The following is a 144,179-nucleotide window of genomic DNA, read 5'->3' as shown; positions in this document are numbered from 1 at the left end:
AATTAACCCATGCACCATTGCCAATAAAATGGAATTACATGTGAATACATGAACCAGGTAGTTCCTCCCACGTGACAGTACTGTCTGGTACACACACTGCCAAGACAGAGAGAGGAGGCATCTATCTGAGATAACACTTCTGAAAGGAGTCCTCAAACACCTTATGTACTCAAATGTGAGGAAGATATTTCTGCTTTTTAATATCAGATTAAAAATACCACAGAAACAGATGGTATTTTGCATGTTCACAAACACTGACAAGTGTATTTCTTCATTCCAAATTATATTCTTTACTCTTACATATTTAGGGTTAGTGTATTAACTTGTAGTTGAATCAGAGACATGTGAAAGTTTAATTAATAGGGGTAGGCTTTTTCAAAAAATCCTCTTTTAGAGCCAGTCATTTCATTTGCAAACAAAGTAGCTATACTTGAATTTTGTAAATATAACAGCTTCCCAGAAGACCAAGGTCCAAAATATTAAAGCCATATCTGAAAGGTCCATTTTGTTTTTTATTTTTTAAATTATTATTGAATATATTGGGATAGCATTGGTTAATAAGTTATATAGATTTCAAATGTACAATTTCATCATATTGATATGTCATCTGTATATAGTATTGTGTGTTCATCACTCAAAGTCAAGTCTCCTTCTTTTACCATTTATCCTGCCTTTAACCTCTTCAGCTGTCCCCATTCCCCTTTCCCTCTGGTAATCACTGTACTGCTGTGTGTGCCTATGATTTTTTTTTTTTGCTGAGTTCCTTAAATATTTTTCATCTAGCCTGCCAACTATCCTCCCCTCTGACCACTGTCAGTCTGTTCTCTGTATCTATTTTGTTTGTTTATTTATTTTGTTCATTAGATTCCACATATAAATGAAATCATATGATCTTTGTCTTTATCTGACTGGCTCATTTCACTTAGCATAATACTCTTCAGGTCCACCCACACTGTCACAAAAGGTAAGATTTCCTTCTTTTTTATGGCCAAGTAGTATTCCACTCTGTAAATGCATCATAGCTTTTTAAAACCCGTTAATCTACTGATGGGCAACAGTCAAAATCTTGACTGTTGTAAATAATGTTGCAATGAACATGGGGATGGATATATTCTTTGTAGTCAGTGTTCAGGTTTCTTTGGATATATTCCCAAATGTGGTATTGCTGGGTCACAAGGCAGTTCCTCTTTTAATTTCTGAGGTGCATACTGCTTTCCACAGTGATTGCACCAATCTGCATTCCTACCACCAGGGCTCCCTTTTCTCCACATCCTTGCCAACATTTGTTTGTTAATTTATTGATAATAGCCATTCTTACAGCCATGAAATACCTTATTGTGGTTTAATTTGCATTCTTCTGATGATTAATGATGTTGAGCCTCTTTTCATATGTCTTTTGGCCATCTGTATGTCCTCTTTGGAGACGTGTCTATTCAGATCCTTTGCTCATTGCTTTTTGTTTGTTTGTTTTGTTTTTGTTTTTGGCATTGAGATGTATAAGTTCTTTATAAATTTTGGATATTCACCTCATATCAGATGTATCGTTGGCAAATATGCTTTCCCAATCAGTGGTTGCCTTTTGATTTTCTTGAGGTTTTTCTTTGCTGTGCAAAAAACTTTTTAGTCTGATGTAGTCTGATTTGTCTACTTTTTCTTTTATTTCCCTTGCCCAGGGAGATATATTGAGAAAAAATATTGCTATGGGAAATGGCCGAGATTTTACTGCTTATGTTTTCTTCTGGGATTTTTATGGTTTTGAGTCTTACATTTAAGTCTTTAGTACATTTTGAGTTTGTTCTTGTGTGTGTTGTAAGAAGTTGGTCTAGTTTTATTTTTTGCACATATCTGTCCAATTTTCACACCACCATTTATTGAATAGACTCTTTACCCCATTGTATGTTCTTGTTTCCCTTGTCAAACATTAATTGACCATATAGGTATGAATTTATCTATAGGCTCTCTATTCTGTTCCATTGATCTTTATGTCTGTTTTTATTTCAGTACCCTGCTATTTTGCTTAAGAAGGCCTTGTTATATAGCCAGATATCAGGTAGTGTAATTCCTCCAACTCTATTTTTTCTTTCTCAAGATGGCTGTCACTATTTGGGGTCTTTTGTGATTCCATATAAGTTCTTGGAACATTTGTTCTAGTTCTGTGAAATATGGCACTGAGATCATGGTAGGACTTGCACTGAATCTACAAGTTGATGTAGTATGTACATTTTAATGAATTTAATTCTTCCTATCCACGAACATGGTATCTGTTTCCACTTATTTGTATTTTCTTCAGTTTTTTTCTTCAGTGTCTTATAATTTTCTGAGTACAAGTCTTTTCATCCTTGGTTAAATTTATTCCTAAATATTTGATTTGTTAATGCAATTGTAAAGGTATTGCTTTTTTAGTTACCCTTTCTGATAGTTCATTTTTGGTGTATAAAAATGAAACTGGTTTCTGGGTATTTATTTTGTATACTGCTACCTGACTGAGTTTGGTTATCTTAAGAGAAGCACTTTTTGTTTTTGTCATTGAATGTGATGTTTTCTGTCAGTTTGTCATATATTGCCCTTACTATGTTGAGGTATGTTCCCTCTATTCCCACCTTGCTGGGAGTTTTTATCATAAATGGGAGTTGAAGTTTGTCAAATGCTTTTTTTCTTTTTCTATTAATATGATCATGTTATTTTTATCCTCCATTTTGTTTATGTAGTGTATCACATTAATTGATTTGCAGATATGGTACCAAACTTGCATCCCAAGATATATCCCAATTGATCATGATGTATGATATTTTTAATGTATTGCTGGATCTGGTTTGCTACTATTTTGTTGAGGATTTTTGCATCTATGTTCATCAGGGATATTGGCCTATAATTTTCTTTGTTTGTAGTGTCTTTACCTGGTTTGGAATTAAGATGGTGCTAGCCATACACAATAAAATAAACTTGGGAGTCTTAGTTCCTTAATTCCTTGAATTTTTTGGACGATTTTGAGAAGGATAGGCTTTAGTTCTTTGAATGTTTGATAAAATTCACATGTGAAGCAATCTGGTTCAGGACTTTTGTTTTCTGCGAGTTTTATTTTTGTTGTTGTTGCTGGTTTATTTTAATTGGTTTGTTGCAATTTTGTATTTCTTCTTGAATCAGTTTTGAAAGATTATTTGGTGTTCCAAATCTCTAGAAATTTAATGATTTCTTCCAGATTGGCCAATGTGTTGGCATATAGTTGTTTGCAATATTTTCTTACAATCTTTTGTATTATTATGGTGTCTGTTGTTACTTCTTTCATTTCAGATTTTATTTATTGAGGTCCTCTCTATTTTTTTTCTTAATGAATTGGTTAAAGGTTTATCAATATTGTTTATCTTTTAAAAGAAACAGCTATTGGATTCATCGAATTTTGTATATATATATTTTAGATTCTATGTTATTTTTTTTCACTTTGGCCTTCATTATTTCCTTCATTCTTATCACCTCGGGCTTTTTTTGTTCTTTTTCTAGTCCCTTTAGGTGTACGCTTAGATTGTTTATTCGAGATTTTTTATCTTCTTGAGGTAGGCCTGTATTGCTTTGAGTTTTCCTCTTAAGAATGCTTTTGTTGTGTCCCACTGATTCTGTGTAGTTGTGTTTTCATTTTCATTTTTCTCGAGGTATCTTTTGATTTCTTGATCTCATTGTTAACCCAGTCATTGTTTAGAAACATGTTATTTCACCTGTGTGTGTTTTTCAGTTTTTTCTTGTAACTGATTTCTAGTTTTATACTGTTGTGGTCAGAGAAGATGCTTGATACATTTTCAGTCTTCTTAAATTTAATGAGAATTGCTTCGTGTCCTAACATGTGGCCCTGGAAAATACTCCACGTACACTTGAGAAGAAAGTATAGTCTGCTACTTCGGGGTGAAATGCACAGAAAATACTAATGCAATCCATTTGGACTACAGTGTCACTTAAGGCCTCCATTTCGTTATTGATTTTCTGTCTGGAAAATCTATCCGTTGATGCCAAAGGGGTGTTAAAATCCCCAACTATGACTGTATTACTCTCGATCTCTCCATCTCTGTTCATCAAGATTTGATTTATATATTTAGGTGCTCTTGTGGTAGGTGCATAAATATTCACAAGGGTTATTCCCTCTTGTTGGATTACTGCAGTTTTATCATTTTGTTTTACTGGCCATTTCATCACTGCTCTGATACATAGTCTCAAAAATAATCTTTGAAAAGTTGTGCAAGAATTTCTCTTGGGTGACCTCCTAGGATGAGCACTGCCAAGTGAGGTGACCACCTGTGGGTCTTTGATGGGTCCTGCACACTGTTCTCCCAGAGGAATGCCTTTCCCCTTTCTCTCCAGGGGACCTGCTGGGGCCTCTGCTTCCTCACTTTGTCCCCAGGGCTGGGTGCCTGCCAGTCTGATGGTGACAGTGATCTCTTCCCAGTGTGACAGTGTGTGTGTCCCCCATCAGGGACGTTGGGCATCTCTGCATGTAGAGGTATGGCACTGCCTCTCATTGGAAATACATGTGCTTGCTCTGTGTCCCTTTAGAAAACATTGATTTGGGAGAGTTTTCTGTACCACAGGGATGTTAAACCTTCTCTGGCCTTGGGCTGTGAGGAATGCTTCCCAGCTTTTGGTTTGTCTTCCCCGGTTTCTGCATCTTTCTCATTTTTGTTTTGGGCACAGAAAGAGCCAGCTGTTGCCTGACTGGCTTCTGACCCTGGGGTCACACTCAGCACAGCTGTCTCTACCCCGAGATGATGCACACACTTACTAGAATGGTGTCTATGTTCTACATCTGATCATTAATCCATCTGGAATTTTCCTTTCAAACAACAGGAGTGCTATTTCAGATTAAAAAAAAAAAAACAAATAAAAGCATGTGACCAGAGACAAAAAGGCATCTATTGTAAGGTTCCACTTATAGGAAACATCCAGAAAAGGCAAAGGAGCTGAGACAGAAGGCACATCAGGGGTGTCACCAGGGGCAGAAGGAGTACGGCGTGAGTACCTCTGGCACAGGGTTTCCTCTTGGGGTGATGGGACATCCTGCTACTGGACAGTGGTGACGCTTGCACAGCGTTGTGAGTTTATGTCATGCTCAGGAATGGCACAGATTAAAATGTAAACAATACTTTTATTTATTAAATAACATGAATCAACCATGGAAAAGCTAAGGATAAGGATAAGAAAAAAGAAAAAATACCCAAAACACCCCAACTAATAAAATTTAAAAAATAAAATACTGATTCACGCCATGGAGAGAGGAAAAACATAACAGGAGAAGGTCATTGAGTGAGGATGGAACAAACTCCTGGGATAGGAGAGAAAAAGGAGTTTCAATGAGTGGCTCCAGAACTGGCCCTGCTGCATCTTCAAGAGGCAGCTCCTCCTCTGAGGCAGGAGCCAGGGTAGGTTCCATGGAGGGCTCCTTAGGCAGGGGGTGGTGGGGCCTCAGTCAAGTCAGGAGACACTGCACAGACTGTGTCTGGTTCCAGAGCTGCAGCTGGAGCAGCTGTGGGAGGCAGCACAACTGGGGGTGGGTAGACACCCCTCCAGGTCTGGAGTGGCCTGCTGCTGCCCTGGCGTCGGGTCCTCAGGATGTGTGACAGGTGGTGAAGCAGGCACCGCCTCTGCCTCCTGGGCTGGTGCTGGAGTTGGGAGAGAAGAGACAGTCACCCATGTGCCTGCATTTCCATGTGATATCCCCCCTAAGACAGAACACAGCTGCTGCCTGGGACCCACCCTAGGACGTCCTACCAGCAGGCAGTCCAGCAGGTGGTTGGTCTGGGGCTGGTTTTCCCTCCTGGCCCGGCTCTGTGGGTGCTCCCTGTGTGTTTGCCTCCTGGCCCGGCTCTGCGGGTGCTCCCTGTGCCTTTGCCTCCTGGCCGGCCTCTGCGGGTGCTCCCTGTGCGTTTGCCTCCTGGCCCGGCTCTGTGGCTGCTCCCTGTGCCTTTGCCTCCTGGCCCGGCTCTGTGGCTGCTCCCTGTGCGTTTGCTTCCTGGCCCGTCTCTGTGGCTGCTCCCTGTGCCTTTGCCTCCTGGCCCGGCTCTGTGGCTGCTCCCTGTGCGTTTGCCTCCTGGCCAGCCTCTGCGGGTGCTCCCTGTGCGTTTGCCTCCTGGCCGGCCTCTGTGGGTGCACCCTGTGCGTTTGCCTCCTGGCCAGCCTCTGCGGGTGCTCCCTGTGCGTTTGCCTCCTGGCCGGCCTCTGCGGGTGCTCCCTGTGCGTTTGCCTCCTGGCCGGCCTCTGCGGGTGCTCCCTGTGCGTTTGCCTCCTGGCCCGGCTCTGTGGCTGCTCCCTGTGCCTTTGCCTCCTGGCCCGGCTCTGTGGCTGCTCCCTGTGCGTTTGCCTCCTGGCCAGCCTCTGCGGGTGCTCCCTGTGCGTTTGCCTCCTGGCCAGCCTCTGCGGGTGCTCCCTGTGCGTTTGCCTCCTGGCCGGCCTCTGCGGGTGCACCCTGTGCGTTTGCCTCCTGGCCAGCCTCTGCGGGTGCTCCCTGTGCGTTTGCCTCCTGGCCGGCCTCTGCGGGTGCTCCCTGTGTGTTTGCCTCCTGGCCGGCCTCTGCAGCTGCTCCCTGTGCGTTTGGCTTCCACCCCTCCCCATAAACTCGCATGCACCGCCATCACCCATCACTCCCCCACCTCCCCAAGCATCTCACCCTTGGGCTCTGCCTCCTTGGGCTCCAGGTCGAGTGGCCCAGTTTGTTTAATGTGGGCCTGGTGCTCCAAGTTGAAGTTGGACATCTTGAGCTGTTTGGAGAGCCTGCGTGGCTTTGGGGAAGGAGTTCTTCTCCCGCCACACAGGGCCCTGGTTCCCCAGATCCTCAGGTGGTCACAGACACTTTGGGCCTTCTGTTGCCCCTGGTGGTGTGGCACACCTGAGCCCCCCTGGTGGAGACAAGGCTGGGGTCTCCATTAATAAGCCATTGCTCCTCTCTGTCCTGGGGTGAGTTCTGCAACGATCATGACTGGAATCTGGTTCGAAGGTCTCAGGCCCTGCCTGGCGCTAACTGCTGCTGCTTCTGCCCATTGGACCTTCTGCTTCTGAATCAGGACCAGCCCTGTGTCTGCACAAACCTCCACCTAAGGGAGCTGAGGTTCACCTGCAGGGCTCAGAGTAAACCTTGTGTAGAGGGTGCCTCCTATACTCCCAGGCCCACTCGGCCAGCCTTGATGTGGGGTGTGAACATGGCTTCTACCCCCCCTCAGCCTGTTCCTGCTCAGGGCAGGCCTTCCTTACATGAACCCCTCACACACACATACACAGGTAGGGGACATAGAGCTGCTCAGATGAGATTGGACTGGTGGCCCGGCCTGAAAAAAATGCCTCCGGGCCTCCCCTGTGTTACCTCTGGGTCACCTGTGAAAAGGGCCACAGGCGTCTGGGCTGAGTCAGGGAGCCAGCGGTGGCCTCAGTGGAATGTACTCTTCCCAATGACTCTTTCGGGGCCATGGCCTCAGGACGTGGGCAGACAACAGGAAAACATCCTGTCAGGTGGGGGTGTCTCTGGCCAAATGAGTCAGCCAGGTAGGGCAGTTTTAGTTTGTGGCTGCCTGGTTCCCAGAGTTCCAAGTTCTGTTGGGCTCTATTGTCAGAAAGTGAGGTCACTACTCTTGTGTGGAAATGAAGCCAGTGCTCTTGTCTGAGGCGACACTAGGATTGCAGACCCTGGCAGAGGATACTCTTAGAACCCAATGACAGAAGGTGTTTTTGTTTCTCTTTTTCTGCAGTGCTTATTCTCTCATGTTTTCCATTTGTATATCAGCTTTACCCTCTCCTTTACTTCCAGCCCCTCCTTCTCTACCCCCCTTCCCAGGTCTCAGCACCCCGCTTTCCCATTAAGGCTTGCAAGGGACAGGATGACCTCAGATGTAGGGAAATTTTCCCAATACCTTTAAATTTTGTTTATATTAGACTGAGAATTTCTACTCTTAGAGCCCTGTCCTAAATAAATAAGGACTTATGGATATAGATGTTCCCTTCTGCATGTTGATGGGACTAAAAAATTGGAAATGGCTCAAGTTCCACAGCATGGGCTCTAAAAATTCTGATGTGAGGACACAGAAAATATCAAGGAGGGAGAGGGCTGATGGCAGTGTCTACCTCTTGGGAAGTGAGGTTCTGGAAGGGCGCACCCCTGGGAATCCTTCCTGCCCTTTACTCACAAGTGCACATGTGTGAACATGTACAAGCACTCACATGTGAATGCATGAGCGTGGAAATGCAAGCACACACACATGCACCTGCCAACACGTGCACACACCCCAGAAAAAGGGCTGGAAATGCATATACCACGTGTCAGGGCTCTCATCCCTGGAAGGACTTTGTTCTTTACTTGATTCTGAATTGCTTTAGAATTTATATTATACTATAATAAACTTTTTTTTTTTCTTTTCCTAAATCCTTTAAAAATACTGGGTTGGCAAAAACATTTGTTTAGTTTTTTTCCATGAAATAAAGGCACAGTTTTCATTGTCATTAATAGCTTTATTGATTTGAATATTTTGAATGTGTCGGCTCTCTCCCATGTGGTATAATATTGATTGTTCTCAGTTAATGTCTTGATTTGATCGCTATCAACTTCAATTCGTCTACCTGACTACGGAGCATCATCCAGCAAGAAATCTCCAGCACAAAACCTTGAAACAACTTTTGATGTTCGATCAGTCACAGCACCTTCTCCATACACTGTATAAATTTTTTTTGTGTGTGTTTCAGTTGCGTCTTTACCTTTCTTGATATAAAAAAAACATAATACACGAAAATGTTGCTTATTTTCTTTCTTCAATATTAAAATGGTACACAAAAATTCACCAGTTTTGATAATTTTTTAATGCATGCTGTTATGACAGTTGTCACAATACAATCTAACATAATTGTTTACAATGCAGTTTAAAGACAACTAAGCATTACTAGAGCCATCTTACAGAAAAAAATCAAATGAACTTTTTGACCAACCCAATAGTAAATGATGACCCCTCCATCCTTCTCAAAATTCTACAGAACTTTAGTTTGTTTTGGAGGTATAAAGAGAGAATGACTCATCGGCAGCCGTCCGTCTCGAGAGACGATGGTGTAGCTTCTTAAGAGTCTATCTGCACCGCCGAGAATGGCTGTGCAGTCCGACTCGGGAGTGATGCGGTATCTGTCTCCTCCCGTGTTGAATCGACATCTTGCGATGACGCTGGAGTGTGCTCTCCAGTGGAGCTGAAGCTACAGAGCCTGGGCAGGGTGATATGGAGGGTCTGCTGTTGCCCATGCAGCAGACCCCCCCTCTCTTCGCAGCTGAAGGGTCCAAGGGAAAGACGGAGTCCATACAGCTTGGCTTCAGGTGCGCCGCAGGAGTTGCCGGTGTTGACTACAACGTCAAACCGCCTTAGGGACTCCGGCTCCGGATTTTCTGTCGGGGTTTACAGAACTTTAGTTTGTTTTGGAGGTATAAAGAGAGAATGACTAAGTATATATATATGTATGTATGTTCTGAGCATTTGATATGGAACTTCCAAATGGAAAATTAACAATGTACTGAGTGTTACTGCTCCTAGTGTTCCTGAACAGCAAGTTGGGGTCCCACTGCTCACCACCACCCTCTAGGCAAAATTTCAAAGGCAAATAGCTGATGATAAAGGAAAGGAATCTTTATTCAAAAGCAGTCACTGCAGCTTTAATTACTAAAGCCTATCAATTAAAGCTAACACCTGAGTTCTCCTATCACTCCCCTGTTAGTTCCTGTAGGGTTTGTTTACAAACTAAAACAACATAATACACAGAAACTACACATTTTGGAAGCACAGCAGGCTTCTGCATTAGAGCCTGTTCCCTCTAGAACACCCAAAGAATAAATCTACCACCCTCTGCCAGGCCAGGTTCATCCTAGGCTGTGTCCGGAGTTCCTTCCCATCCAAAATACCATCCATTGGAAAATATAGGCAGCTGCAGCATGGTCATATAGGCATCCTCAAGGAAGAAGAGCTTGAGAGTGAGCTTGAGAGTAAAAGCCAGCCAGTCCAGGAGCCAGAGAGCCTGAGCCAAAGCCAGAGCCAGAGCCTGAAAGAGAGCCAGCGCAGGAGTCAGAAAAGCTCAGAAAATCTCGTGAGCCAAAGGGCCAGCCATCTTTTTATTTCTATTGGCTCTGGAGGCATTCAGCTGCTCAGCCAATCCCATCCTAAACTGCTTTCCATTGTCTCCCCAACCTCCTCCTGTGGCCCCTTCTACTTCTCCCCAATGATCTTAATCAGATCTCTTTATCACTAGAGATGACACAATTCTTTGGATCCTTTTTTTTTTGGTGTAAACTTTGCCAACTATAAAGTAGTTGGGGCACAGTTTCATAAGCATGTTGGGAAATTCTTGACATTGCACAGTACAACACAATTATGTACCTGTTGAAGGGCTCAGGAGCATGAGCATGCTCAAACTATCTTGGGAGGCCTACACAAATATAAGTGTGGCAAGCATTTCATGAGCTGCTTACAGTGGAGCCAGGGTTTGGAGAGAAAGAGAAATCAAATCTCAGGATGAGGTTCAGACTGCCAGAAAAAAATTCCTATTAACATGTGTGAAGATTTCATTGAATTCAAACAATTATCCATGTTTCAGTGGGTATTGTGAAGAGCTATAGAAGCAGCCAGCTAATGTTGTGGGTGATGGGGAGGAGGAATGTATTCAATCCCCATGCAGCACCTGTAAACTTCTCTCTTTAGGACCTGGATAGGAAACAGTAAACCTGTGGTAGGCCTGAAATTAGCATGACAAAAAGAAATCATATACAATATTAATGTTGAAGATGTTGTGCACAAGGATCCATTCCAAAAAGCATATATAACCTTCTAACCCAACCCCTCTCATCCCAGCCTTTTAAAAAGTACAATAGAACCTCGTAAATTCAATAAGACAATGTATTATGCCATTATACCTCACTAGAACACAGAAAACAGCATATTGCATTTACTCTTCTCCCTGAACATAGATTTGAAGATCTATTTAATAATGGGATAATCTGGAAGGATATTTTATCCATCTCATTGGCTAATTAGGCTGCTGCCATTTACTCTTTTTATACAATCTCTATTTTTTATTAATAAGTATACCTGGAAGTGATGTTAGTTGGACACATGGGGACATTCTGGGAAGGCTAATTATTTGTGGGTCTTTAAAGCCATTATATACCCTCTTATATAAAATGAAACCTGTATTAGGAAAGAAAATTGACATATTTTCAAGAAGGGTCTGAAGGAGGTCCTGCCTACAAGGGCTGCATCCCATGGCTTCTTGATTGCTCAAAGCCATTCTTCTCTGGGTGAACCTCCACATCCCTCTTAGCAGACAGAAATCCTGTAGAAAACAGCCCCACCCTTCTTAGAAGATAGTGTGGTCACCATTCATGGTCACTCTAGCATGTCTCTTGAAGAAGTGTACTTTCCCTCTTCTAAGTAAGTTATAAAAGACTCTTAACTACATATAGCACTTGTTTTTCCTGAGAAGTGCTCTGATAAATACAAATGTTTTTATCCAGTGCATTATTTAACCAGTGATGATTTACAGTTCTTTATAGTAACAAGGCAACTTCCCAGCTGACCTGTCTCTTAAAAAAGGCTTTGCCTACAAATTCTATCTTATATGTAATAGTTAAAAACTTGCAATGTTCAAATGTACCTTGCAGTCAATCATTTGACTCACAGATACGTAAAAATTGTTATTTCCAATTTACACACGGATAGAATGAGGCTCAGAGTTGGGGATGCCTCCATGTGATAGATGAAAAGAAAAGGAAGAAGAATGAAGTCCTCTGGGGTCCTCTTAACCACTAGAGGGTCATCTCACATATTGGTGAAATACTTTGTTCCACCTTCAAACATTGAAGAAATGCTCGGAAACCATAAAAATTGATGAATGAGGGTTTAAAGCAGAAAGAGGTGGTGTATGGTTGTATTTCAGAGCCCCTTGAGTGCTAGGAGCATAAAAAGAAAACCGTGGGAAAAGGCTGAGCTTTTCAGGCTGTTTTCCTTATCCAGGCATACATGTAGATTGCATGCCTCAGAGGTGATAGGAAGAGCCTGTGCTTTGTGCTCCCAACTTTGTGTGGTGAGAAAGCATGGGAAAACACCAGAGAGGGACTGGGATCACAGAGACCAACTTAATAAGAAGTGGAGACAGGAAGAGAGCCATGAGTACTAAGAACTTGTTGGAAAGACAAACCCTCTTAAGGATGTGATTGAGTGGATTCCTGGTCCTGTGCCTTCAGTGTCCTTGGCTGTGTGGCTGAGCTTTGTTCCTTTGCCATGGCTAGGACATGGTCCCAAGTGCAAGGTTCAATGCTTTGTGAGAAAAGAAGATAGTTTCCTAAATGAGCCCCCCTGGATGAGTTATGCAGGAGGAGTGGGCAATGAGCATTCAGACCATTTTACTCTGCATTATTTAAAAGATTCGTTAGGTAAGATGGTGAGTTCTCTGGGGGGAATGACAGCATGGAGCTCTGAAATCCAAGTAAAATATATGGTACTCAGCAAGTGTTGTGTTATAATAACCATAGCCCTGGAACTCCTGAGGTAGTCCTAATTTCAAGTCTCTGTCCTGTTGTCTTTATGTGATATCAGATGTTCCAGAAATGCCATCATGTGGGTGATCTTAAAATAATTAATGTTGCTAGAGAGCCCATGTACTAATGGACTAATGACACAGACCAGTTCCTGATGTCCTGACCTTTAGAGTCCAGAGAGGCAGGCAGTTCTAGAGACAAAGAATTATACAAGAGTTCTGTGGCTCTAGGATTGCAGAGTGTATTCATTCTCTGAGAGAACAAAGCTGGGTGGCCTAATGCAGGTTAGAGGGTGGGAAGCCTTTCTAGAGTAAGGAGCATCTAGGCAGAGTCCTCTAGGACCAGTGAGTGAGGGCCAGGTGGAGGGAGGTAAGACACACATTTAGATAAAGTGAGTGTAGCATGGGAACAGTCTGAAATCATAGATCAGAGCATGCTTGAGGCTATCAAAGAAGTTTTGTTTGATTTTAGAAAAAATGCTTGTATGTGGAAGGGAGTTTACAAGATGGAGGTAGTGAAAAATAAATTTGGGCAGGTGGACCACGAAAATAAGAATATTTATGCTAAGATCAATGCTTAGTTTTGTGTTTTACCAAATCTTTGTGACCAGCTGTAGAAAATGAATTAGGGCAAGTCAAGACTGGTTGCCTAGATGCAACTGGGAGGCTAGGACAGGAATGCAGGTGAGAGGGGAAGAGAGCCTGACCTAGTGTGATGGTGTTTGAGATGGAGAGGGAAGAAGACATGCAAGACCTCTGCAGGACTTTGGCGAACCCTTCCTTGTCAGTTCCCTATCCCTTTGCTTTATGTTACTTTCTTTCTCGGCTTCTGAATCATGCTGAGAAAAGGAACACAGGAAGAAAAGAAGGTTGGGGAGGGGAGGACATGAATTTAGTTTGGGACATGCCAAATGTGAAGAGCATCTGTGATCCCTAGTGGAGATCTCCCATCAATAGGGATCTGGGGCTCAGGAGAGATCAGCTTGCACTACATATATTTATTTAGGGGTCATTGACCTTGGCATGGTAGTTGATGTGGTGAGAGTGGATGGATGAACTTCTCAAGGAACAATGGTAGAAGAAGAGAACCAAATCAAGGACAGACCCAAGGGAAGCACCACAGTCAAAGATTGGCCAAATGGAGAGGAGAATGCAGAGCAGATGAGACAGGGAGGCCAAGACTCAGGAGGTAACTGATAGACCAAGAGAAAGCAGTATTAAAAAAGGAAGGTGTTTTAGGAATGTTAAAGTGCCTCAGAAAGATCAGAGGGCAAAGGGTTTAAGTGGCAGCCATTGGATTAATTAATCAGGAGCTAGTAGAAGATCAAGTGCTGATTTATCTCTTGTGTCCAGAAAAACTGTGCAAAACTGTGTCAGGTGATGTGTGTCAGGTTTCTGACAGCCTCCCCCAGCACCACCCCCAACACATACATTCCCTGGAGCTGGATTGCTTAGTTGTCCCTCCAACATTGCCAAATGCATCCTTACCTCTGGGTCTTTGCTGCTACCCCCTTCCCTGCTAGAGATGCTCTTTCGCTCTTCTCTTTGATGTACTTACTAGTTCTGCTCCTTTCTCAAGGCTTGGCTTGATTGCTGTTTTGGAAGTCCTCCTTAGTTTTGTAAACTCTACCTCCCCTCCTTTTTCCACCTCTGTCTGTTCTCCCAGCATTTACTGCCCACATATTTCTTTCCTTTTAGCCTTTGAGTGCTCATCCTCCCAAATGAAGGCCCTGTAACATCATGATTTATTTGAGGACAGGTGCAAACAAATTACATTTTAAAATACCATGAAATCATGGAGTATAGATAGCACTTATAAGCACTTCTTAAAAATCAACTCCACAACAGCTTGCCCACCAAAAGATGAACCTAAATAAAGAGCTTAAAAACAGAAAGTACCTGGTAAATATAAATATAAAATTAATAAACAGAGAGCTACAACTTCATAACAAGCAAATATAGCTGGGGAACAGAATGAAATTTGCCTTCGGTAGACATGAGTATTAGAAGTAAAAGATGGCATTGCCTCGGACACAATGCATTCTTTCTGGCTCCTTGGTGCCGATTAGCACTATGTTGGTTGAATAAAAATTTCCCAAAGAGTGGTATTTATGGTTTACATAATCTCTAGGGACATTAAGCCATCTCAACACAACAGAATTTGAAAGTAATATATAAATTGTTAATTTGCCTAAGTGGAAGTGTTGAGCCTTGTCAAGTAGAGGATGTCCCACAAGCTCAAACCAAAGCCTTACTCTTATTGAATTGCAACTTGAGAGATAATTAGAAGGAATGGCAAGGCTAGGGAGAATAAAGTAGACTTTGACAAAATGTCTCCTTTCCAGGAGGAGAGCTATGGTAGACGTTGAGTTTTTTTTTTTTTTTATAACTAGGATTCTGTGGAGAGTATGTGATAAAAAGAAGTTGACTACTTGTTCGATGCACCTGACTAGTTTTCTATCCACACTTTTTTGAAGTTGGCTGTGTCCTCACACTTCCTCAGCTTCTTGCTATTATTATTAGCCAACAAGTCCAAAGGGTATCATTTCCTTCCTTTTTCCAGATGGCCTGCAAATGCTGTTTACTCTTCCACTCCATGTTGTCTTAGCTTTATCAGTCAAAGATCGACTATTTCCTCATAAGGCAGTCTCCTTGGGTGGTCAGTTGGCCTCCAGGTTTCTATATAATAATGAAAGATGAGAAATTATGCAACACATGGAATTATATAAGGAACATTAATGGGAAGATTTCTGGGATGAAAAGGAATGGTCCGTTTTCTTTCCCCTTTGGGTTCATTGAAGGTTCCACTGAAAGCAATTTAGTAAGTACAGGAGTCAGACAATAAATCCACATTTTAAAAATAAATAGCTCCATTGCAACTCAGACACAGGCACCACAGAGTTTCTAAACAACTCCGTTTTCATGTATTCATCTCCAAGAACAAGAACAAAAGCTCTGTGTACTTTAAAAACCTTCTGCCAAGGCAATAATCAATTGTCTGTGGTCAGTATGATATAATAGTAGTACTCTTAAGTTTAGGAGCAGCTAACATCTTTTGCACTCATGAGAGATTAACAGAGACTTACTGAAAACAACGATGAGAGTGGAAGATCTTTAATTCAGGAGTGCTTCACTAGATTCTTCTGTAGATATATGTAAATTACCTGTCTGTGTCTCCTGGTGGGTGAATGTATTCTGTAAAGGCAGAAGTGCACTTATTTTTCGTTTTTCATGAAATAAAATCAGAGAGCAAGGCAAATAATAAGAAAGTAGAACTCCCTTGAGGAAAAAAAAAAAAAAAAAAAGGAAAGCACAAGAAATGTTGGCTCCATAGGCAGATGAGCCTGGCAAGCATTACAGATGTCCTTTCATATCTTCATCCAAGGGATTGGCCAACTTTGCCCGGGGGCAAGGAAAAATATCTTCTGAATTAGGAAACATAATTTGTTGGAAGCAGTACATATTTAAATCAAAATCCAGTGTAAGTCATATCAATTTCTCATTTTCAGCTTTTGAAGTTTCTGTGAAGGTATTTTTTAGATGAGATTAACATTTAAATGAGAGTGTGGGCAAAGCAGATTGCCCTCTATAACAAGGGTGGGCCTTATCCAAACAGTTGAAGGCTTTATAAAAAATTACTTCCCCTGAGGAAAAGGTTATTCTGCCAGCTGATTGGCTTTAGACTTGAACTGCAGTAATCGACTCTTCCCTGAGTCTTTAGCCTGCCAGCCCACCCTGCAGATTTGGGTCTTGCCAGTTCCTTGAAATCAATCTCTCTCTCTCTTTCTTCTCTGGTTCTCCTTTCCACAAACACACACACACCCTCTTTGTTCTGTTCCCGCTTTTCTGGAGAGCCTTGACTAGTCTAAGTCCTCGCTAGAGTGTCTCTCAAAAGGAGAGGGGTACAAGTCCCTAGTTCCAGAAGGCACTCAAGGTGTGTGTGCCTTTGGTGAACTGGGCCCAAACAGGAGGTTCTAGCTGCCCTTTTGTATATGAGAGCTAAAGTAGAAAGTGACCTTGACTCAGGTTGAGCCAAGTTAGGCAGAGACTATTAATTGATATAGGTCTCAGCACAAGCTGATCCTATGGTCTGACACCACCTTATGCCCAAGAAATAGCTGTGCATGTAAATGAAGCTGGGAGCACAGAGCGTGATACCATCTGGCTATACCATGTACTACCCCTTATTGTTGCTGCCATCTATTTACCGCTTGTCATGCTACCCCATCTCCAGCTCTAGATCCCTGAAAACATTGGCTCCTGGCCCTGATTCTGTCATCATTTTTCATGACTTCGTGTACAACAGATGACCTGTCTAACACCCTGGCCTCTTATTCCTTTTCTTCCTCATTTCTAACAACATATTATTTTCCACCATACTGAAGCCAAGTTTCATCTTACCTTGTCATCACCAGTGACTGCTACAATTCCAAAGTCTCAGTTTTGAAATTCACTTACTGCATATGCTGCTTCCTACACTTCCAGCTTACTTGCTATAACAACCCTCTGCCACAGTGCCTTGACCAGGGAGATCCACACTTTCCTTGATCCACTGCTTTCTCACTATCTATCAGTGCCTTCCTGTTGTATCTGATCTCTTCCTTGTTCAGCTTGTCATCACATGGCTCCTCATTATGTGAACACCATGGCAAATGCCTTGAACTAGGTGGGGAAAAAAATGAGTGGACATCATTGACCACTTAAACCTGTGAATTCTTAAAAAAATTATATTTAATATTTACCCGATAATATGTTTATTGATTTTAGAGAGAGGAAGGTGGGGTGGGGAGAGAGAAAGGAGCATGGATGTGAGAGAAAAAACATCGATTGGTTGCCTCCCCTATGCACCTCAAGCAGGAGATCAAACCCACAACCTAGGTGTATGTCCTGACTGGGAATTGAATCTGAAACCCTTTGGTTCATGTACCATACTCCAACTGGGCTATCTGGCTAGGAAAATCCTGTGAATTCTTAAAGGAGTAGGCCCTCATCATTTTAAAGGAAAGCTTAGGACATGTGATGAGGTGGCAGGGGCATTTGATAGTCATAAGGGAGTCCTAGCTGGGCGTTCAGTTGGTTAGATGATCCTTCCATCACCAAAAAGTGTGCAGGTTTGATTCCTGGTCAGAGAGTGTATGGCAGGCAACCAATCAGTGTTTCTGTCTCACAATGATGTCTCTGTCTTCATCTCTCTTTCTCTCCCCCTTCCTTTCTCTCTCAAATCAATAAACATCTTCTTGGGTCAGGATTTTTAAAAAGCTGTAAGGGAATTTGAAGTAGATGTATCAGCAGGTAAAATACAGTTGTTTTTTTTACAAGTTTATCAGGTTGGGGCTCCTTGTAAGATGGTCAAAAATTAACCTTGACTTTTGGAATCCCACTGATTCAAGCAACTTAATGTAACTAACCAGCTTTGAAACTCTTTCTCATGCTCTGAATGTGCAAAAACAGAGAATATTTGTGTTATATAACACTCAGGCAATTTTGGGGGCTTTCTGGTTTTTTGTATTATATTGAGTAAAGAGACTCACCATCACAGTTATAATTTCAAGTTGCTGATTGTCCAATCGAAAATAGTCTACTCATACTAATTCCAGGGAGTTGGTGGTTTGAATGATCTCTAAATAATTTACATATGTAACCAAACCAATACTCACATATGACAATATAAAATTAATTAAAATGAAGTAAAATTTAAAATTTAGTTTCTCAATCAGACTAACCATATTTTACATGCTCAAGAGCCATGTGTCCAGGGACTACCTCATTGAACAGTGCCAGAAACATTTCCATGATCATAGCAAGTTGTGTTGAGTGGTGCTGTCTTAGATCAGGGTGGCAAATTATAAGAACTGGGCCATATCTGGCTCTCGGCTTGTTTTGTTGTTGTTTTGTTTTGGTTTTTGTTTTTTTGACCTATAAACTAAGAATGGTATTTACATTTTTAAAGAATTGTAAAGGAAAACAAGGAAGACTATATGACTGAGACCACAGGTAGCCTACAAAGCCTAAAATATTTATTATCTAGCCTTAAAAACAAAATTATCAAACCTTGTCTTAGATAATAAATCACTTAAATGTCTATGTTTTTATAATGTGTTGTGAAATGTAGCTGCTTGTGGTCAAGAATTATATATTTCACAATGCTACTGTATAAAACCCAGTACATGGCTTATGCTTATTGAGTATTAATCCAATTAAATAAATATTATTGAAAGCCTTTTAATTGCCAGTTGCTGGTATTTTTGGATAAATAAGACAAATTTTGGAAATTAAAGGAATTCATGTTTTAGTGGAGTAGGTAGACATGTGAAGTCCTCGCTGTGGTATTACTTAGACTGTAAGTGCTACTAATAATGGTATTAAATACAGTAGTGTTGGAGTATATTGCCCTGGCTGGTTTAGCTCAGTGGATTGAGCGTCGGCCTGCGAGCTAAGTGTCGCTGGTTCGATCTTCCAGTCAGGGCACATCAGAGAAGGAAAACTCTGACTCCAAAAAACCTCCGCTGCCTTGCGGCATACCTCTTCAGGGGAAAGGCTAAGGGAGTAAACCCCGACAGAAAATCCGGAGCCGGAGTCCCTAAGGCGGTTTGACGTTGTAGTCAACACCGGCAACTCCTGCGGCGCACCTGAAGCCAAGCTGTATCGACTCCGTCTTTCCCTTGGACCCTTCAGCTGCGAAGAGAGGGGGGGTCTACTGCATGGGCAACAGCAGACCCTCCATATTACCCTGCCCAGGCTCTGTAGCTTCAGCGTCATCGCAAGATGTCGATTCAACACGGGAGGAGACAGATACCGTGTCACTCCCGAGTCGGACTGCACAACCATTCTCGGCGGTGCAGATAGACTCTTAAGAAGCTACACCATCGTCTCTCGAGACGGACGGCTGCCGACGACGACGACGACGAGTGTTGGAGTATAGAGTACAGAGTGATGAGTTCCGACTGGGATAATATGCAGCTGAGGAGTAAAGAATGCAGCATATAAGAGGAACTTTGAAGGATGAATAAGAATTAAATAGAGTGGCAGGGAAAGGCATTAGAGGCTATAGAACAGCAGGGACACATGTGTGGAGTAGTGAAAACACAGGTGCATTTGAAGAAATATCATGTAGCCAAATATGATTTAATCATAAGATGAAGAGTAGGCGGTGCTCCAGGAAACAAGTAGGAGGCATTGGAATTGGTGAGAGATGCTGGTATTCTATCATTAGGTAGTGAAAGGGCAGACTATCACAGAATCTCTGAAGAAAGTCCTACTCTGCTGACTGCCTCAAATAAGAAATGGTATGTCCATTTTTACACCTACAGGTTTGGCTTCCATACTTACCAGGTGTGACCAAGGACTTTAAAGCTAACGGAAGTGTGGAGTCAGGATATTATAGCATTGGGAAATTGATATCCAGCACCCCTAGTGATTTAGTTTGGCTCATAACTTTTCAGCTTTCATGATACTTTGGATCAGCAAGTCTTGCTTATTGGGACAAGTGGATTGTGATGGTGGTCACAGTAACCACCATAAAAATGTACATTTTGCTTTAGACTACAGGAAAAAAGCTGAAAGAGAAAGAGAAATTATTTTGGCATAGGTATTATAGTATTCACTGTTGAATTCCCAGAAAAGAAAACAGAATGAATCATATACAATACTATAACACTGGCATGGGATCGCAGCTGATGAATTTGTGCTTCTCCTAGCCCCGCTTTCTGGAGTTTTATAATCATGAACATTTGATAAAGAGCTTAGCTGAATCATTTGAAATACTTGTACTTAGTTTCTGGGAACAAATCAAGTGGACTGTGAGCTTCTTAAGTAACACCCGTGGTTGATCCAAAACTTCTGAAAAGGAGTTTGGACTTCCCCTTACCACATGAGGACATTCAGTGTTTTATCATTAGCTGCACTCGCTCAACTTTTTCATTTTATTTAGATCTCAAAATTCATTTAATCAAGAGACTCTCTTCTCTAGCCAATGACTATGTAAGGGCCAAATAAAGAATAAATTGTGCCAAGTTCAGAACCTATTCAGAATTCGTGGATATGAAGTTTCAACCTGAACTCAAACCTTTTGATGTCCAAATTAATTTATATTTGGCAAAGAATAATGTACAGGTTTCAAAAAAGGGAAAACAAAACAAAAGAAACTTCTGTGGAAGCATATTTTAAGGTTTTTTGGATACCATCTACCTCTTAGAAAAGAAAATACACTGATGTTTTAAGAGAAAGTCAATTAGAGACACATGGATTAGATTGCCTTGAAAGGTAAGAAAGCTTTAAAAATTAAGAGGCAATAGGACTTTAGAAAAGCCTGCTGAGGTCTTCAAAACTCAAAAGTTTGGAAGAAAATAGAATAAATCCAAACATATGCTTAAAATAAATGTCTTTTTATCTAACTAAAATTAACCCTCATTAATTTATCTCCTACTGCCTCTCATTTGTGGATGTGGAAATTGATATTTCATGCCACATGGAGATCAAGGATTTATCCACGAGCTGGTAATGTTGCCCACTCATGTCTCAGAGTATGGGAGGTGGAGGCTGGTATACTGCTTTGCCTGTAAGTCCTAGACATAGTGGTCTGTAATCATGGAGGACTTCTACAATCCTTTGGACCACTGTTGCCCAGAGAGGAACAAGAGAAACACATGATCTTTCATAAAACCTGAATTTGGGGCTGCACACTCTCTAGGTCTTTATACCTCCATGTAATGGCATTGCCTCATAAATGCATGTAATATATGCAAACTCAACTATTAGTGCTGTCCAAAGTTTAAGTTGAAAAGAGAAAGACAGAAAAAAAATAACAATGATTGTGGGTGATTCTACTTACCATTCTACCCAGTGAGCATGAGATGAGAGGCAAACCCCTCAGCCTCGGGTGATCTCTATTCCCATGTGATGTTCTTAATGCTGCACTGAAAGTAACTCTAGTGATTAAATATAAAGGTAGGTGTTGTGCATAAAATGGTCCCTTAATGCAAGTAACCACTATAGCTACCACTCAACCAAAGAAATGGTGATTTATTTTCCAAAGATAACTGTGATGGAGTCACTGGAAAATTGCACATTTGCTTGCAATGTGACCCCTTTCTAACTTTTTTTCAAGAGGAAATTTGATATTACACAAATTCTTTTCTTATGCCCTGACTTTAGAACTTAGCCACTACATAAAATGGAATTCTACTATTATCCACCTGCAGAAGCCAGGAACTGAGTGAAGACAGGAGATTCAAAGAGTCAGGAAATTAGTTCCATCAGCTAATGTTAGTGTTCAACGGAAAACATGAAAGAGAAAAGGAAGGCATAGTTGGTTATAAAACAAACATGGGTGAGAGGCATGCTTTGCAGAGCCCTGATTTTCTATACTAAAGGAAAGACTAGTATGTAGAAATAGGATACAGAAAAGAGAATTGTAACCCTGGCCAGGTGGCTAAGTTGGTTACAGGACTGTCCCATACACCAAAATGTTGCAGGTTTGATCCCCAGTAAGAGAACATTTGTAGATTGCAGGTTCGATCCCTGGTCAGGGCACATGTGGAAGGCAACTGATCGATGTTTTTCTCTCACACCTCTCTCTCTCTCTCTCTTTCACTCTCTCCCTCTACCCCCTCTTCAATGGACATGTCCTCAATGAGGATTAAAAATTAAAGAATAAGAAAAGAAAATTGTAATGGCAGGAAATAAATGAAGGAAAAGGATTGCACGACAATGACAAATGAAGGGAGGTTGCAAACATGGGAAGAATTAGTAAACTATGCCAGACAGGCTCAATGTAAAGGAATAGTTGAGTCTTCACGTGATTTTTAAGTATTTGACTTGCTAACAGAGTACATGGTCTAATTCTAATGGAAAATGGCAGACCCTAAGTCTCCTGAAAATCGGTTATGAAGGTACAGTAATCAATGTAGAAAGCACATAGACTTTGGTGTCATATTATGAACCTCACTTTCTTCATCTGCAAAATGACTGTAATAATATTGCTTAGCCCACTGGATTATTAAAAGGCTTAAATGAGAAATAACCAAGTACCCACCATAATGTTTGGCAAATGGACTGTAGAGAAGCTGAATCTTTACTTGGGGCCATGCAGAAATTCTCTAAACGTAGATGTGTCAGATCTTCTATGACATTGTAATAAAAATCCATCTTCCTGGAAATAAAAAATAAAGGCTGTGTGTAAAGCTTTGGAGTCAAACAGACTTGAACTATATTCACTTTCATATCTCTGGCTGCCTCATATCCTTGAGATAATAGCTCAATCTAACTTTCAGAGTTTCCGTGAGGCTTAGATGAGGTAATAAGTATATTGGAAGAACTTAATACATGGTTTTTACTCGGAATCTTAGCTCCTTTCTCATCCATTCTTTTTATTTATTTATTTTTTGAATCTCAGCTTGAAGTTCTGAATTGCATTTTTAAACTTCATAATGACCTCAAATATTTCTAATTAGCAACCTTTAAGATAGTTTTTTTAAACTTATAGCAGTGTCTAAACATTTGGCAATATGATTTCAAATATCTTCTGTCTTTTTACCTCTGAGATTCAGTTTATGGCCTGTCCATAAAGTATCCAGCCATGTAATATGAAGAAGATACAAGATATAAGAAACATTGTACATAGGACAATGATTCCTCAGTGCCCTTCAAAGTAGGTACCTTGGGACCTCACACAGTTCTCCCAGTGTCTCTTTCACTGTTCAAAACACTGCAAAATCCTTTGTTGGAATCAATATTAACTGCCCCATCATATTTTCCTGAGTCTTGTCCATGGTCTGAAATTGCTTCCCTTTGAAAGGTGATGTTATTTTTGGGAAAAGTCACAAGTTGCAGGGCATCAAATCTGGGCTGTAGGGAGGCTAAGTCACCTGGGTATTGATACTTCACTAAAAAACTCTGCATGAGATGTCATGCATGAACAGGAATGCTGTCATAATGAAGCTGCCAATCACTAGTTGCCCATAGCTGCGGCCAGTTTCATTGTGTTGCATCTCTCAACCAACAATAAAATTGAGGTAGTACTTCTTATTAATTGTTTAGCCTGGAGGGGCGTACTTGTGATGGACACCTTCGCAATCAAAAAACACAGTTAACATGGTCTTGATCTTGCTGTGACTTTGCCAGGTCTTTGGGTGTGAAGAACCAGGCAGCTTCTATTCAGAAAACTGGGCCTCTGTTTCCAGATCATAGCTATAGACCCACGATTCATCTCCGGTTATAACCTTGAGGAAATCTGGTTCACTGGTTTGAATGAAGTCATTAGCATCAGCAACATGATGTTTCTTCAGCTCTGGTAGCAGGAGCCACGGAATGAATTTTGTCATGACATGTTTCATGCCAGGATCCTGCGTCAAAATCTCAGACACACTAGTTTTTGGAATCCCCAGATGAGTTTCTAGTTCTCACACTATCAGTCACTGATTTTTGTTGATTGCAGCCTGTACACACACATTCAACATTCTCAGGTGTTCTGCTTGTTGCAGGCCTTCCAGAGCATAGATCACTTTCAATAGGTTCTCAACCATCTTTGAAGCCTTGGTACTGCACTTTTATTTGTGCTGCACTCATTGTACAATCCCTGAAAGCCTTCTGAATCATCCGAATAGTTTCCACTGAGGAATGTTCAAGCTTAACTCAAAATTTGATGTGCATTTGTTGCTCTACTTGCTCAGTCATTTTGAATGTGATGGCCACACAGTACACATGCTAACTCAATGGCATCTACCACTTCCACTGTCTAGTACAGTAAGGTCGTCATTGTTCATGTATGCACATTCCAGTTCACTCTCCTTGGTTGCAAGGGTATACAAACTGTTCTCCTTACATTAACAATGGCTGGACTATATATATACTAGGATTCTAGGATTCATGGCTAAAGAGAATTATTTGTGTGTGTGTGTTTCTGAGGTATGATTTACCTATAATAAAATTCATCAATTTAAACTATGCAATTTATGCTTTTATATTTTGACAAATGTAAAAAGTCATTTCACACTGCCACTATTATGTTATAGAAGATTTTCATTATTCCCTGGTACTCTCTTTGCAGTCAATGTCATTCTGCCACCACCTGATCTCTGCCTATCACTTATTTGTACCTTTCCTTTCACTACTCTTTTGCCTTTTCTAAAATTTTATACTAGTGGAATCATACAGTCTGTAGTTTTTTGTGTCTAGGTTTTTCTTTCTATTTGGCATTAAGTTTTTGGTAGTCATTCAGATAGTTGAAAGTATCATTACTTTGTACCTTTTAATTGATAATTAAGTCATCTCATTTATCACAATACTCATCCATTCACCAGTTAATGGACATTTGGGATTACTTCAATTTTTGGATATTGGGAATAAAACTACTATGCACTTTCATATATAAGCCTGAGTGAACATATATTTATATTTCTCTTGAGTAGATTTCTAGATGTGGTATTGCTAGGTCTTATGTTAAGTATATGCTTAAATTTATAAGAAATTGCCAAACTGACTTTTCAGCTTGCTGGCTCTGCCCTGTATTCTCACCAGCAATGCAAAGTACTTTTAGTTGTTCCACCTCCCTCATGGTACTTGTCAGTCTTTTAAATTTTAGCCATGTCTAATAAATGTGTGCGATTATTTAATTGTGTTTTTTTAAAATTTCCTAATAACTAATAAATTGAACATATTTTCATCTTCTTATTTGCCACCCACATATCTTCTTGGGAGAGTGTCTTTTCAAATCTTTTGTCCAATTTTGGGGGTTGTTTGTCTATTATTATAGAGTTATAAGAGTGCTTTACATATTCTGAATACAAGTACTTTATCACAAGATACATATTTTGTCAATTATCTATCTGTCACCTATCTGGTTTGCCATTTTATTTACTTAATGGTATCTATTGAAGAGTAAAGTTTTTAATTTTGATGAAGTATAATTCATTAATTTTTTTATATTTAATGCTTTTTTTATGTTTTATTTAAGAAATCTTTGTCTAACCCAAAGTTTTGCAGTTTTTTATTATATGATTTCTTCTAGAAGTTTTATAGTTTAACATTTTTATTTAGGTCTGTGATCTTTTTTGAGCTGATTTATGAGGTAAAGATCAACATTAATTTATTTTAATCATTCCAGTGGATATTTAAAAAAAAAAATTCTTTAAGGTTAACATTTTGCCACATTCATAAAACATTAAATGTCAATTTTTTGTGAATTTATTTCTGGGCTTTTTGTTTTATTGATCTGTATGTCATTATGCAAATACCTTGCTGTCTTATTGTAGCTGTAGAGTAGTTATTGAAATCACGTAGTGTGAGTCTTTTAACTTTATTCTTCATTTTCAAAATTAGTTTGTTGGTTCTGGATCTCTTGAATTTCTATATGAATGTTAGCATTACCATGCCAATTTTTTGAAAGAAGTCAGATGGAATTTTGTTTGAGAATGTATTGGCTATATAGATCAATTTGTATAAAACAGTCTCAAAGGATAAAATCTTCTAATCATGAAAATTACATAGTTCTGCATTTGTTTGCCTTTAATTTGCCTCAGTGGAATCCTGAAGTTTTCAGCGAATACATCTTATGCATATTTTGTTAAATGTATTCCTGTTTGTTTCATGTTTGATGCTTATGTAATACATTTTTAAAATTCAGAGTATTTGTGGTTTCTATATAGAAATGTAATTGATTTTTATATATTGACCTAGTAGCTATAATCTTGCTGAACTCATTTATTATTTCTAGGAGCCTTTTTAAGAAATTCCTTAGGAATATTTACACAGATGTATGTGTCCTCTGTGAATAAAGACAGTTTGAATTCTTCCTTCCTAAACATGTATTCTATCTATCTCCCTTTCTTCTTTATTGCTCTGGCCATGATTTATAGTAAAATGTTGAAGGGAAATAATTAGAGCATAAATGTTAAGCCCACCTTGAATTACTGTGATGGCGTTCTATTATTACTCCGTAATTTTGTTCATTGATTTTGAAATCAAGGCAATGCTGGTCTTATCAGTGAGTTGGGAAGGATTCTCTTGTGTTGTATTTTCTAGAAATGTTTGTATACAATTTTCATTTTTTTCTAATTAAATGTTTTAAATAATTTTCTAGTAAAGCCATTTTTGCTCTGAGACTTTTTGGGGGAAGTTTAAAAATTTTAAGTTCAGTTTCTTTAATAGATATACAAGGCTTTTCAGGTTACCTTTTTATTTTATGTTAAACTTTGGTAGTCTGTATCTTTCTAGAATTTGTCAATGTCATCAAGTTGTTGATCTTCTTTTTATAAAATTCTTCATAGAATTTTTGTTTAAGTTTTATTCACTTATAGAAATTTTAATGTATGTAAGATCTGTTGAGATGACCATTCTTTTATTCCATATATTTGTAATTTGCATCTATTCTTTTCTCTTTCTTACCAGCTTTTGATTCATTGTGTTACTTATGTTACTTTCTTTTGTGTTTCATTGATTTCTGCACTTCCCTTTAAAAAATGGCCTTCCTTTTAGTTAATTTGGGCTTAACTTGTTCCACTTTATCCAATTTCTTAATGTGGAAGTACAAGTAATTGATTTGAGGTATTTCTTTTCTCCTAATACAGGTATTTGATCCTATAAAATCTCTTATAAACACTGCTTTAGCTGCATCCCACCAATTTTGTTTAATATTTTTTGTGTCCATTTTCATGACATTCAAATATTCTTTTAAAATTTTATTGTTGTTCAATTAACAGTTGTCCCAATTTTCCCCCTGTTGCTCTCCCCTGCCCAGCCACCCGCCCCACTCCCACAGTCAGTCCCCACCCTATTGTCCATGTCCATGTCCATGGGTCCCTTATACTTGTTCCTTAACTAGACCCTTCCCCTTTTTCCCCAATTACCCACCTCCTCCCTCCCCTCTGGTCATTGTCAGTTTGATATTTATTTCCATATCTCTGATTCTGTTTTGCTCATTTGTTTTGTTCATTAGGTTCCACTTATAGATGAGATCATGTGGTTTTTGTCTTTTCACCACCTGGCTTATTTCACTTACCACAGTAGTCTCCAGTTCCATCCATGCTGTCGCAAAAGGCAGGAGTTCCTTCTTTCTCTCTGCTGCATAGTATTCCATTGTGTAAATGGACCACAGTTTTTTGAGCCACTCATTTAGGAACAGCACTTCGGCTGTTCCCAGCACTTGGCTATTGTAAATAGTGCCACTATGACCATAGGGGTGCATAGGTTCTTTTGAATTGGTGATTCTGGATCCTTATAGTATATTCCTAGCAGCAGAATTGCTGGGTCAAAAGGCAGTTCCATTTTTAGTTTTTTAAGTAAATTCCATACTGTTTTCCATGGTGGCTATACCAGATGCAGAATTATTTATTTCTATTGCTAAGTATATATTGCTTAGCCTCTTGGGAGAGTTAATGAGTTTTATCTAAACCTAGAGAAAAATGAAATGATTTATATGCTTCTCTCCTGATAGCTCCCCCTTTCAAATTAAATTTGAGCCACAAACCAGCAGCTCTCTGATGCCAGGATTGATACTTTTTCTCAAACAACTAGACAGTTTTCTACATGCCTACATGTTCACTGCCCATTACCAATGGCATGAAACTGACACCAAAAGAAAAGAGGGTATTAGAAATTGCAACCCTGGCTTCCTAGAGTCATTCATCTTAAGCTCTAGTAGCAAAATGTTCCCAAACTCTTTGTGTAGCCTCATGAAACCAGAGCTGACTTCTTGCTAAATTCCAATATTAGTCACAGTTCTATGGTCATGGGGCTCTTTTGTTTTTTTGTTTTTTTGTTTGTTGAATAAAAATTTTCTCATGACTGTAACCACTTGTTTTCGGTGGAGGCTCTAGAGCTTGCAGTCAGGGGACAAGAGAAGGGAAGGGTTGTTTGCCATTCTCCATTACAGGTGATCACAGATGGCACTAGAGAGGAAGAAAATCTCTCACAAAGGGGTGGTAGTTGTCAAACCCAGTCAGGCGGGAACAATGTGGGCAGTGTTACAAGTCAGTGAAAACTTTTCAGCGAGGTGTATGTGTGTACTGAGGTAGGGGAAGCATATGACAGGTAAAACAACCCACCATGAGTTGCTCACAGCTTCACTCACCCAGTCCTGGTTACAGACAGCCCCCCTCGTCTTTGCTTCTTAACAGGGAAGAATGCATGATTTCCACATCTTGTCCAGATGATTAATGGGGATGCTGCTGCAAGGTTAAATGCTGCTTCCTTCCATGCATCCTTGGCATCAAGTAGCACCTGCTCAGTTACCAAGGAGTGTTATCTTACAATCAGTAGATGAAGTTGGGGTGAACCGGAGTGAGCGTCCTGGACTAATGATAATGTTTAACGAAGTAGGAAGCTAAGCTGCAAGAGGGACGCCAGAGGGTCATATGTTTGATTCTTTTGATCAGTCTGAATATGACCTGGGTCAGAATTGCAGATTGTTACTACCTGCAGATAATTCCATGAAAGTTGTCCTTCCTACATATCAACTTTTTCCTCAGGGATACACTTAGCTATTCCAGATAGGATGATAGATTAGTATTCTCAGGATTGACCCTAAATGAAATTACTCTCCCATGTTATGCCCCATGCTCCAATTGTCCTTATGGTTACTGTTGTGTCATCCATCCCACCCCTTAGAGCTAGTCTTGTTACAAGCCATAACTTCAGATTTAAAGTTGTGTTCTGGAAAGAGGAAGGTTCAATAGGAAATGGTCAAGTATTGGCCTAGATGATTTAACATGATGTGAATAGTTTCTTGTTAATCTACAAACCTTCTGTAAGTATTATTACTGCTATTTAGAAGTGAGGAATATGAAGTAGCTACCAGAAAGAGAAGCAGTTTGGGGCAAACAGGTAACATATGGATTCAAGCCCAGCTCTGAATGACTCCATTCTTTTGGCATTTAGTTTGGAGATGAAACTCTCCTATCCTACCTCTATCCTTCCCACAGAAATACTCTCCCTTAAATCCCACCTTTCCTCCATTCAACATATATATCTTGAATACTCTATATGTTGGACACTGGGACAAGTGTTGAGGATACTAATGAGACTTAATATGATTGCTTATTTTCAAAAACATAATGGGGGCATCAAAATAAACAACACATAAAATATAACTATGGAGTTTGATAAGTTTTATGAAAGGAAAAATGCATGGTGATGTGAAAGCAAACATATGTGTAGGGAGGTGAGCTTTTTTGCAATTAGGACAGAGATAAGCTCTCTGAGCTGGTGACGTTGAGATCTGAGAATTAAGGATGAGAAGAGGGAAGCCATTCAAAGCTCTGAGCTAAGGGCACATGCCCTGAAACAAGGAAGACAGTCTGTTCATGGAACTGAAATGAGACCCGTTGGGTAAGCACAGAGAAAGGCATAAAATGATAACATTCTGCTCCCATATTTAATGAGTGGGTTTTTTTCCTCACACCTAAACAATTCTCAGTGACAACAACTGTGTGTTCTACAATTCAACTCAGTTCTGACCCTGTCTACATGAAGATAGCATTGGGTCCCACAGGTTAAGTGCTCAGCCCTACAAGACATGACTCTGACCCCCTGACATCAGTATAGACCAGAGGTCCAGAGGTTTGAATAACGCTATCCTTGGGATTGATTAACTTGCTAGAGTAGCTCACAGAACTCAGAAAACCAGTTTACTTACTAGATTACTGGTTTATCAAAATAGGGTATAACTCAAGAATAGCCACATGGAACAGATGCATAGGGCAAGGTATGGGGAAAGAGTACCAAGTTTCCAAGCCTTTTCCCCAAATCTCCACACACTCACCAACCTGGAATCTCTACAAACTCTGTCCTTTAGGGCTTTTATGGAGGCTTCAATACATCGGCATTACTGAGTAAATCATTAACCATTGGTGGTTGAAATCCATCTTCAGCTCCTCTCACCTCCTGGGAGGTCAGGGGATGGGACTCAAAAAGCTCCAGTCCTTTAATAACATGATTGGTTCCCTGGCAAGGAGCCATTTTTCCTAGGTCCTATACAAAAGTCACCTCATTAACACAGCAAAAGAAAAATTCCAAGGGTTTGGGGAACTCTATGCCAGAAATAGGAACAAAGACCAAATGATTTCTTATTATAAACCAGATATCTCAGAAGGGTTTCAGAAATGAGGCTAAGCACAGTCATGAAAACCCTTACAAAATTTGATTGCACTACAAATATGTAAGGCAGGTGCCAGTGATCAAGGCACCAGAAACTCCAGTGAGTACTAAGGTTTATCTCTTCATTGCCAGAGAATCTTTAATGTTGCCTAGGGCTGGTTTTGACTTTCACTTGCACTTTTTTTTTGCTGATCTTAATGATAAATTACTGTTGGTTAAGTGGAGAGATCCTATGTAACCATTCTTGCTACTTCCCAAGCAGTATCAATTGGATCAGCCAAAAAGTTCATTTAGGTTTTTCCTAATGTTGGCTCTAGTAGTACTTAGTTGTCTTCAGTTCCATTTGAAACAGTTTTGTTAGGTTGTATTGTGACAGTTGTTATATCAGCATGCATTAAAAAAAAAAAGCTTAACAAAATTGGTGAATTTTTCTGCAGCTATTTTAATATTGAAGATGGAAGAATATGCACAACATTTTCAGCATATTAGGCTTTATTATTTCAAGAAAGGTAAAAATACAACTGAAACACAAAAAAAGATTTGTTCTGTGAATAGAAAAGGTTCTGTGACTGATCGAATGTGCCAAAAGTAGTCTGTGAAGTTTCTTGGTACTATTGACATATTGGCCAAATAATTCTTTGCTGTGGGGCTGTCTTATGCACTGGAAGATGTTTAGCAGCACCCCTGGTCTCTACTCACTAGAAGCCAATTGCAGGAGACGGCCAACATAATCAAAATATCCAAATCAAAAAAGCTAATGGTGAAAATGAAAAATGTGTCTTTTGTTTTAAAGAAAAAAACCATATGGACTTTTCGGTCAACCCAATGTCTTCAATGATAATAATATGATCAAATGTTTGTTTCTACTTTTGATTTGGTTTCAGTTCCCATTTGGTTACACAAAGGTGAAGAGAATGAATGAGAGAGCATTTCTGCTGGTTGATGCCTCTAATCCCAGCTCATACTTTGTGCTTCTGCAAATTAAATTAATTAAAATAAAAATCTTTGTCATATGGACCACGTAAGTTCAGACCTCCATGTATTTTGCATAGCCTTTGAACACTTTTTCTTCTTTCTAGGATATCATTTTTTATACCTTGACTGTTTGGCATCCTTCAAAGCTATGTCTGTTATCAAATTTCTTTACTGAGAAAGAATTATTCTACCTAAGGCTGTTCTTTTTATGTACTTCTATTGCTTCTCTTGCCTAATATTAATTAATTACACACATACTTGTTCATGTCCTTTAGTAATGTCTGAGTTCATTGTAGCTATTGATCTTGTCTCATTCATTTTTGCATCCTTAGCATTTAGCTCAGTGCCTAGTACCAAGTAGACTTTAAATACTAATTGAAATGAATGTCTAGTGGAAGTTCATGCTCTAGCATTAACTCAAAATTGTGATGTGTGGTTTTAAGGGAGTCATTTACCTTCTTGGGGGCCTCAGCAAATTATATAATTTATAATTCTATATTACAGTGGCTAAGATACTTAGTAATATTAATAATTATTGAGTACTTACCTTGATTGAATACTTACTCTGTACAAACTCTATGCTAGGTGCTTTATATACATTATCTTAATTGATAATTATGTCAACTCCATGAAGCAGTCTAGATATCATTCTCATTTGACAGATAGGAAACTGAGATCCAGGGACAAAAAGTGACTTACTCAATGTCATACAAGGTCATAGAGACTGGAACAGATTCAAACTGAGTCTGTTACGCCAAGGCCCATGCTCTCAAGTGTCATGCTGAATTGTTTTCAACTCTGGATTTGCAAATAAAGGTGACCTTGATGAGGTCTTCTCTCACTCCTTGCTTTCTGATCTAGACAATGCCTAGGCCACTGCAGGTGGTGATTTCTTATTTGTTGGATTGTTTGTTTTTACTTGTTTCTTTACTTGTGATGGTTGAGAAAGTGGAATCTTTCTGAGGTTGAGATGAGGCTCATAGTTATGAGTCTTCAACAGGTGTTCTGAAAATTATTCAAGTGTGAGATTTTAGGGAAGTGTGAATTCCACTGTCAAGACTGCACTGTCTGCTGAGAGAATCACAAAAGACTGGCACCAAGAGGGAAAGAGAAGCTCGTCTGAGACCCCAGAGAATCAGGGTGCTGGGACAGTGGTGGTAACTGGTAGCTGGGATTGAAGAGTTGAAGATAGAAGGCTCATAGAAAAATGTAACCAGTTTTAAATTCAAAGACTTTGAAACAAAAATAGTTAACATTGGAACAAATTATATTTAACTTGTGGAGATTTAACGACATGCCTCTACAATTTAATACTGGGGAATGAACATGGCTGAAGATATAAATCTCACAGACATGACTGCAGCAGCCTGCGACACAAGACCCCCAGGGGGGAGAAATCTATCATCGGAATATGGCAAAACCAGTCAGCACCTGACCTGCATTATGGCTGTGGGTCTGTCATGCTGGGTTCTGCCCACATCAACAACCTTAGAGAGGACAAATGTCTCAGAGCAGCGAGGAGGAAGACAGCATGTATCAATGGCATGGGGTTCTGTAGTTCATAGGCTAGGAATGAGGGACAGGTGGATAATGGAGAATGGAAAATTCAAGTGTGAATGTATACAGAAGGCTTCTGTGTCTTCCAACTTTCATTCTAGCACGAAATGACCAGCACTGCCACAAAGGTCAGACACCAAACCAAAGGTCTAGTTCTAGGGGTTTACTGAATTCTGGACACTCTTCCTGCCCACTCTCTGAATTTTTTTTCTCTGATCCTCTCCGACAGCCAAAGCCCATGCCAAATGCTCTTCCTTGTTTCATTCTTGAAGACCAAGACTCAAATTTTGCCTATTACTTCCTGGTTTACCAAGCACTTTCACACACATTATTTTCTGGCAGTCCTGAAACATAAGCTATTATTACTCTTCCTGTTTTACACATGACACAGAAACTCTGAGAGGCTCAATGATTTACCGAAGGTCACAGGCTGAAAACCATCATTGTTAAGAAAAATTCCAAATCATTTAACTCCATATATTTGATTTTTCTTTTGCGTGTGTGTGTATGTGTGGCCAATATTAACTTTTAGAGTTACTTCCCAAGCAAAGCCTGTATCATACTCCTTTGCAAAAGTGACTCTGCCCTGATTCTATCATAGAGGATTAACCATGTCTTCAAGCCTCAACAAATTTCATATTTAACTTGGTATGTGAGAGCTCTAGGTTCATAAATTGCAGTTAATTTGTTCCTCGAACCACAGTTTCCTTAGGGTGACCATAAAATTTATTGTTCAAATTAAGATACATTTGAGGTTAAGGTGAGCAATAGAAAAAATTAAAAATATGATTTTGAACTATATATTAATTGAATAATTAGAATAAAGAGTTCTATTATTCATCTGTCACCACACATGTAAACTAGACTTATTGTAGTGAACATTTTGCAATATATACAAATATCAAATCATTTTGTCGTATGTCTGAAACTAATATGATGTTATATGCTAATTACAACTCAAAAAAAGAAAGCAATAAAATAAAATAAAAAGAATGATGAAATACAAAATTTCTCTTAAAAATAAAAGCACATATCAATTAATATGAACCAAAAACTTTAAAAAAAGGTTATAGGAATACTAAAAATAACATATGCAAAATAATTATTCTTGGTATTTATTGACCTGCTTAGTTTATTAGCCAAATATATTTCATTTTTTAGTATCATCATATTATTATTTTTAAGTAGTTTGACCTCTTCTTCAAGGTAGCATTTTATAACTAGTAGCATTGAAATTTTTGATACTTCCATTGACTTTACTTTATAGACCACAATATTATTAATAAAAAAATAAAGTTCTCTACAGGGAAACTCAGAGCAAATATTGTTAAGTAAAAACAGTTGTAATTTTTTGTAGTGAATGCATAAATTTTTCAGAGGTACTATTTTATTGTCTCCATTCTGCACATTTTTCTTTAATAAATAATATTATTTAAAATATGATACTAAATTGTTCGTACTTATGATTATTGTAATTATTTTGCCAAAAGTAGATATTGCAAAATATAAGCTTTCTCTTTTTTATTCCATTCTGACATAGAATGGAATAAAAGGATGCAATTAAAAAAGGATCTCCATCAAACATTTGCCAGGTATTCAAAGAAAACAATTATAGAATTTCAAAATGAAATCTTGTACACCATTAGAATTGTTATTGTTTCATTTGCTTAGCTTTTCCCTAGATTACATAGATTTCCTCCTGATCTTTAGAGACTTAAGGATTATAAACTAGTGAACTCAGGAGAGCATGTGAATTTAAATGCCATCCATATTTTTTCACGATAATAGTCCTCTGGCCTTCACTGTATAATTTTTTTACCTAAAGTAAATTTCAGTGTACAAATGTGTCAGTTTATTCTGCTGTTGTTGGTCCCACAAACCAGCGTTTGGTAACCACTGCTCCGTAGAGCTGATCAACCCCGCACCAGAGCACAAGTCTCACTCTGCATCCTGTAAACTCATACACACAAAGCATACACCACATACATCCCAAAACACACCCAAGCACACACTCATTCACTGAGGAAAAGAACTCTGCAGCAAATAAAGGAGTAGAGTGAGACTTGTGCCCTGGAGCCGGGTTGGTCAGCTCTACAGAGCAGTGGTTACCAAGCACTGTTTTGTGGGGACCAGCAACAGCAGAATAAACTGACAAACTGGAACATTCTGGGGCCCCATCTCAGACCTCCAGATTCCAAGCTTTCATGGGTTTAGGGATTTATATTCTTCACACCTGTTCTGGTAATTCTTTTCTGTATGCTGGAACAAAGATTTGGTGTTTCTGTGTTTGTTCTTTTGTCTGGAATTTTAACTAGTGAAAATCAGCCCTAGAGGGAATTTGTTGATGTAAGGAGAGGTGCTGGAAGTGAGAAGTAAGTTTGCAAAAATATCATCAGGTGACAGATTTCTACAAACAAAAGACACAAAAGAATGAATCAGAAGTAACTCAGGGGTCAAAGGCATTAATTGCTGGCATTGGCCATGCTTATCTAAATGAGTGCACTTGGGAGCATCACAGGACATGGCACAGTGAAATGATTCACAGTAATATGGGTGACAAGTAGACACTTAAAATTGGAGCAGTTAAAAAATATATTCAGGTGCCTCTCTTTTAAAAATAGAGGCAGTAAGGGGAGTGATAAATTTGTTAGCATGGAAAGCAGCTCATAACATATTAAATGGGAAAGGTCTGCTCAGATTTGAAAACTTTAGAGAAAAGGGAAGTGCTTACTAAGACAGTTTTATTAGTGACTAACTTTTCGGGGAAAGAAGAGGGCTCCGAACTGGAAAGGTAGCAAGCGTGATTTACAGGGATGTCTGCAATGTTCTATTTATTGACCTCAATGGTCGGTACATCAATGTTTGCTTTATAACAATCTGTCAAGATGTATGTTAGCATTGTGTGCACTTTCCTGATTGTGTGTTATCTTTCTCAAAAAAATATTTACTTTAATATAATTTCTATAAAAACCAACTAAATTTTGAAGTTTTCACACCAACAGCCTAATGTTTTGATTGTATGGGAAATTTATTTAGAATGAATGCCCTCTTCAAGCTTCTTATCAATTCCCGAAATAGAAATTTTAAACATTTATATTTGTTCATGATTCATAGGATTTAATTTGATTTTAAACCCTTGCCATTATGAATCTCTTGAAAATAATTTGCTGGTGTAATAAAACAAACTACTCTCTAGAACTGCATCAGGATTCCTTGGCTTAAAACCAGTTCTTGTGGTTTCAATCTCTCTATTTTGTTTTTCATTAAAAATTATTTTTCCCACTATTATTTTATGTTTCTTTTTAATTCTAAATGCTAATACTTTGCAGTTCCCCCAAACTGTGTGGTTTATAAGCTGCTTTATATATACTGTTGATTTGATTTGGTTTTTAGACTATTTCTCTGAGGCAGTGGAGAGGTAACCACTAATCTCTTTAGACCTAATGCTCTTCACCTGTGAAGCGAGTAGAATTACCTTAGCTATTGTTGTATAGCCAGTGCTGGGTGGAATTGGGAATCAAACCCTGATCTTGTGAGTGTAAGTTCAATGTTCTATTCATTACTTAGATGTTTCTTTAAAAAAAAAGAAAAATGTCTTCCAATTAATTTGCTCTCTACTTATAAGGCTCATGATTTTATATTTTGGACTAGTGGCCCTTGGTGCCATGAAAAATTTCCCAGCTCTGGACTAGAGGACCCAATTGTTATCATTTAGTTCAACTTTGTAGAGAAATTAATTGCTTAACTGAAAAAAATTAAAATTTTTATTCAGTTATAATATACATACATATCATGGACATTGGTGGGTCTATTGAGTTTTACAAGGTGAACACTGCCTTGCAACCAGTACCCATATCAAGAAATAAAGTGTTTACATGTATCCCAGAAATTTCCTCATGTTTATTTCCAATCAGTATTCATACCTCATAGCTAAGCACTATCATGACTTCTGGCACTGTAGATTAGTTTTGCTTGTTTCTGTGCTTTATATAAATGGAATCATACAGTCTGCATTCTTTTGTGTCTGGCAACCTGAGCTCAATGTTATATATGTGAGATTTATCAATATTGCTATTCACACTTGTAGAATACTCTTTCTCTTTGCTGTCTAGTATTTTATTGTATGACTATATCACAATTTGTCTATCAACAATTGGTGGGTATTTGGTTAGTTTTTCCTTTGGGGTTAGTACCACTAGAATACTGTGATCATTTAGTCCAGGGCTTTATTGAGCAGGTGTACACATTCCTGTTAGGTGTATAGCTGCAGGTGGAATTGCTGGGTCTTAGCTTATAAGTGTATTTAGATTTAGTAGATATTGGAGAAAAATTTTCCCAAATGGTTGATACTACCACAAACCCCATCAGAGCCACATAGGGATAGGGAAGGAAGGGTGACAATTGTCTGGGCTGAGACAATTACATTCTCTCATAAGGGATTTGAATTTAGACACTATGGAAAGTCAGTGGTGGGTTTCAGGGATTCTAGAAGTGGACACAGGGAAGCAATAGGCCAGGTTATAATGGCAGAACATTAGCTTCCAAAGTCAAGGTGCCAGGGCTGCTCAGATTTCAGAGCTTTTCTCGAAATCCCTCTCCTGACAACTGCAGTGTTGCTTATTTTGCATCTTGACATCTGGGAGGTCTGTACCTCTACAACAAACCCCAGCAGTTTAACGTACGTAGATTGACTGCATTTTTGTGCTTTCAACTAATATACCCTTGGTGTTAAAACAGTTAAAAACCACTTGTTGGGTATTGATTTCTAGAAACTGATGACTTGTGGTCCCTGTGAATATTTTTGTTCTAAGATGTCAAGGAGAAAGGCTAAAAGGAAGATGGAGAATGAGAAGGTAAATATTTGCACTTGCTACTACTTAAAGGGTCCTTTTTCATAGTGGGTCTCCATTGGGGAAAGGAGGACACAGTCAGCAGAAATAGCCAATGGTTAGAATTTCCCCAGCACCCTCCAGACGTGTTTCTATAAATGTACACGCATGAAGTGCTGCTTAGTGTAGTCAAGGACATGAGGCGGCTTAATGTGGCAGGAAGGGACCCTTTCAAATGCCCACATCCTAATGAGCTATGACTCCCCAGCCACTGATATCACAAAGTACAGCATAACCCATAGCTAGTCAGCTCTGAGATTTCAGCCTTGGCTGTGCACACCCGTAACCCAAGTGTATTGGCAGAAGTTGCCCTATCACCCCTGCTCCATAATTTTTATCTGGGCATGAGAAACTTTCAAATTGCATTTGGGGCTAAGACCTCAGCAGCAGTAAGTTAAATCCTAGAAATAAGTATATGATATTGTATATGTATTTCCATAAAGCTGTTGTGTCAAACAGATATCAGATAGATGGTTGCTCCAAATGTGGCTGCCTGTATTCACATATGAAGGAGGAGCTTTTTCTTCCTATGTTTGCTGAAGCTATGGGCCGAGTGGGTAAACAGACATGGAGCCGTGACAGGGGCTCATGACTTAAACCCCCCACATCAAGATTTCTCACTATGGGTGCTCTGTGATCAGCATGTGGATGCAGTCATTCAACTTCAGTGTTACTAAAGCTCTTTCCAAATGAACAAAAGCCACTTGGCATGCTGTGTCTGGTATCATCTAATACCAGCAAGTCTGGACAAAGGGAACCCAACAAATAGGTTAGGAATTAGGTCAGTATTGTCTTTGCCTCCACACCTACTTCCACAGTCTTACAGCATCGACCTTATGTATTTATCCCATATATTTTAACAACAATAAAAGAGATTGAATCAGAAATAAGGTGTGATTCAGCTGAAGTTTGCATTAGCGCAATGAATAAAATACTTGCTGGCTTCTTGTAAGGCTCTTACAAAGCCACTAATTAAATCCCAGATTTCCTATTTCACTTTTCAGTGCAGAGAGAGCTAACTTACTGTCTTGTGAGCTAAAGGATATTGACTAGTTTTTTCTCTCCTATGTCTTTCTTGGATCCTTCAATTCAATGCCAGTAATGACTCTCCAAGCCCAAGTTCTGACAAGCTTCCAACAAGACAAGAAAACAAGAGGTGAAGCTAAGATATTAAATATGATTAGGATTTTCACGTATGGGCTGCTCAAGGCAAAACTGTGAGGTCAGATAAGAGGAGGATATAGTGAAGGTTACAATGTTATCAACCCAGTTATTTAATAGATGAGGAAACTGAGGTGCAGAGAAATCAGGCAATATGCCTAGAGTCACAAAATTAATGAGAGATTTGGGACATGTACCTAAGACATCCCATTCCTTACTCCATTATCTGCCATCCTCTTCATAATACTTCTCTTTCCTTTAGATGCTAACTTCTCCTATCTATTCTCTGTTCTATTAACACCTGCCTCTCAAGAAACACGGATTGTTTTAGGATAGCTTAAGTACTACCCTTCCCAGGCATGTTTACATGGACAGTCTTATTCTAACGCAAAGTTTTGAACAGGGCACTCATTGTAGGACCTTGACATGTATATTGGACAGTTGCCTCCTTGACCTATGTGTAAAACCAACCTAATTATGGCAGCATTTGGAGCTTCCTATCCATGTAGACAGTGAGCATTTGTGCAGGTAAATGTTCTTAAGAGGCAGACAATGTAAACAAATGTATTTCTGGGAAGCACTATGTCTCGAGCTCCCCAGCAAGAAGGATGCTCCTTCTGTTCCAAAACATTGCTGAATTACTTGCCAAGTGAGTTATGAGATCATCATATTCTGGAAATGTGTGCTTTACAAACATTCTTGGGATGCCTTGTGTCACTGACACAACCTCACTAATTCAGAGAGAAAAGATATTCCCTGGTGATAAGCAGCCACTCACACTCTTTACAGAGCATACTGGAGACAAACAAACCTTCATTCACCTGATTTATCCTACTAGGTAAGCCTTGCTCTGTATCAGGGTTCAGTACTGAATGGAGGATTTCAAGCCCCAACTTGAATTAGTTATGAATTGGATCCCTACTCTGAAAAATGAAGTCACAGGTCCTGAGTACCAGAGGAAGCAATGTGTACAAGTTATTTAATTCTTAGGGACTGTGTTTTCAGGGTGTCTTAAACACACTATTTAAGGATAAACAAGATCTAAATAAGAGAAACCATAGGTCTAGCTGAAATTGTTTAGTAAAAATATATGGGTTATAAGTTAAACTAAATGTGAAGACTGAAGCTCATCAAAGATGTCTTTTCTGAAACTTTTTAGCCACAATTTACATAGGCATATTTAAGGACATGTAGCTTATAATCAATCTATTGTATTCCAACAATAAAGGTTGTGAAGGCTCATATAATGTTTTATGCTAGAGCAAGAATACATTTAACATTGAAAGTAATAGTAATAAAGATTAAAGTAGATTTTATACTTTATTGTAACTGTGTCATACTACCTTGAGTAGATTTTCTGGTTTCCTTAACTATAGTCAGAATCAGATGAGAAATAGCAGAAAAACAACTTAAGGTTTGAAATGGTACAGGAATAAGAGTGGAACTAGTGACTAGTATTTTCTAAAAAGGAGTTCTTTGTGGTTCAGTATGAGAATTCAAGGCTACTCCAAGTTCAGTGCTCCTTTTCACCAGCTACCTTGCATAGACTTTCAGTTAAACTGTAAGATACTGTTTATGCATGAATTAGTTGTACAGCAGGTCCCCATGTGAAAGGGCAGCTGGGGTAGTCTATAGAATCAGGAATATTGGAGTCAAATTATGCCCCTGCATACATACCAATGAGTAAATAGGTTTCCTACAGCAAATAGAATCTGTAACATGGGATTACCCCTCATCCCCAGATAGAATTCCAGTGTATCACTACTATATACAGATTCAACACCAATTATTAATGAACTTTAAATGCAACAAAGTAAAACTTATTGTGTATGCCTCTTTTAAGGTATCCAAAACATTCATTATTATTCACCATTCCCCTCTTTCCCTAAATGTTAAATAGAGCATACTGTTGAGCACATGGGTCCTGGGACCAGACTAGCAACTTTGCAATTCTTCTGACTCTTCCACTTATTAGCTATGCAATCCTAGATAGGTGAGTTATGCTGCCTTTCTGTTCCTTCACCTGTAAAAAGGGTATGAGGAATAGTATAGGACAGTACAGCCTATTATCTTCCTCATTCCCTGAGAGACAAAGGAACAATTTAGGGAGAGTGATAATTAGAATTGAGTTCATTTATGTACAGAAATCATGTAATACCAGGCACATAAGTGCTTAAAATGCTATTTGTTATTATAACCATTATCTTTTTCAAAATCTGAATCTCCCTTCCCACTTTTTTTGAGGCAGCAGTAGAAAAAACAGGGCGATGGCATCAGAAATTTGGTTTGCCACTTACTAGATCACAACTTTGGTTAAGTTAGTCCCACCAACTGATTCAGTTTCTTTTTTCATAAGATGCTCACCTCAGCAACAATATCTGCTACACAGTCATGTTCAATAAATATTAGTTTTCTTTGTCCCTCCTGTTTGAATCACAGGTCTCCTAAGACAAAGAGACAATTCACACGATCTTGTTAGTGGGAAGGGAATCTGCTTTTCACATTCTCTAAAAAGAATGGGTAATAGTGAACACTTCTAGCTAAGAAAAAATATTTAATAAAAATGAAAGCTCCAAATTTCTGCTTTACTCCTGATAGCAAGGGGGGGGGGCAGTTAACTAAACATAACATAACTAACTCTGGAATTTTTATTTTGGGTCCTAGATTGAAAAAAATCAGACACTGCTTGGCTGTCTTCTTTGTAAAACACTGTAAGATATCAGGAGGAAGCAGGAATACACAGGAGATCAGAGACACAGTCTTTATTTATTTATTTATTTATTTATTTATTTAAGGCAACCAATGGTTGTTTTTACTAATCTCCATAGTTTTGTCTTTTCCAGAATGTCATATAATTGGAATCATACAGTATATAGCCCCTTCAGATTTTATTCTTTTTAAAAAAATTTATTATATTTTTTTCCATTATCATTTAGTCCCCTGATACCCCTCCCCACCACACTCACTACACTGTCATCCATGAGTCCTTTTTCATTTTTGCTCAACCTTTCCACCCCCTAACTCATCCCCCCTTAGCTGTCATCCTGTTCTCTATCTATGAGTCCGTCTCTATTTTGAGTGTCTCTTTTTAAAAAATTGATAGCCCATTTGAAGTAATCCAGGGCCATGTAAACTCCCAACCAGAAGGAGACACCTATGGTGACCAAGAGGTAAGAGGAGAAATAGAAGGAGGATGTGACCTTGTAGAGAGGATCTCTGAAGTCTAATAAGAGGTCAAATAAACCTCTATATTTAATCATAGTATAAAAAGTATCAAAAGCATTATGGCTTTTTAATTCCAGGAAAGAAATAGCAATCACTTAATTATTGGGGTAACCAAAAGGTCATTTTGGTTTTTTCCATAAAATAAAGACACATTTTTCATTTTCACCAATAACTTTATTGATTTGAATATTTTGAGTATGTTGGCTGTCTCCCATTAGTAGCTTCTAGTGGGTAGAAGCTAGGGGTGCTCTAAACATCTGCCAATGCATAAGACAGCCCCACAGCAAACAATTACTTGGCCAAAATGTCAATAGTACCAAGAAAATTCACAAACCACTTTTTATACATTCAATCAGTCACAACACCTTCTCCATACACTGCCCAAATCATTTTTTGCATTTCAGTTGCATTTTTACCTTTTTTTTGAAATAATAAAGTATAATACACTGAAAATGTGCATTTTCTTCCATCTTCAATATTAAAATGGCCGCTCAAAAATTTATGAATTTTGATTTTTTTAATGCATGTGATAGGAAAGCTGTAACAATATAATCTAACAAAATTGTTTCAAATGAAGTTAAAGATATCTAAGTACTACTAGAGCCATCTTACGAAAAAAACTAAATGAACTTTTTGGCGAACCAAAAGCAAAGGATGGTTAACAGTTTTAATATTTGTTCATTAATATGCTGATGTAAATGGAATTTGAAACCAAACCAATAATAATAAATAAAATTAAAATTTTTTTTCTTTTTTTATTTTTATATAAAATTCAAATGGTCTTGCAAATAAAGAAGATGAATGGCTGTTAAGTATACATAATCAATTATTTAGATGGTTTTGGGAGGTGGGAAATGACTTAAAATCTAGGAACCTAATTCTTATAAAAAATGTTGCCAAAGAGGTATGAACAGGCTTCTGGAACATTGATAAAGAATCTTGAGGCTGAAACTTCCTTTTTCTACATTAAATTGAGAACTTGTTCTTCTGAATCTCATTTTGAAGTGCCAGCACTGGAGGGTATATCTATGAAGAAAAAAATAATTAGCAAATTCCAGGAGGACAGGAAGATGCTAATTTTGCTTCTAATGACATAAGATCTCTCTGGGTAAAGGTTTATTGTTCGTACTCATTTGGTTTGGCCTTACTAAAGTGCATGCCAAAAGTCCAGAAACAAATATTTCCTATATTTATTCCCTTATTATAAAAGGCCTAGAACTGTACAGCATCCTTCGAGCACTTTATAAATGTTTATTGGAAGCTGAGAGATTGAATTACACATAAAACATTCTGCTTATCTTGTAAGAAATTATTCTGATCTGGTAACAACCCTTAGCCCAAGGTGTAACTTAGCTTCACTAGCATGGTGTGGACTCCAGAAACTGGCAGCTCAAAGTATTAGGTATAAATGAGAGCAAGGTGACATCTGGGAATGGTGGCCATCTGGTTCAAAGAAAGTGAGACCTGTTATTGGGCTGTGGAAAGTTGATTGGTTCCAGGCCTTCTGTTCTTACTATGCATCTCTAGGCTATTGGAGTCCTACTGCACCTCCCACACAGCAAGCATGCACACAGCTGCATGGAGTCCTGGAATAAGTTTGACAGCTATGGGCCATTTAGCCGAAAGAGCAGTGTGCTTACCTCAGTGTCCCAGGTGTCCCATGCTCCATTTGCCATTGGTTTCCAAATTCTGTAATGGAATAATCATCTGAGAAGTGCACCAGGGATCCTGCAGGAGAGTACACATTCATCAAGGTCAGGCCATGAGAGGGGGATGGTTGAAAACTTTAAGAATATGAACATAGAAAAAAGCATTTATCCCTGCTAGGTATCTTAGTGAACCTTCTTTCAAAAATCAACTTGTTCAACCCTGGCTGCTGTGGCTCAGTGGATTGAGCATTGGCCTGCAAGCCAAGTGTTGCTGGTTCAATTCCCAGTTAGGACACATGACTAGGTTTAACGTCAGGTCCCCAGTTGGGGGCACAAGTGAGAGGCAACTACACAGTGCTGTTTCTCTCCCTCTCTTTCTCCTTTCCCCTCTCTCCAAAAATAAACAAACAAACAAATAAATAAATAATTTTTAAAAAATCAACTTGTTCTTCACTCAGTCTGAATCAGAGGTTCTAAACTCTATCAGGCTAAACACCCGCCCTCCCTCTCTCTCTCTCTCTCTCTCATAATGGATATTTATAATGCCCTCTGTGGTATCCATGATAAAAGTGTGTTAAATAACATATCTGCACCTACACTTATAAGAGACAATATAAGCCCTAAAATTAAATGTAAAATAAAAGAAAAATATGAGAAGTAATTAATAATAAAACGTGTTTAAACATATGTACATTTCAGGTGCAAGTCAGATACAACTACAAGTAAGATAAATTTTTCTTTATAAATAAATAATATCAAGAACAAATGCAAATTGATCCAGGTGTTTGTTCTGGCTAATAAACTATCACAAGTGGTATTGTTATTCGTGATGTCGGTTTTCTGAAGATGTGAGCCCATAAACAATAATCTTCCCTTGATTTTCAAGATAGTTACACTCCTAAAAACTTCAGCATAAATTAACACCAAGCAAAATATACATTTTTGTCTGCCTTTAAAATGGAGTTAGGATCTAGCTTTGACTAATTTTTAACAAATGGATATCTGGCAAGACATTTAGGAGTTGTGAGAGAGATAAAAATTTTTTATTGGGAGGGACTGTCCCATACACTGTATAGGATTTGCATCTTTGACCATGTCCTCTACTACCTATAGTGGTCCACACTCTGTAACTCCACGATTATTATGACAACCAAACACCCTCTCCCAAATTTCTAGAACAGCCTGAAATATCGGTGTGTTAATCCAAGTGAGCATAAACCATGATGCCATGGTGGACTTAGACATGTAAGAGATTTATTGTGAGGGAAAATTGGGAGGGGGTAGAAACACCTGGAATGCCATTAGACCTTAATTATAGGTTTGACCCTAGAGAGGAGAGATAAAGAGAAAGAAAGAACAAAACTCTTAGACTGCTTTTATAAAAGTTTTGGTAGGGTCAACAAGGAGCCAAAGTTGCCCATCAGAGGAGATGCCCACCTTCCAGGACTGAGCCTACCTTAGTTTCCCTGCTGAACTCTGTCATTGGCTGGGAGCTGCCCATAGGAAGCATGTCCTTGGCACATCAATGGCAGGTTTTACACCACAGGCACTACCCACTGCAAGCACAGACCCAGAGAGATACGTTTTCATGTCACCACACTGTATTCCTCCTCTATACTTATTTAATTTCACCTGTATTTTAGCTCAGATTCCATCTCTCATCTAAAAATTTCCCCAAACACTTCTTCCAAACTTTTAGGGTAAGTGCTGTTGACCTGTTCTACCCAATGACAATAAGTACAGATATCTGATCATTGACATTCCTAGATTTGACACATATTTCTATGGAGGTTTATAATGGGTAATAATTTGAATTTGATTGCAATTTTGTTTTAAACTCTAAGAACTGTGAGGCTGGCTTTCATAGTGAGGCTTGCGGCCAGTGATCAAATCTAGTTAATCATTTATTGGTACCTTGACCTTCTTTGCAAACACAGTAACTCTAGTAAAGTTGTTAAAACTTTCTTTTGAGGGTAATTTTTTTCCGTAAATAAACATGTTGCTGGTGCTGGTAATAAAAGTGAGAAACAACTGAAGAGTTACTTGAAAGTTATTGTTCTTAGCTACTAATAGGCTATATTATATATGACTTTAATACTATAGGGAAAATTATTTATGTCTGAAAGTACCATTTAATATATTTTGACTATGTTTTATGAAGGAAATTGTGTGATATGTGAATTTGGGAATGCAAGAAAGTCTTAGCACATAGTTTTGGGGAGTACCAAGAATCTTTTATACTGCCCAAGGGATATTTTCTGCATCTTTTTTTGGATCCCCAGATAGATGTGACTTCCTGAGAATAGGGACTATCTTATTTCTCTATAGCTCCTGGTATGGATCCTTTTAAAAATATACTCAATATATTGCTCAATGATATCCAAAATTTTAAGTACAAATATAGCCCATACAATTAATGAGAAATAAATGGGTAAACCACAAAATGAGCTGCAGCAGCTGGGATGGATATTCGTTTCTGCTCCAGGTTCAGTCTCATTGCTAATACAGAAGTCACACGTTCCACCAAAGTTCAGTTGGTTGCAGTCCCATTCTCATCACCACAGTACCGAGTTATACTTAGAGGCAGCTATTCAGAAAGCACTCAAAGAAAGTTCTAGGCCATGTGATTGGAGTGAGAAGCTATTTCCTGGATAAAGGTTAGTTGTCACAAGGCATTTAGTAGATAGTGTTGGAAGAAAGTGATCACCTTTAAATACAATAGATAGAACTTCCTGTTTAAAAAGAACTTGGAGCCTTTGAAAGTGCAGATTGGGCACCTGGGGCCTTGATGTGGGTAAATGACCATCACACAGGATAGTGTGAGTCAGGGTCGCATAAGGATGACGCAAAAGAGGAGAAGCAGGACTAGGGTGCAGGAGAAGTTCAGCAGGGCCATTATCCCATCTGCACCCCTCGGTGAGTTCAGCTGGGCCGAGGGTCAGGAAATGTGCAATCAACATTGCATGATGCAGTGTAGGTAGCAGGGCAAGTCACACTGAGGTCAGTGTGCATCATTCTCATTCTCATTTCATAGGGAAGGGTGAATAATTCCTCAGTGAAATCGTCCTTCCAGGTATCACTATAGAAAAGGAACAAACCTGGAACACCTGGTCTGACTGTTGTAGCTAGATGCTGCTGCTCAGATTGGGCTAATCCATGCAAGGTACATCCCTACAGTGAATACAGTATAACAAAAGAAGTTCAGTTCTCTTTGGGTGGACTATTTGTTATATTGCTTTTAAAGGAAGCAGAAAAATATTTTTTCCAAAAAGACTCAATATGTAAGTACTAAGTGGTAAAGATTTCTCTGAACTGTAAAGCCTCATAATGGAAGAGGCATTCAAAGTAAATTTTACAATTCTCATAGCTCTTAGTAACCAGTCCAGTAGACTACTCAATTAAATATTTGATGATTATAACAAAATGTGAGGGACAGAAATAATTAAATTATGGTTTTGGACGTCACCATTCTAAAGTTTTCAGAAACTCTAGATTCTAAATAGCATGTCTCCAGAGTTCATATCTTTTTTTTTTTTTGGCTATGAGTCCTCAGTTTTTATTTAATATAATAAGGACATCATTTCAAAAATCAAAGTGGAAAAGCCAAACAGTGTTTTGAATTTATGACCCACATAATTCAGATGAACTTAAGGAGAAAACCATGTCCAAAAATTCTCTTAAGATGCTCTTGCTTCCATGATTTTCTGTATTGTTTTCATTGTATTGTATAGTTCGTATGGTTACAGCTTGATTCTTTTCTGAAGGGGATAGAGTATGATGAGGTGTCAGATTCCCACACAGTTCTGTGTTTTTCTATACCTTTCCCATTGTAAGTTGTGGTAACAGCATTTTAGAGTCAGTGTGGGCAAATAAAAAATACTGTGTATTCTTAAGATTTCAGCATTCATAGGTACTATTTAATGATCTAGCTTCCCAAACAAAGATGCTAGCAATCACATGTGAAGCAATATGTTGTTTTAGCTTCTTTGTGTCAGAACATGGAGACAGCTAGAATGCCCACCTGGACTTTTGACATATGCAAACGATCCATATTCAGATCAACCTGGTCCTAGCCTCTCCCCCAGGAAATGCTAATGGACTTAGCTTGTTCCCAGAGGAAATGTTAATGGACCTCCATGAATATGCTAACTAAACAGGTGAGGGAAAAGCAAAAAGATGTAAATTACCTATGAAATAAGTTGATAAGTAAACTCACCCTAACTGAAATGTGTGTTTGGTAAGTATAAAAACAGTGCCTGAAGAATCTCAGGCAGGCAATTCCTAAGGACCCACGTAGGTGACCGGGAGTTGCCACTCCCCCTTCCTTCCCCTTTTCCCAATTCCCTTTTCCCCTTTCCCCTTGTTCCCACCTGCCTGCGAGGTGGACCAGGAGTCACCTTTCCCCCCCCCACTTACCTTGCTCCTACAGGCCCTTGAGTTGGTCCAGGAGTTGCCTCTTCCCTCCATTCCCTTTCCCCTTTTTTCCCTCAATAAGCCTGTTGTTTAATCCTAGTGTGGACTCCAGGTGATTACTCAGAGCAAGGCTACGTGACACTCTGAGCAGAAATATGTATTTAAAGAATATGGAAGATTTTTGTTTCTGGTTATTCGTTTGTATTTTGTTAGCCATTTGCATGTTCCCCTTACTGTGACAATTGTGAATGTCCCCAGGACAGGAGCTGAGGCAATCCATCCTTAGGCGCCCCCACCTCCAATACAAGACATGGCAGAATGCCTGGCACAGTAAATTTGTGTTGAATTAAAGGGGGCCAGCAAACTTTTTGTCCTTGACTGTGGGAGTGGAGGTGGGTGGGGCAGGGAAGAGCAATGGGGGGGGGGGATTTGGGACAACTGTAAAAGAACATTAAAAGTAAATAAAAATAATAAAAATAAATAAATAAAACTATAAAAAGTAACCATAGCTCTGGGAATTTAAATATTCAGTGTCTTTAGGCAGTTTGTCCAAGAGGAGTGATAATTCTGAAACCAAATATTTCCTTTAGAATTTGGAACTGAGAGTCCCTGGCTGGTTTATCACCTTAGAGCAGCTTATTCACACACTGGGTGTGGGGGATGTTGTGGGAAATGTATGGGTTCTGGAAGAACAAGCAACTTGCTATGTTCTAATAGAAGAGGCACAATGGAGTTTAGGCCATAGTTGTAGTTGGCCTGCAGCCTTATGGCTCACCAAAGAAAGCAAACAGTAACTTGGTGTTGTGGAAAATGCCAGAACATGAATATCTGTCAGAGATGGATCCATATTCTAGCATTAGCTGCATGACTTTGATAAACAAAGATATACTGTTATGTCAGTTAGGAATTTTGATGTTTCATTTAAAAGAAGTCCAACTCAAATCGGTTAAGATCCAAATGAAATTTATTGGCTCAAGTATCTTATAAATGTAGGGGTAGCCTAAAGGCTCAAATTATATACACAGATGTAATTTCCTGGAATCTCAGTTCTGCTTTCCTGTGTGTGATGGCTTCATCCTGAACTGGCTTTCCTCGTGATATAAAAATGGCTGTAGGCAACTCTGGCTTGGATAATCTGAACACGATCAAGTCCAGTGGAAGGGAGAAAACTCCCCTTTCCCAGAAGTCTGGGCATACATTTCCTTGAGTCTCATAGATTATGACTGGAACACCTTTCCCATCCTTGAGTCAATCTCTGTGCTCAGAGGGAAAGTTATGGACTGACTTGTATCACCCCAGGTTTATATTTTGAAGTCCTAACTCCTAGTAGTTCAGACTGTGACTGCATTTGGAGATAGGGATTTTAAAGAAGTAATTAATATAAAAAGGGGTCATATGGGCAGGCCTGAGTCCAACATGACTGGTATCCTTATAAGAAGAGCAGATTAGAACAGATACACATGTGCACACAGGAAAGACCATGTGAGGACACAGCAAGAAGGCCACCTGCAAGCTCAGGAGAGAGGCCCTGAAATTTCAGAACTAAGCTTGCTGGCACCTTAATCACCTCTAGAACTGTGAAAAAAATGCATTTCTGTTGTTTAAACCACACGGTTTGTGGTATTTTGTTATGGAAACCCTAGGAAACTAACATAAGGAGACAGGGTACACTGGTATGAGATAATCAGGTTCTAGTCTTAGAAATGGGTATGTGGTAAACCTCTCAACTTTATGGCTAAGAAAGAGAAGTTTTCCAAAAAGGGTTCAAGTTTCTGTCTTCAGATGGAGGGGGAATGAATCCTGAGAAGTCAAATTCAGATGTTGACCGTTAAACAACATGGGTTTGAACTGGGCAGGTCCACTCACACACAGATTTTTTCAACAAATACCTGTGTTGTTTTCACTCTGCAGTTGGGAGTCCACAGATGCAGAGGGTCACCTATATGTATGGATCTATGCCATTGTATATAGGGGACTAAAGCATTTGCAGATTTTAGTGTCTGTGAGGGTCCTGGAACCAATCCCTGTGGATACCAAGACACAACTAAATGGGAAGTCAAAAGTTATATATTGATTTTCAATTGTGCAGGGATGTGGCGCCTTAAACTCCATGTTGTTCAAGGGTCAACTGCCTTGTGCGTGCTACTGCAGTTATAGCCTCAAAGCTGCAACTAGTGTTTCTCTGTCTCCTCTACCCTCTGTTGGGTTGCCCTTCTAAGTAATTACCCCTTTCTTCATAGATTGCCTGTTAATGTGACTCAACCATCAGGCACAAGAGACCTGAATTCATGGTCACTATGCCCTTCACAGACCAGAGTTGCTGTACTTGCTGATTTACAGTCAAGGGGTTACCAAGTGGACCACTTGGGTTCCACGTGTATTCCTCCCTGCCCCCATGTGTAAGAGCTCTACCATCTCCTGATGATCCGGGTGTTAATTTTCTTGCCAGGATGGTGACTTCTTACTTGTTAGTCCCTGGACATAAGTCCAAAGTGTCTACGTGACAACTGTAATTAACAACTTAATGAGACTTACTATTTCTCCTGGTGGCGAAAGTATATCCTATTTGGAAGCAGAATTTCTAACCATGCAGAGCCCTGAGTTGTGAGGATGGAAAGTACAAAGTCTTCTGGTGGATGCTAGAGAATGATGGTAATTGGAGCCGCTACTGCCTCCACCCCTTGGTTCCCATGCACATGTGTTTATCCTACTGAAGACACTTTGACTCAATTCATATACTGTACCTGAAGGATGGCACTCCATCATCACAGATTATTGTTTGCAGGCTGGCACTTGGTCTGTGCCTTAGCAGATCATTCCAATGCTCTGTTTGGCATGTGGGTGCTATGGTGTATGATAGGATCAGTGGATCCCACGGACATGGGCCCACTCCTATACCTCCTTTGGTGTAAAGTGAGTTCCCTGGTATGAGGTGGTATTTGTGGGATACCATGCCAGTGGATCAAGCACTTTGTACGTTGTGGTATTAGCTAGACCCTACAGGCAGGAAAGGCAAACAAAGATATGGAATAAGAGTCAGTTTTAGTTAGAAAGAACCATTGGGACTTTCAAGATGGGGTACAGTTTGCCACCAAGTGGCCAGTTGGTGTTATGGAGGAATAGTGCCATACTGGGGGCTCAGCCATGGTCTCTGTTGCTGGCGCACTGGATATTTGGTTGCAAATCAGCTTTGATGAGTAGGGTGTATACTATTGGGTCCATGCATAGTTTTCATCTCTGCCATTTTGTCTAGCTAGTTCAAGTCCCATTATGGCAACATTGTAGTAGCGAATGCCAGAAACTGGCTCATCTGGTTCATGTTCAATGACTAGTTTTGTCTGATGGGTGTTAACAAATGCACAAAAAATATTTATACTTCATGCCAACTGCCATATGTCCCCTCATGTGACTGAATCTCCACTTCTTTATTCCTTATCTTTCAATCTTTTCTTTTCCATATCCCTAACCAGCTGTCCAGCTATTCAGTGCTACCTATGGATTCATATATATTCCTCAGTATGGGTCTCTTCTCTTTGCTCCATAAAAAGTAAATGACCAGGTGCAGTGCCTGAGGCTCTTGCCATAGGAAGGGTTTCTCTCACTGCCATCATTTAAGGCAATCCCTGAAGGTAGTGCAGCTGCACCCCCACACAGAGCCGGCTCATCCACAAACCAGACTCTGGCTTTTTCCTCCTCAGGCAGCCGGTCTGAAGGGAATTCTCATACGGGCAGAGGTGTGAGCTCTGAGTGGCATACTGGTGCAGCAATGGTGGGCACAACGGGAGCCTGAGCCACCTCATGTCTATGCTTGATACCAAAGTCATCACTTTCACATTTTCATCCATTGTTGCTGAGCTCACTCAAATTTTTGATTTGGTGAATTTGATAGGACCTAGCTCCTGGTGGGCAGTTCTAATCTGTCATTTGTTGTCCCATGCTCAGGTATTCTTCCCCTCCCAAGGTCCAATAGCATGGCAGGGGTTGTTTTTAATAAGGCATATGCTCCTCCTGTGCAGATGGAATAGCTTTCCTCCAGAACTCCAGGTGGCTGTACTGGAAATCTCTCAGTGGGGCTTACAGCAAACTTTGCATGAGGTCTTCTTCCAGCTGATACCTGCAGTACTGCAGGCTCTGCCAACTTGTATGTCCCCAGTCCATGCGCAAGGGCTCTAGTTTTTCCCAAAACTTGGTTTAAGCTATCAGCTTGGTTGTACTTTTAACCACCTTTAAGTTTTAGCCTTTCTGATTAGGGCTGGTCCTTAACTTTCTCTGCCATTCCTCTGTATCCACAGAGACCCTCTGTCTTTTATACATGGTTTTCAATTTTTTTGTTACTCTCTCTCAGATGTTCATTAGCTTTCTGTGGCATACTCTTGTTGCTTAGTAAAAGTCATTGGTTCCATTGTCCTCATAGCTCTTCCTTCCTTTACATATCTCAAATGCCTGATATCTTGCACCTTGTAGAGCCTCCCTTTCGCTGGTTCACCATCCCAATGTACCACCAGTAAAAGGCTTAGCAGTTAGGCTACCAGCCTGTGCCAGGAGTGCCTGTCTTCCAACTACCACTAGTAACGGTGTCTTTAAATGCTAGCTTAGAGGCGTATGATTCAGCTCCAAAACTCTACCTTAGTGCATCTTCCTCAGACCATTCTTGGGTTACAATGCTCACATGTTGGGTTCTTTGGAATCAGACACTGAGAAGAGACAGAGTTAAGGATGTAAGCTATTTAATATGGCTTGACACCTGTGATAGGAAAGGGTTGGGCGGGGAAGAATCTAAGCTATGAGGCAGGCCTGACAAAGCCTCCTTCAGTCTGGCAGGGAGTAAAGACTGCAAAGCAGAATGTACCATATTAAACAGAAATGGCTGGGCCTTTATACCTCGGTCATGCTCAGTCCCTTGTCGGGGCTGCCTCAGAAAGGGCGTGAACTTGGGCATGGAGGCTCTCTGCAGTTGAGGCAAACCCTGCAGGAGTGAATAGCTGGAAACTGCTTAGGCAGCAGGGCAGCCTGAAGGGGGATCTAGGCAGCACATCTCTGTGTCTGTCACAAACGCTATTGACTAGGAGTTGCCAATGTGAAGAACAATATCAGGCAAATTTTTCCAAGGCTACTTCTTCATGAGTAGAGTAACGTCACCAGAGTAGAGTAACTTGTGATGGGTGAAACTGAGACAGAACAGCTTGGATCACCATATATTTTCCAAAGTATATTCCTGTATGCATTAATTCCATGAGAAACTCAGAAAAAGAGTGCTTAAGTCAAATCGTTTTGGGAAACATTACATGCTGCATTCCTCTTTTGGAGATTCACACAAACAGTGGTATATTTCAGCCTTTGAGAAGTTCTGCATTAAAGACATAGGTTTGTTTTTCTTAGTGTTTCCAGAATATATCTGATTATGGGAACCACCACCCCCTCTTTGTTGGTAACATCTCTCAACAATCTTTAGCAATAGAATTTTTTGAAACACACTTAGAACAATGCTGGGCTAAAGGAATCCTGGTAGTGGGCCAGCAGGAATCAAATAACCACTGTATTATGGTGCTAAGAATTGGGTTTATCCACCAGGCTTGACCTTGGAACTGACAGGAAGGTCACTAGAGGTGCAGAAGGTTTGAAACAGGAAAAAACATATGTGCTTGTTGAGGAATTGGCACTGCTCTGTGAAGGGAAAAAATGATGTGTTTGGGTAGACAGTTCCCAAGCATAGGAGGAGGGAAGTGAATGATAGCAATCAGAGCCTATGGAATAAGAGATCTGCTTTCAGTAAGCAGCTGCAGGGGCTAAGATCCATTCTGTAGAGAGCAGACAAGGGCTGCCCTCTAAGAGGCAGATAGATAGCAAGAGGGTTCCATGGTCAATGGTGGGACACATGGGCAGAATTCCAGGCCAAGTGGGTGCATTGGCCTCTAGCTGTTCCAGCTGTTGCTTTTGGTCTTTTCAAACGAACAAAGATAACATCAGTTTAGAGAAACATTTATATCAATAAGCACCATGAATGGAACATGCACTTGGAACCACTTACATATTACATTACTTTTGAAAATCATGGATAACGCCTATTTGCACAGTGTTTCCTGATTAACCAACTTAAACAAATTATGTGTAGAGAATTAATTCATGGGTGAGGAGCAACATAAGAACATAATTTCCCCCCATAAATGACTCCTTTTATACTTGTAAATATTACAGTTTATAAATATCACAATAAATTAGGTAAAAGTACCTTTGAAAAGGAGCAGGAAGGAAAAAAAAATGGAATATTTGGAGAGCATAAAAAACGGCCAAAAGATCATGAAGAGAGAAAATTAAACTGAGAAAGCAAAAAACACCTATTTCCTTCTTTTAGCAGCAACAGCCCCCCCCGCCCCCCCGGCTCCTCTGCCCCACAGGATTCATGCATGTGACTACACAGGCTTTTAAAAAATGCATTTTACATTCTTTTCAGAATAAATTTTTGCTTTTTATTGTATGAAATTATATAAGTGAGAAAACAGTAAGTTCTTGTTTCTTTTTTCTTTATAGTTGCATTGACAAACAACTTCCTCTTTAGAAAAATGTGTTGGCTCGATAGCGCTCAGTTACGTGTAGAGAATCACATAAGGTTGACAAACACTCAGTCTCTCCTTCCGTATTATAACTTCTATATATTTTGCATTTCCGGTCCTTGTTGTATTGCTGTAGGACCATGTAACTGAGTTTTGCAATACAATACACTCAGAACCCATGTATTCCATTTCTAGGCCTACTGCATAACAACCCCCCCCCCCCCCCCACACACACACAATCCTTATATCATCTACTGGCAGGATGCAGAGGCTCCTGCAGAAGATTCTAAGGCTGTAGGGAATGGTGGAGCTAGATAGAAGGCTGTCTGTTGACCCAGAACATGCACATTACACTTTACTTGATGAAGAAACAAACTTGTATTCTGTTAAGCTTCTGAAGTTTTGGAGTTTGTTACAGTGACCAGTGTGTGTCTTATGTTAACTAATATAATAAGGAAGAACTATCACAGGGGCAGTTGCCATTAACAAGACAATATCACAAATACAGAAAGGTGGAGAAAGATAAAAGCAAAAAAAAATTTTCTTTTCTTTTCCCTCCTCTTTAATTAAAAAAGAGGGTACTGGAGATAAAGTCTTTTTTTTCACATATTCCTTTTTCCACTATAATATCACATTGAGCTCTAATCTTTACAAACGAGTATATCAAGGCTCAGGAGGGCAATATTGTCAGTGTTACACTAGTGAATGATAGATTTGGGGTCTTGAACAAGGTCATTTGATACCAGAGCCAGCACACATTTAGTCTATTTCATTATGCTATGAATTGGCATAGATCCTGTTAAAGGACCTATGCATCATCTGCCCCAGAATGGGAGGTCAGGGAAATTTCATTGGATATAGGCTCTTGTATAGAGTTTTATTTTATCAAATATTGAACAGCTAATAAAATTTTGACTATTATTATATGAAATGTTACAGGGTCTTCTTTAAGAAGCAGAAGAAAAACAAAAAACATAAACAATAAAATGGCAATAAATACATATCTATTGACAATGAAATCTAAAAAACAAAATAAACAAGGAGAATGGAAACAGACTCATAGATACAGAAAGCATTTTGATGGTTGCCAGATGGGAGGGGTTGGGGTATGGGTGAAAAGGGTAAAGGAATTACTAAGTACAAATTAGTAGTTACGGGATAATCATGGGGATGTAAAGTATAGTTTAGGGAAGAGAGTAGCCAAAGGACATATATATATATATATATATATATATATATACACATATATATATGCAGGATCCATGGACATGGGCAAAGGTGTGGGGCTTGCTGGAAGGAGTGGGGATGACTGGGTGGAGTGGGACAAAGGGGGAAAAATTGGGACAACTGTAATAGCATAAATAATAAAATGTAAAAAATCTTTTGAAAGCCACTGGACTTCCAACTTCATGCTTGTAGGATTCGAAAGAAGGTGGCGCATAGCAGAGATGTTGCTGAAAGAATAACCTGACTTATCACTTGGGTTATTGGGTTTTGTCCAAAGCAATCTCAAGTTTAATAACTCCACTTCATTTGATGGCATTCTGTCTTAGCTGTGCTCTTTTGAAATGTCACTCTCCAGGATGCCCTACATAAGAGAAAACTCTATTATGCAAAATACCTCCACTCCAAATGACACCACCACATTGCTTCACCTTTCATGCCCTTTTATATTCTACCCCCAGCCTTCTGCAAACATAATTCAAAATGAATATTGCCTCTTTCATCAGGACTGGAATTTTAGGCTTTGCTTGAAATCACTTTGGCATATTTTCTAGGCCGAGGGTGAGGAATGACAAAATGAGACCTGAACATGCTGAAATGTTGGGTCCCTGATTGCTCCCCAGCTCCTACCAGCTAACATTTCCAAGCTACCCAAATTGCCAGACACTCAAACTCCTGTTGCCTGCTGTTGAGCTTCCTTCCATCAGACTTCAGCTTATCTTGTCAAATATGAATTCCCAAGAAACAAACATTTGCTTCTACATATATAGCTGTTCCTGGTCCTACTTTGCACCGAGGCCTAGTATTGCCAGGGTCTGGTGTTCCTGAGGCCAAGAGGTTCTTTCGTGAGAAGTAAGGGCATGATAGACTAACTGGTGAAAGTTTCCAGTGTTAGAACACCTGATTGTGAAGTCAAGCACAATGACCTTTTTATGTCTGCTTTGCTATTATCTGAAATTCTCAACCTGGATCTGGAGGTCTGAGAAGGGGCTTAACATAATTTTAAGAACATGGAATAGAATAGGACATTTATGAGTGCTACCTCTGATTGACGGTAAGAGTTATTTATGGAGCATCTTATTTACAGGGATTCTGAGTCATGGCTCAGCAGAAAAAAACCTGACATAAATTGATTTTAACAATGGCCACCAGGGATGCCATTGGGGGAATAGTGGACTCATGTATATATATTTGCCAACCCTGATTTAGTTAAGTTCTTATGGCACAGCTATTGAAATCAAATCTCAGGAAGCATTTGTATTGAAGAGACAGATTTTGGTGCCAGATATAGCAAGGTCTGAATGTCATACGTTTTCTATAACCCTGGGAAAATTACTTATACTCCTGAGTTTTATTTTGAGAGAGAGAGAGAGAGTGTGTGTGTGTGTGTGTGTGTGTGTGTGTGTGTGTGTGTGTGTAATAATGCAGCTAATAATATGCTTCTCAGGTACTGGTTGTGATAATTAAGCAAATTATGCATATGAAATTATCTGTCTAGTATATTCTATAATTGATGGTCTTTTAAAATAAAAGCTTGTTCTTTCCCTTGACAGGAAACAGATAAATTTGAAAAGTAGCAAATGATAGTTGGTAGCTTTACTCCCCGCCATACCCTCAATACATCTCAGTTCATTTCCACAGAAATGCCTCTTAATGATTTCATTTCCATTTCTACCTTTAACTGCACCTAACATAACATTCCACAACAAAAGACTCTCATGAAAAAGACAAATTATTTGGTTTGAAGGAGTTGTGTGAGTAACGTTGCAGATTACATTGATAAAAAGTTACATCGACTTTTGCAGCAATGAAGTTCTGGATAGATTTGCCTGGGAATAGGCTCTTGATTTATTCTGAGGTTGTTTTCCAGAGACTGTGCACTAAGTATTTCAAATGTTCAATTTAGGTGTCTTATGTTAAGTTTTTACAACTCAATTTTGGGACAGTATTTTCAGAAATGTGAGGAGCTGATATCTCTTTCATCTAAATTATAAGGATCTTTCATCTAAATTATTAGGATAGTAGACAAAAGCAGTGGCTCTGGTCCTTGATTCTTCTCTCCAGTTGAAAATCAATAGCTACAGAATTAGCTGTATCTGTATATATGAGCTAAGCCCTACAGAAGTGCCAAAGTGTCTGGCAAAAAGGAAAAATTTGGCTTGGCTCATATAAGAATATTTCAGAAAGGCCATTTGGTGGTATTGACCTTCATGCCATTTGGAACCAGAGATGTGAATGTCACCAGGACTCTTTCCAGCCATCTTTTTCTTTATTTTTATTCTGAATGTTAGCTTCTGCTCCATTCCCTCAAAGAGGTATTGGTGGATGGCGGAGAATAATGAGGGAGGCCATAAGCAACTGTGAACTCCACTCTAGGTACTGCTCGCCAAAGAGAAAAGGGTTTCCTTCTTCCAGCTAGAGTTTAACAAATCTTAGAGAAGGCACCATTTTGTTATGGTTTGAGTCACATGTCTATTCTTGAACTGTAGCCAAGACTGGCCCATATTGAGTCATGTGAGTGACTTCATGGTGAGAGCATTGTAGAAGTAAGTAGCCTAGATGCTATGACTGCCAGCCCCTGCTGGGACTACTTGGATTGAAGAGGTCTTTATTAGATATAGGGGTAGAAATGGGTGGGACTATTATGGACAAATAAAACATTAAATATCTACTTCAGTAAGGATATGCAAATTCCATTTACAAGAGAGAAGACAAAGAAGATTCTCTCCAGAGAGGTAGAATATTTTGTCATTGATGTTGTCTTCTGAGATATTGGGATATGTTTAGTACATACTCTATTTTTTTTAATCCTCATTCAAGGATATGTTTATTGATTTTAGAGAGAGAGGAGGCGGGAGACAGAGACAGAGACAGAGAGAGACAGAGGGAGTGGCATCGATGTGAGAAACACATCAATCTGTTGCCTCCTGTATATACCCTCACCAGGAATCAAACCTGTAACCTAGGCATATGCCCTTATCAGGAATCAAACCTACATCCTTTTGGTGTACAGAATGATGCTCCAACCAACTGAGCCACCTGGCCAGGGCCGTGTTTGGCAGTCTTATAGAAGAGTCTTAAAAAAGCAAAAAAGCAACCAGTAAAGGGAGAAAGTAAAGAAAAATAATTTCATTGGAAGTTAAAATTTATAACAGACCATTGGTTAGTTCTTAAAAGAAATTACAAGAATTTCTGATGATTATCCATATATTTTTAAATTGAAGTTAAATTTACACAACAGAAAATTAATCATTATAAACTAAAAGATTCAGTGGAATTTAGTATATGTACAATGTTGTACAAGCACCACCTCTGCCTACTTTGAAAATACTTTTATCAGCCCTAAATAAAACTCCATACCCATTAAGCAGTTATTCTTCACTCCCCTCTTCCTTCAACCCTGATAACTGACAATCTACTTTCTGTTTTTATGTATTTATTTATTCTGGATCTTTCATATAAATGGAGTCATACAAAATGGGACCTGTTGTGTACCTGTTTTTAGTTCTTTTAGGTATATGAGGTCCAGAAGGTATCCAACCATGTAATATGAAAAACAGACATTTATTGAAGAAGATACAAGAACATTGTACACAGAACAATAACACCTCAGTCCCCTTCAATGACACCTCGGACACCCATGCAACCTTACACAGTTCTCCCAGAGTCTCTTCCACTATTCAAAACACTCTGCAAAACCCTTTGTTGGAATCACCATCAGCTGCCCTGTTGTATTTTCCTGAATCTCATCGACAGTCTGAATTCTCTTCCCTTTCAAATGTGATTTTAGTTTTGGAAAAAGCCAGAAGTTGCAGGGTGCCAAATCTGGGCTGCAGAGGGGCTGAGTCACCAGGGTGAATTGATGTTTCACAAAAAACTGCACAACACATGGTACATGAGCAGGCATGTTGTCGTGGTGAAGCTGCCAATCACCAGTTACCCATAGCTGCAGACTTCTGAATCATCTGCATAGTTTCCACAGAGGAATGTTCAAGCTTAACCCAAAATTTGACACAGATATGTTGCTCTACTTGCTCAGTCATTTTGAATGCGACCGCCACATAGTACATGTGCTCACTCAACGGTGTCAACTGCCCCCACTAAGTGGTAGAGTGAAGCCATCATTGTTCATACATACTCATTCCAGTCCATTCTCCTGGGCTGCCAGGTCACATCCATGTCACACCCACCGTTCTTGTTACATTAACAATGACTGGACTTTTTCAGGACGGACCTCTTATACATAGGAGTACAATGCTGTGCTGTGGGGTAATTTTATGTTTAACTTTATGAGAAATTTACAAAACTCTTCCACAGTGGCTGTACTATTTTACATTCCCACTAACAAAGTACAAACATTTCAGTTTCTCTATACCTTTACCAGATGCTTTTCCAGTTTTTCAATGCTAGTCCTAGCCATCCTAGTGGGTGTAAAGTGGTTTTAATTTGCATTGCCTGAATGACTAATTATATTGAGGATCTTTTCAAGTGCCTATTGGCCATCTGTATATTTTCTTTGGAGAAATATCTATTCAAACATTTTGCCCAATTTTAAATTGTGTTGTCTTTTTATTGTTGAGTTGTAAGTTATTTACGTATTCTGGATACTGGTTTCTTATCAAGGATTGATTTGCAAATATAGTCTGCCATTCTGTAGGTTGCCTTTTTAAATTATGATGAAGTCCAGTTTTTCTATTTCTTTATTTTGTTCATTGTGCTTTTGATGTCATGTCTAGGAAATCTTTTTCATATCCAAGGTCATCAAGATTTACCATTGTGCTTTATTCTAAGCATTTTATAGTTTTAGCTCTTATACTTAGGTTATTCATCTATTTTGAGTTAAGTTTTGTATGTGGTGGAGGTAGGGTTCCAACTTGATTTTTTATGTGGATATCCAGTTCTCCTACTACCATTTATTGAAGAGACTACTTTCTTCCCCATTAAATAGTCTTGACACCTTGTTGAAAATTAATTTGCCATAAATATACATGTTTACTTGTGAACTGTCAATTTTACTTAAGGTGTTCATATATTTTTGAAAATTATATTTATATTTTCAAATTATATGTTTAAAAATATAATAATAAAATATAATATATATAAATTTCAAATATACAATAATAATAATAATAATAAACTGTAATCCTGTGTGTAACCAAGATGATTCTGAACTCACAAGGTTGAAATTTTGGGTAGTCAATGTGTAAGGCCATCATGCATCAGCCTTCAGTGGATATCTAATATAGAGGTTCTTCCAGGGTTAGATTGCTCTATAATAACATTCCATTTACTATAAATATTATATCATCAAAAAATTTCAGACACGCAGACTTTCTGTGGAAGTCTGCATATGCCAAGTTCAAATGACTATTTTTAGATTCTCCTGACATAATCAGTCTCAATATGGATGATGTTTTCCCATTTTGCTTTTCTGAGACCAACTTTCTTATACAGGTATTTCATAGCTTAGAAATATCTTTGACCTCTTTTCAACAGGAATGTAATACTTAAAATGGATATTATGCTTTTTACTTTATCTTTAAGGGGATCTCATGTAACTATAAGTCAACAAGTTTGAGAAGGATTTGAGGAGGGTTTGTATGGGAGGGAGGAAACTGGTAAAGTAGCTCTGTGCTTGAGGCTTCCAAAAAATGCAGCCAAAGCAAAAAATTAGAAAGATAATCAAGCAGTGGTTGACAAACTCTTTAGATTCTTTCAGAATAGGTTATATGCTTGATTAGGTTTGTGATTGAAGATGCACTGGAGAAAAGGCCTCCATTTGATGTCAGGCATGCATTGCTTTGTTATGTTATAGGGTAGATATTTTTGATGATGGCAAGAGATTCTGCTTCCAGTATTTGCCATGAAAACCCTCTTTCAAAAATGTAGTCCTTGGCATGGCATCAAAGCACCTGCATTCTCCTTAAATGGAGCTGCTTCTTGGGAGTTCCTAGTTAGCAACTCAAAATGAACAAGGTGTGAAACCATATTGCATTTATCGACATGACAACCACAATCCACTACATTACTAAAGGGAGCAATTGTGCTCTGTGTTGAAAGGACAGGGTGGGAGGGAATGGGGAAAAGTATCACCATCTCAAATGTCATGCCTAATATCTATCTCTTGAATCATTGTGGGTGGGAGGAAAGCTGGGACAGACAAAAGTTCCAAATATCTGAGACTGAATTGTGGACACTAAGAAGACGTTCATGACACCTTTGAACAAAACAGGAGCCTAAATATTCTGTTGAGTGAATTCTGTGACCATCGATTTGCCTGGGGAGATGAAGATGCCAGAAAGAGCTAGCAAGTATGAGTAGATTTGAACAAGCCATCAGAACAAGTCTCCTTTCCCAGAACATCTTGGTTATGATAGAAATTAAGCCGTTTATGTAAACAGAGCTAGACAGCTGGCTCTGTAGGGATCTAGCACTCCAGTCACATACTCGATGTTCTCCATTTGCCCAAATGCTGTTTCTTGCATTCATAGCTTTGGTTACTTCTAAAATGGAAATATGAACAGGCTAATACTTGAAGTTATTACAACTAATTTATACGTTCACGTGAATGAGCATTTACTTTTCAGAGTTATGACATTTTGAGAGGTGGTTCTTAATTTGAGGAACACTCTGATGATTGAAAAGGGGCAGAGGAACAGTCTAGTGAAGACTGGGCAGGGAGCAACTGCCCTCTAAATTCATCTTAGTTTACCTGAATCATTGACTGACTTCCACTTGTTGCCTAAAGGCCAGATTCCATTTCAACTCATCCACCACTGGGAGCTTGAGGTGGGAAGACCTCTTAGTTACCAGCTGTGTGATTTCAGAAAAGTCATTTGATCTCTTCAAGCTTCTGTTTCCACAGCTGTAAAACACAGCTAATACTTTCCCCTAGCATTGATGTGAGGATTAAATGAGCCAACACATATAAAGCACCATATAAATGTATTTCTATTATTATCTGAGGTATTGAAAGCATCAGAGGTGAGGTGCAAAATCTTGCAATCCACTTATTAGCTCTGTCAGTAGAGAGAAGAAGGGATTAAATTTGGCAGGTTCTAAGCTTCCAGTTTGATTTAAGTTCTTCCCTCCCACTCCCCTATTTGCAAAGAGTTTTCTTCTATTGTTGAGAGTCACTGGAGCTTGGGCCAATTACTTGTGTTGACAAGTCATTAGAGAAAGTCATAAGCACCTGGCTCTGAACTCTAAGCATCCCCCTGTAGCTCCCGGGTTTACCAGGTTGTGTGCAGTGTTGGAAAACCTGTCTTCACCTACCCTGGTCACAGACTGGCCTGTTTGGAGGTATAGTCCTGGTCACTATTAACTCTGTATTTAAAAGGAAAGAAGGTTTAAACATTAGTGACGTGAGTCTTTAAATGTGCTTATTATATGCTTTTTACAGAGGTACAGGCTTTCTCACATTGTCTATTCTCTCAAAGCATGTGACCTTACTTGTAATGGCCAGTTGAGATTTATTTAATCCAAGTATATATTCATAGCTTTATTGGTTTTTGTCCACTTCATGATAATTATAGAAAAATTTTGGAAAATGCATATACTTATCTTTTTATATTATGCAAGGAGGTTCTTTTAAGTTAAAACATTTCAATATCAGTACAAATGAATTAATTGAGAAATGAACTCCTACTATAGAATTAAGTTGGAAAACCATTCACTTAAGACAGAATATCTATACCTATACACAAATTACATGTACACACACAGCACATATTTGTGTATATGTATGTGTGTATGTATATATACACACATACATATATACAAACATAGATATATTTTTATAGTGGTATACTAGTAAACATTTAATAACTGGCCTCCCTGCCCCCCCAAAAAGAAATTTGTAGTGTTTGGCAATTTCCATAGTGTAATTGCTTCCAATATGGCCAATTTCAAGTTACCATGGTGACATCACTGGATGTGGAGTTAGGACAAGATGGGAACAGTTAGCTCCCATGAGCCAGTAGGGGCTGGCTTTAGCACACCACTGGATGGATGCACACACATATTTCTACTGGGTGGGTACATAAAAGAGACACACATAAGTTTATAAAACACACACAATGTGAGTTTGCTATTAAACATTATAGTTCTGGTATTAATACCTAGCCCGTGCTTACTAGGGAATTGCAGAGCTCTTTATGTACAGCCTGGAAGCATCATGTTTGACCTATCCTGTCAGGAGTCTTTGCACTTTCTTCCTTCAATTCTTTACTAATCTTCCTTTGTAGGAAGACTTATAAAGAGTCTTATATATATCACTCACAGAAGAAGTCATTTGGACAAAGTAACATTATTAAAGATTGTCTGAGAGAGTTTGTAGTTTGTAAGTGATTCAACAATAGCTATAGAGGAACCGCTGCTGTTAAGTGTAGCACTCTCGTCGTCGGCAGCCGTCCGTCTCGAGAGACGATGGTGTAGCTTCTTAAGAGTCTATCTGCACCGCCGAGAATGGCTGTGCAGTCCGACTCGGGAGTGACATGGTATCTGTCTCCTCCCGTGTTGAATTGACATCTTGTGATGACGCTGAAGCTACAGAGCCTGGGCAGGGTAATATGGAGGGTCTGCTGTTGCCCATGCAGCAGACCCCCCCTCTCTTCGCAGCTGAAGGGTCCAAGGGAAAGACGGAGTCGATACAGCTTGGGTTCAGGTGCGCCGCAGGAGTTGCCGGTGTTGACTACAACGTCAAACCGCCTTAGGGACTCCGGCTCCGGATTTTCTGTCGGGGTTTACTCCCTTAGCCTTTCCCCTGAAGAGGTATGCCTCAAGGCAGCGGAGGTTTTTTGGAGTCAGAGTTTTCCTTCTCTGATGTACCCTGACTGGAAGATCGAACCAGCGACACTTAGCTCGCAGGCCGACGCTCAATCCACTGAGCTAAACCAGCCAGGGCAAAGTGTAGCACTCTACAGTGACAGCAAATGGGAAGATATTGCTCACTAGAGAGTGCACACATGCACACATACACACAGAGACACAGACACAGACACACACACCCCATTTCTACTTCATATTGGTGGAGCCTGTGCTTGTTCTCTGGGCCCACCTACAGCCAGGAGGAGAGGATGCCCTCTCCTGTGACTTAAGGTTGCTGAGAAGTATTCTTCCTTCCTCCTCCTTTCAAAAGAATCTTCCACCAGCCTGAAAGCCTGGAATTCTTCATTTTACATTTTTTTCTCTGCCATTTTGTTCCCATTAATGTTTTCCCTTTAAAGAGCTTAATCTACCTGAGAAAGGTGGGTAGGGCATGCAGGATAGGGGAAAATAGCAGAGAAATGGAAGATAGTCAATAATTCAAAGATCAACTTGCTTTCTGCACAATTTGGCCTGAGACAGCTTGCCAGTTGACAACCTTATTTTCCTGGACCCCTGCAACCTGTCTCCCCACTTGCCAATTAATCCACCCCAACCTCACTCCTGGTCTATATTTAAAAAAAAATTATATTGATTATACTATTACAGTCATCCCATTTTTCCCCATGTGACCCCTGCACCCAGCACCCCCCATTCCCTCAGGCAATCCCCACACCATTATTCATGTCCATGGGCCATGCATAGGTTCTTTGGCTACCCATTTCCTATGCTGTGTTTTATATCCCCATGGCTATTCTGTAACTATCTGTTTGTATTTCTTAATCCCCACACCTCTTCACCTATTCCCCCACACTCCCTTCGCATTTGGCAACCATCAAAACACTCTTTGTATTCATAATTCTATCTCTATTCTTCTTGTTTGCTGTTTGTTTTGTTGCCATTTTATTGTTCATAGTTTTGATTTTCTTTTTCTTAAATAAGTCCTTTTAACATTTAATATAATAATGGTTTGGTGATGATGAACTCCTTTAGTTTTTTCTTGTCTGGAAGCTCTTTATCTGTCCTTTGATTTTAAATGATAACTTTGCTGGGTAGAGCAATCTTGGCTTATAAGTCCCTGATTTTCATGACTTTGAATTTTTCTTGCCAATCCCTTCTAGCCTGCAAAGTTTCTTTTGGGAAATCAGCTGACAGCCTTATAGGAGCTCCCATGTAGGTAACTAACTGCTTTTCTCTTGCTGCTTTTAAGATTCTCTCTTTATCTCTAACCTTTGGCATTTTAATTATGATATATCTTGGAGTGGCCTCTTTGCATCCATCTTGTTTAAGACTCTCTTTGCTTCTTGGACTTGCATGTCTATTTCCTTCACCAAATTAGGGAAGTTTTCTTTTATTATTATTTCAAATAGATTTCCAATTTCTTGCTCATTCTCTTGTTCTTCTGGCATTCCTCTCTTGTGAATGTTGAATTGCTTGAAGTTGTCCCAGAGGCTGCTTACAGTATCATCATTTTTTTGGATCTCTTTTTCTTCTTATTGTTTTGATTGGTTGTTTTTTGCTTCCTTATGTTTCAAATCATTGATTTGATTCTCAGCTTCATCTACTCTACTGTTGTCTCCATGTAAATTATTCATTATTTTAATCAGAGTATCCTTCATTTCTGACTAGATCTTTTATATGCTGTTGAGGTCCTCACTAAGTTCCTTGAGCATCCTTATAACCATTGTTTTTAGTTCTGCATACGATAGATTGCTTATCTCCATTTTCTTTCATTCTTTTTCTGGAGTTTTGATCTGTTCTTTTATTTGGGCCATGTTTCTTTGTCTCCTCATTTTGTCAGCCTCATTGTATTTATTCCTGTGTATTAGGTAGAGCTGCTATGACTCCCTGTCTTGGTGAATAACTTAATGTAGTAGATGTTCCATATAGTCTAGTGACACAGCCTCCCCTATCACTCAAGTTGAGTACTTGAGATGCACCCTTTGTGTGGGCTGACTCTACCCTTGTGGTTGAGCCTTGATTTTTGATGGCAGGTCAATGGGAGGGATTTACCTAGGCCAGCCAGTTGCGAGTACTAGCTGTGATCAACCACCACCCTCCATGGAGAATCAGCTGTACAGGGGCAGGGTGGAGGTGCTCTGATGTGGTCTGTAGTTGTCCACTGGGTACACAGACTCTGGGGTTTCCTGGGTGGTGCAGGTCAAGGTCAGCTCCCACTTGTATTTTGCCTGGAGATACCCTGCCTGAGCTATAAAGCAATCTGAGATGGCTACTACTTGTGCTGGGCTTGCGGAATCCCGGGTGAAGCCAAGCTGTGACTCTACAATGGGTGCTGCTAGTGCCAGACCTGGGGATCCTTAGCAAGAGGTATGGGGGCTTGGGGACTCACTGAGGCTGGTTGTTGCTTGTTTGAGAGGATTTAGGAAGTTGTGAATCATGAGCCAAGACCAGACATCCATATGAAAAAACAGCTTGGATCGGCCTGTAAGTTGGGTGGGACAGATTCTATAGGGATTTCCAGGGCAGGGAAAACAGCGTTAGCCAGGTTGATGGAGTCTAAGATATGATACCAGCCTGCTGGCTCTGTGGCTCTTTAAGGGGAGGATTCAGAAAAGGGACAATGGCCTGCTTTTCTGTCTGGGAGAAGGTTGTCTCCCAGCTCTCACCCTGATGCCAAACACTTCACTATGTCCCTGTATGCCACTGGTGCCTTTCAAGTTTCTATCCCAGTGCTGGAGCTCAGAGGGGAGAGAGAGAGTCTGATTAAGCTGTGTGTGAGTTCTTGAACTGCTTGGGACTCCAGAAGTTTCTTCTACTGACTCAACTCCCACTGGTTTTTGCAGCCAGAAGTTATGGGGGCTTATCTTCCTGGCAGTGGAACTGTGGACTGGAGGAGCATGTTGTGGGGCTGGAACTCCTCGTTCCTGAGGTATTCCTCCAAAATTTTTATCTACTACAAATGGCTGTGAGACTAGCCTTTTCCACATCTCCACCCCTCCTACCAACCTGAATTGATGTGGTTTCTTTAATTCTGTAGTTGTCAGATTTCCATTTGACTTTATTTATGATGGTTCTGAATGATGGTTGTTCTATATTTTAGTCATAATTTTCATGTCGTTGTGTGATGAGGCGAGCTGTGTTTACCTATGCTGCCATCTTTACTGGAAGTTCCCCTGATCTCTACTTTTGTTGGAGCTAACTTACAGACTTAGTTCCCAAACCCTGAATCATTTCTGAGGTCTTTAGTAGCAAGTCATCGTTTATTAAATTTAAGATTGTACATGGGCTCTGCCCTTGAAGAGCTCACAATATCTTGGGAGAGACATTAAGATAATAGAATAATTAATCTAAAACTATGTACATTGTTCTTCTAGAGAATTATTTCCTAAGGGCTTGATGGAATCCCAAGGAAATATTATCCAGCAGTTATTAGTGGGTGACTTGTAATAAGTAGGCTTGGTTTCAAATACTGATTCTAATGTTTACTAGTAGTTAAATGTTGGGCAAGTTATTTCTCTTACATAAAGTTTCATAATAATGCCATCTACATAGATGTTTACACTGAAATGTAACTTCTATGAAGACAGGCACTTTATTTTGTTTACTATTAGATCCCTACCAAGTAGAGCAGTGCTTGGCACATAGTAGGTGGTCACTTATATATTTGTAAAATAAGCCAGGTAAAGTGCCTAGTGCCACTGTGATATGTGTAAGTACTTGATAAATAGTAGCTGTTACTATTTTAATTTTTCTCCTAGAGGACATAAGCAGTAAGCAGTAATTCTGGCTGTGGAATTAGAGGAAGGCTCATAGAATTGCATTGGTGAATGAAATGTAAGAGTTACCAGGAGGAAGTAGTCAGCAGGCATTCAAGGGCAGGAAATAGCATGGGCTATGGCAGTCACAAATAGCCTAACAACTCGAGAAAGAGTGAAATACTAGTCTGGATAGGGATGTAGTGGCTTAAAATTGACCATAGTCACCCATCCATTCCACTGATAATGTACCTCTTTCTGGCCTAACCACTGGGGTTTTCCATTTTTGTCCCCTCATCATAATGGTCATCACTTACATAGTGCTTACAACATACTAAACACATTAACATATATTAACTCATTTAATCCCTACAATGATCCTTTGAAATACTACTATTGTTACAGCATTTTAAATTAAGATGAGGAAAGTAAGGCAAAGGGGGATTGACTAACTCGCCCAAGGTCCACAGTTAGTAAGTAGAGGAGTCAGGGTTCAAACCCAGACTTTTTTGGCTTCAGAATCCTGCTTTTAATGCTTATGCTAGGTAGCTTCTAAGTCATAACAAGATTTTATGGTCAACAGTAGTGCTGCTCACCACCATCTCTAGGCTCACAGGGAGAGGGACAGCTGGGCAACTTCCTTTTGGCAACAGAATGTGATCAGAAGTGATATTCTTTTCTTTCATGCTTCTCATCTCTCCCCAGCCATGAGGAAGACAGTTTAGCTGCTGGGTTGTAGAGCCTCTGTCAGTCTAGACTGCTGAGTTTCTGCATGGAGGATGGTTATGTTGGAAAGATGACTAGGTCCACAAGAGTGTATGGGAGAGAATGAAATTTTGTTGTAGTAATATAACCTAAGCTCTCCTGATCAATACAGCTGTCCATGCCCAGACCCTTATTCTAATTATGTGGGCCCCAAGTTTGAATTCCTGAGCTAATTCTTTCTTCCTTACCCTTGCCTCTGCCCATTCATGTTGGCTCCTTTATTCCCCTTTATGGGGGTAATATGCCTAATATCCTACTCTATTCCTAGAAGATCATACCACTTATTTCTGCTTACCAATTGCACTTTTCCAGGAGCTGAAATTTTGGTCCAGAACTTTCATCATCTCTGCATTTGACCAATCAGATACCTGCCTGGCTGTGTTCCCTGCCATCACCCACCCAATGCAGTCATATACCCAGATAAAGCGCTCTTTCCAATTTCATAGCAGGCTCTGGGAACTATATTGTGGCACATTTCTGAATATTGTGACTTTTCTTTGGTAAGCCTTTCTGACTAGGCATAGTCATTAATTCTCAGCCAAACTTTCCTCTTAGCCCTTTACCCTCCTACTAGACCAGTGCTTGTGTCTGATTCTGGCTTTCCCTGTTACTGTCTCTTATTTATAGACATGGATTTCTGGTTATCTCCTCAGTTAAAGCCACTTTATGTGTGTCTAGAATGTCCATGCTAGCAATTCAGAAAGTGCATGAGTATTAATACACTAAGCTCAACTTACAATCACTCACTTCAGCACCCCTTATTCCTTGAATCTTTTCCATGTTCTTCCTCTTCTGAAACTACTAAAGGTGGCAAAATAAAGTAAAAATGAATATTTAATACCTGGGCGAGGAACCAAAAAAGAAAGTTTGTATGAACACAGGCACAATTTTTTTTTTAGTTGCAAATAACTGTGGTAGGCAGAATTCCAAGATGGCTTCCAAAATTCAAACCCCCTGAGGGTATCTGCCATGGATGATCCCTTCTTCTTGGATGTGAGCAGGACCTGTGAATATGATGGGATAGCACTCTCATAATTATGTTGCATGTTACAGCAAAGAGTATTTGCAGATGTATTTAACTTACTAGTCAATTGACTTTCAGTTAATCAAAAGGAGGATTTTTATTGGAGAACCTAATATAATTAGGGACATCTTTAAAGAAGATAAAGGTTCCTGCTGGTCTAGAAGTAAATAAAAAGACGTGTTATAAACTGCTCATGGAAGGGGCAGTGCGGTTAGGCCCTGAGAGTGATTGTCAGCTGACAGCCAGAAAGAAAATGGGACATCAGTCCTACAGCCACAGAACAGTTCTACCAACATCTTGAGAGAGCTTGAAAGGACGACAGCCTTGAACAATCCCTTTATTTCAGCTGTGCATAATCCAGATCAGCAAACCTAAGTAGGCCATGACTGGGAATCTGATCTACAGAAACTATGAGATAATAAATGTGTATTATTTTAAGGTAGTTAATGTGTGATGATTTGTTATGTAGCAATAGAATACTAATAGAATCATCAGTTACTCAAATGGGGAACAAGAGATCACTGATTGGATACCAAACAGAAAAATGTATAAACAAAACAGAAAAATGAGGTTTTAAAGCAACAGGTCATTATGAATGCCTTTATATTGCTGACGATAAAGAAAACATAGATTTTACTAGGTGAGAGAACAATAGTCCCATTGACCTTTCCCCAGAATAATTCATTGTGAAGTTACATTAACTTTTTTTTTCATTTGAATCTGTTATATTACTGTTAACAGCTTTATTGAAATACAAGTAACATAGGATAAACTGAACATACTTAAAGTGTATATGTTTTGACTTATGTGTACATTTGTGATATCATCACAGCAATGAAGATTGTGAATATAGATACCACCTTCAAAAGTTTAGTCTGATTCTTTTGTAATCCCTTGTAAACTTGTGCTGTACAATAGGGAACAGCATGGGCAAAGACAACTTAAATCAAGGATGTTAAATTATTTTTGTCCATCTTATAATTTTCTCCTCACAGTACTCATGTTAAAACCAGTCTCCTTTTTAGATTGACAATCTCAAATCTGACTAAGTGTAGAACTAGAGGATAATAAAAAGGGACAGGAAAAAAAAAAAGATCCTGTACCCCTATTTTCACACAAATGATTGTGAATGCAACAATTTTGAGTTTTTACATCTAGATATAATTAAGGGTTTCCCAATTATATTCAGACAGTAACAGAAACTATTTAAGGTATTAATCAGGAAAACAAGGTATTCTTTCCACCATTTTCCAAGTCTGGCCCTTAATCCATCTATACTTCCTCTCTGCCAGCATTGTTCACACACATCTATTAACCTTTCTTCCTCTTTTTCTCCTCCAGGCTATTTTTGAATATACTCACCACATAGGAAATTAATAATGTAGAAAACCAATAGAGACCTCTCTTTTCCTTGGATATCTATTAGATCGTTCTTTTAGGAAACATTGATTTTTCAGACTGAGCCAGACATTTTACTTGAGGGATTAAAAAAATCCCCTAAAATAGATTTTTTTAAATGAGGTAGATAACATAGGCATTTTTCTCTTCATTTTTTAGAGTTCATGGAAATCAAAAGTTCAAAAAGAAAAGAGTGAAAATTTAAGAATAATTAACTCATGTGGTTCATATTTCACTTATATGAAGGTTGAAGTCTTAAGAAATACTATCAGGCAATTTTATTGTGTGAATCTAAGTGTTTGTTTCTCAATAAACAGGTATGAAGTTTTCTAGCTGAGTACCAGATAAGCTGTTAAAGAGTCTGCTCATTCTAATATAAATTATTTCTCACTTTAGATAATACTTTCAAGTCTGCTACTAATGTTTTCTGCTTTATAACATTTCACAATTCTTCAAAGCACTTTATTTATATTCTTTATTCTGATACTTTTAGTATCTCTGTGAAGCAAACAGGGCAAGTAGTTTTATTCCCATTTAAAGACAGAGAAAAACTGAAGAACAGGGCTTCACTGATTTGACAAGGGATAGTCAATGGTGTTGCTCTGATTAAAACCCAGATCTTCTTGGTCTTTCTTTTACTCAGGACTATTTGTGCTCATTTCCCAACAGGTACAATTTTAATAAACTGTACAAAATAATGGGTAGGAGGTGATATGTATTTCTCCTATAGTACATTCTGAAAGAAGGAATTTCTTATGAATCGTTTCTTGATCTCAGACAAATTAAACTAACATAATACAGAAAGTAAGAGTTTTACTGAAACATCATTCAATAAAGACAGTCCTGAAATAGTTAAGGATCAGAATTAAATATGCTTAGTTCCCTCTCATATAGAAAAAGACAAAAGCATTGCTGTCGTACAAGTTCCTGCAGGCAAAGCAAATCTGGAAAAAGTACTCCCCATCTGCATTTATTATGACAAATACTGTTTAATCTTCCACCTTAAGTTGCAATTGCCAGATTTATTTTTTGATTAAAAAATAAGAAAAAAGACAACATGAAAATAAGAGGTAAGGCCCTCTTTGAGTCCTCATTGTCTACAGAGTAATTCTGAACAAATCTCTGTTCTGAGCTCCACCTGTCAGCTCCTACGTGCAGGAGAAGAGGAGAATGGCTCCGTAATTCCCAGGTGAATAGGGAACACCATTGCCCAGATCCACTGCTCAGGGTGACACAAATGGAATTGTTAAAAGATTCACCGATGCCGAGAGGTGGGGATGGGACCAAACCGAACAAAAGGCAAACAGTAAAAATTGTTTTCTTGGTTGATATAGTACCAAGAGTGGAAAAATAAAATATTTTGAAGGCCCAGAAAGAAAAAACAACCACAGTAAAATGGGTGAGGTGCCCCTATCTTGTTGATTTCTCAGGCTCACGTAGGCTCTGCTCACTCCAATGCTTGGTAGGATGATCCTGACTGATGAAAAAAGTGGGTGGAGGTGAAGAAACTAGATACCGTTGGGTGTGTGGGTAAGGCCCAAGTGGAGGGCTTTGGAGTTATCACTTTAGCCTCCCAGGATGCTATCAGGGGCAAGCTTCCATCTGCCTTGAGACTGTAAAGGGGACAAAGTGGCTAATTTTGGATAATTTGTAGGTTTAGTCTTATTAACTTGTAGGCACACCTTTTCCCTTCATCTTTTTCCTTCTAACTTCTACTTTCCTGCTCCCTATCCCTCTCCCTTCCTCTTCCCCTTTTCCCTCCTGCACATCCTCCTCCTCCTCCCCTTTTCCCATCCTCCTCCCCCCTTTTCCTCCTTCCCCTCCTCTTCCTCCTCCCACTCCTTCTCCTTCCTCATCTCCAGCCGTCACACATTTCTACATGATTTCAGTATTCCAATCCAAGCCCATTCCATGTCCTTTAATTCTCTGACTCTAACTACCTTAATGAGCCAAATGTCTGAAGCAAACCTGAACTGCTAAGAAATCTCTCCTCCCTCTTCCTCACACAAGCTGATGCTAAGCAGGACCCATTACAGCCTAGGATGGCAGCTCCTCTCTAAAATTCTTCTGATTGCTCTGCCTTCTTCTTTTCTATAATTCATTCTGTCCTACATATTGCCAACATATTAATCTTCTTCTGATGCCTCTATTCAAATTCCTCTTTTGCTCAAAAATTTTCAGCAGCTCTTTATTACACACAGATGAAAGTCCAAACTTCTTAGTCTGGCCTTCACTTATGCTGTGAGAGGCAAACATCCGGTGGGCCAGGAGATCTCTTCCCTTCTTGAGAATGCCAACTGCAAGGTATCACCATCCTCTGGCCCTACATCGATTAGGCAACTGTAGTCTGACTCCACTGAGATTGCTTGCTCCCTGGAGAAAGGGGACCAGTTTGCTTACTGCGTGTTATGAAAGGTGATGAGCCTTGATCCCTGGTTCCTCTGTGGCATGTCAATCCACTGCTTGTATCCATTGTGTCACCCCATTGGGACAGGGGGCTTTGGGACAGAGGAGCCAGCATAACCATGCAGATGCTCCTGCAGGTTGCTGTGCTGTGAGTAATGGACCACCTTGTCCCAATCCATGGAGTCTTGTTTTTTACTTTTGGTAACCATGGATTTTTGGCAAGTCAGAATGTTTCCTTGCTTAGTCTATGAAAGTAGGGTTCTTCCTTGCCAAAGCACTTTCATAATAACGATTTCTTTTAGTTCTGAATATGCATTTGCTTAATGAATCAATTAACAAACAAATCTTTGGCACCAGCCAAATCAATCTGGACTCTTTTCACTTAGAAACCCAGTACTACCCACTTCTGTTAACTCGGTCTCCTTAACTTGAAGTTCTCTTTTCTTGTGTAGCTAGCACCTTGCCCAACTTCTTCCCTTCCATTCAGAGCCCTCACTAATGCTACCTCATCCAAGTCTGATGTAGTTAACCTTTCTTTGACCTTCCATAGGTACGTGCACACCTCATCTGACACTGAATACTTTAAGTATAGTATTTTACATATTTAGATATATTTACCATTTACTTCCAAAATATAGACATTTAGATATTTTCCATTTGCTTCCAAAACATACTTAATATATATCAAGATCTGGCTATTTGCAGGAAATGGTGGACATGCAAAGATGAATAAGATATGGCCCCTATCTACATTAAATCTCTGTGTGTAACAGATGAGTCCTGTGTAAAGGAACGTGTTCTGTCACAAGGGTATGACTCCACTGCTATGGCAGGGCAGCAGGAGCTACAATTATTTCTCCCTGAGTGGAAGATCTGGGAAAGCTTCAGAAATGGGAGTACATTTATTTCCCTGTTGGTCATTTATGCCCATTATGCCCATGAGCATAGGACTTCTCTGCCTTAATAGTTCGTAAAAACATTTTTGTACTATGCTATCTTTGAATTCCTCACAGTGAACTAAAGCCTTTATTTATTTAGTTATTTTATTTGTATTACACTTATTTAGAGCATTTACTGAGCACTACTCTGTACAAGGCAATATACTAAGGACCAGGGATACAGCTTTTCCTATAAACATACTCCTGCTTTAGGGAAGTGTAACTTGTAGCAACCAATGTTGATAGGGCTATACCCAGAGGATCCAATGGTCCTATAGTGATGTGCACCATTTTTATTTAAAATATTTCAGCTCAAATAAAAAAGTTACAACCCTAAGTTAATTTCAGTGGGATTGTACTCTTTTCTTACGTAGTTTCTGTATGTGGACTACTTCTATTTATCCTTAAAGGCTCAGCTCAAATGGCATCTCCTCTCAAAGTCTTTACTGACCTCTACATTTGGCAGAATAACTTCACTGCTCCCTCTTCTCTGCTCTTGTGTCATTTGTTAATATCTTTACTCTGTGTGGTTTTCTAAAAACATTTGGTTTCCCTTTTAACTGTGAGCTCCTTGAAGGCAAGTATTTTTTTCAGTGGTGTTTATTTTACTAAAACCTATGGAGTTCTTGGCACTTAGAATTTACTACATATTTAATTAATAATTGTAAAATGTCTCCTCATCAAAATCTCTGCTATCTGATTGAGCAAGTATAGTCTAACACATTTACTGATTTTTAAATGCTATTGTGTATAATACATAAATCAAACCAAAGACTTATATTTAGAATATATAAAGGACTCTTACAAGTCAATCAGAAACAGACAAACATCCCAATAAAAAGTAGGCAATGATTGAAATAAACCCATCACAAAAGAAGATTTATGTCATAAAAAATGGTCAATATCATTAGTTCCCAGGGAAATATAAATAAAACTACAATGAGATACCTTTTCAGGTCTTGAGAATGGCTAAAGTGAAAGACTGGCAATATCAACTCTTGCTGAAAATGTAGAGCAAGTGGAACTATCTTCACATTGTTGGTGGGAGTGTAAAATGTTACAACTACATTTGAAACCAGTTTGACTGTTTTTTTTCTAAAGCTAAACATGAACTACACCTATGTTACAACAGAACAATTCCAGTCTTAGGAATTTCTCCAAGAAAAATGAAATATTATATCCACACAAAAACTTTTACATGCATGTTTATAGTAGCTTTAAACTAGAAACTATCCCAATGTCTATCCACAGGTGAATGAATAAACAAAATGGGGTACACCATACAACGGAATTCTACTCAATATTTAAGGAACAGCTACAGATACATACAACAACATGGATAAATCTAAAGATCGTTTACTGAACAAAAGAAGACAGACAAAAAATAGAGTACCCATATGTAATTCCATTTATATGAAATCCTAGAAAATGCAAATTCACTTATAGCGACATAATAGAGGCCAGTGGTTGCCTGGGGATGGGGGTGCAGTGTTGGATTGAAAGGGCACCAGGAAACTTTTTGGGGTGATGGAAACATTTAGCATCTTGACTATGGTCATGGTTTCATTGGTATATATACATGTCATATTAATCAAAGTGTACATTTTAAATATATGCAGCTTAGTATTAGTAAATTATACCTTAATAAATTAACCACAAGAATGCAATAAAAGTAATATTAATTTTAGAAAATGCCACTGTGTCTCACAGAAACTAATGCTGGAGATAAAATTAAATGCCAAATGTAATCAGTGAAGCATCATTAGAAACTGCCCCTGATAGTTGTCTCCTCCCCACAAACAGATTTTAGAACTCATTGGGATTGACTGCATGTCACAAACCATGGGACTAACACAGGAAACACTGGGGGACACTTACAGAACTTTTATTTTCAATACAAATGTTGGGCTGGAACAAAGTCCACCCAAGAAATATCTGTGGCACATTTTTCCCTGGAATAAATTCCTGAGTAATGCTGGAGTTAGAGGATAAGACCAATACTAGTAGCATCCTTACTGGCTAGAAGCTTTACACCCAGCTTTTACGTATGGGAATGCTGTTTTGGGTGGGGAAGCTGTGTAAGAGTGAGGAGTAATGCAATGTGATTTGTCCCCCAGAAGCACATGATCTATTGGGAAAGTGTGGCACAATACTGTCGGAAAAGATGGATTTTAAGTCATGCACAAAAATCAAGAAAAGATTCACATACAGAGAGTAAAGAAAACAGTCTTCTGCCCTTATGGGCAGGTTAGGCAAAAACTTCAGAGTTGGGAATTTGGCATTTTGACCTGAGATGACAAGGAAGTTTTATATAGTTTTAAATTTTTTAATAAAAACAAAGTATAGCTATGATTATGGGTACCAATATACTCAGTGCTCTGCTCTAAAGCTATCTAAAGTATGGAGTTCACACTCTATAGTGAAAAATATCTAGATTAAAGACATTTTTTAAAAAATAAAATGAAAATGACTAAACGTGGGAATGTGGGTATCTTGAATAAATGGTGTTTGAATAGCACGATTTGGGGAATATTATCAAAATAGATGACATAAGACTGTGTGTGTGCGTGTGTGTGTGTGTGAGAGAGAGAGAGAGAGAAAGAAAGGGACTCAAAGAGAGAGAGAGAGAGAGAGTCAGAGAGAGCAAGAGAGAGACAGAGCTAGCAAGCTCAAGTGTTTATATGTATTTAGTAACCTTTCATGGGTGTCTTCGGAGCAATTGCTATTCTTCTTCCTCTGTCTCTCTGTGTTTTCTTCTTTTACTTAGAACTTCTCCTAAATCTGCCATGAGGGGGTCCTGAGATGCTAGGAAAAGCCATGTGCTAAGTAGAAAGGCGAGCTGAACTCTCCACCGACTTCTCCAACGTGTGCAGAAGGGAGCTGTTAGTTTCACCTGCAGCTGGAGCTCTGACAGTATATCAGTCATCAAGGGGGTGTCAACTATAAAGGAATTTTAAAAGCCTGGTCTGTCTTGCCATCCCATCCACATTCCTTAGTGCCATGAGAAGCAAAATCCTGACAGGAATAATTGTGGGGTTTTTTGTTTGGTTTTGTTTTTAACTCTAATTAACCTTGGAATGGCATGACTTCATTGACTCTATGAAGAGTAAGAAAGAAAAAGGAAGAAGAGGCAGCGAAACCCTTGTCCTTCTCATATTTTTGGAGAATGCGTGACTGCTAAGATGAGATTTTTGTTCCAACATAAGAAGTGGCTAAGGAAGTGGGAAGAAGCGGAGTGGCGCTTGGGAACAGGCGAGCGCATACACTGCATGAAATGCCTTGTGCCCTGGTGCCTGGGCTGGTCCTGAGCAGCAGAGCCCTTCCATTCTGGAGACAAAATAAGTACTTGCTCTAGAGAGAGATGATGAGATCTGCGTTCCTAGGAAAGGGTGAGAATGTACCATGAGGCTGTCTTTTCCTTCCTTCGGCATTTTTTCTTCCAAAAGCAGTTCTTAAGTGTGTTTATTTTTCTCTGTATTTTGGTCCTTTTATCTCCCCAGATTATTTTCCTTTTGGTTGGGATGAACTTGAGCTCTGAATTTAGACCTTTGGGTTCAAGTCGCAAGTTCACCACTTGCTACATGTGTGAGCTTGGGCAGCTACGTAACCCCCATGTCTCAATTTCCTCATCTATACATTGAAGGAAAGGAGTAATAGTAGCTGCAGGGGAATTCTGAGAGGTTTTAGTGTCAGGCCGTAAACGTCGATTTACCAGAGTACCTGGTACACTGGAGGTTTCAGTAAGTGACAGGCTTTTATGGTTGTCACTTCCCAGCCTCAGCTGCCTGCTTCTTCCTCTGCTTTCTGAACTACATGGACAATTTGAGAAGATTTAAGATTATTCATGACCCAAGGCTTGATTAAGCAAGCAGCCAGTTGAGGCTGGGTCCTACTAATTTTCTTGGGTCTGATTAGTCAAATACAGATTCTTAACATAGCAGACCAGCAACACCACATATTTCCAGACCACCTGTTTTCCCCAGTACATGCCACTGCCCAGGGGGACAGACCGAGAGTGGGGTGGAGGTGGGGGTAGTGAGGAGAGGGAGGATGAGGACAAGGAAGAGGAGAAGACAAATTCATATTCTGTTTTGCAGCAGCAATAAATGAGAGCATTTGGAGATTAGTAAAAGAAGCCAGAGTAGAAGTGCCATGAATTATAGATAGTGGTATTATAAACACTACAGTATGAGCACAAAATGTGAAAATAAGTAAACAAACTTAAGTATGGGAGGAGGAAAATATAAAGGGGGAAGGAAATTACACCAAAACAAACTCAGTAGTGGTTGTCTTTGGGTGAAGAGATGGTGGATGTTATTTTCTTATTATTTCTATTATGTTTTATATTTTTAAATATATATATATATATATATAATCTGAGTGTGTATTATACCCATTTATCTAATTATATCTATGTCTACATCATGGTACTTTAAATGACAGTGGTAGGTCTCTTACAAAGTCAATGAGAGAGCTGGAGACTAAAAGAGGGGCTGAGGCACCAGAAATGCAGCCACTGCCAGCAGAGTGGCTGAGAAAAAGGAAGCTAAGACAAGTGTCTGAACTCCACTCCTCCCACACTCCTGTGTCTGCCTGTGTCCTGTTGGCTGCACCCAAGTAGACTTCAGAAGACCAGAGGAAGTGGTTGATAGACACAATGGTGGTGCGCCTCTGAGACAGAGCAGGAAAGACAAGAGCAGAGGAGCTCTGGGTGGGGTACTCAGAGAATACTTAGCAAATCACTTATTTCTACTCACATACCCTGTCCTGCCACATTGTCAGTTTTAGTCACTCTTTCTCACTGCTTCTACCCAGCCCTTGGGAGATTGCATGAAGCTCCTGGGGTCATTCTCAATACAAAATAATTGGTTATTGGTTCATACTAATAACTTTTGAGTGACAGTTAGCTCAGGTCCAATGGTCCCTTCAGGTCTAGTGGTCCAGGTGAGTTCTCTATGCTATGACTCAGGACTTCTGAGGAAGCTAGACTTCCCTAAACCTGTATTTGGCCTTGTTAGGTCACCATATAATTACTTCCAAAGGAAGTCATGCCACCTTCCCCAAGGTCAATTCAAAAAACAAGTGTTACCTAAACCTCTGGAACTTCTAACATTTTTCTACTTTTCTGTCACTTGAAACCCTATCCATCTATTATACATATCATCTATCTATCTATCTACCTACCTATACATCTATCATCTGTCTATGTTGCTAAAAACCAAGGAGGAATACTTTTCCCTCTCCATTACCACCCTAACCTTGCAGCCTTATCATACTCTATAGTAAGTTGAAGCTTTCATAAAATACCAAAAAATTTTTAATTTTCCAGAATTTTTTTTTACAAGATTTCCCTTGGCAAGGAGGCATGGTGGACTATATACTTGTTTTGAGACCTAGAAGGAAAAACTTTTACCCTTTTCTTCCTCCAACCCCCTCATCACTTTTCTAAAGCCACAGCAGCATCATTTCCACTCCCAGAACAGCTCCAGTTTCCTCCTGCCTTAGGGACTCTACGCTTGCTGCTCTCTTTTCTCCAGCACTCCCCTGGCTCAGCGCACTGTCTGGCTTCGTTTCATACCTTAGGTCTCGGCTTGGAGTTTTTTCCTCAGGAAGCTCTTATCAGGCAATTGCATTTTAAAAGGTCTTTCTAGCATCTTGCTTATTTGCACCAGCATCTCAAACTATCTTGTGTGCTTATTCACTTCTTGGTTTATTGTTTGTCACCCCCAGATAGAAGTCTGTCCTGGTTACTTCATTACTGTCCTTTATGCACGCCAAATTCCAGGCCATTAGTAGGAGTAAATATGCATTAAGTAGGTGAATTAAGAAATGAGTAAATGGATTGATAAGCTCATTTACTGAAATGAATATTTAAATTATCTTGCCACATTGCCTGCCTCAGAGCGTTATTCTAAGGATCAGATGAGATAAGTACATGCAAAAGCTCACAGCCTTAGACAAATGTTAGTGTTGTTATTCTATAACTGCAGCTTCCTGCTGGTCTGCTCCTCTGACACCAAGATTTTTGGAGCCCCTACGAATTCATTCCTTTTTTCCTTGAAAGAACGATGGCATGTCACTCTTAGATAAAGCATGAGTAAAGTCGCAGTGTATGGAAATATTATACATTCAGTTCTTTGAGTACTAAAACTCTCTTGGTACCATTTTTATCTGCCTTGACCAGCTTGGCTCAAGGGAGGTCACAGTTTCTTGCTGTTGCTAAACCTTGTGCCGCCCTCCCTTGTTCTTTTCCTCAAATCTACTCACATACTCCTCTAAACAAATCTCTTTCAGACAAATCCCTTAGAATGGGCCATCTAGTTTCTGCTGGGACACTGATGAACGCAAGTTGATTAAAAAGAATAACAAGTGATATTTCCTACAAACTCAAGTTTGTGGACTAAGATTCATGCTTTCTCTCTTAGGATCAGAGTTACTCTTCCTTATTTTACATATAGTGAAAGATTTAGTAAGTTTTCCGTGTCACACAATAACTAGTGAATGAGTGGCAAGCCAGAGCTTGAACTCAGTAATTCTGACTCCATGGCTGGTGCTCTCTTCTATACACCAAACATATCAAAGCTAATAAAACATTAATCTCCTCATCCAACTACAAACAGAAAGGACTGACTAATCAGCAAGGTACCTTCCACCTCGAGAAGCCTTCCAAGACCTATCATTTCTCAAAGGTCCTTTCTAGTTCATCATTCCAATACTATAGGCTCTCAAGTTCTCTAAGCCAGGAAAAAAGGAGGCAAGTTTGGCTTCCAAAGGGGAAACATTTGTTCCCACAGCAAGAGCTTCCACCCCTGGGAGCCTTTCAAATCCTACAATGTCCAATAACTCCCTGGTTCTCAGTAGGGTGGACGTCAATATTCATTGTCATGCGATCTCATTGCTTGCTACCAAGAGAAATGGACTCTAGTCCTATGGACAAAGTTAAACGAGGCTTCTCCGATTAAAGTTCCTTTTTCAATACCCATTGGTTAAGTGTCACAGACAAGCCTGATGTGTCCTAGTTGACCTATTAAAGAAAAGGCATGTGCAAATACAAATATTTTTGTTTTTGTTTTTCCTTGCAGACAAGTAGTCCCAGTGATCCTAACCTGGATGCTTATTGGTCTGGGAGTTATAAGTAAAGTGTTTTCAAAGATGAAGTAACCAGGTTTTTGCATTTTTTCTAGAAACAATGCTACCCATTTAACGCCTATTGCCTTACACCTGGCTCTGTCACTTGTGTTTTTGAAGGTGATGCCCTCTGCCATCATTTAAGCTTGTGGACGTTGGTCTAAATCCACACCAGAAAGAATATGTCCTCCATTAGCAAATGACTTTCTTTGATGTGCTGAGAATTACAAGCTTTCTTTCCCCTGCTTTTCTTGGTGCTTGCCTACAAAAGGCCTAGGATTACTTTTTATTTTCACTAAAGATTTTATTCAAGTATAACATTTAGGCAGAAAAGTGAAAAATGATAAATGTACAGTCTAATTTTCCCAGGTGAACACATCCATTTATGTACCACTGCAGGAAATACAATATTATGTGTACCCTAGAAGACCCCTTATTAACCTTTCTCAGTCATTCAATCCTTCTCCCAAAGTAACCACTCTCCTAGTCTCTATCACCATTGATAGATTTTTGCCTGTTTTTGGACGTTATATAAACAGAATTATATAGTATGACTTTTGTGTATGGTTTCTTCTGATCAGTTTCATATTTATGAGTTTTATCCAGTTTTTTTTTTTGTGTGTGTGTATAGCAAATTTATTCTTGTTACTGTATAGTTTCCAGTTGCATGATTTTTATCAAAATGTATGAGTTTATTGTTGATGGATATTTGGGCTGTTTCTTTTTGCTATTACAAATAATATCACAATGAAGATTTTAACAAGGAGCAAAATGGCTGGGTCAGGTGGTATACATATTCATCTTTAGAAGATGCTGCTGGTTTTCCAAAAAATTTGGAAATTAAAATCCCCTTGAATATTGTGTAGGAGTTACAGTTTCTCAACATTTTGCCAACATTATATTTGTTAATTTTTACAGTTCCAGTCATTCATGTGTGCATTTAATTTGTATTTTTCTGATGATTAAGGAAGTTCAACACTTTTTCCTATCTTCATTGGCCATTTGGATATCTTCTTTAGTGATGGGCCTGTTCAATATTTTTCCATCTTTTTTCAACTATTCTGTTTTTACTTTTCTTCTTAATTTATGAAAATTTGTTTACTCTTAAGTATTTTATTAATTACAGATAGTAAATATTTTTCTAATTGGGGACTTACTTTTTTACCCTCTGAATGATGTCTTTTTTTTTTTATTTATTTATTTCATTTCATTTACTTTTTAAATGGTAAACTTTAATTTATGTATATTACCACAATAAAACATCAGTAGCATTTTTTATGTCAGCAGTAATAACAAAGTTAATAGAAAACATGTCATTTTTTTTCTTTTCCTTATAAGTATATTTTATTGATTATGCTGTTACAGTTGTCCCAGTTCTTTTTTCCTTTGTCCCTCTTTTAGGCAATCCCTCCCCCACTTAGTTCATGTCCATGTGTCATGAATGTAAGTTATTTAGCTTCACACTTTCCTATACAATTCTTAATATCCATCTGTTTTGTTCCTCCCAATTATGCTTCTTGATCCCTGCATCATTTCCCCCTTCCTGCTCTTTCCCCCTCCCAGCTGATACCCTTCTAAATGATCCCCATACCTATGATTCTGTTCCTGTTCTGGTTGTTTGCTTAGTTTGTTTTTGTTTTTCTTGTTTAGATTCAGTTGTTAATAGTTGTGAGTTCGTTGTCATTCTAATGTTCATAGTTTTGTTCTTTTTTAATATATAAGTCCCTTTAACATTTCATACAATAAGGGCTTGGTGATGATGAACTCCTTTAGCTTTACCTTGTCTGGGAAGCACTTTATCTGCCCTACCATTCTAAATGATAGCTTTGCTGGATAGAGTAATCTTGGTTGTAGGTCCTTGCTTTTCATCACTTTGAATACTTCTTTCCAGTCTCTTCTTGCCTGAGAAGTTCCTTTTGAGAAATCAGCTGATAGTCTTATGAAAATTCCTTTGTAGGTAACTCTCTGCTTTTCTATTGCTGCTTTTAAGATTTTTTCTTTATCTTTAACTTTTGGCATTTTAATTATGATATATCTTGGTGTGGTCCTCTTTGGGTCCACCTTGTATGGGACTCTCTGTGCTTCCTAGACTTGTGTGTCTATTTCTTTTGCCTAATTAGGGAAGTTTTCTTTTGTTATTTTTTCAAATAAGTTTTTAATTTCTTGCTCTTCCTCTTCTCCTTCTGGCACCCATATGATTTGGATATTGATATGTTTAAAGTCATCCCAGAGGTTCCTAGTCCTCTCCTCATTTATTTCAATTCTTGTTTCTTCTTTCTGTTCCAGGTGAATGTTTATTTTTTCCTTTTGTTCTAAATCACTGATTTGAATTCAGGTTTCCTTCCCATCACTGTTGGTTCCCTGTATATTTTTCTTTATACTTTATATAACCTTCACTTCTTCCTTTATTTTGTGGCTGTATTCAGTCATTTATCTGAGTATCCTGATCACCAGTGTTTTGAACTCTACAGATAATAGGTTGTCTATCTTCATTTCATTTAGTTCTTATTTGGAGTTTTGTTCTGTTCTTTTATTTGGGCCATATTTATTTGCCTCCACAATTTGGCTGCCTCCTCGTGTTTGTTTCTGTGTATTAGGTAGAACTGCTTTGACTCCGAGTCTTGGTAATGTGGTAATGTAGTAGGTTTCCTGTAGGATCCAGTGGCACAATCTCCCCTATCACTGAACGTGGGCACTCGAGGTGTGCCCTTCCTGTGGACTGAGTACACCTTCCCCTTGTAGTTGAGCCTTGATTGCTATTGGCAGGTCAATGGGAGGAATTTATCCAGGCCAGTCAGCTGCAAAGACTGGTTGTGACTACTGACCACCTAAGGCAGAGTTGCCTCACACACCCTAGGCTCGGTTGGAAGCTACTCTGTCCAGCAGAGGATTCATGACCACAGCGGAACAAACTTTATCCAGGACAATTTATTATGTCTGGGGGAAGGAAGGTGTCTGCCTCTCTAGTGGAGAACAGCAATTAGACCTTCTTCTCTCATGCCTTTTATTGAGGAGGATACACATGGGAGATACAAGGTCAAAATTCATGAATCAATAGCTTTTAGGCATTTGGATTACAGTTAACAATAACAGATTACATGTACCAGTACAGAGGACACAGTGACCAGTCTGTGTCAGGGTCTATCAAACATCTTGATGCCACACTGGCATTAGGTGCAAGGTTTCATACATTTTTTTGCTAGAGATTGTTTATGTTATATTAAAAGATATGCAGAGCAAATTCTATAATAAGCATTATTTAAATTCAATTCCCACGGAAACCCTCTAAGTGGCTTTTGGTTATGTTCCATGCGCAGCCTTATGTTGAGACTTGAAAACAAGCACAGCTAGAATGCCGGTGGCAGGGCATGCTCAGGCCAGAACTACAATTCCCTAAAGCACAAGGAGCCATTCCCTACCACTACCAATCTCTCCTCTCTGTGGAGGATCAGCTGTGCAGGATCAGGGTGGTAGTGCTTCAACGTGGTCTGTAGCTGTCCACTGGGAGTGCTGGCCATGGGGTTTCCCAGGTAGTACAAGCCAAGGTCAGCCCCCACTTATGTTTTTCTTGTGGCATTCTGCCTGAGCTATAAAACAATCTGAGATGGCTGCTACTTGTGCTGGGCTTGGAGATACACAGGTGAAGCCAAGCTGTGAATCTAAGCTGTCTGCTGGTAGTGCTGGATCTGGAGCTCACTAAGGCCAGCTGTTGCTTGTTTGATAGAATTTACAAAGTTGTGAAGCATGAGACAAAACCAGACATTCATATGGATGGCCCTGTAAGTTGAGTGGGGCAGAGTCTCTGGAGATCTCCAAGGCAGGTCAAACCTTGTTAGCCAGGTTGATGGAGTCTCAGCTATGGCACCAGCTTGCCAGCTCTGCGGGGGAAGGGTTTAGAAAAGAGACAATGGCCCCTGCTGGCCTTGATGCCAGACACTTCAGTTTCTTCCTGTATACCACTGGTGCTTTTCAAACTGCTACTCTTGTGCTGGAGCTCAGAGGAAGTGAGTCTGAGTAGGTGAGTCCATGTGTGGGGTCTTTAAGAGGAACTGCTAGGGGCTCCAGAACTTCCTTCCACCAATTCAATATCCACTTGTTTTTGCAGCCAGGAAGTTGTTGAGACTTATCATCCTAGCACTGGAACCCTGGGCTGGGGGTGCTGGTGTGAGGCTGGGACTCCTCGCTCCTGAGATATCCCTCCTGAATTGTTATCCACCACACGTGGGCAAGAGACCAGCCAGTTCCATGTCTGTGCCCCTCTACCGATCTTGATGGATGTGGTTTCTTTAATTCCATAGTTGTCAGACTTCCACTCAACTCTATATTTGATGGTTCTATATTTTAGTTATAATTTTGATGTGATTGTGCAAAGAGGAGAGTCACATCTCCCTGTGCTGTCATCTTGACCCCTCCCTCTCTAATTTATTTATTTTTAGACAGAGGGGAAGGGAGGGAGATAGAGAGGGAGAGAAATATCAATGTGTGTGTAGGAGAGATACATGGATCGGTTGTCTCTGACACGCCCCCAACTGGGGACCTGACCCGCAACTCAGGCATATGCCCTGACTTGGAATTGAACAGAGGGTCTTTCAGTTTCCAGGCCGGCATTCAATCCCCTGAACCTTGCCAGCCAGGGATGAATGATGTCTTTTAAGAATAGTATGGGCAAAGGCTTTACGACAGCAAGGAGCTTGAAGTGTTCAAAGCAGAAGGCCAGAGGGCCTGGAGGGAAGTGAATGAGAGGAGTTTGGGTATTTTCCTACCAACCAGATACTGTAGGGCCTGATAGGTCACTGTAAGAAATTTGGGTTTTATTCTAATGGTAATGGGAAGCCATTGGAGAATTTCAAATAAGGGAGAGACTGAAGGCAAGCTTTGAAATGATCTGGCATGCTGGGTGGAAATAGATTTCCAGGTGATCGTGTGTGTGTGTTTTGAGGTGTGATGTCAGTATGGAGGTAGGAAGACCAGTTTGATGGCTAGTTTAGATGTTGAGGTCCTAACCCCTGGCAACAGAGAACGTGTCTCTGCTTAGAAATAGGGCCATTACAGGTATGAGTAGTTAAAATGAGGTGGTACTGGTATAGGTTGGGCCACCAATCCAATATGCCGTATGTCCTTATGAGAAACTCATAGGGAGAAGGCTATGTAAAGACACAAGATTGGAATGATGCATCTATAAGCAAAGGAACACCAAAGATTGCAGGCAATTCACCAGAAGCCAGGAAGAGGCTGGGAAGGATTCCTCTACAGCTTTCAGAGGGAGACTTCTAGCATCTAGAACTGTGAGAAAACTACATGCTTGTTATTTTAAGCCAGCCAGTTTGTGATATTTTGTTATGGTAACCTTAGGAAACTAATATGGAGGTGGTAATAACTGGCCACATACATTTTGAAGAAAAATATATAATATATAGGTAATATATTACTAATATATGTTAGTAACTATATAAATTATTGATTTTATAGTTATTAATTTTATTACTATTATAATATATTAAAGTATATTATGACATATATTGATTACTGAACTTACTGAGAAATTATAAACATTTTTTGAAGAACATAGAGAAAGAACTGAATAAATATTCACATTTAAAAGACTCTGTATTATAAAGATACACTGCTTCCCCAATTAAATCTGTACCATTTCAAAATAAATAATAACAGGATTTTTTATAAATTAGCAAAATAATTCTAAAATTTATATGAAAACATAGAGTTCCGAGAATAATCATGGAAACTTCAATGAGAAAGAACAAAAGTGGGACTTGCTCACATAATAGCAGATATGAAGAGCATTTATAGATCCATAGGCTGATGTGGCATTGACACAGTGTCAGAAAAAATACAGGCAAATGAACAATCAATGAGCCAAGAAATGAATTCAAATAAATATGAAAAGTTGGTATATTGTACTAATACAATGAGTGGTAATACAAACCAGTAAGTGATGCTAGGAAAATATGAAAAATATCAGTATGTGTGGTTCTTACCTGATACCATCACAAAAAATTCTTTAACATGAAAAACAACATTAAAACATTTAAGAGGATATATATTTGTTGCATATTTTAATCAAAATACTGAAAGCAAAATACAAATAAAGAGTTTAATGAATATGACTACTACATTAATGTGAAAATCTTCTGTTAAAAAACTCCTAATGTATCAGAACATACAAAAGGAAGACTAGGTCATACAATTATGAATCAAAATATAGTATCTAGGTTATTTAATAAAGTCCCACAAGTTAGTAAGTAAGTGAAAAACAATGTGGGAGGGAAAAAAAGGGAAACGGATGTGCACAGGAAATTCATAGAGAGGAAACCCAAATGGCCAATAAATATATTTAAAACACATTCAATAATACTAATAATTAGAAAACTCAAATTAAACATCAATCAAGATATCATTTTACCTAAATAAAAATATTTTAAAATACCAATGTTGGTAAGGAAAGAGAAAAATAGGAATTCTGAAACCCACTTGCTGTGAGATTGGAATGAAAATTGGCACAATTTCTGAAGATGAATTGATAATATCTAGTAAAGTTCAAAATATGCATTCACCGATCACCTAGGGATTCTACTCACCCGTATATGCCATACAGTAACCCTTACACACTTGCAAAAGGAACTATCTACCTGAATGCTCACTATTTGTCATAGCAAACAATTTTAATAAATCTAAGCACTTACCAAGAGAAGACTAGGTAAATGGTGTTTAGATGAATAATATTATACAATTGACATGTATAAGAATTGATTTTTATATTTCCACAAAGAGAGCTCAAATAATCATATTGAATAAAAAAGTTAGGAATATGAGCCAGTGAATATGAGGTCATTTACGTAAAATTTTTAAACATAGCAAACAATTCAATTCGTTGAATTTAATCCATAGTGACAAGGAAGAAATTCTGAAATGTCCTAAATTAAATTACAGCAGATCAGAGTGTGGAAGGAAGAGACAGAAGGGGTTAATCAGTTAACAAACACAGGGCAAAACCAACTAAAAGATTGGTTACATTTCTGAGTGTATGTCGGAACTTTGAGTTAACATCTAGGTGGCTATTTCTAAGATCATATTAAAGAGAACTTGAGCTCTGATTGGTATGGCTTAGTTAGTTGGTGTCATTCCCGCAAAGCGAAAGGTCATTGGGTCGATCAATCCCAAGTTAGGGCACATGCCTGGGTTGCAGCTTTGGTCCCTGGTCAGGGCATGTTTGAGAGGCAACTGATGGATGTTTCTCTCACACTTCGATGCTTCTCTCCCTCTCTTTCTCCCAAGTCCCTTCCCATCTCTCTAAAAATAAATTAATAAAATCTTATAAAAAAAGACAGCAAGATCTTGACACATGAATTTCCCAATACTTGCCCATAACCAATCCAAAGGAGCACACACTTCTTCCTTATAGACTCTGCATCTATCCCAGAACTGCCACTGGCTGCTTCACCTGTTCCACCCATCTGTAGCTGATATAAATTCTTTGAAAATAACCTACATCTTTCTCCCCCACAGTCAATGTATAAAAAAGCCCATCCACTTCAGGACTGTGGCCATGCTGCCTTCTTCACCTAACCATGCGGCTGGTGGTTTGGATTTTACCAAGAAAAGACCCAGGTGGTCTTTTTCTTGTTAGCAATGGCCCAGTAAACTGTTTCTTAAAAAAACAAAACAAAAAAAAAAAAAAAACACCTTTCAGCTGGGGAAGTCAAATTTTTTTTTGTTTTATAATAGAAACAAAAACTGGCAGTGACACCGTACCTTCAGAGCAGTGGTTTCTTTTAGGGCAGAAAGGGAGGGAAATTATGGTGTTTCACTGAAACAAATATTAGCATTTGTAATATGGGACATATGACTGTTTTATACTCTGTACTTTTTCTATGTATTTAACTTAAATAGGCAAATCACAGAAGTATAAATACAAAAGTCAGTATACATATGAAAAAGTTTTTAACTTTAGCAGTGCACAAAGAAATGCAACATCATACAAAATACTTTACAAATTTTTAGACCAAAGGACAATATGGCAATGTGCATCTACATGTAATTTGTGAATTCTCTTTGAGCCAACATTTCTACTTTTAGAAATTCATTCTTAGAAAATCACAAGGCAAGTAGGTAAATTCATAGATATGGTGATATTCTTCACATAATATTTTTATTATAGCAAATATTAGGAACAATTAAATGTTGCCAAATAGGGGATTGAGTAAATACTTTATAATGAATTTATCCAATGGAAAACTATGCTGTCATTAAAAATCCAGATGTTTTATTGTCATGAATGAATATTTGGAGCATAAAACCAAAATACAATGACAGAAAAGTAATTAAATATATCCCCTATTTTTATTTTTTAATGTATGTATCGGGATCATGTGGATAAGAGTCTGGCTTTATTTTAAAGTGTACAGTGAGATCATGAATGACTGGTAATTTATTTGTAATGATCTTTAGTCTCAAGATTTTGTTAAATGAGTGTATAATTTTTTAAATAATTAGAGACATTGTTACTTGAAAATAAGAAAATATTAAGAACTGAAGACAAGTAATATTTGAAACTAAATTGGAGGAATTTGAACAGTTTCTGAAAACAACGGAGTCATGTCATTTGTTGGTTCCTAGATATGACTGATTTATTATCACTAGTGACTCTACCTGCAACTCTCTAGGGAGGAGAGAAGTCTTATAATATAACATCTCCAACTGGAAGTCAATACAGACAATACCGGAGAGTCAATTATGTCTTCCCACAGTGGGGCTATTATTCCCAAAGGAGTAAAAATTGGTTCTTAATGAGTGGAAAAAATGTTAGATATTACAGTGGTTTGTGGGCCACCAAAGCTCAACCCTACTCAATAAAGTATTATTCCTGAGTACTTAATTTCCCCCATTAAGAAAAAAATTAAGTGTAATTTAAATGTAAATTATTTTAATTAATTATATTACACTATTTACAATAATAAAATTTTAATTAAGTCAGTTTTTCTCCTTAGGGGGCAGTAATAATAAGAGATTTAAAAATACAGAGTAGATGAATTAACTGAGACATGCTTAACCACTTCAAGGGGATGGTAGAGAATTTAGTATTATTTTTCCACTCCAGAGAGCAATTCTTTTTTTTTTATTTTAGTTGTTCTGGATGTAAGAAAGGGGGCAGGTTTTTAGGATTACAATATTATTTGGAGACACTGATTTCCATGTAGTGCATGTCTTTAGATTGCAGAGACTCAGGTAGGACCTATGTTTGCCCCCATAAATAACCTCCCACACACATTTTTACCTCTATTTAAGTTTCCTCTGCTGCCTTCTCACTAACCACCTCCACAACTACTATACATAAACCCCACCCACTCAAACACAAAGGTGGGAAGAATGAAGATGGAAAATAACAGCAATGACAAAGCTTCTTTGTGAATGGGCTCAGGAAAAAGATGTACTGTACATGCCAAGGGATTTCAATGAGCTCTTGATGGATGGAAAGGACAATGGAAGGAGGGACTTGTAAAGGATTTATGGGGGCCAGGATTAAGGGAGCATGTGAGAATGCCGTCACTAAGCCAGCTTGAGGTAAAAGAAACATGTGGAACACTTCAATGAGACATTAACTAATGCTTCTTTTGCACAGGTGCAGCTGAATGAAGCTAACACCTTATAACAGGTCCTCTTCATGTTGCCCAGGATGTCTGTGGATAAGCACACAGAGGTGGTGCAGACAGGGAGACCAGGCAGGGGAGGAAAACCATTTCTACATTCCTTGCTCTGTAGGCTTACAAATGTAGCTTGAATCCATGCCCAGAATTTGCCTGCCTGTTTCTACCCACCCTGTTAACTACAGAAAAATTCCCAATAAGACACAAGAATCCAAGACTTACGCCTTCCTGCCACTTGCCTCTGCCCCTCTGGGTGGCTGACTGCTCTGTGATACACTGGGGTCTGAATCAAGTTATAAATATGGGCGCTGAGAAGAGCTCAGTCTGCCCATGAGATTATGTCTCTCCAAGGGAATCTACCTTATATAAAATAATAAAGCAGAGTGGGGGTGTAGGAGAGAGAAAACATCTAAGATCTTACTATGTGCCTGGTAATTTTATATGCATTATTGTTGAGATTCTCAAAGCCCCCCTACAAAGTAAGTTTATCTTCCTGGTTTTACAGGTGATAAAGCCTTTAAGTAGCAAACAGATTAAGTGAATTCCTAGCTCAAAGTTTGAATGATAATAGTCAATTATGGACTGAAAATCTTTCTCAACCAAATTCTGGAACCTTATTTCCACTCCATAGGGTTTTACAAACTGAGTTTCATATCATGTTAGTTGGTTACAATGATTCTTTTTCTTTTGAAGAAGTAGAGAATTAGGTGGAGTAGGAAAGATCATCAGGGAGTACTATCTGTGTTCAGGGTATTTTATCATGAAACTATTGTGTGTATACTGTGACACAGGAAAATGTATTTCTTACTGAGGGTCACAGGCAAAAGCGTTCAGAAGTTACTAGACTGCACCCTGTTGTATGCCACCTACATTTTCCTCAGTCCCACTCTCAACTACACAGTGCAGGGCCTCTAAAGTGGGCCGTGAAAATAAGCATGGTCCTTGCATTTATTTGAGCAGTATCAAGACAGACCTAAAGGGAACCAGGAGGTTAGTTCAATGAAAATACATTGTAAGATGAAAGAGACTGTGGCTTCCTTTTGAATTTTCCCCTGAAACTTATATGAAGTTGAGAACCTATTAGTTTTCTGTTATTTTCACCATCATTAGTAATGCATCAAGTAGGAAAGGAAAGAAAGCAAGGGAAGTGAGTAGCCTGGAAAATGCTGCTGGGGCCATTGCGCATTTCAAGCTGCATGAATTTTTTGAGTTTTGAAAATAATTGGCAGGATTGAGCTATATTGTACCTCCAGAAAAAATGTATAATAGAGATATGAATGATGTAGAGGAATACAGCAGATACAAAAAGTGATTCTAGGACTTTGTCCTTCTCACCATTTATGGTCAAGTACCCTGGTTATTTTTCATTACAAAGCAGATCATTGAGCATTTAGAATTCTAAAACTCCAGGGAAATCAAGTCAATTGGGTAATCATCTCTCTTGTAAATAATGACTTCATTCACTCACACATCATTTGTGAATTGAGCATCACTATTTCTGCTGTTAAAAGTTGTACAGCTCTTCCTTCCTCATGTGGTTAGGCAGCATCGCTGAGCATTTACTATTCAATGGAAGGTACAGTGATAGAGGCTGTGAGGTACTTCCCAGAATAAGGTGGGAGAGAGTTCAGTGAGACAATCTAGTAAACATAAAGGAAGACAATTTAAGGACTAGACAAAAGAAATTTTTAAAAATCTGCTAAAATAAATAAACACCATCTAGGTAGATCAGCCTAGGGAAATTAATAATTTTCAAAGGTTTATTGAATTTATCTAAATAACTTATTTGTGAACAATTTAGAATTACTAAAAGGTTTCAAAATAGAACAGAGAGTCCACATATAGTCTTCCCCCATTATCATCTAATGTTAACATCTTATTTGACAAAACTAAGAAATTAACATTGGTGTTGGCTATTAACCAAGTTACATACTTTATTCTGGTTTCACCATTCTTCCCATTATTTTCTTCTTCTGTTTCAGGATCTAATCAGGGATATTGCATTACATTTAGGATGTGCTTAATTTTGATATTATTCCTGAAAATTATAATTCCTTTCCAAGTTTGATTATTTTATAATGGGCAGAGAGAATAATATAACAGGTGCCACCTACTAGGATATTTGGCTGGATCACTGAAATCTTGATCAAAATGAAACTCATGTATTATTACACAAGTCAGCTAAAGCACTGCTTTTGAACCTGGATGATATAAAGCCATGAATACTTTATTCTGTACCTACAACTTGATCATGAGAAGTATGTTTAGACTTTTCCACAATTATTTACAGATAATTACATACATGAGGTCTGCCCAGGAAAAGTTGAGTCATTGCTAATATAACGAGAATGGTTTGCTTGACATCAATGTAACCTGGCAGCCAAGGGGAGTGTACTGGAATGTGCATGTGTGAACAATGATGACTTCACTGTACTAGTCAGTGGGGGCAGTAGATGCCATTGAGTGGCATGTGTACTGTGTGGCCCTCGCATTCAAAATGACTGAGCAAGTAGAGCAATGAATCTGCATAAAATTTTGTGTTAAGCTTGAACATTCCTCCACAGAAACTATTCAGATGATTCAGAAGGCTTTCAGGGATGATGCAATGAGTGCAGCACAAATGAAAGTGTGGCATAAATGCTTCAAAGAAAATTGAAAGCGATCCACATTCTGGAAGGCCTGCAACAAGCAGAACGCTTGAGAATGTTGAAGGTGTATGGGCTGCAATCAACACATATCAGTGACTGACAGTGTGAGAACTAGAAGCTGATCTGGGGATTCCAAAAACTACAGTGTCTGAGATTTTGACGCAGGATCTTGCCACAAAACATGTGTGGCAAATTTTGTTTCATGGCTTCTGCTACCAGAACAGAAGGAACATTGTGCTGCAGTTACTAATGTCTTGATTCAAACTGTTACCAATGAACCATATTTCCTCAAGAAGGTCATAAGCAGAGTTGCATTGTGGGTCTATGGCTACGATCTAGAAACAAAGGCCCAGCTGTCCTATTGGAAATCACCTGGTTCTCCACAGCTGAAGAAGGCATGGCCAAAGCATGACAAAGTTGTGGCAAAATCACAGCAAGATCAGAACATGTTAAGTTTTTAAAAAAAATTGTGTAGGTGTTGTCCATCATGAGTACACCCCTCCAGGCCAAACAATTAATAAGAAGTATTACCTCAATATTCCTCATTGGTTGAGAGATGCAATACCACAGAAATGGCTGCAGCTATGGGCAGCTGGTGATTGGAAGCTTCATGATGACAATGTGCCTGCTCATGTATCACATCACCTGTAGAGTTTTTTACAAAACATCAAATCACCTAGGTTACTCAGCCACTGTACAGCCCAGATTTGGCACCTTGCAACTTCTAGCTTTTCCCAAACTAAAATCACCCACCTTTGAAAGGAAAGAGATTGCAAACTGTTGATGAGATTCAGGAAAATACAATGGGGCAGCTGATGGCGATTCCAACAAAAGATTTTTACAGAGTATTTTGAACAGTGGAAGAGATGCTGGGAGAACTGTGTGAGGTCCCATGGTGCCTACTTTGAAGGGGACTGAGGTGTCATTGTCCTATGTACATTGTTTCTTGTACCTTCTTCAATAAATGTCTCTATGTTTCATAGTACATGGCTGGATAATTTCTGGACAGACCTCGTATATAATTGAAATGGGCCCTATAACTAATCTAGCCCAATCTTTTCACACACAACTATAAGAACTGAGACCCAGTGAAATTTCAGTGACTTCCCTGTGGTCACTGGATAATTAAGTAGCCAATTCAGAATTTACATTTGTCTCTTGTCTTCCCTTTGGAGAGACGCACAAATCATTTCTCAAGTTCTTTCAAAAGTAAAATGCAATTCTTTGGGAAGAACAGAAAAATGGAGAGAAGAGTTAGGGAGCGAATTAAAGCATTAATGTATCCTCTCTCCTCCCACTCCTCAGACTTAATAGTATCTTTATCAAATATGTTCTCCACTGTGAAGAAGCTCTGCCATCTCTACATGTGTGGCCCTTGGAGAATACTTATCCTCTCAGGTGGATAATTACCTCTTCTCAACTTTCTACCACATCGTTTCAAAGAGGTTGGACTTCTCAAGTCTCTGGAATTCCTCAACAACGACTTCATATCTCACTTTGTTTGGGACTTGGTTGAGCTTTCTTTTCCTTCTTTTCTATGCCTTTTCTTATTTCTCAAATTTTCTTTGATCTGTGTTGAGTTCTAGTTAATATTTCCTTACCTACTAAGAAAACTAAACTGTGGCCAGGTACTTTGGAAAGAATGTCTGTGAAAATCACAAAACGCTTCCTCTTAATCCACTGTGATTAATTTTTCCATAAGAATTTGAGTCTATCAGACTTGTTTTTATAGCAGTTACTGAAAAAGGATATCTGTCAGGCATGCCATGTATTTATTGTAGATGCCCTTGTTAATGAACTGAAGTCAACATATCACTTTTCAGTTTTAAAGTGGTAGGTATCAAATGAATAACTAGGAACAAAACTTGTCAGTTGTGTCTGGAAAGCCATTGTTCAACACACACTAAATTTTAAAAAGTGCGTTGTTTTCAAAGGGATGAGAGCTCAGATTTTTAAAACTCATCACCTAGCCTTACCTCACACAGAAACAAAATAAATAAGACTATTCTTTCTCGTAGCATGTGGAGCTCTTTAATAAACAATGGCTTGATGTCCCACTAGAAATGTAAGGAGTCAAAATTCATCCTTAGGTGAACTATTTAGTTATGTCTAGATGCTTAGTGGGAAAGCACATTTACTTTGGAGTCAGACAAAACTAGATTTAAATACAGGATTTTTATTTTACTATCTGTATGACCTTGGGTGAGTTATTTATTCCTTTTTGGAGATTTATTTTCCTTATCTGCAAACACTTCTCATGACCAAGGTGATGGTGAAAACTGAAAATATTGAATTTTTACCTTCTTGACATCTTGCTGCACTCTATAAATAAGAATGCTTTTAAAGTCATGTGTCTCCAAGGTATGAAATGGCTAAAATTCCTACATTGCAAATTTAACTCTAGACAAAGATAAGATTCCTCTTAATCTGATTAATTCTTCTAAGTCATGTATATCCAACAGGGTTGTAAATACCTTGAGGTCCTGAGCTATAATATATGTTTCTTTTGTTTTGATTTTCCCTACAGCATCATTGTTGTATCCCCTATACAGTGAGGGATCAACGCAACAACAACAAAACAATTTAACTGAATCAAATTAGTGGGACAGTCTTATAATGACTAAAGGAAACTCGCAATGAAGAAATCCTCTATGAAATATAGAGGATCCTAGTTATATACAGGCTAAATAATAGCCCCTGGAGAAGTCCATGTTCTAATCCTCAGAATCTGTACATATGTTATTTTTAAATGGCAAAAAGGGATTTTGCAGATATGATTAGGTTATCTTATTTTGAATGGTCTGGCTGGGTCCAGTTTAATCACATTAGTCCACAGAGAATTTCTAACCTACAAAGAACTGTAATATACTAAATTTGTACTGTTTTAAGCCACAAAGTGTGTGGTAACTTTGTATAGAAACAATACCAAAATAATACACTATTTCCCTAAAGGCTCTTACATTTCAGGAAAGGAGACAAGAAATAGAAGAAAGGAGACATAAGGGACCAGAAATTCTCATGAATATATATCTTTTCTTTCATGTTTTGGAAATATAGCAAGAGCTTTCATGTCCTAAAATGAGAAGAAGGATGAATCAGATATTTGCTGACAGTGGAAGCCAAGAGGAGGTCAGTATTCTAGTCATGAGCTCAAACTAACAATCCACACAAGATAAGCCCCCACTTCTATATGAACTTTGGAGACTGAAAGCACTTATTGAGCTGAGGCCTAGGGAGAGAAGTGGGGTAGATGAAAAATCTAGGACAGATAGTTTGGCTCAGTTCTGCTACTTTTATTCAGTAGCTCTGTGAATTAAGGCAAACCCCAGACTGCTCTAAACTTTAGTGTCATCACCTGTCATTGCAATCTTAAATGTACTTTACTAGTGGGGGTGTCATCCAACTAATGTCTCTGAATCCTCAGCACAATTGTATACACACAGTATGCATTAAATAATCACTAGTCAATTTTAGTTATTATTTTTATTGGGAGAGAATTGAGATTCCTGAACTTCAGCAAAGTAAAACAGGTTCGCCACAGGAGATTAATTTATTTGATTAATCAAAAGATTTCACTATGCATCAGATACTGTTTCATTGATTGGAGATAGAGAAATGAATGAAACAGACCTCACTGAGCTTGCAGTCTCCCAAACAAAAGTAATTAAAAAATGATGGGTTTATTTAATGTTTTCAGTTAGTAATAAGGTAATCGAGTAATGATAGTATAAACTGATTTACTATCAGTACATAAAGCCTATATCATACAAAATATTCATAATGTGTGATCTTTATAGTGATAATCAAACATGAATATTTACAGAGTATTCCTGTTATATTATTAAAAGAATGACAATAGAATGTCACTGAATAATGACAGAAAGACATGAGGGGAGTTATGATATTAGTGAACTATTTGGGAAGGTGTTCTGTTTTGTCACTGCCATATCCATGAGCCTAAGTTCATTATTACAAATAAATTGGCGTCAAAATCTCAACAACAGTTAAAGATACAATTCGACACACATATTCATACAAACAAAGTCAGTTCACCCAGACAGCAAATTAGTGAAATGGTTTATATGGAGAGGGAAGATTATTAAAACTTCCCCAAATAATGTAATAGTGTACAAAGAATAAACACTAATTTTTCAGTTCTGCTGTAGAAGAAAGATAGGATTATCAGGACTAAATGAGAGAGTCAGGAAGCAAGATATTCTACACCTACACTGTTTAGAGCTAGGACCAGCCCATGCAAAGGCAAGGAATCAGAGGACAGTTCTTTGAGAGATAATGAGTTGTCGTAAAGGTAGGGTTATTAGAAGCATTGTCCAAAGATAGCCTTGAGCAGTCATAGCAAGCTTTGCCATTTATATACTTTTAAAAAAACCTAACCTTTTCTTATCCAATGAGTATAAAATGGTATCTGATTGTGATCTTCATTTGTATTTCTTTGATCAGCATTGCTTTGGCTATGTCCCTAATTTTGATATGTTTTGTTTATGTTTTTACTTAGTTCAGTGTAGTATTTTTAAAAATTCCCCTTGATATTTCCTCTATAACTCATAGATTATTTAGAAGCATATTGTTTAGTTTCTAAATGTTTGGAGATTTTCATGGTATCTCTGTTATTGATTTCAAGTATACTTTTTTGAAGTCAGAGAACATATTTTGTATAATTTCAATTCTTTCAAATTTGTTGAACTTTGATTTATGTTCCAGGATATGTTCTTTCTTGATATATGTACTGTGTGTACTTGAAAAGAAGGTGTATTATATAAAATATTCTCTAAATGTCAATTTTGGTTGATGGTGGTGTTGAATTCTATGTCCTTACTAATTTTCTGTCCAGTTGTTCCATAAATTTTTAAGAGATGGGTGTTGACATCCCCAACAGCAATTATGGATTTGTCTATTCCTCTGCTATATTCCATCAACTTTTGCTTCACATATTTTTCAGCAATGTAGTTTGGTCATTAGAATGATGTATTCTTGGTGGAGTAACACTTTTATCAATATATAATCTTCCCTCTGTCTCTGATAATTTAGTTTGCTTTATCATTAATATAGCCACTCTTGGTTTCTTCTGATTAATATTTGCATGATATATCTTTCCTTTTGCTTTTAATTTCAACCTGAATTATCTCAACCTGAATGATAAAAGACAATCAAGATTTTCCAACACCAAGATCACAGAAAATTTAGAATTATCTAACAAAACATGATAAAATGCTTCAGTGAGCAATTATAAACATGTCTGAAGTAAATAGAAAAGATGGAAAATCTCAACCAAGCAATAGGTGCTATAAAGAAAAAAAATGGAAATTTTAGAACTATAAATTATAATAACAGAAATAAAAGCTCAATGATCAGTCTCAATCACAGATTGGTAAAAACACAGAAAGGAATCAATGAATGAGAAGGCAGAACAATATAAACTGCCCAATATAAAAACACAGAGAAAATCATCTAAAAAAATGAACAGAGCACCAGAGACCTGTGTGACTATAGCAAAAGATCTATTATCAGTGTCCAGGAAGAAGAAAAAATATATATTTGAAGAAATAATGGCTGAAAATTCCCAGTTTGGCAAAAGACATAAACCTATAGATTCAAGAAGTGAACATCTTACAGAATCCAAAGAAATTTATATCAAGACACATTATAATTAAACTTCTCAAAACTAAAAATAGAAAAAAAGTTTAAGATCTAGAGAAAAACAACACCTTATCTGTAGGAGAAAAACCATTACTATGACAATGGATTTCTCATAAAATAACATGGAGGCCAGAGAAAAGTGGCATAATATTTTTCAGATGCTAAAAGGAAAGTAATGTTAACTCAGAATTCTATAGCCCATGAAATATATTCTTCAAGAATAAAAAGAAAATCAAGATATTATAGGATGAAGAAAAACAAAGATAATTTCACCTCTTGTAGACCTACCTGAAAAAAATGGCTAAACGAAGCACCTGAGGCTTTGTTAAAAACATTTAAAAACAAATGTATTAGTCACTGACACCTGGGGAAATGTTTTATAGTTGGGATAAATAATACACTAACCAAAAATCTTGGGAGAAAAGACTGGGGAATGGGATTGTTTGGGGAATAAAGGCTTTGAAAAGCTCTAACATATTCCTGGGAACCTAGAAGACCACACATGCACCCAAGTCAGGGTACACATTAAGAAGACTTGAGAAAGCTCTAAATTATTACCTTTGGCAGAACTTCAGTCTCCATGCAAGCAGATGTGAAGACTGAAACAGAGAATTGTGAACTGTGTGTGCGTGTTGAAGATATGCCCAACACACATACAGAGCCCATGTGCAAAGACTAGGTTGTGTGTGTGTGCAAGTGTGTGTGTGTGCACACATATGTGTGTCTACATGTTCCATTCATTTGAATAAACCTCTGCTGCATTGCTAGCTGACCAATGAGCTAATGGAACAGAAGCTTCAGTGGCCATACATGACAAAAAATAAAAACATTACAAAATTAGTTCAGTAAAGTCATTGAACAAATAGCAACAGCTATAATAAGCAGTAACAATAAGTGCTCAGGAAAGAGAACTATCTGATTTATAGAATTACTACATTATAACATTCAAAATTTCCTGCTTTCAACAAAAAGTTACAGACATGTATACAAAGCAATAAAAAACAGCCCATATATAAAATAATTATTAGAGAATACCTCAAGGAGGCTCAGACATTTGTCTTACTAGACAAAGACTTTCAATTGCCCACTTTAAATATGCTTATGTAGCTAAAGGAAACAATGAGATAATGTCTCACCAAATAGAGAATATCAATAAAAAAATTAAAATTATAAAAATGAACCAGACAGAAGTCCTGGAGTTGAAAAGTACAATAGCTGAAATTATAATTTCACTAGATGGATCAACAGGAGATTGAGCAGGTAGAAGAAGAAATCAATGAACTTGAAGATGAGATAATTAAAGTTATCCAGTCTGAGTGGCATAAAGGAAACAGAATGAAATAAAACTGAACAATGCCTAAGAGACCTGTGGGATGCCATCAACCATATTTACATATTCATAATTGAAATCTCTAAAGGAGCAGTGAGATAGAAAGGAATGAAAGTTTATTTGAAATATAATGGCCAAAGAATTCTTATATTTGATGACATATAATCTGTACATCCAATAATTCAACAAACCGTAGGAATGCTAATGCAAAGAAATCCACTCCAAGCCACACTGTAATCAAACTGACAATATCCAAAGACAAAGAGGGAATCCTGAAAGCATCAAGAGAGAAGTAACTTGTGGAGAAGGGATCTTCAATAAGATTAACAGCTGATTTTTTTTATCAAAAACCATGGAGGACAGAAGACAGGGCTAAAACATACTCAAAATGCTAGAAAAACTGCTATCACCCAAGGATTCTGTATCTGGCAAAATATGATTCAAAATGAAGGAGAAATTAAAACATTCCCAGATAAACAGAAACTCAGTTCATCACTGTAAGTAGACCCGTCCTTCAAGAAATGCTAAAGGAAATCATTCAGGCTTATATAAAATAATAGTAGATAGTAACTCTTATCAAACAAAGAAATAAAAACATTGGTAAGGTTAACTACATGGATAAATATAAAGGTGAGTATTAATGAATTTTTGCTTTTCAACTCCTCTTTAACAAATCTTTAGAGAAGACCAAAATTACTATAAGATAAAAAAGTGGGAACATTGCTACTCACCTTTCAGAAATAAAAAAAAAATTAAGAAAATACTGTTAAAAATTAGATACCAGCAAATTATATAACTTATGCATAGAAATTATCAAAACTGATTCAAGACTAAATAGAAAATATTAAGACATTTAACAAGTAAAAAGATTGAATAAGTAATTTAAAGACTTCCTACAAAGAGCCCATAAGTTGACTTTCCTGATGAATTCAACCAAATGTTTTAAGAACAATTAACGCCTGTCCTTCCCAAACTCTTCCAAAATAGAAAAAAAGGGAACACTTACTAACTCATTCTATGAGGCTAGTGTTACTCTGATACTAAAGCCAGAAAAGGACGTCATAATAAAAGAAAGTTACAGATCAATATCCATAATGAGCATAGAGGCAAAAATTCTCAACAAAATGCTGGAAAATGGAACCCAATACCATATTTAAAAAATTATACACCATGACCAAATAGGATTTACCCCAGAAATTCAAGGATGTTTCAGTACATGAAAATTAATCAATTTAATCCCTATATTAATTAGAATAAAGAAAAAAACACATGATCATCTCAATCAATGTAAAAAAAATTGTCAAAAATCCAATATCCTTCCATGGTAAAAACATTGAACAATCTGGGAATAAAACGGAACTTTCTCAAGCTAAGAAACGGCATTTATGAAAACACATGGCTAACATATTTAATGGTGAAAGACTGAAAGCTTTCTTTTCAATACCGGGAACAAAATATTGATGTCCACTCTCACCACTTCTTTTTGGCATTATACTGCAAGGTCTCACCAGGGCTATCAGGCAAGGAAAAGGAAAAAAAGATACTCTGATTGAAAAGAACAGAGTAAAACTATGAGTATCTAGTCACAGATGACATGATTTTATGTATCCAGAAATTTAAAGTATTCACAAAGTATTATTAGAAATAATAAGTTCAGCTAATTTGTGGCATACAAGATAAAAGCACAAAGTGTTTCTATTTCTGTACACTAGCAATGAAAAATCTCTTAATTGTTCATTGTGTACTTAATGCCTCCATACATTTGCTCATACTGTCCCTTTTGTCGGGAGTGACCTTGTTCTCTCTGCCATCACTTTTCTCCCTGGTAAAGTCCTGTTCATACTTGAAGGCAAATATGAATCTCACCTCCTCTAGAGTCTGAGTCTCCCTTCTGTGTCCCTAAGATACTTTATGTACTTATCAATTAAAGGTGTGACCTGGGCAAGTTATTATTCTGTGTAATCCTCAGTTTCCTTCTGTAATATGGGGATAAAAATAACAATATGTAAAAATAACAATACGATTGTCTGTCCCATCAGGTTGTTGGGAAGATTAAGCAGGTTAAAGCAGATGGAGTACTGAGCACTGTGAGAGCGCGGCTGTGATTAATTAATGCTGCTCTTTGTTACAACTCCCTTGAGGCAGTGGGCTCCTTGGGGAAGGGACTAGCCTTATTCATCTTTGTATCCCTAAGACATAGCACCCCGCTGTGTACTCAGTAAACAGAGATTGACCCATCAACCTGGAAGATCCTTCCAGGTCATCCTCTAACTTTCTCCTTTCACAGATTCGTTCACAGAGGTGCAGAGAGAAGAAACTTGCCTGCGGTCTCACTGCCAACAGATGATGGCGCCGAGCCTCTGACACCAGAAAAATGCCTTCTGCTCTTTCTCAGGCTGCCTCATGTGCTCAGAAATTCAGAGACTCATTTTTCTCTTCCCCAGGCAAAGCACTGTGAAGCCTACTGCCACGATTAAGTGACAGCAAGAAAAAGTTGCTCTTCCTCTGGGCAAATGCGGATGATAGTAAATTCTACCCGGGGCAGGGTTTCTGGGGGACAATGCTGCTGGGGCTGCGGGGAAACACCAGGAAGCCCTTCCGGACGCCAAACCTCACCCAGAGCACTTCCCCTCTGTGGCCCCATAAATCGCTGCCCAGAGTATGCCAGACTGGACCATTTTGTGGCTCTTTGTATCCCTGACAGTCATTTAACTGAGTTATTACCAATAGAACGTGAACATATGCATTTCACACGTATGTACTGAGACCTCTGGAATTTGTCCAAACTCATCAGAATCTGAAACTGAGACGAAGTTCATGACCCAACGATAAGAATCTGAAGAGTTTATGGAATACGTAATTCCCTTTTCATTTTACTCTCTCTTTTTTTAAACAAGGAGCTTTTTATTGGCTTGTTTAATATTGAATGAACACTTCTGACACATTTAATAGAGGGAGCCTTATGTAGTACAAAGAACCCTGATTTGTTAATGAAGTCTCTTGGATTTTAGTTTCCACTTTCTAACAGGCTGTATGGCTTCAGGGAAGTAGATTAGCCATTCTGACTATCGGTTTTCTCATCTGAGTAATGGAAGTCTATGGTTTCTAAGATTCCTTCAAGTGCTAACATTTTAGGTGTCTGAATACACCTCATTATGCATTTAAGGCCTCAGAATGTGTTCCTCCAAACTTTGTGATGCTCACAAACTCCTGTGGCTGGTATTTGTGCCATAGATCTGTTTGATGCAGAAGGGGGAAGGAGGGATATACAAGACTGACATTTGCTTTATTACAGATTTCATGAGATAGAAGAAACATTGATATTTAAATCTTAGTTCTGACAGGAACATTCTATGTGGCTATAATTATATAGTAAGTATATAATGTTCTCAATACAGTGAATTATATTTGGACTTATTGTTTAAGTATATATTAAATATATTTACTGCATCTTGGACAATGTCTGGCACACAGTAGGTGCTTACTAAATACTAACTGCTCATCTCCCTTCTCTTCCCGTTTTTGCCTCTTGATAGGGATTCTAGGTGGATGGGTGGCTACTGCTAGTCTTCATCACACTCTAGCCTTTTATCCTGGGCTCCCTGGTGACCCATCCATTGGGTCAGCCTTCCTTGCCTGAACATAGCTGACCTGAAATCAGATCTCAGACAATTTCCCTGGCAATCCTATGCTTTGTAATCAAGGGAAACTCAATCCTGCCATTATTTAGTGATTGTTTAAACTTGGACACTACTAACAGACAAACTGAATGGATGGTGCATGGATGTTAAATATTCAGGGTAAAAATTATTTAGAAATGCCAGGTCAATTCAGAGCATTCAATTCCCAAAGGTGGGTACAGGGGAGAAGCTGTAGGACATCTTCCCTATAGTATATTTTAGGCATTTAAATGAGAATTGGATCTTCTGTCTTTTTTCTTGACCCCTCCCCCCTTTTTGATGCACTCTCCATCCTGCCCAATAGGCAGTTCTTCCTGGATTTGTGCTTCCAAGCTTTGTGAAGCCATTCTCATTCTGAACAAACTTAAAGTGTTTTATTGTCAGACATAGGATTTCTTAGTCTCCTGATAATCCTGACATAGGTTTATTCCCTGTGCTTCTTGAAGAAACCTTGCTCAGTAACCAGCTCCCAGAACTAAGAGGCTTCCACTTTGCGTTTAAATAATCCAACCTGGTTCACAGCATCCTAGGCGTCTGGGGAGGAAAGAGGGACGGGGAGATTCTGCATCCTCAAATTCATGCAACCGCTTCCCTGGCAAGAGATAATCTATTTCACAAATTATTCATTTACCTGGTAAATTTGAGAGCCTGAGTAATACATCTGCTCACCCTGCACCTGGAAGTTTTATTTTGGCTCTTACACAATGTTCTACCTCAGCACATAGATGTGGCTATTTCACCAAAAAGTGATTTTATCCTTGGATGTTATAAGCTTTCCAGTCAATTTCCCAAGGAAATATTTAATTGAGAGAAGAATAATATAAAATAAATTGGAATGTTGTATCCTGAGGGCATCTGGGAAATGTACATTGCTTGCCAAAATGTTTTCTGAGAGAAATGTTTAAACTTAAATTTAAAATGAGTGTAAAAATGTCTCTCTTTTTCCTCTTCCCCCGCCTCCTTGTCACTGCAGATGTCTGAAAATAAGGAAATAAGATTTTACAGTATACTAAATGTTTTTGCCTCTCTTTTTAGTCATATTCAGGCATAAATAACATAGTATTTTAATCCCCCCAAAAGTCAATTTATTGGATTATTTTATAGGACCACAGAGTATTTTTATATTTTTTGATTGACTTATTTAAATTTTCTGTTATTTGTGCTTATGAAATGTTGTACATAAGAGAGAAACTGATCATTCTAAGAAGGACCAACAAACAATAGGAGTCACAAAAATGGGGAGACAGAGAAACAACCTCCCCATCGAAAGGAAAGGTAGAATCCCCAGAAAGAGTGCTAAATGAAATAGAGGGGAGAAAACTATCAGATATGGAATTGAAAGCACGGATTATGGAGAAGCTCAATGAGCTCAGAGGAAACTACAAGGAACTCCATAAAAACTACAAAGAATTTACTGTACACCAGCATGAAAAAGGACATAGAAGCTATCAATAAGGGCCAGGAGGAAATGAAAAATACAATCTCTGAATTGAAGAACAAAGTGGAAAGAATTAAAAGCAGGCTAGAGGAAGCAGAAGATCGGATCAGCGAGCTGGAAGACAATGTAGACAAAAACTCCCAGGCAGTGCAACAAAATGAAAAAAGACTGAACAAGACTGAAGAGGCTCTAAGACAGCTACAGGACAACATGAAACGTAATAATATCCGTATCATAGGAATTCCAGAAGGAGAAGAAGAAGAGCAAGGAATAGAAAACCTCTTTGAAAAACTAATGACAGAAAACTTCCCTAACACGAGGAGAGAAAGAGTCACACAAGTCCAGGACGCACAAAGGGTCCCAATGAAGATGAACCCCAACAGGCCCACTTCAAGACACATCATAATTAAAATGCCAACATTCAAAGACAAAGAGAGAATCCTAAAAGCAGCAAGAGAGAAACAACTAATAATATACAAGGGAGCTCCAATAAGGCTATCATCAGATTTCTCAGCAGAAACACTACAAGCCACAAGGGAATGGCAAAAAATATTCCAAGCAATGAAAAACAAAGGCCTACAACCAAGAATACTCTACCCAGCAAGACTCTCATTCAAAATGGAAAGTGAGATAAGGAGTTTCCAAGACAAAAAGAAGGCTAAACGAATACATCTCCACCAAACCAGCATTGCAAGAGATGCTAAAGGGTCTGCTTTAAGAAGATGAAGCAACAGAGAGAGACAGAGAGGAACATGAGTACAAAGGGGGAAAATGACAATGAATAAGTACTGAAAGAAAGAAGGAACTTATACCATTTGCAACAATATGGATGGAACTAGAGAGAATTATGCTTAGCAAAATAAGCCAGGCAACAAAAGAAAAATACATTATGCTATCACCTATTATGGGAAACTAATGAACAACACAAACAAATGAGCAAAATTGAACCAGAGGTATATAAACAAGGAATAAACTAACAGTAACAAAGGGGGAGATGGGAGGGAGAGAAGGGGGTAAGAAGAGGAAGGATCTAGTCAAAGAGCATGTATAAATGACCCATGGACATGGACAACTGTGTGGGCACTGAATGTGGAAGAAGGGGGGCAGGGTGCAGGGAAGCAAGAGGGGGAAAAAGTGGGACAACTGTAATGGAAAAATAACAACAAAAAATTTTAGTGGGGGGAAAAATAAAAATATAAAGAATGGAAATGCAAGTTCAGTGAATATTAGAAGGACAAGGATTTTCCTTCACACTGTGTATTTTTCTCCCTATCCAATCCCTCCAGAGTTTGGCATTCTAAACAAGTAAGTAATGACATAAGTTTCTTTGTGTAAAACTAATAAGACCAGTTGTTAATAGAGTTTTTTTTTTTTTTTACTAAGACTTTGACTGGAATGTCATGCCTAAAGAAGACATGCTTGGGCTCTGGTTGTTACCAAAAAACACTGAGGAACTGGGATTGACTTTCAAAGGTAATAAAAGCCCACGAGATAAAAGGCCTGGTACCTTGGTTGGATGTGCAGTCCATGGCAATCTTTCCAGGGAAGGAATGAAGGTTGTTTTACAGAAAGATGACTAGAAGGGACCTTAAGGCACAATGGAAAACCATAAGGACTTGGAAAAGACAGGTGTTTACAGGCAAGGCTGAATGCCAGGTTTGTGCCTGGAAGGGCAGACTGAAGGTCACCCTAAATGTTCCTTGCGTAAGTTCCAGCAAAGCAGAACTAAAGATTATAAGTGATCATTTTCTGCTCTTGTTGTGTTTATGCAAATGAACAGGATAAATTTAAAATGGACTAAATGCAGTCCCTTTAATGACAAGGAGAGTAATCTTAGGGAGAAAAATCATGATCCAAGGAAAATCACAATGCTCAGTGGTAGACTATAAAGTAGTGCAGCTAACCGTCTTTAAAGTTTCTTTTCATTTAAAATTTATTTTCATTTGAAAGTTAAACTATGTCTGTGGCATTATCAAAGAAGTTTAATTTACAGGCAAGAAGAATGTCAAATGCCTTGCAACTGGATGTCTTTCCAATAAGACAGCCCTACAGGTTTAAAGACTTGTATGCGGGTTATGTTACATAAATTAACATGTGTGTTCTGTTTTCAAAGGACATAAGCCTATAATCTCATTACCCGAGTGATTGTCTGTACATATAGGCCTCACTTAATCCTGTCTGCAGTGCTGCCTCCTGAGACTCAATGGTTTGGCTGAACTAAGTAGTTGGGTTGGTAAAGAATGGGGTGGTCTGTGGGCTTCACTTTAAAACTGGTTTCTCTTTTCTGTCCTAATGGCTTGGACAGAAAGAGCCCAGAGGTCTGAGAGGGGGGAAACCTAAACTATTTCCCTCAGCCCAAACTAAGTATAATGGGCAAAAGGGTTTTGGACAGGTGAGTTGTACCTGGCACACCTTCCTCCAAAGAAGCCCTTCTTTTCCCTAATGTGGGACATTGAAAAATTAATACCTGTCTTTTGTCATCTAGTGGTTATAGATTGATATCTTTCAACCCTGTTGCCAAATCTGTTTCCCCCAGAATACAACAGGGATGCCAGCCTGTTAAATCAAGCATGCCATTGTCTGGGGACAGTCAACTGACCTGGAGTCTGTATGAGCCTTCCCCACGTGGGAAGGCCACCCTCCCTTCCACACCCCGACTCTTATTAAGGATTTCTGAACCCAAGGGTAGGTAGGACGACGACCATGTCCAGCTTGAAGCAGCTAGAAGAGCTCGAGACCCTCGCCCATTGTCTTTTATAAGATTATAAAGGGTCTTAAGTCTGAGAGGGAGGGACTATTATTTTTTATTGTTAAAATAATTAATTAATTATTTATTTAAAAAAGAAGAAGAAGAAGAATATATGAAAGGGTGAGGCAGGAGAGCTTGTATGTATGACCCATGGGCATGGACCTGGGAGGAGGATTGTTGGGGGAGGGGCATGCTGGGTGGTGGGGAGCAAAGGAAAAAAATTGGAACTTTTGTAACAATATAATCAATAACATATACTTAAAAAAAGAGAGAGAAACTATATTTGCTTTATGTCATGAACTTAAAACACTTAGTATGTAGGCCCTACAGAAATCCAGTTTTCTGTGTTGATGAGAAGGGTCTGCCTTCTCTTCCCAGGGCTGAGTGTGGAGCCAGGAGAGTGGCAGGGGAGAGCTGTCCTTTCACAGCTGCCTCGATCCTAAGCCAGCAGCTCATGCCCACCTCCTTCCCCCCACACAGGCTTGGCAACTTAGGAACACTGCAAAATGCCAGGACAGATGTGATCAATAAATATCAAAACTTAATAAATTATTTGAAAATACATATACACACAAACACACACACTGTCTTATGTTTTCCAAGACGCATATCCTATGAACATTTTATTTAGTTGCTGAGTCCAGGAAGCACTGATAGGAAGCTGTACATAGTGTGTTCATGAGTAGAGTAGGATTGGGGCAACTGGAGCTCAGTATTGCCAGGTAGGGCTTGTGTTAGGTAGCCCAAGTTGGGCCACGAAAGGCATTGTATATTCCTACCACTCACTGGCTGAGGATCTTCATCCACCAGAGCATTCAGTATGGCACTTCAGCCTGTCCTGTGTCTGCCTAGCATGTTCTCTCAAGCAGAGTTGCAGGTGCTCACAATAAGATGCCACCCACAGGTCCTGGAATGGTGAGTGCCAAGCGGCCAAATTTAGGACACTAAGAACACCTGCGACATATGCCATCCAGCACTTGGGGAAAAGGAAGTTGAAATGTGAATGAGGAGTAGCTGTGAGTTGTGAAGGCAGATAAATACTCCCACAAGATGCATAGGACTCCTCCCCACTCTTAATTTTAGTTACACAACCATTCGCACAGTGCTATAGGAGGTAAAGAATCACTTTTAAATGCAGCCAAAATGAGAAGCTTTTTCCGTGGCGGATCTTCTTGCCTTTCCCTCACTTCCCTGTCTTCTCCCATCTTTTAATGGCTAGCAGCATGCCTCGCACATAGCAGGGACTTGGTAAGTTTTTTTCTATAGCTTCTCTCTTATTTCTCAATGCCCAACTTTTTAACTTCCAAATTCAGCCTGCAACTATGGGCTTCAGCCTCCCCTTGTCTCCCAGTATTTTACGGAATCTGATCTAACTCCTAATTTCATGAATTAGGGCTGGTTCCAAGAGGTAACCTGCCCTGGCCACAGTGAGAGACAGTTGTCTTATTGCACAACCTTCTTTCAACTCCAACTTGTCACTTGTGGTTCTTATTTGCTTAATTGCAGCACAATGCTCTGCCTTATAATTCTTTAAAAAAGTCCCATCATCCATGCTCATCTGCTCCTAGCCATTCCGTTCTGCCTTGACTCTAAGGATGACTGATATCCTGTTCCATCTCCCACCCTGTGACACTGTCCCACTCTCAGGGGACCGGCGTTTGGCCAGCATTGCCGCCTCCATCCTCAACACTGACTGGCACACAGACCATGGCTTACATTTACAGGGGATGTCCAGTGCTCATGAGAAAACGTCTCTCTCCTCAAGAACTATGAAAGGAAGCAGTCTTTCCTCCTAAGAGAAATAACACATTTTCCAATATTGGCCTCATCTTATAAACTAGACAAAGGTAGTATAAAATTCTGCTATATATTTCTAAATTTCTATTGATTTAAAAGTTATATCCTATGATTTTTTTTCCCTCACTGTAGTAAATACTTTATAGTCAGCCTTCAAACTATGGCAGAAGAGTGGAAAACTTCAGTGAGGGGCCTCGATTCCAAATCTATAGTTGGTGAATTTTGTCAACTTCTTGGCTGTTTGGATGGTAGCTAAATCAGTGGCACCAAAAGCAAACAAACAAACAAATGAAACAAAAACCCACAGCCATCTCAGGTAAAAGCTGAGTGTTTTCCCTGCCAAATATGAGAGCTCCTATTAATAATGAATGAGAAAGAAAAGACAGTTCTGAGAAGCCAAAGGGACTGTTTGAGGTGACCTTGTATGTACTCAGCTCTTATTGAAAGACAACCAGTTATATGTGAAGAGATTCCTTCTAACTGTAGGACTAATTAGTCATGTAAACATGAACAAAGTGTTTGTTTCTTCATCTGCAGAAAGGGGCTAATATTGCTCTACTCATCTAAAAAGGGTTTAGGGAAAACAAAATAATGTAATATAGAGGAAAATGCTATTTTGTAAACACAAAGAGTGACAGTTATTGAGACTGATTTGTAAATGAGGAGAGTAGGTTTTAAGATCATTACTTAGTTCCTCCGTAGCAGCACTTGTTTAAGTAGGTTCTTCCTGAGTCCTGCAAAGGCACAGGATTTTAATTTCTGTTGGGTATGGAAGATCTGATTCCCTTCAGCTACTAACTCTGACATTCTCAGACTGTTGTTCTCAGCCAAGATTAGTGGAATATCAGGACTGGGCTCTGGCAAGAGTAAGATATGGACTTAGGAGCCATATGCTTAAAACTAGTTTCTAGCTATAAAACATACCATGGTGTGAAATATCTCCTGAAACAAGAAATGCCCTTTTCCCATTAAAATATATATTTTATACATTGGTGATGCCACAATTACCCCTAACTATTGCTTTAAGACTAAAGTACTTACTTGGCCCTTATAAAACTGGGGGTAACTTGTGTGTACATTGCATAAGAAGAAGAGCTCAAGTCTTACACCCATACTCTGGTATGCATTGCTCATTTGTCATAGTTAAGGCCACTCTATTTTAATCAAACAATGTGCATTAATTACATTCATTGCCTACCATGAGCCTTATATGCTCATTAGGATTCTGGAGAGACCAGGATGTGTTCTTGATGAATAGGCAGGAACTCTTCTCCCTTGCTGGCTTAAGACATATGTTGAATTTGGAAGCATGACAATTCTTGGTCACCTTAGCCAAGGAGTCAGTGTATTTTCTGCCCCTGGGCTATTGTTTCTTCTGTCCCTTGGTGAGGCCCAAAGAGATGAGCATGATTTGCTCTGACATAAAGGCAGTGTCCCTCAATACCAGTCAGGGTTTCTTCAACTTCATCATGCATGGACTCCTTTGTCAGTCTGATGAAACCAAAGCACCCTTTCCAGAGTAATATTCTTAAATTCATAAGATAAAATACACTAGTGTTACAAAGGAAAACAATGATATTGAAAGAGACTTTTATGTCAGAGGCTTTAGGTTAAGAGTCCCTATGGGTGAAGAATGCTTTTTTATAAAGGACACAGTGCAAGAATAATAAAAAAAATTCAAAATGTTTGTATTGAACTTTTATGTGCTTTTCCTTTGAAAAGCTTACAGAGTTTTATTAGAAATATTCGAACATATATTATCTCATCAATATACAGACATCTAACCAGTCCAAGGGCTGCCACAGTGGAGGGCCTCAGCTCTAGCTTTCATCCCTCTCTGCTGCCCTGTCCAATGGAAGGGACCAAGGTCATCCTAAATCTTGAGTACCTGACCACTGAATAAGGTCTCGGGGACTGAAGGCAGAGTTGCTATTGTAAAAACAGGGAATGAGAAATTAGAGAGCTTGAGTGTGATTAGATAAAAACTAGAAAGGCTGGAGGGGTTGGAACAGAGTGACAAAGCCAAAAGTAGACCCAGGAAGTGAAGGGTGAAGTTTGAGCAAGGATGGTTGAAAAATGCAGTGGAATCCAAGGTCACATTAAAGGTTAATTCTAACCTTGCTAGCTGTATCATTGTATGGCTCTGATATGATTTGTGTCTAAGCCAAAGGAAAATTTATGTTTTTAAGTAATAGTAAAAATATTTGACATTCTAGTGCAGAAAACAGATATTTTATGTTTTCTACACATTAATACAAATTTCCATTTATGCAAACAAACCTTAGACATGAAAACCAAACCAAGAAATGTTTCATATTTTTGGTTGGTCAGTTAGAATAGTAGATTTATTTACAGTTTCTTCTTAATGGCTTGAAAAAGATTCCTTTTAAGGCAACAAATGAGTCATCCTCCTCCACATAGCTGCTTAAGAGTAGTGTTAATTCTGTACTTTGACCATCCACCTTCCTTCATTAGCTAGTCTGTTCTCACCAGCAAAGCCATCTAGTGGTCATTATAGGAAACTTTCCAATCCAGAATTCTTTATCAGCGCTTCTCAAATTGTGCCCTGCAGAATCTCCTGGACAGCTTGTTAAAACACAGATTGCTGACAGTTGTGAGTTTGTTGTCTGAACTAAGCGGGGTGGGGTGGGATTGCTGGAGGGAAGGGAGGTACTGGGCAGAGGGGAGCAAAGGGAAAAAAAAACTGGGACAACTCTAACAGTATAATCAATAAAATATACTTACACACACACACACACACACACACACACACACACACACACACACACACACACACGTTGCCCAGGCCCTGTTGCTCAGTTGATTGGAGCATTGTCCTGTACACTGAGATATTGCAGATTCAATTCCTGGTCAGGGCACACACCTAGGTTGTGGGTTCCTTTCCCAGGTCAGGGTGTGTACGGGAGGCAGCCAACTGATGTTTCTCTTTCATATGTCTCTCTCTCTCTCCCTCCCTCTCCTTCCTTCCTTCCTTTCTAAAAATCAATGGAAACATATTCTCTGTTGAGGATTAAAAAAACACAGATCGCTCATTACCAGAGCTTCTGCTTCAGTAGGTCTAGACTTTGCACCCCAAATTTTCATTTCTAGCAAGCTACCAGGTAATGTAATAAAGCAGAGCTGCTGGTCTGGGGACCACACTTTGAGGATTATTGCTTTACCATAACGTTCTTTCTTTTAAGGAGCACATGCATAGGCTATACTCTATGCTTTCAGCAATTTCACTGAACACAGATCAGTTAACTTCACACTGCAGGTCAGCCGCTTGCATATGAACACACACTTTCTTATGTAACTGCATTTTTTGTAACATGTCTTATCCAACTTTTACTTAAGACATCACAGAAAAAGATGTTTTTCTGTTTTTTTTCCTCTCATTTTTCTTTACTCCTTTTTTTTGATTCAATTAAAATTAAAAGATGAAAAAGAAGAGCCTATATAGTCTGATGAGCATGACTAGTTAACACATCTGATTAAGTAAAGAACACCACAAGTTCTGAAATTGGCCAATTGCCATTGAAGCTTTAGAAGGTGTCCAGTTATTTACTAAGGTTTCTGCTGGCTTCCACATCTTCCTCTGATTAAAAAATGTGCTTCCACTAAAAAACTATTCAGAGTGGAAAAGTAATTACATATTTTTGTTATTAACTATACTTTGTTGAAAGCACAGAATGGTATAAATGCATTTTGGGTTTTTAAGGAGCCCTAAGCATAACTTCTAATCTTATTCCTCTGTGGAATGCATTCTGACTTCTAAAATATATCAACTTATAAATGAACCTTTGGAAATGATGTAGTTTAGGGCCAACACTGCTCATACAAAGCTTTGGTAATTCAGTTGTGTGCACCTATATACTTCACAAGGAGAATTCTCTATCATAAAAAACCGCGAGAGGCAGAGAAGCAGATCTGTGGTGCTTAATATTTTAGCTACAGCCAAATGGATTGTGAACCGGATCACCCCATAAACTTCAGAGGAGTCGTAGTAGTTTTTTTAAAGAACTTAATTTTTTATGTTAGGAGTATTTTGAAAATAAAACCAAACAAATAGCTCTTCCTCCTAGTTTATTTCGTATTTTCAAAAAGTCTTCATGGGACAGTGATGCGTGTGCAGTTTCCCCCGCGCCAGGGCAGCACCCATCCGTCATTTCCCCCAGCAACTGTGTCTCCCAGAGGCTGAAATGAGAAGCTCAAGTGTGTCCCTTCAGTGGAGCCCTGGGTGGAGATGAAAGACACATGAAGGGCGCCCTGACCTCATCTTCGTCAGTGCCTTCGCTGCCAGAGTGACTTTATAGGCCAAGTGAAAAAATACTGGGGATTAATTTGTAAGCAAATGCTTTCTTAGATGTTAGGTGGACAAGTGGATTCAAAACAATTGCATGTATAAATAAAATTGGGCATGCGGGTTTTTTTTGTTGTTTGTTTGTTTTTTAAAGAAACAGCCAGGACTTTTGACCACAGTAGAGCCACAAGGGTGGAATATTTATTTAGTAGGACCTTTGTGACAAGCAGTCTTAGATCTCTAGGCTTCAGGGAAATAAGGAAAACTAGTTGGCAAACTGAAGTGTTTATACTTCTTATGTCTGTTTTCAGGTTTCTTCTTGAGGAAAGATGGTGTCATGATTCTGCTCTGCGTTCAGCCCTGAGGTTCAGCTTCTACAGCCCAAGGCATGATAATGTATTGGTTCATGGAAAATGAGTATTCAGAGCATAAAGGTATTGCAGACACACTTTACCCCAAAGACACAAGACCTTGAAGGAATCATGGGAATCATACTCTATTACTATTCCTTCTAAATATCTCTCTGAGTCTTAGGATCAGGGGCTCCAACGATGTTGTGTTGTTTGTCTCTGGTTAGGAGAGAAACTCGTTGGAGATGAGACTATGTGATTGACTGAGACACAAGAACCTGGTGTTGAGGTGGTCCCCATTGCGCTGGGTAGAGTGTTCTCTCACAGGCTTATATGAGGTAACACCTTTTTTCTTAGGGGCAGAGGCTGTACTGAGCACAGAGGATGCCAATCATGTTGCAATCAATACAATCAAATTTAAATTATCATGCATTATGCCCCTTAAATTCAAAGCCCAATTCATCAGTGGCAAAGATTGCATTATCTTGTTAGAAAAGCGCTCTTATACTCTATTAGAATCACAACACTTGTGTACTTACTTCCCACCAACACCCACTTTGAATCATCTTCACATCAGTTGTTTATGATGATGAAGAAATCCAAAATGACCTCCAAAATCCTGGATCAGCATGGGAACCTGGGGAGCATGACAAACTCCTGCCAAGAGCAAGAGATGTTCCAGCTGGGGTTCGTTTCTGCCTTCTCCCTTCTTTGGCTTCAAGGCAGCTTTTCTCCTACCTCTCGGTATTTCTGGTCTGCGCTCTTCCTCTACCTGCCGGCTCCAACATCCTTGAATTGATGAGGAGCCAGAGAGCCCAGGCAGAGTACCAGTGCATCCATCACTCTGCCCAGCAGGCAACACATCTGTATTTATCATGGTGGGAATAATATCAGCATATGCAAAAAACAGCTGCTGCCGTTGGGTCTCCAGCACCCAAGAACAAAAATAAGTCCAACCAACCTAATATATTTTCCACTGCATGTCCCAGAAATTTGAAAAGGGCTCCTTAAATGGCTTTTGTTTCCATTTTTATAGCCCCGGGGGGGAAAATATCTATCAAATTTAGTATATGCGTTTTACTTTGTGGCGGTTTGAGATTCAACCATATCATCTGTAATGAAAACAGAGCAACCTTTAAACTAAAAATTTTAAAGAAAACCTCTCTACCAGAGACATGGCCTGAACCAGTGCCAAAGATTTCAAGCTGGTGAACCAGCAAAGGAGTCAGATAAGTCTGAATGAGTGTAACAGATCTGATCTAGTTCAGCTCAGATTAACCTCTCTACTGTGTCTTTCATAGACAAAAATCCCGGGTTGCCGGAATAAAAATTGTTTAATAGAGCAAAACCTCAGGGGAAAGAATTAAAAAAGAGAGAAATTGCATTGAACAAATGAGACCATGGCTATACATGACTGGGCTATGGTGAGGGTGAAGAGCAGGGAAAGGAAGGGTTCTGAACCATGCCAATCTGAAAGGCAGATTTATTTCACTTGTATGTAGTAATCCAGATCCCAGTGACAATTTACATTAGTTGGCAACAGCTGCTTATAGGTCAGGTAACAATCGCATTAAATAACCTCATAATGAACAACTGCGGATTTCACATTGGTGTTAATTGCATTTCATGCTCTTTGAAAGCCTCAAACAGGCTGTGTGAAAACACAGAACCAGGTTCTGCTTTTCTGACTTTGTTCGCCTAGGAGAAAGCTTTTACAAATCTTCAGGAGGAAGGCCGAGGGTGGGAAGATGATCATGAGTCATGGACTAACTGGGTCTTTCTGGGCCAAGATCAGTGGATATTTTCTAAGAATGGAGGACAACCATTCAAGTTAAAAGGAGTTGCAGAAGATGTGTATTGGAGCCCAGTCCTGGGATGAGTAGGGCTAGGACAGATTTGTACTGTGTGAGCAAGGAGCTAACATAGAAGGGTCTTCTTCTCTGTGTCAGTCATGATGTTTGGTTTAACCCCAAAACTTAAGTATTACAGTGATTGGAGCAGTCCAATCTGAATCCAAGTGTACAGGCTTCGGGTAAGTGTCCTAGGTTTGTGTTTCTCATACTATTCCTCGCTGCCCACCCCAATTTTATTAAGATATTATTGATATGTAACATTGTATAAGCTTAAGGTATGCAACATAAAGATTTCATATATGCATATAATATTAAGTGATTATCACAGTAAATTAATATATATCACTCATATGGTTATATATTTTTCCCCTATGATGTGAACTTGTAAGTTCTCACATTTTAAAAAGTGCATATGAATTTACCTAGGGTCTTGCCATATACAGATGCTGATTTAGCAGGTCGAGGGTGAGGCCCAAGGTTCTGCATTTCTGAGTGCCCAGGTGATGTTAAATGCCATAGCTCCTCAGACCATACTCCCAGTGCTGGGTTACAAACCCTAGGCATTTCAACAGTGTTAGGACTTCACAACTCTGAATTCTGGGACAAAAGATGAGTTACATCAGATGGCATCCTCTGATGTAAAATGCATCCATGCAAAGGCAAGTTGGCCTATTTTATGATTCCTTTACCTCACAGTTCACTAGGATTTCACCAAACAACCTGTATAGCCTCAGCCATGAGCATTGTTTTCATTTTCACTGTAGAAAATTTCAAATTTACTTATGGGCACCCTGGAGAGAGCTGTGACAAAATTACTTTGGACATGTGTTACTTAGAGACTGGAAAATATAAGTTTCAAACACCCACACTTTCCCATTATCATTTTTTTAATCCTCACCAAAAGGTATGTTTTTCTTGAGAGAGAAAGAGAGACAGAGACAGAGACAGAGACAGAGATATTGATGTGAGAGAGAAAAATTGATCCATTGTCTCCCGTAAGTGCCCTGACCGAGGAGCAAAGCCACAACCTAGGTCCTTTAGGTATATGAGGTGATGCTTCAACCAATTGAGCCACCTGGCCAGGGCTCCATTATTAGTTTTCTAAAGATTTTATTTATTATATTTAGAGAGAGGGGAAGGGAGGGAGAAAGAGAGGGAGAGAAACATCGATTGGTTGCCTCTTGCTCACGCCCCAACTGGGAACCGGCCCATAACCCAGGCATATGCCCTGACTGGGAATTGAACTGGCAACCTTTCACTTTGCAAGATGACACCTAAGCAATTGAGCCACACTGGTCAGGGCTCCATTATCAATTAAATACTTATTGAGAAGCCAAAAAGTAACAAGCTAAGAACTTTCACCTGTTGTTACAATATGAGATATAGCATAGAATATTTTCACTTTATATAATTCCTTGGATTCTTTGATAACATCAAGAAGCTTTGCATGAATTATACATATAGAATATTAATACATGTATTTAATTTTTAGTTTTATTACTATATTGCCATCTGAATTTTTATTATAAAAATATGTATTATCAGAAATTTCTTATAACAAACTCTAAGGGTATTTTTCCTCAAACTATACAAACTGTTACATTAGAGGTGCCTATAGAATATCAAAGTGCTGCTCTTTATAAGGTCAGTGAAAATTCATGACTGCCTGGTCAGGTGGCTCAGCTGGTTGGGGCACTGTCCTGTACACCAAAAGATGGTGGGCTCGATTCCTGGTCAGGGCACATACCTAGGTTGTGTGTTCAACCCCCCTATTGGGGAGCATACAGAGGCAGCTAATTGATGTTTGTTTCTCCCTCTCTCTCTCTCTCTTTCTCCTTTCCTCTCTCTGTAAAAATCAATAATCGTATCATCAGGGTGAGGAGTTAAAAAAAAATCATGACTTAGTAGGGAGGATAGAGATAAATACATGAGATTGATACCTTTTCATAGATAGTGGCAGTTTCAGTCATGGAATAGAAGAGATAATCCAGTGGGATCTTAGGGAATGTCTCCTTCAGCCTTAAATCCCCTTCTCTGCACAGGCAATATGACCCTTCTTTAATAAGGCCCTATCCTTAAGCAAAACATTGAGCAAGACCATTCAAGTTGAAAGGGATTTTAGTGTCATCTAATCTAAGCAGGGTGACCATATGATTTATCTTCCAAACTCTAAAATTTTTGAAAGTGAAATGGGACAGTACTAATAATTATAACAACAGATGTAAACTAGAACTTTCCTGGGAAAACCAAGATATGTGGACACCCTAAATATAACCCTGCCTCCAAAGAAAGGATACTCCTTTCTGTGAAGGGAGTGTATTCTACTGTTAGGTTGGTTTAGTTATTAGGATTTTCTTTCTACAATTGGCTTAGTATTTGCATAAAATTCCCTTAACCTCATGCTACCTGTTGGGCAACCTGGAACAAGTGAGCTCCCTCTTCTTTGTGTGACTGCTTAAAGGTTTGAGTGGGTTTCTCTGCTAGACTGAGTTCCACAAAGCTGCTATCATGTCTCTCCTCCTTTGTTTTCCCCTGTTCCTGCCAATGAGTGAATGAGGCATGGACTGATGGTCTCTACCCATAATCTGAGTCTCAGGAGTACCCTAATTAGAAGGAATATTGAAGGATACTTAGTCTAACCTCTCACCCAATGTTTAAATTTCCTCTAAGATACCTCTTCCAGACTGCTGTCCACATTTTCTTAAACATTTCCAATGACTGGAAAACTTACTGCTTTAAAGGTAGACTATTCCATTTTTGTCCAACTCACAAATGAATGAAGAATGCTCTGCTGAAGCTCTTCAAAGTCTGTTTCATGGTACACTCTGTGGAGAGTTTTATCATAGGCCAAAATTAATTCAAAGAATTTTAGTCAATAATGATATTCAGTAAATCCAATTGTTTCTGGGAAACATATGGATCACTGAAAAGGGATAATCACTGCCTTCCCTTCATTTAGTAAATATCTATTGACCATGTGCTATTTTTTAGAGAGTAATGAGATTATGACACAGGTTCCCAAGAAACTTTCAATTTGGGGGAGAAAGGGGGTGAAATTGTATTATAGCACTTACCACATGATATTTTATTTTTATTCACTTATAAAAGTTATGTGTTGATAAAGAGAAGGGCAACCAAGTCAATATGTGCATGATAGGGAAGACTTCAAAGGAAGTGAATGAACAGTATTTCTCTAGGCAATGAATATGGAGGAAGCTGCCAAACAGAGTGGAAAATACATACAAAGAGGTGACTGAAAAGTCTTGCATTTTAGATGACTCAGTGGTTCTTAGAATTCATTCTACTAATTGATTACACAGATTAAGCGACTTGGCAATTTTTATAGTCAAGAGTAAAATTCTCAGATTCATTAAATTAAAAACCATATTTTTTTAGAGTGGATGAAGCTGATTTGAAAACTCAAATTTTTCAATGAGAGGATTATTGGAAGTCTTGGTTCTTGTGTTTATAGTATAAAGGATGTAGATAAGGTGATCTCCAGGCTCTTATCTGCTCTAAACTTCTGTTAGTGTCATGGGTCCAGCAGTAAAGTGAGTCCTGGAGTGGAAGCCTGGGCACACTCTCCCAGGTCCACTCTTCACTATTAATTAATCTTCATGACTGAGGAACATCATTCTTCCTTCTTTATAAAATTAGAGGCTGTTCTGTATAATTCTTAATGTTCTTCTTGGACCTAGCACTTTATAGTAATATCTTCTTTCTTTAGAATGCTTTACATTCTTTGTAAGGGAACCAATTTCCCTTTTTTTTCTTTTTTAATTTGCCTGTTGTTCAGTGGCCATGTCTTGACCTGGGAACTGGCTTTGCCTGAACTTGGATGTGACCAGTAGCCAAGTCCATGGACTAGAAGAAGCTGAGGATAGAGGGAGCCAGATCAGGGCTGAAGATAGGGACTGCTGTGTATGTCATGGGACATTCTGAGCGGGAAACACATAATATTTCAAAGCTACATAGTGAAGCTTAGAATTTCACTGCATTTGTAGCATCTTCAGCTCTAGAAGAATAATTTCCAGGTTCTCAGAATTAACCCATAACCTCCTTCTCCCAGTATATCACAGGGCATCATAATTACTATTTTAAATTATAAAATGCTTTAAACATACTTGGAAGTATTGAAAACAACATATAGACACCAATTGAACCTACCACCCAAAGTTAATGACCGTAAACATGTATCTATATATTTGTTTCAAGTATTTTTTCTTAAGAAACGTAATATTACAAATATGACTAAAGCCCCAGTCAAACCCACCCCCCATTCACTCCCTCCTCAGGGGTAAACACTATCTTGAAGTTGGTATGTATCATTTCTGAACATATATTTTTTACTTCTGCAATACATGTATATATTCTTTAAATATATGTGAATAGTATTATACTGTGTGTTTCAAAATTTTACATAACTGGTATTATTCTCTATGAATCATAGTGACATAATTTTTCACCCATTTTTTGATATCTGCCCATGTTGATACTATAAATCTAATTTATGCAATATCGTTTTAGTATAGCATTCTATTGTATTTTATTTACTTACTCCCCTATTGAGAGATATTTTTATAAAAATATTCTGGAATACTTAAAATATCAGGGTTGATTTAAGGATCCTTTTGTGTGTTTCTGTTATATCCTAAATTTGGCCCTTTTGTAGCATTTATCATACTGTCTTTTCATCATTATCTTTCTTCCAGATTAGACTAAAAATCCTTGTAAACAGAGACAGTTTCGATTCATTCAGCAAGCATTTAAATTAGCAATTATAATCCGGGGAGTTCCTGCAGCCCCCATTCGTGATTTTGCTTTCTGGGTTTCAGTTACACTCCCACTCCCACCCTCACCACCAGCTCCACCCACATTTCCTAACCCCTGTCATGGTCCAAAAATACTAAAAGGAAAATATCAGAAATAAACAAGTTTAAATTATGCGCCGGTCTAAGTAGTACGATAAAATCTCGCGATGGCCCACCTGGCACATTAACTTTGTGCTGAGTCGCCCCTCCCCTCACCCCAAGCCGTTAGTCACGGGTAACTGACATCTTGGTTATTTGATGGCTGCTGGGGCTGGTCAGTGTTCGTGTTCAGGTAACTCTTATGTTATTAATAATGGCCTCGAGCACAAGAACGGTAATGTTGGCAATTAGGATATAACAAAGTTCTTTAAGTAAAAAAGGTGAAACTCCTCAACTTCTCATTTTGTCATCTCACGTCATGGCAAGATATTTTGAGAGAAATCGATGACATTCACTTACCCGTTATTACAGCATTTTGTTTTATTATTAGTTACTATTAATCTTTTACGATGCCTAGTTTATAAATTAAACTTTATTGTAGTTATGTATGCATAAGAAAAAACATAATATATCTAAGGTTTGGTACTATCTGTGGTTTCAGGTATCTGTGATTTCAGGCTATGTCTTGGAACATAACACCCCTCCCCCATCTGAGACAGCGGGGGCTACTGCATATCTTTTGAAAGACAAACACTGAATAGTTCCAAAATAGAGATATAACCTGGAGCAGAAGTCATGAACTGAATTGTAGACACTTAGACTAGATTCAGCACGGAAAGCAGTCCTATCTTGTTGTATTTATAATTAAGCTAACATTTAAAAATGAAGAAATCATATACAAATCCAAGGTGGCGGTTTTCTCCTAAAAACCTGAAGTATGGCAGCCTGCATATCCTGTCCTCCTCTTCATTGGAAACGGGCTGGAGCCAGGTAACGGCTGTGCCCTATAGGTGGGGCGCACTTCCTCTGCATGGCCCGTTTTCTCAGGTATAGCATCTGTTTAGGCCTCATACGTCAGGTGTGTGGTACTTCACGTGGAGGGCCGTGGGGGAGCCAGGGAGGCTGTCCTATGGACTGAAGGCACCAGGCTGGAGCAGTCCAACCTGTAAGGTGTGGTGGTCAAGAGTGCTGACGATCTCGATTCCAAGAAGCACCAACAAACAATAGGAGTCAAAAAAATGGGGAGACAGAGAAACAACCTCCCATCAAAAGGAAAGGTAGAATCCCCAGAAAGAGTGCTAAATGAAATAGAGGGGAGCGAACTATCAGATATGGAATTCAAAACATGGATTATGGAGAAGCTGAATGAGCTCAGCGGAAACTTCAAAGAACTCCAGAAAAACTACAAGGAACTCACAGAAAATTACGTGAGCATGAAAAAGGACATAGAAGCTATCAATAAGAGCCAGGAGGAAATGAAAAATACGATCTCTGAATTGAAGAACACAGTAGAAGGAATTAAAAGCAGGCTAGAGGAAGCAGAAGATCGGATCAGCGAGCTGGAGGACAACCTACACAAAAACTCCCAGACAACGCAACAAAATGAAAAAAGACTGAACAAGACTGAAGAGGTTCTAAGACAGCTGCAGGACAACATGAAACGTAATAATATCCGTATCATAGGAATTCCAGAAGGAGAAGAAGAAGAGCAAGGGATAGAAAACCTCTTTGAAAAACTAATGACAGAAAACTTTCCTAACATGACGAGAGAAAGAGTCACGCAAGTCCAGGAAGCACAGAGGGTCCCAATGAAGATGAACCCCAACAGGCCCACTTCAAGACACATCATAATTAAAATGCCAACATTCAAAGACAAAGAGAGAATCCTAAAAGCAGCAAGAGAGAAACAACTAATAACATACAAGGGAGCTCCAATAAGGCTATCATCAGATTTCTCAGCAGAAACACTACAAGCCAGAAGGGAATGGCAAAAAATATTCCAAGCAATGAAAAACAAAGGCCTACAACCAAGAATACTCTACCCAGCAAGGCTTTCATTCAAAATGGAAGGTGAAATAAGGAGTTTCCAAGACAAAAGAAGGCTAAAAGAATACATCTCCACCAAACCAGCATTGCAAGAGATGCTAAAGGGTCTGCTTTAAGAAGATGAAGAAACAGAGAGACAGAGAGGAACACGAGTACAAAGGGGGAAAATGACAATGAATAAGTACTGAAAGAAAGAAGGAACTTCTACCATTTGCAACAACATGATTGGAACTAGAGAGAATTATGCTTAGCGAAATAAGCCAGGCAACAAAAGAAAATTACCTTATGCTGTCACCTGTTACAGGAAACTAATGAACAACACAAACAAATGAGCAAAATTGAACCAGAGGTATGTAAACAAGGAATAAACTAACAGTAACAAAGGGGGAGATGGGAGGGAGAGAAGGGGTAAGAAGGGGAAGGGTCTAGTCAAAGAACATGTATGAATGACCCATGGACATGGACAACTGGGTGGGGACTGACTGTGGGGGGGGGCAGGGTGCAGGGAAGCAAGAGGGGGAAAAAAGTGAGACAACTGTAGTGGAAAAACAAACAAACAGAAAATTTTTTAGTGGGGGGGGAATAAAAATATAAAGAATAGAAATGCAAGTTCAGTGAATATTAGAAGGACAAGGATTTTCCTTCCGATAAGACAGTCCTACAGATTTAGAGACTTGTATGTGGGTTATGTTACATAAATTAACATGTGTTTTCTGTTTTCAAAGGGCATAAGCCTACAATCTCATTACCTGAGTGATTATCTGTATGCATAGGCCTCACTTAATCCTGTCTGCATTGCTGCCTCCTGAGACTCAATGGTTTGGCTGAACTAAGTGGCTGGGTTGGTGAAGAACGGGGTGGTCTGTGGGCTTCACTTTAAAACTGGTTTCTCTTTTCTATCCTAATGGCTTGGACAGAAAAAGCCCAGAGGCCTGAGATGGGGGAAACCTAAAATATTTCCCTCAGTCCAAAATAAGTATAATGGGCAAAAGGGTTTTGGACAGGTGAGATGTACCTGGCACACCTTCCTCCAAAGAAGCCCTTCTTTTCCCTAATGTGGGACATTGAAAAATTAATACCTGTCTTTTGTCATCTAGTGGTTACGGATTAAATGATGTCCTTTAACCCTGTTGCCCCCAGAATACAACAAGGATGCCAGCCCGTCAAACCAAGCATGCCGTTGTCCAGAGACAGCCAACCAACCTGGAGTCTGCACGATCCTTCCCCTTGTGGGAAGGCCACCCTCCCCTCCACATCCCCACTCTTATTAGGGATTTCTTGACCCACGGGTAGGTAGGACGACGACCATGTCCAGCTTGAAGCAGCTAGAGGAGCTCGAGACCTTCATCCATTGTCCTTTATAAGATTGTAAAGGGTCTTAAGTCTGAGAGGGAGGAATTGTTATTTTTTATTGTTAAAATATTTAACTAATTAATTAATTAATTTTAAAAAAAGAAGAAGAATATATGAAAGGGTGAGGCGGGAGAGCTTGTATGTACGACCCATGGGCATGGACTTGGAGAGGGGATTGTTGGGGAAGGGGGGTGCTGGGCGGAGGGGAGCAAAGGGGAAAAAAAATTGGAACTATTGTAACAATATAATCAATAAAACATACTTAAAAAAAAAAATCCAAAAAAAAAAAAAAAAAAAAGAGTGCTGACGATCTCTGTTGACCATACAGACTGACGGTGCGGTGCTTAATCTCCCATAATAGTTGTGCTTCTGTCACCTGTCTTCTCCCCAAGAATCACTCCCCCAAGGATCACTCAGTTTGCTTTTCCTTGAGTACTTGATTCATTATATGTTAGTTTCTCTCATAACTCCATTATATATTTTGACAACTCAAAATGGTCTCATTTATCCTATGTAATATTTCCTCAAATTCTACCTTCTATAATATTAATAACATCCATTTTCTTTCTTTTCACTTTGCATTTTCCTGATGGATCTTTGCTCCTGCTTTTTATTTGTAACTTTTTAGTGTCATTTTGTTTTATGCCTTCCATGTATTATATATTTTTGGTTTGGGGCTATTTATCTTCTTAATGAAATGTAACCACCTCATATTTACTATCTTTGTGTTTTACTAAGAAAATTTAAGTAAGTGATATTTACCTTATATTGCCTACTTTGTCTTGTATATTTTCTGATTTTGGTGCTCTCATTTTTATTTCATGTATTTTTGTTGGTTTGTTTTGCTCTCTCTGTATGATTACATTCTATCATGTTCTGATTAATTTTTTACAGTAGTGATCAGGATATATTCTTATTTTCAATGTAGTAGGAATTTATTTCACATTTATAAAATGCATAATTAAATGTGCATTTTTTTTATAATGGAAAAGCAAAGTAACAGTATTTGGTCAGTCCAGGCCCAAGAGCAACTGAGCATGCCCTTCATGACCCAGGCCTTTCCTGCTCCTCAACTCTCTGGCTCTGTCAGTTTCATTAGAGGCGAAAAACAACTTTTAATTATTATATTATTATTATATTAATTAAATGATTATGTAGTAGCATATTAAGCATATTAAGATTTTACTAGTCTTTTTTAGAAAGTTTGTTATCAACTTTCTTAATAGACAACTCTATATGTCTATTTTCTTGAACACTATAAATCCTTTGACTACAATACCCATATTCTAGATACCATGGATATATGAATAGGAGAGCCAATGAGAGGAGGGCAAGTTTGCATAGATTGGAAGGTGATTCCTGTGCAGTGCTTACCTGATACCTAGTTTTTTAGTCTCTATTCCCCTTGCATATTAGAGTAAGTCAAATAGGGATTATGGTTGGTGTAAGGTGCTGCTTAATAGCTAAGCTTAATACTTTAAAAGAGTCAATAATAGGAGGAACCACTAAACATGAATGTCGAGGGTGTAAGAAAAATCATAGATATTAATTTTAAGATTAAGAGACTCAACTGTTTTCATATTTACTCACCTGTCAATTTTCAGAGATCTATTGACTTGGGTGGGGGCAGGTATTTACTATTTGTTGAGTTACGGGAGATGGGGTGGCAGGTGGCTGATGCTTTTTGGCTTTGTCCTTTTTCAGGTGTTCGGTTTTAGATGAGCCACATTATCTATCTGAGCCCTTGATTTTGATGTCATAAATGGGAAAAATAATACCCTCTTTACAAAACTAAATGAGTTGGCAAATGTAAAGGTAGCATACAGCATTAGGACTCTACCTAGTATACCTTAAATCCTCAATTAAAAAATGTTGCTTAGAGATTTTTAGATTTGCCGCTTGAGCAGTTCTCAAATTTCTCAAATTAGCAGTTGCCATATTTTCTCTGTATAGTGGAGCATAGGTTAGAAAAATGTCTTAATCCCAGTCCACAAGGTAGCCATTGGGAAGGGAGAACACTGAGAAACTGGTTTGTTTTTAGGTATGTTAACCAAGATATTTTCAAAGTTGTTCACCCAGGCCTTCTCTAATTTGCTGACTAGAAATTCTCAGGTCTGTGGCCTTATGATGACCTCTTTTGCAATGTAAAACTCATTGTTTTTCTCTTTTTCTTTCACTTACAGACTCATCATCTGATAATATTTCCTTTTGCTTCATCTTCACAGCGCTCCCTCATAGTGACCCATGTTTCACTTCAGAGAGTTGCCTTTGAACTCATGGATCACCATTAATCACGGTCTCCCCTGGAGCTCGTTTAGTAGTGCCTCCTCCCTGTCCTGTCTCGTATGGGTGCATCCTGAGCCTTCTACCCAGTCCTCCTAGGCACTCTTACCTATTCTCATGCCTTCACTGATCACCTATGTGGACTCCTGGTTCTGTATCTACCTCCAAGGTCTTGATCTTGTCTTATTTATTGGCTATCTCCACTTGTGCATCTTGCAGAAACCTAAACATCATCATGTCTCAAAGGGAGTGTCTCGTTGTCCCTTTTATCTTCTGTTCCTCAATATATGCTCTCTGGCTTAGGGATGTAACATGTTTCATTCACAAACACTATTTAGAAGCCCTGAAGTTCATCCTAGACTCCTCCTGCTCCCCCTCAAGGTTTCAGTCTTTTGAAATCCAACTTGAAGTAACAGCAAGCCCATCCACTCTCTTCACCCCAAGCACTGCTAACTTTCTTCTGGCCCTTCCCATTTGTGTCTGGATAAATATCAGAGTCCTCTTGCTTTCCAAGTCACTCTCTTCTGATATATGTTATCTGCATTGATAGGAGGGATGATTGCTTTAAAATTGTATGCTTCTCATGTTCCTTTCCCCACATTTAAAGTCCTGTAATGTCTTTCCAAAACCTTGAGGTTGAGCTCTCAAGTCCTAACTATGGCAGGTGAAGCACTTTATCACCTGATTGCTGCCTTCCTCTTCTGCCTCACTTTTCATCCCCTTTCCATGGCCTTCTGGGTTCCACCATGCCAAGATATATGCACTTCCCTGAAGATTCCACACTTTTCCTTGCTACCTTACCTTTACAAATGTTTTTCTATTTGCCTGCAATACTCTCCCTCTCTTTAAACATCAGATCTCAGTGTTATCTACAATTCCCTCTTACCCTTTAAAGCCAAGCTCAACTGTTACCTCCTCCAGAAAGTCCTCCATGAACCCTCATAGCAGAAGTTAATTCTCACTTCTGTGTACGGGAGTGGCTTTGTTACTTATGGGTCAACAGCATTAATGTGTTTCTTCCATCCCTCTCTTTCTCTGCCATGGAACCTTGGAGGCTTCGCATGAGAGAAAAATAAACTATGTTGCATTAAGCCCTCTAGGTTTCAGGATTGAGTTAACATAGCAAAGCCAAGCTATCTGGAATAGTACCATCTTCCCCGAAACTGAATGAAGGACACTGCCTTTGTGGTTTCTCAGTGTGTCTCCACTGGAATTGTTGACTCACTTCTCTATTTTTCCTTCTTGACTACAATTTTGTTACTGAAATAGATTGCTTTTTATCTCTGTGACCTACATTCCAAAACACTGTTAGCACATAATAGGAACTCAAGAAATGTTGACTACTTGATTAATTGAATTGTATCTTACCTGCCCTAAGTATCAGCGCAGCAGCCATTATAATATCCATCATTCATTGGGATTCAGAAGTACAAGGTTACTCTTCCTAAGGTGACTTCAACTGCTAAATGTCAGATATATTTCCACTCAGCTCTTGTGGTTTGTGAGGCTACACAAAGTGAAGTATATGTTAGTGGAAGCTCTTCTTTCCCTGATACCTTTATAACTCAAAGTCCAACAGCAAAAAGATGGCATTTTTGTGAGGGAATTATAAATACTTTTTAAGTGAAAGAATCATTTATAGAGGTATGGGTACAGTTAGAAGAACCAACAAGGGGTGTTGAGACATCTGGGTACTATCAACAGGGCAAGGGTGGAAATGGAGTTCCTAGAGTCCATTAGAAAGCTGCTACTGGAGACAGTCCTCCATGGGTACTACAGTCATAGGAGGATGCAGTGACTAGCATAATCACAATAAATATGAAATGAGTGTGAGTTATAAATATCCCAAATACAATTTCTCTCTTCTCCCATAGACTCTGCTAGTGCTTCTACAACGGCCAAACCTAACTGAAGCCCAAAGGACAGTGAAGCCCAAGTGACACAGTCTCTAGATGCCATCCTCTTAGGGAAGATGGACAAAGTAAAATTACTCAGTTGCCTAATATATTGACCAGACATTTCAGCCAGAACATTGAAGAACAGCAGCATGGGACAGGCCCAGTATCTCCCCTGTGGACACTTACAGCCTGTGACCAACCACCTGATACAGATAGGTACACAGAGGCTAAAGAGAGAACTTGGACATTGTTTCAGGTTTGCTTAGTCACAGTGTCTCAGTTTGCAAACACTGTGGTGAAATGCAAAGCCCCTGGGTATTAGGGTTAGAGGTATTTGAAAATAAGTCATGGGGCACCACTTTACGTGTGTGGACTAGTTTATTGACCTTTCTGAGCCTCAGTTCTCTCATCTCTAATACCTGCATGTGGGGTTGTTGTGAAGCTTAAAATGAGCAACTTATGTGAAGTACAAGGTTCGGTGTAGGTATTTGGTATGAATTTATTCCTTTTGATTTACATTATGGCATCATGCTCAGAGACTGGAGATGAGGAATGAGAGACAGCATTTCAGTATAGGGAAATTGAGCTATGGAGTCACTAATGTAGGGAGATATGAATGGATACCTAAGGGAAGGAATAACATCTTTTGGATATGATTAATATGAACAAATATCTGAATTTCTTGAACTACAGCAACTGCATCGCATCTGAATATCCTCTGGATTGATGTGGAAACACAAGCTTAGTCTTTAAAGCTGGCATGTGGCGAGCGCCTAGGTTCTCACCCAAATTCCTTCGCTCTTTATTTCATTATAGCTCTTCAGTGCCTCTCTTGAGATTATGCAAGCCTCATTTCCAACCATTTCTTCTCCTTCACAACCCAACACTCATCACAACCGCACAGCACACAGTGAATAAAGCTGGTGTGGAAGGCAGGTACAAAATCTTTCAGATGAAATGAGGAATGTGAAACAACTCTGTTTCCATTCTCTGTTGTCATTTTTCGCGAGTGTCAGAACACCGACCCATAGTAGACAATGCCATCTTGTGGTTCTTGTGAAAACCATTCCTTAGAAAATTGAAGAAAGTCATTGTTTATATCTCACTGCAATTGTTTCTTCCTATCACATTTTTATAGATTAAGTTGTTATCTTCTAAAACTTAATCTAAAAAAAAACAAGGGCCAGATTATTTATACAGCAGCAGGTCACACTAGTATGGGGAAATCCCACCACACTACCTTTCAAGAATCTTAGTACAGTTACGCATTTGACAGAAATATAGAGGCAGGCTGGCTCCTTGTGTTTTTCTTGGGAAGCGCTCATACATCAGTGTGTAAAACAGCATAGCTGGGAGGACTGATTCCCATGCCGCACTCGCATCCTGTGTATCAGCACTTTGAGTATTGAATCCTGTGCAGAAGGCCCACACTTGTCCAAAAAAGTTTCCTCTGGATTACAACTGGCACATAAAGGTTTCAGCAGCAGCAGCTGTTTGGATCACTTTCTGGCATTATGTGAACGTTGTGGGTTTGGTTTTATTTCCTTGGAACATAAAAATAGTAGGTTTTGGTTTGTTACCTTTGAAACCTCAGGGAAATCAAAATCAGAACTGATTTTGGATGCCAAAGTGATTAATCCATAGTGCCCTTGGAGTTGAAATAATAATTTGGACCTCATGTTTTTATAATATCTTCTTTCTTTCCCTGAGTATGTTCCAGGCCCAAAGAGGAACTGAGCATGCATCTCTGCCTTCCCTACTTCTCAACTCTCAGAAGTCAAAGGCCCCTTTATATTATTATTATCTGAAGTACATAATTAATTACATAGTAATATGTTAAGCATATTAAGACACATCTAGTATTATTCTAAAGAAAGTTTGCTGTCACTTGACTCTATATGATTTTCCCGAACACCTAGATTCATTAACTCCAGTGACGTGGTACACCAGAATGGTTTCTCTGCAGCAATATTCTGTCTCTTGTCTGTCCAGAAGTGACCAGAATCAGCATTTTAAAAACATCTTACGATAGCACACTAAGTACTCTTATGTATAATAAACATACCAATTAATGTTTCTTTTATTGTTTATCACCCAATTCCAGTGGAATCGACTAAAAGCAAACATAAATTGAATATGTAGTTTTAAATTATTAATATATAAATTTTAATTTGTCACAAACTAGTAGTAAAACAATTTGATAATGTCTATGGGAACAAACTGTTTTGGAAGACAATTTGCCCTTTTAAGATCTCAAATATATCTCATAAAATTTATCTATTCAGTATATACTTTTTGAGGGTCTGTTGGTCCCAGAAACTCTATGAGGTGCTGATTATACAGAAAGGAGTAAAATATGTTCCTGCTCTCAAGGAATTTGCAGTGTAATGGGAGGAAAAAGCAAGTAAATAAGCAATTATAAATGCATGCGGTTAGTTCTGTAATGAGGGGAGTTGGGGATTATGTAGATGAACATTGGAGCAATACAGAAATTCAGTGTTAAGAGTTACAGGCTTCTAGATGAAAGTGATAAACTCAAAGATGAGGAAGAGTTCAGGTGAAAAGAGTAAGAAATAATATTTCATCCAGATCGAGAACATGTGCTTTCCTGGAGACATGCAGTAATGGCAGCCACACTTAAAGTAATCATCTCAAACTGGTGTAATATCCTCAATAACATTCTTACTGGTCTCTCTTCCAATCAAAATCTCAGCAGGTTACTTTGTGAATGCTGACAAACTGATTTTAAAATTTATATGCAGAGGCAAAAGATTCAGAATAGCAAACACATTATTGAAGGAGAACAAATTTGAAAGACTGACACTACTCAACTTCAGGATTTACTATAAAGCTATAGTAATCAGGATAAGGTGATATTGGCCACAAAAAAGGCTAAATAGACCACTGGAACAGAATAGAGTCCAGAAATACTCACAAAAATGCAGTCAACTAATCTTTGACAAAGGAGCAAAGACAATACAATGGAGCAAAGATATTCTTTCAAAAAATGGTGCTGGAACCACTGGATATACACATGTTAAAAAAATGAATCTAGATACAGACCTTATACCTTTTACAAAAGGAACTCATAATAGATCACGTAGCTAAATGTAAAACTGCAAAGTTAAAAACTCCTAGAAGATAACAAGGAGACAACCTAGAAGGGTATGATAACAACTTCTTAGGTACAACACCAAAGACACAATACATGAGAGAAGTAATTGATAAATTGGGCTTCACTAAAACTAAAAAATCATGCAAAAGGTAATGTCAAGAGAATCAGAAGACCAGCCATGGACTCAGAGAAAGTATTTGCAAAAGACACAACTGATAAAGGACTGTTATCCAAAATATACAAAGAACTCTTAAAACAATAAGAAAATAACTTGATTAACAATGTCCAGAGAGCTTAACAGACACCTCACTAAAAAACAATATGCAAATGGAAAATAAGCATATTAAAAGATGTTCCACATGATATTTCATCAGGGAACTACCAATTAAAACAGCAATGAAATACTACTAAACATCTATTGGGATGGTCAAAATCTGGAATGCTGACAACACCAGGAGCAACGGGAACTTGCATTCATTGCTGGTAGAAACGCAAATGCAAATGGTACAGACACTTTCTAAGACAGTTTGGCAGTTTCTTACAAAACTAAAATTATTCTCATGAACCTAAAAATCATGTTTCTTGTTATTTCCCCAAATGAGTTATAAAGTATGTCCACACAAAAACCTGCCTTTGGTAGTTGATAGCGGCTTTAAACCAAGATTTCCTTCAGTAGGTGAATGAACGAAATAGGGTACATTCAGATAATGGATTATTATTTAGTGCTAAAAAGAAATGGGCTATCTAACCATTAAAAGGCATGGGAGAAACTTAGATGTATATTACTAAGTGAAAAAAGGCTATGCACTGCATGATTCCACCTATATGGTATTCTGGAAAAGGCAAAACTATGGAGATAGTAAAAAGATCAGTGGTTGTCTGGGGTTGCGGAAAGGGGGTAAATAGGTAGAGCACAGAGGATTTTAGGGCAGTGAAATTATTCTGTATAAAATCATAATGGTAGATATGTTATTATTCATTTGTCATAACCTATACAATGTAAAGCACCAAGAATGAATCCTAATGTAAACTATGAATTGTAGGTAATAATGGTGTGTCACTAAGGGTTTATGGATTGCAACAAATGAGTCACTTGTGTGTGATGTTCACATGGGAGTGGCTGCTCTAAAAATTTAGTCTATTAAAAATCACATAGAACTAAATGCACACACACACACGCACACGAGTACAAAAAACTTGGGTAGTCGGAGTATGATGGGTGATTTGTATCATTGTCAATATCCCGGTGGGAGTATTGTCCTGTAATTTTGTAAGGTAGTACCATTGGGGGAGACTGAGTGAGGGGGTACCTGGGATCTATCTGTTTCATTTCTTACAACTGCCTGGGAATCCACACTTATCTCAAAAAAAAGAAAAAAGAAAAAAAAAACCTTTAAAAAAAATATAAGCTAGATCAAGACTCCATCCTGCTTAAAAGCATTCAATTTCCATTCCACTTAGAATGAAATCAGAGCTACTTTCCATACTGTGTATGATCTTGTAAGATCTGTCCTTTGTTAGCCTTTCTAACTGGATCTTTGTCTCTTTCAATGGGCTTCAGCCACCCTGGCTTCCTCACTGTCACTCAGGCATGCCAGGCTGCTTTCCTCTCTGGGCCTTTGCACTCTTCCTTCTGCCTGGACCCTTCTTCATCAGTTCAAAAGTCACAATTTCAGAGGGTGTGTCCCTGATCATTCTATGTAAAATGGAACATTAGCTTTATTGCCTTATTTATACTAATAATAGTCAGAAACTCTCTGTAATCACATTTGCCTTTTTCCCCCTTACCTGCCCAATTCTGCAGAATGTTAAGTTCCACAAGTGCAAGGCCATTTGTCGTCTGGTTTCCTACTGTACCCCAGTGGCCAGCTCTGTCCCTGATTCCTAGTTGGTGCCAAGTAAACATCTGCTGAGTGAATTTTTAAAAAAATGTGTGAATGTCTCTAGGAAGGTACCCATTAATTTAAGGGGGAAATCAACATAATGAAGAACTTATAGATTAGGGCCTCCACAATGCATCTATTTAAGTTGAAATTTCACTGAGAACTAATAGTTTTAAAGGAAGGAAAATGATTTGCTTGGTGAAAACCAACATTAATTTATTAGTATTCCTGAACATGTGTAGAAGTGAGTCTAATAAGTAATTAACTCCCCTTGTTCTGGGTCTGAGAGGGAGGTAAATTTCCTTTCAGGGTAGAAAGGCCCTGTGCTCTCCCAAGATCAAGATCTAAAGTCAAGAAGAATTGCAAAGCATGCATTGTTGGTGCAGGGTGGTGGGATGTTTCATTCTTATTCATTGGTACATGTATTTTGCCTACTGTTAGCATGATAGCTCTCTTATTTCACCAGGTTTGGTACTTGGGGACTATGAAAGCATAGTGAAGCATGAAAGAAAAATGCCCAACTTTTGGACAAAATGTGTTTACTCCTCACAGCAGCACTCCGGCCTGACCTGATCATGTAAAAATTGTTCAGAAAGGCTCAGAAGAGCCAGACAGGTGTTTGCCATCCTCACCTCTCCACACTCCTAATTCTTGTGGTGTGTGCTGCTGGGGACAGGCCCTGCCTAGACTAGAAATGGCTTTTCATTCCCTGCTCTCATAGCCAGTTTGTATTGCTGTAAAAAGATACCACAGACCAAGTGGCTTAAACAATAGATATGTGTTTGTCACAGTTCAGGAGGCAGGGAAGTTCAGGGTTAATCTGCTGGCCAAGTTGGTTCCGGGCAAAGGACCTCTTCTTGGTTATGTCTTCATATATTGGAGAGAGAAGGAAGCAAGTAAAGTGCTCTCTGGTCTTTTCTTATAAGGGTACTTAGTCATATCATGAGGGCTCCACCCTTATCACCTAATTACCCCCCAAAGACCCCAACTCCAAATACCATCACATAGGGGATTAGTGTTTCAATATATGACTTTTGGGGAAATGTGTTCAGTCCACAGTACCTTCCAATTTTTACCTTCTCTCTTCTGCCCATTACATGAGTTTCTCAATCCCCTGCTCCCAGCTGGGTCCTAGGAATTTGCAAATAAATGAACATGAAGCTTTAGTTAGAAACATCAAACTATCCCAGTGATGGAACAAACCTTCACAAAGCTCTGGGTTGAGAAAGGGTTCTCTACCAATGGGTAAAATTTCAGCACTCTCAACACTCCTGTCTTAAAGAGTAGGGTTTAATGTGTTTTCCTTGTTGGCTTCGTTGTAAGATAGATTCAGAAAAAATTTTTGAAAGATTTATTCTGCTCTAAAAAGAAAGTTTGAAAACTGTTCTACCACCCTTCTGATCTGCCTCCTTTCCTTCATGGTATAATGGGCACCTTGTCTCCATTTTCTTTGCTGGACATTCCTCATGATCCAAATTTCCAGGCATCAGAGGACCCCCTGGCTTCAGTCCTTAGCTCTTTTTTCCCACTCACACTTTCGGTGTCCCATCCAGTTCCATGACTTTAAACACCATTACATGTTGACAACTAATAAGCATATTGTCACCTCTGACATTGCCTCTGAATTCCAAACTCTGTCTATCAACCTCTGAAGTTTGTCTACTTGAATGTGATTAGACATCACAAGTCTAATATGTCCTGTAGTGAACTTTTGATTCAGTCATCCAATTTGAACCCATATTTTTGACTTTTCTCCATCTCATACTTCACATCTCACCCTTCAGCAAGTCCAGAATCGGCTCTGTGTTCCAAAACTATCCGATTATTTCTCACCACCTGTACAGCTTTTATTCTCATCTCTGTGTTTTCCTACAAAAGCATCCTGTTTCCTTTATTTGTATTCATGACCTTTATAGTCTCTTAGAGCAACCAGAGACTTGATTTCAAAATATAAACCAGAGCATAGTGTTTCCTTGCACAAAATTCTTGAGTGACTTTTCATCACATAGTGAATAAAAACCAAGTTCTACCCGTGGCCATGAGGCCTTACTCCTTCTCCTGTGATTCCTTCTGCTATCACTCTTCTAGAGCCGATTGCATCCCTGCGGTCCTCAATTCCATCATGCATGCTACTCCTCCAGTCTTTGCACCCCCTTCTCCTTCTGCTTGAACTACGCTTCCCCTAGATGCTCATATCCCTTCTTCACTTTTTCAGGTCTCTGCCATAGGGTCACCCCTCAGAGAGACCATTCCTGGCCCCCAAACTAAAATATCAAACCTCATCTCCATCACTGCTCTATTTTTCTTGTTAACATTATAACAGTCTGATATTATATTTCATAATTATTTGTTTATTTTTTCACCATTGTATTATTTTTTACATTAGACTGTAAGCTCCATGAGGGCAGGAAATTCCTCTTATTCACTCTTGTATCAGTGACCCCTAAGCAGCACCTTGTATATGATAAATGCTTCAGAAATAGTTGCTGAATAAAAGAATTTTATCATTTTTTTCAGAGAAGAAAACTGAGGCCTAGAATGTAGAAGTGCTAAGAGGTGGAAAACTATTACCTAAGATATATTGCTTAAGATAAATCAAGTAAAAGTTAAGCATTTTCTTCTCTTGCCTGGTTATTTTAGAAAACTCGTGTTTCTACAGGTGAGAGGTGCAGGACTTTATAGAGACTCTTTTCCTCATTTCACCACTAACACAAGAACTAACCAGATAGTTGAGACAACATGCAAAGCAAAGGTAATTACCTTGGAATATAGGAATATAAGTTGAGGTGAAAGTTGTGCAGCAGTACATCAGAAATGAGATGCTGTGGTCTGAGAGGAGCCTTCTTGGAGGTCAAGTGGAATAGGGGTCACACCCATTTGTTCTTTGTGAAGAAAAAGAATATGGATGCCTGAACAGTAATAATCAGCTGGATTGTCTTAGGGTTTATTTAAATAGGTGGCCAAGGGGTGCGTGTTTAGGACAAAGAGTAAATAAGTCTGATATACATGCCCTCCCACCTTTAGTATTATATCAATTGCTCATTTAACTTCATGATGAAGCAATTTATGAAAAAAAATATATAATCTTACTGCTATACATAGGATAGATACTTTGTTCTCTTTTACAGGACAATTATTTTATAAAGCAAATAATGTGTTTTTACTAATTTCTTGAATTGAAAAATATTTTTAAAAAGATCCTTTCTTCCAATTTACCTTTCATCCTGTGGACATTGCTTCACAGAGCCAATGGTGAGAATGCCCAGTGTCTATTAAATCATCCGTGATTTAGATGTATCATCTCTTTGGCCTTTAACATTGTCCTGATGGGCTGTTTTTAAAATCCATATAGATAGTCCTTCATACAATGCACTCAGTCACTCCAGCTAATTTCCACTTGAAAGCATTTGCTTAGACAAGCGTTGTTCTATACTTACTCACTTTCAGTGTTAATAGAAGTCATAGTTTTCCTATGAAACATTGTGACACAATGGTGGGAGTCCAAAAAAAAGCAATCCTGAATCGTGAAGTAGTACCCTAACATTTTAACTAAAGTTCAGGAAGAGAAACAATTTTTTTCCAAAAATTTTGGTATTAACAAAGTCTACTTACTCCTGGAGAAGAAGTGCTGAGAAACATCATATACCATTGAACTTGACAAGGCCTGACTTTTAAAACTGGTTTCATGGTGTCTTCTGCAATAGAGATACTAGCACAAAAAGATAAATGAGCAGAGGTCATCAAACACTCTGCATTCTCATCTGTTTCAAGCTGTATTCTTCTTTTATTTCAGAGTTCAACTCAATACCCATCTCCTATAAGCGATCTTCTCCTATTACTGCCAGCCCACATAGAAACACAGTCTCCTGAGCCCTGGAGGTGAACTGCAACAACACTGCATTATACAGGTATGCAATCTCCAATTCCTTAATGATGGAGTGTGCCTGCTTATCTTCCCATTTTACAGTATGTTCTGATGGAGGGCTTGCGTTAAAATGAAAGACAAATATAGATACAGGTAATTTACCATTCTCTAGGACTTCACATGGAATCTAGCGTAGAGAGAGCAATGGTTTTTGACCATGATTGCCCATTAAGATCACCTGGGGAACTTAAAATTCCAATGCATAGGCCTCACCTCCAGGCATTGGACTTAACTGGTTGAAGGTAAAGCTCAGGTAGAGGTAATATTATTTTTTAAAGTCCCTAAGTGCTTCCTATTTATAGCAAGGGTTGAAACCACTTGGTTAGGGCAGGTTTGAAAGCGTGTTTTATTACCTAGAAATTGTTTCCTCTTCTTTTAAAAACCAGGACTAACAGTGTATACTTCTCTGGATTGTTATTCCCTGAATGGATTGTGTCTTTCCCATTATGAACCCATGTCAGCTTAGGCAACTGCTTAACCTCTCTAAGACAGATTTCTACTGGGGAGTTTAATAAGTATCAACACATAGATTTGTTGTAAGGAATAAATGAGGTAATGTGTGAAAAGTAGTGCTTGGAATATTACAGTTGAACAAGGTTTAGGCACTGTGTGCATTGCACAGCACAGCATCTACAGCATAGTAGGCCCTAAACAAATATTAATTATTTCCTTCTCTAGTCCTTCCATCTGTTGCTATACTCTAAAGCAGCAATTTTCAACTGGTATGCCACAAAAAATTTTAAAACATGCAATACTTTACTATTTATTCAGGGCCCCCAACCTATTTTCCCTTAAATTGTCAAATAAAATGAAATGACAACAGCCAACACAACAATAGCCACCTGGTGTGAATGCCCTGAAGTCTTGAACCATAAATAAATAGGTCACTGTGAAGACAATGAAGTCTAGTCAGGCTCCTTCCCCCAAGATGCCCAGGCATGGGCAGCTTGAGATAACAATTAGATTCTCATGGACAGCACACTCACAGTTATATAAGCATTGATGTCATATTTTGGCTATTAGCCGGCTTTGTCTATACATAATATAAAAGGGGCAGGAACCCCCACAAGAGCATTCATGTTCAGATAGTGGGCAGGGAGAAAATGGAGGAGCGGCGCCGAGCACTGGCAGGTGCCCAGCGGTAGTGGCGCCAAACAATGAGCGGGTGAACAGTGGGGTGCATGCATAAATACTTTAATGTCTGCGATAAAGGAACTGACAGAGACCCCAGCCTAGCCTCCTATATTCTTCTGATTGCTGGACAAAAGGGAAAAAGCACTGGGTTCCATGACATTCATATAATAAAGTTGTATGATTGGTTAATTTTTTTACAAGAAATTCTTATATATAAGTATAGGCACCTGATTTTTTTAAAAGTCACATTGGAGCAAAAAGAGTAGGTAGTTACTGTTATTATTCTTTATAAGTCATTCAAAATTGTATCTTTTTTTTGGGTCAGATCTGCAAAAAGATGTATTTTTTGGAGTGCCACAGAATATCAGATGGCTAGGAGAAAGAGTCAGTGAACAGTCCACAAGCACACATAGCTTAGCAAAGAGAACACTGCTAGTGGTTAACTCTCCATCTTCTCTTCAGAAACCACTGTTTTGGAACGCCCTGCAGGTTCTGGCCTTGCTCCCTATCTATCTTTTCATCTTCAACAGATCGGTTAACCGAAAGATGCTCCCTGCATCACAAATGACAGCTATGCTGGAAATGAAACTCTAAAGCTGCATCTGACATGCAAATTGATAGATCGTTCAGTCAGCACTCACTTGTTTTCCTACAAATATGATATTTTGGTTTATTTCAGTGCTTATTGTTTGACATCTTAAATTATGTATTTTTTATCCAAGTCATTTCACAAGCAAAACTGACTTTCCTGATATTTAAATTTCGTCCACTATGGCAAATATACCATTTATTTTTATTTTATTATGAGACGCCTGTATATTATTAAGCTGGTGTCAGCTCTTACCCACCCACATACCTTTGATGTAGTCAGAAAAAGGTGTCATTTCCAAGGTGTGCCCAGATGATGTGTAGTTCCCATAACTTCACATTTGGAGGTGTGTATCATGTTTTTCATGCAATAGCCTAGCTCATTACACAGTTGGGTTTTATTTTATAGGTTACTAAATTTGGGAAGTTGTGAGTGCAAAGATAAAGCTTTTAATTGGCTAAGTTGTATTATTGTATAACCTTAAATTGAATTTAATTATAGTCCTTGATATCATTTGGGATTTAAAATAATAGATTATAGTTTACAAAATTTATTTCAGAAGATATTTGACTAGAACAAGTAATAGTCTATGTGACTGGCAAATTTGGGACAAGATGGTCTGTGACCTCTGTACATTTAGAAATTCAACTGATGTACCAGTTTGACTTGACCCATTCTGTTTGATGAATTAACTAGTTCCATTCTCATAACTCCTTCCTCCACTGCACTAACACTCATATATCACCAACTGGACAGATATTTTTCTATCCAGGCCCTAATTTACAGTATTTTACAAACTACCAGTTTCAATCCATTGGTGAGTCATGAAAATTATTCAGTGAGTATTTTATACTTTAGAAAATTGAACAGAGTAGAACAGAGTGCCCCATAGGCAGAAAAGATAAGAACTTCAGTGGAATGTGTATGTATAATAATATGATGATGTAGATTGTATTGCTTATTATGGGTTGTGTGAAAAAAAAAGAGCTTGAAACATGCAAATGGACTTACTGATTTCTGCTGAAACAATTCCACGATCTAGATATCAAAGATCTTCATCTCTTAAAAGCCAAATCTTTAGGTTACTACTAAGCTAGTGCCCATAACCAAGACCAAGCACTGGCTCTGGATCCTATAGTTAAGTAATAGTACTTAGAATTATCTAATTGTCAAAATTTGCACTTTGCAAAGTGTAGCTCCAGGACCAGCAGTAACAGCATCATCTGGGAACTTACTAGAAATAAAATTCTTAGGTCACATCCCAAGCCCATTAAGTGAGAATTCTGGGGTGGGGCCAGGTAATGTGTTTTATCAGTTCTCTAGGTGATTCTGACGTGTGCTAATGTTTGAGGACCACAGGCCTTCACAAGTTTAAGTCTGGAGTTTGATTCTACTTGTTAATGCAGGACCTCATCCATGTGAAAATCCCACCCCAACTATTTCTCATGGGTGCCTCCCACATGATAACATGAAGGCTATTCAGTTATCTTGTGACATCCCACAATCTTTTTCCTCTGTAGTATGAATTTATAAAATTATTCAGAACTTAATAGACTCATACTTCAGTATTTTGCCTAGAAAGCATTGCAATCTATTCTATTCTTTGAATGGGTTTTCTCACTGAATTTATTGGGGTGACATTGGTTCACAAAACCGTATAGTCTTCAAGTGTATAACTCAACAAAATATCATCTGCACACTGCATTGTGCACACATCATCCAAAGCAAAGTCTCTTTCCATTTCCACTTATCACCCCTTTGCTCAACTCCATCTACCCACCCACCCCCTTTCCCTCTGGCTATTACCACTCTCTTGTTTCTGTGTGTTTTGTGTGTGTGTGTGTGTGTGTGTGTGTGTGTGTGTGTGTGTTTGCTTAATCCCTTCACCTTCTTTCATCCAGCATCCCAACCCCCCTCGCTTCTGATAGTTGTAAGTCTGTTCTATGTATCCATGCCTCTGGTTCTATTTTGTTCATCAGTTTATTTTGTTCATTAGATTCCACATGTAAGTGAGATCATATGGTATTTGACTTTCTCTGACTGACATACTTCACTTAGCATAATAATCTCCAGATCCATCCATGCTGTTGCAAAAGGTAAGATTTTCTTCTTTTTTATGGCCAAGTAGTATTCCATTGTGTAAGTGTATCACAGATTTTTTATCTACTCATCTACTTATGGGAATATGGGCTGTTTCCAGATGTTTTTTAATACAGTTCTATATACCAGTAGTTCTTGTGTAATTTTATGTCTATTTTTATGTACTTTCAGAATTTGAACAGTTTTGATATTTCCACAAATTCCTATAAAAATTAAATGAAATAACTTATATAAAGTGATTCATATGTTTATGGAAAAAAGTATTTAGTTTCTGTCTGGTAAAATGAAGATTCTTGGCTATTAGTTTATGAGGACATTAGAATCCTCTCACATGAGTGCTCTAGTTTCCACAGTATGAACCCTAATGTTTGGGGGACTGGAAATACATAGTTACATGAGGTTTTTACTCTGGAGGGTCTAAGGAGAATTCTTCTCATGTCAATCACAGTGTTTAAGTGACACATAAACTTAGTTCCCTAAGGACTCAAAGGAAAGTGGAGAACACATGTTCTTTAGCCTAGAGAATTCTTCAATCATACCACATACACACCATAGCACACACACATTCATGAATATATTGCCTCCAAGAATTGTCTTCCCTCTTCCTGTGAGCATGATTCTACTCTCTATTACTTGGGGATGAAGAAGTCATACCCTTTTCTTGACTTCTAGCTATTGATATAGGTGGAAAATGGAAAGTATGGTTTAAAAAAATCTGAAGAGACCAAACCCATGAAAAAATATTAAAAGTTTTCAGAGAACTGCTCAAAAGGCTTTAAGTCCCAATGGAATTAAAATAGAAAGTTTTAAGGACTCTGGCTGGTGTGGCTCAGTGGATTGAGCACCAGCCTGTGAACCAAAAGGTCACTGGTTTGATTCCTAGTCAGGGCACATGCCTGGGTTGTGAGCCAGGTCCCTAGTTGGGAGTGGGCGAGAGGCAACCACACACTGATGTTACTCTCCCTCTCCTTCTCCCTCCCTTCCCCTGTCTCTAAAAATAAATAAATAAAATCTTTTAAAGAATAGAGAGTTTTAAAGACTTCAAGGAATAAACATTTCTCTATATAAATTACTCCAGAATACAGGGAAACAAAAAACTTTCTAATTGACTTCTCAGTGTGAACATATCCTAGAA

Source organism: Furipterus horrens, unplaced genomic scaffold (assembly GCF_987537825.1).
Source record: "Furipterus horrens unplaced genomic scaffold, mFurHor1.1.pri manual_scaffold_4, whole genome shotgun sequence".
Lineage (NCBI taxonomy): Eukaryota > Metazoa > Chordata > Mammalia > Chiroptera > Furipteridae > Furipterus > Furipterus horrens.
Note: the sequence above shows the minus strand (reverse complement) of the source record.